At 40.3% G+C, this 144,179-nt stretch overlaps 1 long non-coding RNA gene across 1 annotated transcript; it reads left to right on the top strand.

The window, feature by feature from the left end:
• Positions 1-28,712: 28,712 nt before the first annotated feature.
• LOC138741709 (uncharacterized) lies at positions 28,713-133,756 on the top strand. The gene is made up of 4 exons (XR_011343689.1): positions 28,713-28,815; positions 41,214-41,281; positions 130,623-130,651; positions 133,577-133,756. It is a non-coding gene; the product is annotated as an uncharacterized lncRNA (long non-coding RNA).
• Positions 133,757-144,179: the final 10,423 nt, after the last annotated feature.

Here is a 144,179-nt window from a genome sequence, read left to right as displayed (position 1 = left end):
ATGGGTGTGAAGATTTGTTTGTCGGACATTCATGTGAGGGTGAATTGATATTTACTTACTTTGAAAAGTAGGGCAGTATGGTTAGCTTGGAGCAGCACGGTTAGCATTGGGTGACACAGTTAGTGTAGGGTGACACGGTTAGTGTAGAGTGGCAAGGTTAGTATAGAGCGGCACGGTTAGCGTAGGTGGGACAGTTCATATAGGGCAGAAAAGTTAGCATAGGGTGGAACAGTTAGCGTGGCGTTGGTCGATTAGCGTAGGGTGGCATGGTTAGCATAGGGTGGGATGGTTAGCACAGGACGGGACAGTTAAGAAGGTTCTTGGACCCACTCTGAGTATTAGCTTCATATATTTAATAGGGCAACATGGTTGGCGTAGTGGTTAGCGCAAAGTCTTTTCAGCGCCAGTGATCGGGATCTGGGTTCAAATCCCACACTGTCTGTAAGGAGTTGGTATGTTCTCCCCTGTGTCTGTGAGGGTTTTCCCTAGGGATCTGGTTTCCACCCACTGTTCGAAATGGCCCCGTGCCCCTCCAGATGAGTTATTGTGCCCTCCCACCCACCTGCAGGCAAAGCCTTTGGCGCCAAACTTTGCATTTTATTGATTAATTTATATTGATCATATTAAAAATGAAAACCTTTCACTTTTACAGTAGGACCTCGGGGTCCCGGCAGGAGAGGGGATCTCTTGGCAGAAATGGGGAAGTCGGGCTCCTGGCAGAAACAGGAATGTTGGGCTCAACAATTCTATCGACCCCAAAAATTCAATCGACGTCCCAGTGTTTATCGACCCCCTGAAATTTTTCAACCCTTTCATAGTCCCATGTATCCCCAGGGGTCAATATCAACTGCTTTGAAGACTTCTAATTTACATTATAGATCGAGTTCTTGAATGGCAGTTTATGCCCCCCCCCCCCTTTGTGGTTACTCTAATGCCCCCGATTAGATTCATTCTGATGCTGTCTTTGGTGCTTCCAGAGCTGCTATGATGGCATTGCTCCTGTTGTGGACCTGCGGAGAGGAAGGAGTGAGACACAGCAGTCCACCGTAGGTTTTAAACACCTATTCCAAATCCCATCAGCTTGCTAGAGGCTTTGAATGGCCTGTTAAAGGAGCTAATGGTGGTCTATCTTAAAATTCTGTGACCATGGTGTTTGGGCCCAACAAGGTGGCACCTATGTTCAGCAGAGGCCTCAAGGTGGTACAGACTCCGACGAAGCAAAGGACTGGGGCAGGGCCCTAGAAAACAGGGTGACGTTCCTTCCCTTCCCCACCATTTGAGGAGAAGCAGGGGAGATGACCTATGGGCAGACCAGCGTGGAGATCTAAGGCTGAATATCACACAAGTGCCGATGAGGTGAGAAACCCACACAGGTTGCGGGCTGCTGGCAACTGTGGTCAAAGGACTCACACCAAGATGTGGACTACTGGAGGCTGGCTCAAGACTGCCTGAAGGGGTACCAGGTATTGCAACCAAGTTGTGAGAGGGTGTCGAGGGCGCTGAGGGCTTCCTGATCGTATCAACAGTTTGGATCTGGAGCTCTGGTTCTTGATAGTTTGGAATGAAGGCTCTGTGGTTGCGAGATGACCAAAAATATGTACACTGTTACAATTTCAGTCTCATCAATTTCTTGTGACACGATGTTCCTTTCTCCTGTACGCAATGTCTTAACTGACAAAGACAAGCATGCTGCTAAAAACTTTCTTCACCTCCTTATCTATCTGTCTGCTATTTTCATGGAACTCAGTACCTGTAACCTAAGTCTCTTTGTTCCAATGGCCTGACCATTCACCATGTAAGTCTGACCTTGTTTGACTTACCAAAGTGCAATGCCTCACATTTGTCAGAGTTACTACTTTCCTCATTCATTTAGATCCTGCGGTAATCTTAGATAATCAACTTCACTGTCCATTATACACCAGTTTTGGTGCCATCCACAAACTGAAGAATCACATTGACTATATCATCATCCAGTGTTATTCAGCACCGACCTGAGTGACAACTCTCCATTCCATTCTATGTCACCCACTATTAAGATGATTCTGTATTCAATTTTAAATTTAAAACTAAATTTAGATATAGAGCCATAGAACCTAACAGCACAAAAACAAACCTCTTTGGCCTTCTATTCTGTGCTGAACTATTTTTTTTTGCCTAGTACTGCTGACCTGCAGCGAGTCCATAGCCTTCCCTACTTCTCCCATCCATGTATCTGTCCAAATTCCTCTTACATGTTAAAATTTAGCCCACATTCACCACTTCAGCTGGAAGCTCATTCCACACTCCCCCCACTCTCTGTGTGAAGACGTTCCCCCTCAAGTTCCCCCTAAACTTTTCCTCTTTCACTCTTAACCCATGTTCTCCAGTTTGTATCTCACCTACTCTCAGTGGAAAAAGGCTATCGACATTTACTCTGTCTGACCCCCTCATAAATTTTAAACACCTCTATCAAATCTACCCTCATTCTTCTGCGCTCCAGTGAATAAAGTCCTTCCTTGCAACTCAATTCCTGAAGTCAAGGCAACATCCTAGTAACAGGATTGAACCTGACCCTTTGACTTGTCATGAGTCTGATTTGAAGTAATTTCAGTCATCCATTCATTGAGTTTAAACATATAAACATTCCACTGTCATTCTATCATGACATATGACAAAAACGTTAGACTGGTTGACTGAACAACACATAAATTACTGTGCAGTGGGGTATATTAACTTACGTGGGAAGACGTACCCGCCTTGATCCTCGGCCTTTCTGTGATCAGGCCAACCCACATACACATCTATGAAGCTGGAACAACAAAATCTCTGTGTTTGAAAATTCCCATAAAACACCTTCAATATTGTCGGAAACTGAAAAGCAAATTTATATCCCTTTTTCCACAAAACCGCTTCAGCTGGATTAAATTCTTTATGTCGTTTAATTATATCTTGACTTAAATCAGCATAAATAAAAAAGCACCCTGTTACCTTTAACCATTAAAGGGCCCTGATTTTTCTGGGCATTTTGTACAGCAAGACATAAAATCATCTCACGATCCTGATAGCACAAACATCTGTGGAGGTTGACCTGGAAAAGGTTTTCTCCTTATTGCTCGGTCCGCTCTATCTAATTCTAAACCATCTGGAAATGCCTCAATCCCTAACATCTCAGGAATCCACCTCCAAAATTTTTTACCGGTTCCTATCCTTCTATATCCTCTGGAAGCCCCACAATATTATTACATCGACTCTGATTTTCCAACAAATATACCTTCTTCAGCAACTCCCTCTTTTGAATTTCCCAACCAGTAAAAGAATCCTCCATGAAATCCACTCCATCTTTATTCCGTTCCACTTGATCTTTACAGTCAAAAAAAGCTTCTTCTAAAACTTGTTTTGTATCTCAGGGCATGATCTTTACCAGTAGATGTGGTCTACACATAGGCATATCTACAAATGTGGCAGCTATGCCACATGCTCTGGGTGCCTCTGCTCTCACCTCGCCTGACCAATACATTTGTTCACTGTTTTAAGCTGCTGTGCTAAGTTTCTGTAGATTTTGGAGTTTTAATCTGGGGAGCGTGTTTTGGTTTCTCTTGCCTGTTGATTTGCTCAGCAGCCAGGGCCCATCACCACCCAGGGGCGGCACCAACCAGGTTTCTCATGGTGATTGGGGCTGGGGATGGCTTTGGGCGCCGCAGCCCGGCGTGCTGCTCGTTATGGAGGGGCCGAAGGCCATCACGTGTGTGTCCCTCCGTGGAGCTTGGCCATAGTCCCAGTGTTGGTCACATTGTAACCGCCCCTTATTCTCTGTCTGAGAGCCTGGCCATGATCGCTAAACTTGACAAGGGCTTGGTATCTCCACGGCGCTTTGTGAATGCAAGCTGACCACCCATAATGCCGGGTGAGTGGAGGGGGGTTGTCACTTGTTCCGCTGCCTACACTCACATTTCCAGTGTTTCTGAGTGCGAGAGCCAGCAGCTGATTATCATGGGAGCCACCTGTTGTTATTAAAAAGGCTTTTTTTAACAAGTAGGAATCTATACTTGCGCAAAGCAATTTAAAAAAAATGTATTTTCACATGCTTTAATATTGCATGGGTCATCTTTTGAGTGAACAAATTGTTAAATTGTAATCCTAATCAAAGTGTATATATTGGAGACAAAAAAAAGTGTATTTTAGAATTCAAAGGATTCTATCCGCAATTTTTAATTTTTGAATTGAAATATTCACATACCCCTCGGCCCAGGTAAACTGAGCAATCACCATCTTGTTACCCATAATCCCCCATGCAGCTGGAACCACTCTGCCAGTGCCAGGGAAACACAGAGTGGTTTCAGCTGCATGAGGGATCATGGGTAAGGAAGAATTTGCCTGCGGAGGCTGGAGCTTCCAGCCAGGAATGGCAGGTAATAAACACAAGGCTTAGGTTGCTTCAACACTGGCTGGAGTCTGGAGCATACCTCATCTTAGTGACTGAGAATAATAAAGCTCAATGTGGTGTGGCGTGGTTTGCAATCGAGGATTCCGTTAGTCGGGGGGAGCCGGGGGACTGAGATGATGGGGGAGGGGGGAGTGAGAGAATGGGTGGAGTGAGTGGATGGGAAGAGCCAGGTGGGAATTAATCCACTGGTTCACTTCTAATAAATTACAACACATGTGAAATTTGCAAGGATATGTCAGGAAGCATGATTGGTGTAGTGGTTAGTGTCAGTCCAAAAGTTCATGATTGGTGTAGTGGTTAGTGCCAGTCCAGAAGTTCATGATTGGTGTAGTGGTTAGTGCCAGTCCAATAGTGCATGAAAATTTGCCCAACTGTCAACTTTATGTGTGATCTTTGAATGGGGGGTCACACTTTCAGCGCTTGCCATAGTCACTCTTTTATCTAGATAAGCCACTTAGTCTACAACAACCTGAAGAACAATGAAGGCCCAGCCTTTCCCATTGTAGTAGGATAGTGGGACTGCATGAAGGGCTCTGATGGCAATATGTGTGCCATCAATGGCACCAGCGCACATTGGATACCTCTGTACTGCAAGTTTGTCCATTGTCTCCTGAAGTTGTGTACCACTTGGCAGGTCAACAAAATGTTTAAATAGGCACGTTTCTAATGCTCTAGTAACATGGTGTCCCAACACACACACAGTGGCCACACCAACACCAAAAATACAACTAATGGATTGATATTCACATGGGGTAGCCTACCACCACAAAGCAATGGTGTGTCTAAGCCAAGGTTCCAGAGGCTATCGCCAGTTGGTTATTTTGCATCTCAGGTATGGCTCAACGAGTTCCAATACAAAGTCAAAAGTGTCTTGAGACATACAAAAATGCCTCACCACTCATCTTCATCAAAATTGTTTAGGACATAGACCAGGCCCATATGATCTCTCTCTCCTCCACATTTTTCTATCCAACAGCAGTGTGAATTGACTCACAAGAAGGAAACATCTCAGTCTACGGCATCTAAGGTCTGCGCGCGTTTCTGCCTCAAACTGCTCCCCGCTTCTCTTCAAATTCTCCTCCAGTGTATTTCTGATCACACAAATACATTGGTTGCATGGATTCTGCATCCATCTGGGCATCATGAAGTCATGTATGATGCACAGGAAATTAGTCTGCGCTCGAAGAGTACATGTTCATGGCTAGTACCATAACCACATCAAGATCTATCGCCATTTTTGTTTTGAAGGATTTTGGACGTATATGTTATACATCCACAGTAGGTGTCAATGCAGTGGAGTTACACATCCCACTTCTTTTGCTCCCAGAAAATTGCAGGCTTTGCTCGTTTCAGTGTTAGCGACAAAAGCCAGTTTAATGGTGAGTCTTCATTACAGAAATATTGTGGAATTTCTGTGTTTTAAAAAAAAAAATTACTCTGAAAATTGTGATATGAATCTGTTTCATGCAAATAGCTCCACAGTCCTGATGAAAAGCCATCAATCTGAAACATTCTCTTAGTCTCTGTTTATTCACAGATGTGGACATCACGTGCGTTTTCGACATTTTCTCTTTTAATTTCAAATCTCTAGCCTTTGCAATCTTTATTTTTTTGTTTCAACTCATTTTACTTGTTTTGAAGGCTGTCACAATTCTCTGCAATGATTGAGTGCAATAAGAAATGCATTTAAGTGTGGGCACATGAAACATCTCAGTGATCTCTGTAGTATTCCCATAAAAGAGTGCTCTACCAGTCATTTGGGATATAGGGCATGCTTTTTTCCACTCATATAAAAAACATTCAATTATTGTGATGTCAATAAAATTTCAATAAAATTGGGCTATTTCAAGCCTAATAGCCTGAGTACAGCTGAGCTAGTCTGATCTTGGAAGCTAAGCAGGCTCAGGCCTAGTCAGTACTCAGAAGGGAGACTGCTATAGGTTTCTGTAAGGTGTGCTGGACAAAGTGGAGACTCTCTGTCTGCTTTATGGTAGGCAAAAGTCAAAGATTTTCATGTATGTTACATTCTAAATGTAGTATTATGTGACAATAATGGAACCTTTACCTTTTTACTTCAGCAGTATCTTAGCTCCATCTGTGGCTATAGTGCAGAAACAAAAATGCCAAGGTTAATTACTTGAATGTCAATGCAGATGACTTTCTATCACTAACACAAATGTAGCATGATTGGTGGCTGAAATGATGGAGAGGAATTTCCAGTTCCAATCTTCCATGGTCTTAATATAAAATATGGGAAATAGCGCTCTGGTAGCATCGGTGGAAAATGAATTGGAGTAAACTTTCATCAGAACTTCTGTCTTCTTCATTGAGGAAAGGGTGAGCACTCATGGCAGCTTTGAAGAATTAGGATGATTTTATTGAAACATAAAATTGGGAGGCGTAGTTAATGTAGCGGTTAGTGCAATGCTGGGACAGGGGTTCGAATCCCGTGCTGAGTCTCAGGAGTTTGTACATTCTCCCTGTACCTGCATGGGTATCCACTGGGTGCTCCGGTTTTCTCCCACTGTTCAAAACAAATGGGGGTTGTAGATCAATTGGGTGTAATTAAGTGGCACAGGCTCGTGGACCAAAAGAGCCTGTTGCTGTGCTGTATGTGCAAGTTTTTTAAAAAATAAGTATCTGATGGGGATTAACAGAGCAGATCTTGTGAAAATATTTCCCCTCCTGGGGGTAAATTGGTCAAGGAAATGCGGTTTCAGAACGTGAAGTCATTCCAGTTGGAGTTGAGGATGTTTATGGATCTTTGGGATTCTGTACCCTACAGAGCTGTGGAGACTGAATCACTGAAGACTAAGGTGATCGGTATATTTCTGATCTGAAGAGAATGCAAGGGACAGAAAACAGGCAAGAAAGCTGAGTTGAAGCCCACATCAGATCAGCCATGAACTCAAACAATCTTAGAACAGGCTCAAGGGGCCATTTAGGCAACTTGTTCCTTACAGTGACATCAGTATTGTTTTTCAATATTACTTCAGAAACTAGCTGAAGGGCATCCTATAGTTGGTGAATTGGTTGGCTGATGCAAACACTGGAAAAGTAAAGGCAGTGTGGTACCAGGTGAAAGGATGTTCCCAAAAAGCAAAAAAAAACGCATAGAATATAAAATAGAAAAAAAGACCTTACAGGCCTTTCTGCCCATGATGTTGAACCTACTAAACAAAGGCGGCACGGGGTTAGCACAAGGCCTTTACAGCAGAAATGATCAGGACCAGACATGGGTACTAATCCCGTGCTGTCTAAAGAGTTTGTATATTCTCTCCGTTTCTGCATGGGTTTTATCCAGGGGTTCTGGTTTCCTCCCACCCATCAAAAGTGTACCATGGTGTAGGTAAATGGGGTGCAACTTGGGGAGCACAGAGTTGTAGGGCTGATTTGGCCTGTCACAGTGCTGTATGTCTAATTGCATCCATGTGTCTAAGAGTCTTTTAAATGTCCCCATTGTACAATGCTCCATCACCACCCCTGGTGCTGCATTCCACACACCCACTACTCTCTATGTAAAAAGATACCTCTGACATCTCCCCAAAACTTTACTCCCCTTGCGTTGTTCAAATGTCCTCTGGTGCTTGATAGTCTTGGCCCAGAAAAAAAGGTTTTGGCTGTCCACCCTCAATTTGCCTCTCATAATCTTGTAGACCTCTATTAAGTCACCTCTCATTCTTCTTCACTCAAAAGAGAAAAGCACCAGCCCTGCTAAACTTGCCTCTTAAAGCACATTCTCCAATCCAGGCAATGTCCTGGTAAGTTTCCTCTGCACCCTCTTCATAGATTCCACATCCTTCCTGTAATCAGGAGACCAGAAATGAACACATATTTCAAGTGTAGCCTAAACCTTACACATTTGAAATTTAAAAAAATATATTTTAGGGTTATTTTTAAAAAAGAATCTGCCACAATTTCTGCTCATTATTTGAAAATATAAAGTTGTATTTTTCCCTTTTTCTTATTCTTGATCTGCCTGCAATGTTCTTGTTCAATTTACAGAAGCCCCTTCTCAGCAACATCACCCCAAAATATGTTGACATTGATACATATGTACAGCTGACATCCAGGTTCACCTTGTCGCCATCTCTCTTGGCCCATCCACTATCATTATATTGTAAGACCATGACAAATGAGCAGAAATTCACTCTAATTAAATCTTGAAATTCTCAAAGTCATTGTGTTCAATCTCTGTCACGAACTCCATTCCCAAAGTGCTAACTCCATCCCTTTCCTTGGCAACTGAACTCCAGGTTTTGCAAACTTGCTGTCATGTTTGATCCCAAGTCAAGTTATGAACCTCATTCTTGTGCATTACTCAGGTCACACATTTCAAACTACATAACAAAACCTGTTTCCAGCTTCCCCTGTTGATGCTGTTTTAAAAAAAAAAGAGCAAGATTATCACTGAAATAAGTTCATGGATGTATGGTGTTGTGGGTTGCTTTTCGGAGCTATTAATTGTAAAGACAAACATGAGTTGATTAAAAATGTATCCAGCACCATTATGGACCTGATCTACCTTGACTAGAAGAATGTTTGCAAGGACTGTTTCCACAGACCAGATATTAGTCCATTTAGCTTGAAGAGATTTTAGAATTGCAGTTACATTTGAAATTAATTGCTAATTCAACAACTAGAGAATAAGACATCATAAATAAAAATAATATATGCTTATTCTTGTATATGTTGTTCAAATTACATACTGCATATTTTGCCGTATAAGTCGAGTCATGGAACCTAAAAAAATCTCTCAAAAAATGGAGTCAACATATGCCAGATATACTTTCGAGACCTTAAATTCAGCTTAAAATCCAAGCTGCGCTGATCCAGCATATGTCAACCCTTGAAAAACTGATTTGGCGTACAAGTCAACACTTGAAAAACCAAAATAAAAACGTTCATTAAGATTTTTATTGAAAACAACACAAAAGCACCCTTCAAAATTGCTCTCGTTGTCTGAAAAAAAAACAACACATTTAGAACCCTTCAAAATCACTCTTGTTATTGACTGAAGTTATGATGGCGGCAAGTCATCACATGGGTCCCAGTCTGTATCTGAAGAGGGAATTTCTGCTTCATCCTCTGTGCCATCAATTGCACAAGAGATACCACACTTTTTAAATGATTTTAACACCATATCTACTTTAACCTTGTCTCCTACTTTGAGCACGAAGTTACACAGCGCAGCACCACGCACTGTCCCGCCCTTTGTAAATGACTTTTCTGCACTTGACATCCATGTATTCCATTCCTCGTGCAGATGGTCTTTGAATGGCTTGTTCAAATGGAAATTGAGAGATTGCAATAGAGGCATCAAACCACCCGGGATAACCACCATGTAAGTATTATGTAGTGCTAATCTACTTTTAGACTTCTCAGTTAAGTATCTACAAAACGTATCTCAGACCAGCAAACTCCATTCTATGTGTAAACCCCTTGGCCACCTATTCCACACATTGTCTCTCCATAATTTTACACCATTTTCATCCTTCCAGCTTTTTTCATGAAAATGTACAAAAATACCTACAGGGAATTTCATTTTCAGTTAAATTTTGCATTTGAAAATTACCGTCGTTCTTAATTTCATTCCATTGGCCATGCGTGATAACACCACAGTTGACCTGGTCCTTTCATGACCTGTACTTTTGGTTTGCTCAGTTTTAGCACCTTTCCATTCCACTGTTCTATTGCCTATCATGTCGAAATTCATGGGGGTTTTGTCATGTTTCCAATATTTGCCAATGCAAAGTGGTGTTTCTGCCAGCTATATATAATAAACTTATGATCAATATCTTTTGGTAGTTTTTGTGCATTTTTTGTTATTTGCCATAGTACCAGGTTTTTCCTGTTTATGAAACGATTGCACCAACCTACCGTAGCCTCAAAATCTTTACTGAGTTCTGGGTGCAACTTTGCCCACTGCAGTGCAAATGTTCTTATTTTATTTTGGGAGACTATGTAGCAATCTCGCCTCTGTTCACAGACACATTCTGCAATGTGATTTTCAAGCTCTGGCAAATGAGTGATTTGTTTTACTCAATGAACAATTGCCTTTTTGGTATTTTTCTTAAAGTCTCTTCTTTCTTCCTCCAACTTCTAATACCCGTCAAATTATCTCTTGTAGCACAGTTGTTGGTTTTCTTGCCCATTTCGATCACTTTCAACTTAAAACTTGCTTCATACATTTATCGCGAGTTGTGTTGTGTCGACGGACCCTCCTTGACAGCAATGACCTCCAGCCAATGCCCACATGATCTATGGGAGTCAACGTATATGCCAATCAATGGCCCATCTCAAGCATTACGAGCTTTGGGGGTTGGCTTAAAGGCTGGTCAACGGGCCAACTCAGGCATCCAGAAAATAGGGGTTGACTTATACGCTAGCTATACCATAACATCCTTAGAATGAGGCTGAAAAAGGGAGGGGCGACTTCGTCGCTAGTCAACATTGAAATATACAGGATGCACTGAAATTCTTAATTTCTGTAACTGAACAGGTATTTTGTGAAAAAAAAACTTCAATAGCATACCAAATTGAATTAAAAAGAGATAATAAGTACAAAAATAGGTGGATAATAAATATTCACAGTTATCCTAGTGCAAACAAGTGACAGCATAAGTCTAGATAGTCCATTTTTGGAGTCAAGCACAGTCCCCAGTGAGGTACAGGTGTAATGGGAATCTTGCTATTTGGCTGCAGCAAATAGGAATATAAATGCATTTGTGCATTCTGGTTATGTATGTGACACGATAAATGCCGAGCTGGTGGAATTTGCTTCACCATCAATTCTTCATGGTGCACAAATGTAATGGCTATATCTCAATCCCTCTCCTCTGACCTGGAAAGCCTTGTGATCAAGTATTGTCCATTCTATCCACCAAGGGAGTTTTCTGCCTTCATTTGGGTGCAGTGTATATTCTGCCCCAGGCAAACATCAGGCTGGCACTAGAGGGGCTGAACCCTGTAACTAGCAGTCATGAGTCAGCACACCCTGATACCCCATCTATCATTTAGGGGACCATCTAGGCCAGCTTAAGCATTCTCTGACAAATTACTATCAACATATCACCTGTGCAACCTGAGGAGCCAACATATTTGACCACTGTTACACCACCATCAAGAATGCTTACCATGCCATCCTACGCCTGCATTTTGGCAAGTCTATCACTTGGCTGTACTTCTACACCTGGCATACAAGCAGAGACCGAGGACTGCAGCTCCAGTGGTGAAGATGGTGAATGGTTGAGGGAGGTGAAGGACCACCTATAGGACTGCTTTGAATCGGTGGACTGGACCATTTTCAGATTTGAATGAATATGTCATAGATGTCATCGTCTTCATCAGGACTTGTCAGTGATCGGTGATCCAGAACTTTATAGGATGATCATTTACAGCTTACAGAAGGCTATCATTACAGCAAAGAAGCAATTCCCAATGAAGTTATCAACAGAATCAGATACTCGCTGGCTATGGCAGGCCTGTGAGGCCATTACGTTCCACAAGACGAAACCTGACATCACTCCCCGATGAGCTGAACACCTTTCTGCTCACTTTGAAAAGGAGAATTCAACTGTTTCCGTGAGAATCCCTGTAAAAGCTGGTGACCCTGTGAAAAATATTTCAGAGACCAACATTAGAACATCTTTTGAGAGGGTGAACCTGCCCTGATGGCATACCTGGCAGGGTACTGAAAATCTGTGCCAACCAACTAGCCACAGTGTTCACAAACATTATCAAATTCTCACTGCAGCAGTCAGAAGTTCCCACCTGCTTCAAAAGGACATCAATCATTCCGGTGCCTAAGAAGAGCTGAGTGATCTGTCTCAATGACTTTCACCCAGTAGCACTCACATCTACCGTAATGAAATTCCTTGAGATGTTGGTCATAGCCAGAAATAACTCATACCAAAGCAAAAACCTCAACCAACTGCAATTTGCCTATGCCATAATTGTTCTACAAGACATGTAATCTCACTGGCTCTCTATTCACCCAGGCAACAGCAACATGTACATCAGGCTACTTTTCATTGATTATATCTCAGCTTTCAACACTTTCATCCCCTCAATACTGGTTAGCAAGCTTCAAATTCTGGGCCTCTGCACTTCCCTTTATAAATGGATTCCTGACTTCATCATCAAAAGACCACAGTCAGTCCATATTGCTAACAACATCTCCTCCTCACTGACAATCAACAGAGGTGCACCTCAAGGATTTGTGCTTAGCCCACACTCTCCTTTAAACCCATGACTGTGTGGCTAGGCACATATCAAATGCCACCCATAAATATGCCAATGACTCCACGTCAGAAGTACAGATGGAAATGAGGAAGCGTACTGGAGTGAGATAGATGGTTAGTGGTGTCAGAACAACCATGCACTTATCATCAGTTAAACTAAGGAACTGATGGTGGACTTCAGGGAGGGGAAGCCAGAATAATCCAAACCAGTCTTCTTTGAGGGGTTAGCAATGGAGAGGTTAAGAAACTTCAGATTCCTGAGTGTCAACATTTCTGAAGACCTATACTGGGACCATCATGTCGATGCAATCAAAGCAGCTCGTGGCTATATTTCATTAGATGTTTGAGGACGTTTGGTATGTCACCAAAGACTCCGGTAAATTTTTACAAGTTTAGAGTGGAGGGCATCCTTTTTGGTTGCAGCACTGTTTGGTATGGAGGCGCCACTGCCCAAGATAGGAACAAACTACAGAGGGTTGTAAACTCAGCCAGCACCATCATGGGCATTAGTCTTCACTTCATTAATGACATCTTTCAGAGGTGGTGACTCAAAAAGCATCCTCAGTCATCAAGGACCCTCACCACCCAGGTCATGTACTTTTCTCATTGCTACCATCAAGAAGGAAGAAAAAGAGCCTGAAAACAAATACTCAACAGGACAAAAACAGCTTCTTCCCCTCTGAATGGACAATGAACAAGTGGATACTACCTCACTTTTTTTTTCATTTTTTTGCACTGGTTATTTATCTTTTCAATCTTGTATATTCAAATTTGTAATTTAGTAATTTTTGCACCTTGTTCTGCACAATACAGCTGAAGCAAACATGATGCCAAATTAAACAAATTCCATGTACTTGCACATGATCCATAGTCTTCCATTCATTCCATGCTCATTTGACTGTCAAAATCCCTCTGTATCTACTTCCATCACCCTAACCCTACCCCACCACTGGTAATGCATTAGAGGCACTTACTCCTCTCAGTGTGTAAAAAACAAATACTTACCTGCACATTTCTGTTAATTTTAATGTTTTTCATCATTCATGTATGGTTTAATGATTTAGGTTTTATGTATTTGTGGTTAAATTAAACAAATGCATTTTCATTTTTAAAAAATAATTTGCTTTATCTTTTTTATGGTCTCTTAATGCCATCAATGGGCTACTTACTGTGTCCATTAATCTAATAAGTGTTTATTCCCCAATTACTTGAACTTGAGGAAGATCTGAGCATATATGTTCTGGAAATTCGACCCTCAGAAAATTCACCCCTCAATTAGATGAACGAAAAGTCACATTGGGAGGCAAAATTGTGATTTAATTGAATTACATGGTAATATGACTGAAACATTCATTTGGTGTTGTCAACTGAGGATGAATTTCTCAGTAATTATCTAAGCAGTAAGCACAAAAATAATGGTTCCAATGCATGGCTGCAAGGATTGGAATGAAAATCACTCTCCTTTTTAACAAAGGAGTGGCAAAGTGTTACAAAATTTAAGAATAATCCTCTTGATTGGCAAACACCAGGAATACACTGGAGAAACACAAGAGCTGCATTTACTGGGAGCCATGAACAAGCTATGGGAAGCTGGAGGGACTTAACAGGTCAGGCAGCATCCATTGAAAGGAATCAAAGTTTCAGATCAGAACTGCAGGCAAAATGAAAATTTCCAATGGAGATACAGTGGCATTCTGGGAAATAATATGGAAATATTTAATAGTGGCTGATGATAAACAATTTCTTCTCACATAACTGTTTCCATTATTGTGATCAACATAGAAGAACTTTAGCAGAAAGTACATGGCCTGTTTCATTTAATTCAGTGCAACTTTTGAATTCTACAGCTTTCCTCCACTGGACACAAAGTAGATGTTCACTGAGAAAAGTGACATGACTTATTGACTCATTGAAAATGCACTGTGATACTTGTGTGGTGCACTGAGGTAGCAGCAAGCAAGCATAAACTCAGAAAGAGACTGTACAACAGACTTTATTCCAGTAAAAGTCTGAACACCAGTTCATGCCTTGGTGGCTCCCATGTGACTGGCTCAAGAAGGGCCGGCTCAGGTTTATATTCAGGTTGGCTGGCAGACAGCTGACCAGGTGTAGTCAGCCCCTTAGGTGGTCTATTCAGGTCAGCTGATTGAGAGCCGGCCAGGTGGAGTCAGCCCCATAAGTGGTCTTCCTGCCGGTACAGAGATCTTGAGAAGCTCAGTGTTGTGGGTGTTTGGAAGCTTGCAAGAGTTGAAGAGAATTGAGACAATCAGGAAAGTGAGGCCAAATGTGGTCTGCTGGAGGATGGTTGAATGGTATCTATGGGAGAAAGAAAATGGTTGACACTTCAGGCTGGATCCCTTCATCATGACTCAAGGACTCCAGCCCGAAACCAACAATTCTTTTGCTCCCACTGATGCTCTTTGTCCCGCTGAGTTCTTCCAGCAGTTTGTGCTTGAATAGAATGGAATTTGTTTTATTCAGTGAGTTGGTCTAAGTCAGAGAAGGACAGACAATATGGCCAATATTGCTCTTGCACAATTGAATTCAATCTTTGATTGTTATGACCAGAACAAAATCTTTTAGGTCTGATTGCAATCACAACTGGCTCAGCCAAATAACTAAGGACAATAGGCATTATGATACTGCCACAAAACACCAAATTTCATGACTTGTTCATGACAATAAATCCTGATTCTAACTCTGATTCTGGCAACATGGATGAATCTAACTGTAGTGTTTGTTGGACCTCCATTTACAGTGCAGTAGAAGACAATGAAGACGCTGTTTACATCCGGTACCGCACGGATGGCAGGCTCTTCAATCTGAGGCGCCTGCAAGCTCACACCAAGACACAAGAGAAACTTGTCCGTGAACTACTCTTTGCAGACGATGCCGCTTTAGTTGCCCATTCAGAGCCAGCTCTTCAGCGCTTGACGTCCTGCTTTGCGGAAACTGCCAAAATGTTTGGCCTGGAAGTCAGCCTGAAGAAAACTGAGGTCCTCCATCAGCCAGCTCCCCACCATGACTACCAGCCCCCCCACATCTCCATCGGGCACACAAAACTCAAAACGCTCAACCAGTTTACCTATCTCGGCTGCACCATTTCATCAGATGCAAGGATCGACAATGAGATAGACAACAGACTCACCAAGGCAAATAGCGCCTTTGGAAGACTACACAAAAGAGTCTGGAAAAACAACCAACTGAAAAACCTCACAAAGATAAGCGTATACAGAGCCGTTGTCATACCCACACTCCTGTTCGGCTCCGAATCATGGGTCCTCTCCCGGCACCACCTACGGCTCCTAGAACGCTTCCACCAGCGTTGTCTCCGCTCCATCCTCAACATCCATTGGAGCGCTTACATCCCTAACGTCGAAGTACTCGAGATGGCAGAGGTCGACAGCATCGAGTCCACGCTGCTGAAGATCCAGCTGCGCTGGATGGGTCACGTCTCCAGAATGGAGGACCATCGCCTTCCCAAGATCATGTTATATGGCGAGCTCTCCACTGGCCACCGTGACAGAGGTGCACCAAAGAAAAGGTACAAGGACTGCCTAAAGAAATCTCTTGGTGCCTGCCACATTGACCACCGCCAGTGGGCTGATAACGCCTCAAACCGTGCATCTTGGCGCCTCACAGTTTGGCGGGCAGCAACCTCCTTTGAAGAAGACCGCAGAGCCCATCTCACTGTCAAAAGGCAAAGGAGGAAAAACCCAACACCCAACCCCAACCAACCAATTTTCCCCTGCAACCGCTGCAATCGTGTCTGCCTGTCCCGCATCGGACTTGTCAGCCACAAACGAGCCTGCAGCTGACGTGGACTTTTTACCCCCTCCATAAATCTTCGTCCGCGAAGCCAAGCCAAAGAAAAAGAAGACTTGTTGTTTCTTCTGGTGACAGTGCTATTCAGACAAGTTTTAAATAACCTTTTAACAATATTTCACCTTCATGTTGTGCTTGGATTCTGAAACAAATTTGACCTGTTTTTATTTATTGAAGACAATAGTCTTGATTTCTTCCTGCAAAATGCCAGGAAGAAATAACGTTGCTTTAATGCTGCATTAACCGCACATATTTGTCCATATTTCTGGAAAAGATTTTTTTTCAACACCAGTAGTAGAGCAATGCTCAAAATCCTCCTCTGCTTTGGTCTGACACATGGTCACAGTGAGATTTCATTATAAGTTACAGATCAGGCAAACAGATCACAGCTACACTAACTCAGATTGGCATTGCAACTTGTAAGGATGCTTGGCATCATGGTGGTGCAGGACGGAGTGCTGCTATTTCGCTGTTCCTGCCACCAAGACTCAACACCATCAGTGTTGAGTTTGCAAATTCTCTCTCTGACCACATAGATTTCCCAATCACTCCAGATTCTTCCCACATCTCAAAGACCTGCTCTCTAGTTAATTACTTTGGCGACTGTAAATTGCTCCCAGGTTTCAGCAGAGGGGATAGGTTACGGGGAGATGATGGAGAAGAGGATTGCTAGGATTGTCCTGAGAGCTGGCATGGATATGATGGGCTGAACAAACTTTATCAAGATTATGTTTATTTTCATATTATACCTGGCACATGGAGAAGGGTTCTTCTGCAAGCAGTCTAACAGGTTAACTCTAGTATACATGCAACTGCATGCAGTAGAAAAGCACAATTTACAGAGTATTGAGGTACCAAAAGAAAATTGTACCAAGCATTTTGAGAGGTTCATTCATGAGCTTGATAGCTAGGGGAAAAAATTGTCTTCAAACCTGTTGATGTGCACTTTCATACTCAAGATCCTTCTTCTTGATGTCAGTGGAAAAATTGACATTTTCGAACCCACACTTCGTTTTAGCAGGTTCATCCTCAGAAATACAAGGAAAAGTCCTGTTAACATCATGGTGGTGAAATCCCAATGCTGGAGAAACTCAGCAGGTCAAACAGTGTACTTGAAACAGCAAAGATAAAGATACATAATCAACAGTTCAGGCTTGAGCCCTTCATCAAGAGATAAAGAGCACGGTGGTCCTCAGAAATGAGTAATCAGAAAGAGTAAAACTTCTGACAAAGTGGTGGCACTAAAAATGTTCTGCACCATCAACATGCATGGAAAGTAGGCTTTTAAGAGTTAACATTACAAAATTACAATGCAACCAACACGACTTTAATTGCCAGGGACAGTGGAAAAGGAAGACTGTCTCTTACCATGAACTGAAGGGATGGTAGGATTCTCCTTAGGGAGTTATAAACTTACACTTGCTCTGAGGAACAGTTGTATCAGCATTTGCTTCCTTGTCCGTTCACGTTGTCGAGGAGGCGTTTATCGGGACATGTAAGCCTTCCAGTGAATGTCTGCACTTTCTAAAGGAAGAACAGCCAAAGATATGTGAATGCAAAACTCACCTTGACTAATTATTGAAAATTCTCGATTATGACAGTGGAGAATCTTCATGTGTTTTACATTACAGCATCCTACAAGCATCCTGAAGCAAGTTTTCCCAGAGTGAGAATGACCCTGACTTTGACTTTGTTTGTGACTTGTAATTTGCCTGTGACTTTGTGAGCCCTGTTGTCTGAAGAATTCAGACACAAAGTTCGTATACTGTACAACAGGCTTTAATCAGCTTAAACTTGTACACACACAAGGTCTCTGTGCCTTCCCGGCTCCATGTGCCTGACTGACTCCCAAGGGGAGCCAACTCGAGTCTTTATATGAGCCAGTGATTGACACCGGGCAGGCGGGGCCAGCCTCCCAGGTTGCCTACCTGCAGGTGCAGTGGTTCCCCCCTGCAGTAGGCTGGTAGGAGTGCGGCCAGTGTAGTGGTTGTATCACCACAGACTTCCAAAACTAATGAGCATAAAGCTCCTGCGAAAGTCTCATCAAATTCAAAATCACTCTGTAGGCTCCCTCTCCTGAGATCTGTACATGACAATTAGCTGGTCACTGCTGCAGTGCAAGTTTATAAGATGTTCAACCATCAGATGAGAAACCATTGATATTTGGTCAACATTCATTTTATATTCATTGTTATAGGGCAGGACACAGCTTCAAAAGTGCAGAATTTTATGATAATCACTTGCATCCTTACACATTTTTCTGGCAAATTGCCTTGAGTTCTTTTTTAGGATGCTGCCTCCATTCCGAACTACCTGCAGAAGCCTGCAGCAAAACAAGAGTCTGCCACAACACAATAGTGTACATACATTCTCTACATATATTCCTTGTCAGTGCTTCTCAGAAGGTGAGAGTGCTAATTTGTATTGTGGTGTGGCCTTTTACAGACTACATTCTCAGTTCTGAGCAGTGAGGAAAGATGCTCTAACAAGTGAAATCAAGCCATAACTCAGTTCTTGACTGACATTACTGAGGGAGGTCACTGGTTCTCTTTTGGAAATCATGGCGTTAAATTTCATATATTATTTGAGAGCTTTTTAAAGCTGCATTAGGGAGATTGCAACTGCTGCTTTGCTGCTTGGATAAAATTGCAAACAACTTTCCAGACAAACAATTAAGGCAGCAATCCATACTAGATAATAACATGGGTTGATAACTGAGCATTGTAGTTTTGACAATACAGTATATTGCTTCGTCAATAAATTTACTCCAGTACATAAATAACAATACTCTAATATAGGATGTCCAAACTGATAACATTTGAAGCAAAAACATCTCTGAAAACTGCATCTTTCCAATTTATTGTAAAGTTGTTGGGAAATATTATTACTTTAGACAAGATGCAGAATGTTCTTTATTTATTATTTTCTTATCTTTGATTGCTTTTCTTTTGAATGACATTATGTGCTGGTGAGGGGGTGGTGATGAGAAAAGGGTTGTAAATCCTAAGAGATGAACAACCTCCTCTCATCTTTGACATTTTTTTATGATCTTGTTATTCTCCAACATAAAATTGAATATTGCAGGAGTTCAAATGAGATGTTGTAATATGACAGCACCATAAATCAAGGACTTTCTAGCATAATTAAAGTGGAATTTGTTTAAAAGGGAATGTCAGCCATTGCCTATGGCTTTTGTCCTGTTTAAACTTAGATCTCATGCCATAAGCTTTGTCCTGGCCTGAAAAAAAAAGCTAAATCAATCAATTAGTACTATCTCTATTCAAATGGCATCATGGGCATTTAGTACATGCATTTAAAAAACAGCATTAAATCCATCATTTTGACAAAAATTTAATTGTTGTCCGGATTATAAATTGGCATTGTTAGATTGATTGGAATATAACTATTTGCTTGAATGGCTCTCTGTAAAGCAATCTCAGCACCAGCATCATGTGAGCATATTGCAAAGGGAAAATAAAAAAAACACTGCATTTGTTGATACATGCTCTTCCCAACTCATTAAAAATCTCCAGCCTGCTACAAATTATCATCTCCTCCTTGTCCCTTCATCGTTATCTGTACTTCACTCTTGCCCATGCCTGACCTGTTGAACATCTCAAAGCTTGAGGTCGTCAGATTTTTTCCCATTTTACATCCCAATCAACCCACAACTCTGGTATGTTTTGAATGGTGGGATGAAACTGGAGCCCCCAGGAAAAACTCATGCTGATAGAGGGAGAATGTACAAATTCCTTACAGACAGTGCCAGATTCAAACCCAGTCCTGATTGCTGGCACTTTAACAGCATTGCACTAACCATTGCCTTTGACACCTTTGTTGACTACGTTTGGGAATCAACCATCATACCCTCAAAACTGATCAGCAAACTCCAAGACCTGGGCCTTGATTTTTTCAAATCCAGTCCCCAAGCAGTGCTAATTGGCAAGAGCATCTTCTCCACAAACTCCATCAGTGCCAGTGTACCTAGCCCCCTGCCCTACTTGCTTTTCACATATGACTGTGTGGCTCAGTATGACAATAACACCATTTACAAATTTGCTGGCGATACCACAGTAATGGGTTGTATATAAAGAGCCGATGAGTCAGCTTATAGGACGGAGATTGAAAATTTACCTGAATGGTGTACCAACAACAACCTTCCACTCAATGTCACTAAGGCCAAGGAGCTGATTGTGGATTTTAGAAAGAGAAAACCAGAGGTGTACGATCAGTGATCATTGGGTTATCACAGATGGAGAGGATAAACAAATGTAAATTCCTGGGAATCACTATCTCAGAGGACCCAACACATGAGGTGATGAAGAAAGCACATCAGGACTTCTGCTTTCACAGTAGTTTGTGGAGGTTTGGTATGACATCGGACACCTTGGCAAACTTCTACAGATGTGCAGTGGAAAGTGTGCTGACTGACTGGATCACGGCCTGGTATGGGGGCAGCAATATCTCTGAGCAGAAATCCCTGCAAAAGGTAGTGGACGCAGCCCAGTATATCACAGACAAGACTCCCTCAACTGCAAAAATCTGCATGCAACACTGCTGTTAGAGAACATCTGGTTCCTTTTCTGTGATAAATCACTCTTTATTTTGTCCCTGACACCCTTGAAAGTCAGGTATACTGGTTATGTCTTCCACAGTGAAGACTGATGCAGATTCTTAATGTGAACATAATTTATTACTGAATAACTATTTTTTTCTCTATTATGGAGACAGTTTACATTTATTTCTTTGTTTACACTCTCTTTTGTTTATATAACTTTTTCTTGAGTATAGTTTACAGTTATTTTGCCTAGCCCACAGGAAATAGAATTTTAGCATTGCATGTGACATCATGCATGTACTCTTACAATAAATCTGAACTTTGAACACTTTGATCGCAGCATTGTATGCAGATTTTTTCAATGGGGGGGGAGCTTTACCTGTGTTATACTGGTCTGTGTCCATTACCATTTGCAGGGCTTTCTGCTCAGAGGTACTGGTGCCCCCACACCAGGCCGTCATGCAGCCGGTCAGCACACTTTCCACCACACATCTGTAAAAGTTTGCCAAAGTGTCTGATGTCATGCTGTACCTTTAAAACTCCTGAGGAACATGCTCCCTTCACCATGATATTAGTATGATGGGTCAAGATAATGTCCTCCGAGACAGTGATTCCAGGAATTTAAATTTGCTTAGCCTCCTTGCATATACCTCTTTTCATATGCCTATTTATACCCATCATAATTTTGAAAACCTGTGTCAAATTTCCCCTCAATTTTCGATGCTCAAGGGAACGATTTCATGATCTATTTAACGTTCTCACATAACTCTGCTCCTCAAGTTCCAGCAACAGCCTTGTAAATCTTCTGTGCACTCCTTCAATCTTAATGATACATTTCCTGCAGTTAGGTGAATAAAACTGCACACAATAATTCAAATTTGGCCTCATTAATGACTTGTGCAACTTCACCAAAGCATCTCAACTCTGCTACACAGGACTTTCATTTATGAAAGCTAGTGGGCCAAAAGATCTCTTTACAACCCTACTTACCTGTGATGCCACTTTCAGGGAATTCATATCTGTTTTCCCAAATCCCTTTGTTCTACCATGCTTCTCCGTTCCCTTCCATTTTCTGTGTACATCCCACCTTAGTTCGTCCTCCCAAAATGTAACATCTCACACTTGTCTGCATTGAATTTCATCTGCCATTTTGAAGCCGAGAAATATTATTATACAAAAATGGAAAAGTTGCACATACGAAGATGTTAGCATACGCTTTTTAAGAAATCAGTCACAAAATCTGATTTATAAAAATGGAGAATGTGAAGTTGGAGAGGGAGTTCCAGAGCTCAGGACTCAGGCAGACTCATGCTGGTGGAACAATGAAAAATTGAGAATGCCCAAGAGGCCAAAATTGAGAGGGCACAGAGATTCTTAAAAGATAGAACTGGAAGAGATTACAGGGACAGGAAATGGGAAGGCTATGGACTCACTGTACACCAGGATGTGAAACATGTCCTCTTTTTCACCTTTTCATAGAAAAATAAAGTGCTAAAGTGAGAATCAAATTCACTTAGCAAATTTTTAGAGCAAAATAAATGCTATCTACTACTACATCTGCAGAGATTGGGTCAACAGTAACACTGAGGCTGAATTAATTCACTCCACAGTTGCTGGTTAGGACCGATCACGACTCCCACCATCTGGTAACCTTTCTGTGATAAATCACTCTTGACATTGTCCATCCAGCACTTCCATGATTCTTCTCAGTTTGTTATTCCATCCAAATCTGCATGAAGGGCTAGGAAGTTTTCAAGTCTAGTAGTGCTTCCATGCCATTGGACATTGCAATCTTTTGCCTGTCATGTTCTTATTTATATAATTTTTGACTGTATGAATAATTCCATCATTAATCTCAACTTATATCTGCTTTTGCTATTATTTGTCATCAACCTTTCTCCTGTTCCAGCCTTAGGACTCATTCAGTGATATCAGGATTTACTGATGTTTCTTAAATTATGAAAATTACTTTGATCAAATATTGTTTGATGACTCTGGGTGAAATATGTTAAAGTTTGATCAATCTTTGCGGTTTCTGTTCCCAAACTGAGAATGTCTTTTTCATACTTTTTTCCCAAATTTAATTTTCAAGTTAGTGGGTTATCCATTTCCACCCTTAAAAGCAAGAGTTTGGGGATTTCAGGATCAACATTGTCATGTCTTAGAGGAAATGACCTGGAGATTACAGAGAGATAGATGAATGTGGAAATGGAAAGATTGAATTAAATACTGAAAGATAATACAATTTATTACCCTTGTTTTAATTTTGACATATTTATCATAGCATGAGTCAGTATTGTTTTTTCTTTTTACCAGAACTTTGTTTGATGGACTTGCCATGATGGCTCCTTGAACAATAGCATGAAAGAAGTGCCTTGGGCATTTTATATTATGCCAAATATATTGCTCAACTGGTGGCCATGTGCCTCAAGATTTAACAGGAAATTTATTTGAAGCTAATAAATTGGACTCTGAAAATGACAACATTTATGTTAAGCAATTCTTGGCTTTGAATTATTAGACAAGACTAAATTTCAACTTCAAAAGGTCAAAGCTCCTCCTTATCCATTCCATAATCTAATGTGTGCAAATTGTTCAAATGGAAATACTCGTCAGAATGAAACAGGCAAAGTCTGGTCATTTCAAATAAAAGCTGATGTTGGAATCATTGGAATCTGTAAAGAGAAGAGACAAAGGCAATGTAGTGATGTATTTCTCATTCAGAGCAGTTGCCGCATCCATTCCCAAGATGAGGTTTTGCCGTCCAGATCATCTGAAATGTCTGCCTTCTTCCACAAACGGGGCTTCCCCTCCATCACCATCAACTCAGCCCTCATCTGCATCTCCTCCATTTCCTTCTCATCTGCCCTCGCTCCCTCTGCCCCTCAACTCAACAAACACAGCATTCCTCTTGTCCTTACCTACCACTCCACCAGCCTCCACATCCCACACATTATCCTCTGGAATTTCCAGCATTTAAAACAGGATCCAAATACCAGAAACATCTTCCCCTCTCTTTCTTCCATAGGGACGACTCCCTCCAAGACTCCCTTGTGCACTCATCTCTCCCTACCAATCACACTCACCACCCCCCGCTAGCACCTTCCCCTGTGGCCTTCACCTGTGTATCCGCAGGAGTGATTTACTGCATCTGATGTTTCCTTTGTGGTGCAGACTGGGAGCTCGATTCACTGAACACCTTCACTTTGTCTGCAACAGTGACAGGGATCTTCCCATGCCCAACCATTTCAGTTCTGCATCCCACTCCCATACTCACATGTCTGTCTGTGGTCTCATGTACTATCCCACCAAGACCAACTGTAAATTGGAGAAACAACATTTGATTATCTGTCTGGGCACTCTCCAGCTGGATGGCATTAACATCGATTTTTCCGGTTTCTGCTAACCTGCTCCCCTTCTCTCCCCCCCTGTCAGTTCTCCATCCTCTTCCCTCTTTATTCATCTTGCCATTCTTCCTTCCCTTGCTTGCTGCTGTGCTCTTCTCCACCTATTTTGCCTTTGAGACCTTCTCCCCCCCACCCCTCCCTCTCTTACCTTTTTGTAAGACATCTTTCCATACCTTGATGGTGGACTCAAGCCCGAAACGTCATTTATGTATCTTTATCTTTGCTATATATGCCTGCAGCTGATGTGGACTTTACCCCTCCATATATCTTCATCCGCGAAGCCAAGCCAAAGAAGAATAATGGGCACTGTTTGACTTGCTGAGTCTCTCCAGCATTGTGTTTTTACTTCAATCACAGTGTCTGAAGAATTTTGTGTTTTACTTCTACCAGTTGAAATTTTGCCTGAGCTACTCACCTGAGCAACTTCAGCTGCAGCTGCTCTTGGATCTACTCATGCTGTGCCTCAGTGTATGAGTGCAGTTGAGAGCTCTGTGGAAGGTTTGATAGGATTCTTGATTGCACAAAAAAAAATTAAGAGAAAGCCTGACAAATCAGAATGCTGGGGTACTTATTTGTAGCACCAATATCAATGTGAGTTTTTTTTTAAACAAAAAAAAAACACACCTAGGCAAAAAATTGTGTAATTGCCTGTAAAACCAGGTTAACTGCTTCTGTCCAAATTCTGCCAACTACATTGTCAGACCTGTCATAACTACCAAGCATTTAGACTGGTAACTGCCTCTATTACAAAATCTATAGGCATGAGAGAGAGCAGTTTGATAATTATGCTGTCGACTGAATGTATACTCAGAATAGTTTCAGTGTCTTATATTGGCACCGGGAAAGGAAACCAAGCCAGCTGCCATGCCATTTGGCCTGAACTGCTGCCATGGCTAATGGACTTGGTGCCAAGGAGGTGGAAGCAGAGAGATCCTCTCATAAGACCTGCCGAGAACTGATTTGGGCGTAGCAATGCAGCGAGCACAGAGTGTGATAAGTCTAAATATTTTTTTTTTAAATGAAAACTCAGGCATGAGAAAACAGAAGCAATACCAGAAAATATTCTTCACCTGGGCAGGGAATGGTCAAGAGCCTATTCAACCATCCTCAAATAAATTAAGCCCTCTCCCTTCCACTCCCCACCACTCCAAACTTTATCCCCACTCCACCTCAATATTTTCGCATGCAACTGGAGTTCATTGGAGGTTTATTTCACAACTGTAGAAGCAGAATGTTGTAAGTAGCAATACTACAACTCATGGTTGGTAATAGCTAATTGTTTCTTGTATAACTTGCACACACCCAACAGCAAAAAAAATTGAAGAGCAGTTTAACAATTTTGCAAAGTCAGAATCAGAATCAGACTTTATTATTATTAAAAAGACACAAAATTTGTTGTTTTGCTGCAACATAATTAATACTGCAAACATTTATATAAAACACCTTGTAAAAATAAGTATAAATAGTGCAGATTCATTGATCATTAGGAATCTGATGGCAGTGGGGAAGAAGCTGTTCTTGTGCTCATCTAGGCTTTTGTACCTTTTCCCCAATGGTAGCAGAGCGAAGAGGGCATGGACTGGGTGGTGGAGATCTTTGAGGATAAAGGCCACTTTCTTAAGACACCACCTCTTGTAGATATCCTCTATGGAGTGAAGTTTGGTGCCTGAGAGTTGCAGGCTGAGTTAACAACCTTCTGGAGTTCTTTTTTTTTGGCCTGAGCATTGGCACCTCCATACCAGACAATGGTGAAACCAGCCAGAATGCTCTCCTGTAGATGTTTTTGAGAGCCTTTGGTGACATACCAAATCTTCTCAAACATCTCGCAAAGTATAGTCGCTGCTGAGCCTTCTTCATGATTGCATCAACCTGGAGGCTCCAGGACACACCCTCGGAAATGTTGATATCCAGAAATTTGAAGTTCTTGACCCTCTCCACTGCTGAGCCCTCTATGAGGACCAGATCGTGTTCTGACTTCCATAATTATCTCCTTGGTTTTGCTTAAATCAAGTGCAAGGTTCTTGGTGTGATACCACTCAATGAGCTGACTTATCTCCCTTCTGTACGCTTTCTCATTGACATTTATGATTCTGCTAACAACTTTGGTGTTATCGACAAATTGGAATTGTGCCTGGCCACACAGTCATGGGTGAGTAGAACATGCATCCCTGAAGTGTGCCTGTGTTGATAGTCAATGAGGTGGAGACATTTTGTCTTGGCTCAATTTCATAATATTTTCATAGATGGAAATTACTAGCCATGATTATTTTCACAATAATTGTTAATTTGTCAAGCATAGCCCTTAAAAAAAATGCTGGTTGAAAATGTAAGCTCCTGGTGTAGATTATGTTCCAATCAGTAGTATATTGTTATAAAGTAGCCACATTGCCAGACTCTCCAATCCAACACCCAATACAGAGAACAGAACAGAACATTATGTCAATCAATGGAATTTGTTGTAGGAATCAAAGAAAGTGGTTTCAAATTTTCACAAAATTGATTGGTAGAAAAATTCAGGTCATCGTGTTTTTGATGCAGGATAGATAAGTTTTGTGATCAATCTAAGCTGCTGGGGAGGTGAGCAAGAGGGTCGAACATTTAAGAGATGGAATTCTATGCTACCAGCTTATGTATGAAATTTGACTTTGTGAATGACTAAATCTGTTGCGTGGAAGGAGCTAAACACGGAAGAGTGCAGACGCTGTGATTAATGCACGATGAACAAAAGTACTGGAGAAACTCAGCAGGTCACACAGCACCTCTTTGAGGCAAAGAGATATAAGGCTGCAATAAAGGGGACCTCTCAGAGGCATACCATTTTAATTCCACACATTAATCCCACACAAACATGTCTGTCCATGGCCTCATCCACTGCCAAGCTGAGGCTACCCACAAGTTGAAAGAACTGCACCAAACACTCTGTCTGGGCACTCTCCAACCAGATGACATTAACAGCGACTTCTCCAGTTTTCGTTAGATCCCTCCCCTGTCTCCATGTGCCTCTTTCCCTATCCCTCTGTCTCCTTTTCTCCAGCTCCCTACTCCTTTCCATCTCCAAAGTGCTCTCCTCTCCTCCTATCACCTCAACTTTTATATCTTCTGCCTTTTCACCTATTTCTGCCTATGTTCTATGAACCTCCCCACCCCTTCTTCCCTCCTCTCCTCTCCTTCTCCCACCTTTTTATTCATGCATCTGCCTGCTTTTTGCTCATGCCTAACGGGTTCAAGTCTGAAACGTTGGTTATATCCTTTTGCTTCCTATAAATGTTGCATGACCTGCAGTTTTGTGCAGAAGGAGCCTAAAGTTTAGTCCAAGGGGACCTCTAGAGCTATTGGGATGGGGTGGGGTGGGGGTTGAGTGAATAGTAACAGAGAGACCATGTAAGAAATGGTACACTCTGTGGAAGCCTTGAGTCGAAGAAATAGTTCCAGGAAAAAGGAGAATTTGTTCAAGTTTATGAATCTTATGTAATAACCATAGATATAATTCACAGCAGGATGAAATAAATGTTTCTTCAACATAAATCAAACCAGAGATAAGGCACATTGAGAACTCTTTGCGATCAGAAGCTGTTTAATATACAGTAAATGCAGCAGCGATGATCCCAAATGCAAACAAATGAAAAGGGATTCACAATGGTGTCAATAATCATAGGGGAGGAAGGTGTGGAAGCTGGTTGAGAAATGCTAGTCATGGGGAATTCCATGGAAATGGATGATTTTTTTCTTGCCTATTTAGTTACAGTTTGATGTTGTCTGCAGCCTCTTCAATGAAAGTTACATTGCGCTCTCTTCCCAGGGTGGTTGAACCTGTGCAACAGAGAAGGGTTGCTCCTTGGACTGGAGACCAGCCAATCTCCTGTTAAGGAGATTTGCTGTTGCTGCTCAGGGGGTGGGGGTGGGGTGGGGGTTTAAACATGCTTTGACAGGGGGGATTGACAGCAAAGCAGCAGTGTGGGAAAGAGGAAAGTTGAGGCAAATATAAATGTTAAAGCAAACAAATTCAGCCTCATTGACAGGAAGGGACAGGCAGGGAACAAGGGAACCAGTCTGACAGGTAAGGTAGATAAACTCAGGCCATGGACTGGTACATGGAACCGGGATATTACTGACATAATGAATCATTGTTGAGAGAAGGGTAGGGCTTCCAATTCACTGTTCTAGGATGCGGGTGCTGCAGATGTGATATAGGCAGAGGTAAGAGAGGAGGGGATGTTGCCGTTTTGATGAGGGAGGATATTATTGCCGAATCACGCAGTGGAACTTCAAAAGAGAAAAGGGAATGATCACTTTGATGGCATTGTACTTTCAATTCTCCATGTCCAAGAGTGAGAGGGAATGGGAAAAGCAAATATGCAGGTGTGTTGCTGGTCACTGTAAAAGAAATAATAGGAGAATAGTAATAGACAGGCTGGCATGAATAGGGAATCTGGTTAAGTTAACATGGGATATTGAAGTTCTGGTCAAGAAAAAGAAGACGTGCATGTCAGGTATGGGAAGCTGGGTTCAAATATATCTTTTGAAGATTATGAGATATGGGAGTTCACTGATAGGCAATTCCGAAGGACAACAGGACATGAGATGGCTTTGGTAGATAAGGAAAAGGCAAATTCTCTGGGATTCTCCAATAAATTAAGGACAAAAGCACAACCAGGGAGAGAATTGGTCCCCTTGAAGATGAACATGGATGTCTGCAAGTGAAGCAATAGGAGATGAGTGAGGTCTTGAAAGAAAACTTTGCATCTGTGTTTGCCATGGAATTAAGGAATTGAATAATGAGGTCTTGGAATGTCTTCTTTGGCTTGGCTTCGCGGACGAAGATTCATGGAGGGGTAATGTCCACGTCAGCTGCAGGCTCGTTTGTGGCTGACAAGTCCGATGCGGGACAGGCAGACACGGTTGCAGCGGATGCAGGGGAAAATTGGTGGGTTGGGGTTGGGTGTTGGGTTTTTCCTCCTTTGGCTTTTGTCAGTGAGGTGGGCTCTGCGGTCTTCTTCAAAGGAGGTTGCTGAGGTTTGAGGCGATATCAGCCCACTGGTGGTGGTCAATGTGGCAGGCACCAAGAGATTTCTTTAGGCAGTCCTTGTACCTCTTCTTTGGTGCACCTCTGTCACGGTGGCCAGTGGAATGTATACATATTAGAAAAGAGGAGGTAGTTACAAATTAATATGCATAAAGGGAGATAAATCCCTGGGGCTTAAGTGTGCCCGAGGATATTGTGGAGAGCTGGGGAAGAAGTTGCAGAGACCCAGGTAGAGATATTGCATCATCTTTAGCAAAGGATGAGGCACCAATAACGAGAGGGGAGCTAATGTTTGCTTCAATTTAAGAAGGGCTGGAAGGGCAATCATGGAACTATAGGCTGATGAGATTAACATCAGTCGTAGGAAAGTTACTGAAGATGATTTTGAGGATCTGTCAGTATCTGGAAAGGCAAGTTCTTTCCAAGTCAGCATCGCTTTGTGTGTGGGAAACTGTGCTTCAACGAATGTGACTGAGTTGTTTGAAGAAGTTGGGAAGATGATTGGCGAGGGTAGGATGCTGAATTTTGTGTACATGGGTTTTAGCAAGGTCTTTGACAATCCTTCCATGATAGGCTCATCCGGAAGGTTGGGTCACATGGGATTCAGGGTGGGATGATTATTTGCATGCGCGATTGACTTGATGGTCAGAGTGCAATGGTGGAGAGGTATAATTTAGTTTGGAGGCCTGTGTCAAGTGGTGCGTTGCAGAGACTGGTTATTGATCCACTGTTGTCCATCAACAGGGCAGTAAAGCAGAATTGGCATCCTTTGGTATATTATGAAAAACAAGAGGGCATAGGTATAATATGAGAGGAAAGAGTTTCAAAGGGTATTTTCGGGGAAATATTTATGCAGAGAATGTGGGTGATATTTGGAACTTGCAGCTGGTGAGGTGGTGGAATCATTGTTTTTAAGGCAAACTTAGGCATGTGAATAATCAAGACATAGAAGGTGAAGACCCTAATGCAAGCAAACAGGATAGATGCAATGGACAAAAAGTTGGCATGGATGTGCTGGGCCAAATGGCCCATTCCCATGCTGTACAACCCTACCACTTTTGATTCATATTGGTAACATAAAATTATGTATTTTTCTAATGCAATAATCACTCAAATGTTTACCTTGCTATTTATTGATACAGGATATATTGCTTAAGATTTGTCTTATGTCAATAGCAAAGGAAGCTCATCTTATATACATACAATTTATGTTTCAAATATATTTTTGTGATGGATATTATAAACAAGATGACTTGACAAAGAGATTTTGACAGTTAATCTGAAAACAATAAAGCTGATAAATTATGTTTATTTTCTGTTTAGTAATGCAGAACAACATTCATGAAATTGCAGAGAATAATGATCCCTTGTCTGATGACAGACTTGATTTAAAGCTGAGGATATCACCTCTAGTCAATGGAACTGAATCTCCAAGCATTAATCCCCTTGAAGTTAGCTTTCTGCTTGTTTTTATACCATGAATCAATTTTGGAAGCAATTGTTTGTGTCTGGATATTCTCAATCAGCTCAGTTGTTGATCCAGAACATTGGGTTGGGCTGGTTGCACTTGAGCAAGACCACCACTCCTATTCACACCAACAAACAGTGCCCAACAGCTCAGGCCTTAGGTTTCCATGCTGTTGAGATTTGAGGGAACTCAAGATGGTGTGGAGCCAGGAGAGCGAGAGGTGTGAAAACAAAGTAGTTTTAAAAAAAATTTAATAAGTTTTTATTCTTTTAAACTCTTATGAATGCAGTTCTCGTCTACTCAATATCTCCCACATGTAGCAAACCTACTATTGCTAGAATGAGTCAACCAAATCTTTGCTCTGTTTTTTTTTGTTTGCAAGTACATTATTTAGGAGACCTGAACTGCAAATAGACTTTGAAATGCAGTCTTACCAAGTCCCTACACAATTACAATAAGGCTTCCTTACCTCTGTACTCAAAATTAAGGCTAATATGCTATTTGCCATCCTCATCACTTGTCCTTGCAGGTTTTCCTTTAGTAAAAGGAAATATTATAATAATATTTATCAACAATTTGGCTGAGGAGACCAGATGTCATATTTCCAAGTTTGCCGGTGATACTAAACTGAATAGGATTGTATGAAGACCAATCTGAAGAGGGTTCAGGGAGATATGTACAAGATGAGTTAGTGAAAGGGAATGTGATGGAAAATAAAGTAGTGAAGTGTTTTTGAATTTTTATTTTTAAATTGTAAAAGCTAAGGCATGGTAGGGAAATACTACACAGGCACATAACATCAGTCAGTTGGGCAACAGATTTAAAAGGTAGGGCGCCTAAACTTTTCAGCTGGTTTTGGAACCATTAAGAGTTAAACAGTTAAGTGATTTATTGCTGTTAAGTGTTGAGGCTGTGATTGGATAGTTGAATACAGGTGTGAGAAATTGTGACAATTGTCTAGGGCTGCATAGTACTTGTGTTGATAGACTTAAGGTTCCATAAAAAGGAGGAACAGACTAGACAAACTCAGGGATATTGAAGTTGTATATTTATCTCTCAGTCATTTTGTTGAGCAGTGATTGAGGTGAGCTAAGAAAGTTTATCATACAAGTTAATGGAGTCAGCTAAGGTTGTAGATTGTTCTGGATGTGGAAGATCTGGGATAGTATACTTGTCCCAGAGAGTCACACCTGCTGAAAGTGTATTCAGCTCTGGCTACTAGCAGCTGGAGTTGGACAAACTGTAGATTATTCAGGAGGCTAAGGTAGTAATAGAGAAGAGTTATGGGGAGGTAGTCACCCCAAATAGACCAGACCCAGATAGCTAGGTAACTATCTGGGGAGGAAAAAGGAAGATGCAGGTAGTGGATGTTCTCACTGACAATAGGTATACTCTTGGTGGGGATGATCTACCAAGGGCAAGTCAAGTCTCTGGTACAGACTGGCACCTCAGCTCAGAAGAGGAAAGCCTGAGTAATAAAGGACTTGTTGGTTTGGAAGACAGACAGGAAGTTTATGTTGCCTCCCAGGTGCCAGGTTCAAGGATGTCTTGGAGTGATTCCATAGCACTCTGGAAGGGGGTGGGGGGGGGGAAGCAGCTGGATGTTGAGGTCCATGTGGGGACCAATGACTGAGATGAGATTCTCAAGAGAGAATTTGTTGTTGGGAAGGAAGTTAAAAGGTAGGATTTCAAGAGTGGTAATCTCGGGATTGCTTCTTGTGTCACATGCTAGGCAGGGTACAAATAGGAAGTTATGGCAGATGAATGGGTGGCTGAAGACTTAAAATCATTTCTGGGGAAGGTCAGACCTCTACAAAAGGCATGGTGTCCACATATCCTGGTTCTCTAGTGCTGTTGGGAAGAGTTTAATCTAGTTTGGTGGTTGGGGGGGGGGGGGGGGGGCGGTGTGAATCAAAATCAGAGTGAAGAGATTAGGGTAGTAGGGAGATGGGGATGCTGAAATGGAGAAACAGGAAAATATGTCAGACAATGATGACCAAAAGGAAAGAGCAAGTGCTGTTCAACAGGAATACAGTGAAAATAATCAGTAGTGGGTCTAAGGGCACTGTACTTAAATGCACATAGCATTTGAGAGAAAGTAGATGATTGCATAGTCAGCATAGAAAATGTAACATTGTGGCCATTACTGAAACATGGGGCAATGAGGCATGCAATTGGGAGCTTAATAGCCAAAGATATGCAGTGTATAGGAAAGGTAGGTGGAGGTGTGGATCTGCTAAGTAACTAAATTAGCAGTTATTTATAAGCCCCAAACAGCAGCCTGGAAGTGGACTGAGTTACAGCTGGAACTAGAAAGGGCATATCACAATGAATGATAATGTTGAAATAATTATGAGGATTTGAACATGGCAGGAGATTAGAATGGGCAGGAAATTACTGGATTCCAGGAGAGAGTTTGTAGAAAGCTCAAGGGATGGCTTTTTAAGAGCTTGCTGATGACCCCATCAGGGGATCTGCAGTTCTGGATTGGGTGATGTGCAATGAACCTGCGGGTCATTAAGGAATTAAGAGCCTCTCGGAAGCAGCAATCATAACATGGTTGAATTTAATTTCAAATTTGAAGAGGAAGATGTTATTGGGTGTATCAATTTTTCAGTGGAGTCAAGGAAATTGTGGTGGCATGAGAAAGGAACTGGCATAAGTTGACTGGAAAAGCAAACTAGTTGGAGGGATGGGAGAGCAGAATTGGAAGCTATTTTTAAAAATAAAAAAAATGCAGGATGGATGTTTTACAAGGAAAAGGAAATTTCTTAATGGAAAGATGGTACAAATGTGGCTAACAAGAGGTGAAGGCTAAGATAAAAGTGAAGTAAAGGGCATACAGGAAGCTAAATTTAGTGGGAAAACAAGACTGGAAATCTTAAACTTGCAGAGAGAGAAGGAGCCATTAGGAAAGAAAAGATGAATTGTGAGGAGATTGTCAAACAATATATTTTAAAAAAAAGGATATGAAGAGATTTTTTTAATGTATAAAGCAGGGGTCACCAACCTTTTTGAAACTGCAAGCTACTCAAGGGTACTGAGTAATATGAAGGGCTACCAGTTTAGTACACACTTCTGAAATAACAAAGTTGCAAGGTTTACCTTTAATTATATATTATTAATGATATTCATCTATGTGAAGATGCTTATCACGTTAATGATTCTGCACAATAATTAATGATTGAACAAGGTAGGAAACAGATATGTTTCAACAAGCAACATTTTATTTCTATTAATCTCCAACTGTTTCATTTTCAAATGATCACTTTTGCAACATTTCATAGGAAATCGTGTCCCATTTTATCAAGCCACTAACAATTCATGAACAAGTTGTCAGTTATGTAAGATTTAACAAAAAATCAACTTTCAGATTTTTAAATCGTCATATTTTGTACTAATCACCAAATCTGCAGTATTTTTAAGAAAATCATATCTTTGACACTTTTCAATATTTGTATTTGTTGGAGTCAGTAAAAATAAACATTAAAAGATGGGTAATTTAATATAAAAACTTATCAACTCCAACAGAATTTAACTTTGCTATGGCACTATCATGTTGCCACTGTCAACATCTGGTATATTTTTGTCTTGTTAGTGGGAAGCCTGGCATTGCAAGCTGCTCACCAGTGTACTGTAATTGGGGTGTAACTTGACACTGCAACTCTGAGTGAATCTTGGAGATCTGATTCAGTGAGGTGTGTTCTGTGCTTGTTCTTGAAGTTCATGTTAGGAAAGATGGGTTGAACCAAATAGGCTAGCAACTTTCATAGCTGTTGCACATATACCAAGTTTCTGGACATAGCTGAAACTTTTCTAACCATCATACTTGCCCCCAGTTGGACATCGGAGAGGGTTGATATGATATTGGCTCCATTCTTCTCATCTTTAATCAGTGTTTGCAGTTATCATCATTGCTGCTTTGAAAACATCCCTGTCTGAAAATGCCTTATCAAAAAATGTGTAGTTCTGAATGAGGCTTTGGTTGTTTTTCACTGGCCTTGTGAAAAAAGACTGCTGTTTGCCCAAACATGCCTTTAAGTCACGGGCTTTTTCTGCCTGCAGTGTGCTGCCTGGTGGGTAGTTGGCATGGTAGCTTTTGTGAACATTTACTGAAGTGTCTCTCCACATTGTGCCACTTTGCTGTAGCCACAGTCATCTTGTAAATGACTTAGTTTTCTTTCACAGTAGTAAAAAAAAACCTCTTCCTCCCATTCATTGTGAAAATGATAAGTTTTATTTCTTTTTTCTGTTATGCTTTTGGAGGTAGAAACCGCATTTAGCTCGTCATCTTCGCAGCGCCCGCTAGCTTAGTCAGCAAACTCTTAGGGTTGTCATGTGCACAATACTGACCTTTGAAACAGATGAGATCAGAGTTCATGTATATTAAACATTTTTATTTTTAAAACGTTTATACAGGTTTTCAAATCTACATCAGTGCAAGTGTGATTCAAAAAGAATAACAACACAATTAAATAAAATTTTAGACGGAGCTTATTGGTGACTAATGCTATTTTTGGAACATGGGTGACTCGTGGTCCCTGCAGGTGACGTGGTGCTCGCAGGTTCAGTGTTGGTGACCCCTGGTATAAGAAGTAAGAGATGTGCATAGACATGGGACCAATTGAAAATAATTCTGGGGAAATTATAATGGGTAATAGAGATGGCAGAGAAACTTGATCAATATTTTGTCAGTTTTCACTGTGGGAGATATTAGCAATATCTCCTGCCGGGTTTCAGGGAGTAGAATTAGATGCAGTTAGGATTACGAGAGAAATTGTGCTAGGCAAGATGAATGGATTAAAGATTGATAAATCTCCCAGACCAGAGAGGTGCACTCACGGGTTCAAAGAGATAACTTTGGAGATTGTGAACCAATTGATGATACTCTGGAATGATTCCAGAGGATTGGAAGGTTACAAATGTGGTTCTGCTGTTGAAGAAAGGTGGGAGATATAAGGAAGCTATAGGCCTATTAATCTGACATCAGTGATTTGGAAAGTATTGTTGATCATTAAGGATGTGGTTCTGATTACCTAGAGGTGCATGACAGGATGAGTCTGGGTCTGAATTTTTTGAAGGGTAGATCCTGCTTGACCAACCTATTAGAATTTTTGTGAAGAAATCTTGGGTAGGATTGACAGAGGGGGGCTATGGATGTTGTATATTTGGATTTTCAGAAGGCTTCCAATTAGGTGCTGCATGTAAGTTGCTTAATAAGATGAGAGCCCATGGAATTACAGGGACCATATTAGATTGGATAGAAAATTGGTTGATGGGCAGGAAACAAAGGGTTGAAATAAAAGGACCCTGTTCAAGTTGGCAGCCTGTAACCAGCAGTGTTGTGAAGGGGTCAGTCTTGGGGCCACTACCGTTTACAATTTGCATTAATGATTTGGATTGAATGGTTTTGGCCAAATTTGCAGATGACACCAAGGTAGGTGGCAGAGCAGGAAGTGTTGAAGGATATAGACAGCTTGGGGGTGGTGGGGGGAAAGGAGGAACTGGGCAAAACAAAAGGGCAGGTGAGATACAATATTGAGAAATGTATAGTTCTGAATTTTGCTAGTAGAAATACTACTATTTGGATGGAGAAAAAAATTCAAACCTCAAAAGTGTAAAGGGACCTGGGCATCCTCATGAAAGGCAACCTAAAAGTTAATGACCAGGTTGGATTGGTAGTAAAGAAATCAAATGCTTTGTTGGCATTCATTTCAAGAGGAATAGTGTACAAGAGTAAAGGGGTGTTGATGAGTCTGTATGAGGCACTAGTGTCTCCTCATTTGGAGTACTGTGTACAGTTTTGGGCCTCCTTGGAGGATGTGATGTTGAGGAGAGGGTACAGAGGAGATTTACTAGGATGATTAATGTATGAGGAATATTTAGCAGTTCTTGGATTGTATTCATTGTAATACAAGAATGAGTGGGGGGTGGGGGGGGTGTCTCAGGAACACTGAATTTTGAAAGGTTTTGAGAGTGGATGTAGATGAGATGTTTGCTTGATGGGCAAATCAAGGACAAGAGGGCACAGACTTAAAATTATAAGTTATCCATTTAAAACAGATGAGAAAAAAATCTTTAGTCAGAGGGGTTGTGGATTTGTGGAACTCATTGCCACATACAGCAGTGGAGGCCTGATCACTGGGAGAGTTTAAGCAGGAAATTGATAAGTATCTTATTGGTCGGGGCATGAGGATATGGGGAAAGGTTAGCAATTGGAACTACATGTTTGGGTAGAGTCGGTGAACAGACTTCTTTATCTTGTGAACTGACCCTCTGCATATGGTGGACATTCTACAAGGTGGAGCAGTCCCCAAGTTGGAAATAGTTCAAGTGGTAATTCCTGAAGTACTGCCTCCATTATTCTCAGTGGTACCATAAAAGCCACTGGCAAGTTAAGTGAAACAGTGTTCTCTCCCAGGCCAGTGAGGTTGTAATTCCATGCAGCTTGCTTTAATGTTTGGGTGGTTGTTCATATTGTTTTTAATAGTTAAAAATTTTGACCGCATGTAGTCAATTACAATAAGAAAGTACAAATGTAAATCCTGTATTTACTCCATGATGGTTATGCCCCAAACCCCACTCACCCAAGAAAAAAGGCCAAAGTAGAGACCAAGAAAAAAGCAAAAGGATTTAAATGAAGGAAAAAAAAGCTGAATGGATTGCTGAAGTGCCACACACTCCACAATTTGAAGATCAATGCAGGTGTTGAGGGTTGGGCAGAACACCATTAGATTTGCATCTGAAATTTTTAAATATGGACACCAAACTTTAAAAAAAAAAAGTTGTGCTTGTATGTTGTAGGTAATTTTCTTGGGGGAATACAACTGCATTTCTGCATTCCAACATGCCATACCTTGATGTGAATCAGACTTCCATGCAACAATTTGTTCTCTAGCCACTGCCAATGTGATTTTAACAAATTCTATTTGATAATTTCAAGTTAGGTCTTATCCCTGTAACATTACCAAGTAAAAATAATTCTGGGTTTTGTGGAAATTTAATTTCTGTAATCTACTTCCTAGATAAGCCCTCAAAAAGTCTTACTTCAGAACATAACCAGATTGAAAGTTTTTAAAAGAAATTCCTACCTCTTCGCCACATCCAAAACATGTTTGAATTTAACTTTTTAAAATTTCTGTGGTGTGAGATAATTGATGGAAAAATTGCATTGATCATATTAGTCATAATATCCCAACATAGTTCAGACCAGGTTTCCTCATCTATTCTTGCATTTAAATCTAATTCCCATCTGTCTGGACTTGTGAGCCCCCCTTGCTTGGGGATTTGCATTTGAAGTAAGAGATACATTGCTGATGTAAATTTCTTTATTTCCCTTTCAAATCAGAATCTCCACATCACTACAGTTTAGTAAAAGCATTATTGGGCCCAATTTGTCCCTCAGATATGCTCTTATTTCAAAATAGCAGAAAATTGAGAATTTCATACTTTTAAATTGTTCAAATAACATCAATTGTCTCCAATATATGATTCCTTTGAGAACAAATGTCAAAATTTTAATTGGTGCCCAAGTGAATCTGAAAATCTCTGCTCCAGGAAACAGTGGAGAGTCCCTCGTAACTGCCTTGGCATCATGGGGCAGGGCATCCACAGGCCACATCCCCAAAATGAGTTATTGTGCCCCATCTGCAGCACGGGCATCATGTGGTTTTTGTCTCCATACTATAAGCAACTGTTTGTGTGTAATGTCAGAGGGAGGGGGAAGTGTGATGGCAGCACACGGAGGAGTTTCTTGGCAAGTATGGCACCTGCTCCTCCACTGAGTGAGTTTTCAAATGTCAATGTGCCCCCTCTGTTTACCCCAATACCCCTGATTGGAGGTTCTGATGCCAACTCTGCCTCGTAATAAACATTTATGACAGTTAGATTGATTTTTGCATAGTATGGAAATTGAGGGTAATGGCAGGGAAGATGAGTTAAGTCTGTGGCCAGATCAGCCATGATATTATTTAATGGCAGTTCAGACTCCAAGGGCTAGATGATCTCATCTCACTCCTATTTCTTATTGCCTAACATCTCGTGTACAACCCTGATGGCAGGAATTGTTTTCTCCAGCAGGGTTTGTGGTCTTCTGAATTCCAAATTCAGGACCAATTTCTTTCAATAGTTGTTCCTGGGGTTGTCATTCATGAAATCTTGGGCAGCATTTTTGTGTGATTTGATTTTTCCTTTGATCTTTGAAAGGCTTTTATTTGTATCAATTCAAAATTCTTAGCACTGAAGTCAATCTTTCAAGGTAGCACTCATTCAAGGACTGGATAAACAAACATACCTTCTTTCTTTAGTATTCTTAACTTGGACTTGAACCAACACCAAAGTTGAACATCTCACAATTGCCTTTCCAGGACTGAGTAAGCAAGATTATTCAGGCCAGAGAAAACACTTAATTGAAAAGGTGTCTCTCAGTGCTTTGCAGTTCATCATACAGTTCCCAGCACCAATGAACTGGTTCTGTGACCAAGGTCAATACACAGAGCCATGAAGCTCTCAGCTATGGCCTCCACCAATTGACACTGACCAGATGTTAATTATGACTTCTTACTCTGCTTTGTTCTTGGTTTCTAGTTTTTTGAACACATTCTTCCAAAGCCTGTTGTGATACTTGCTTTCTTGTCTCTGACATCATGTTCAACACCAGACTCTCAAAAAAGCCATCCACCTGGTGAATAATTTACCAGGAACAGAGGAAACTATTTGTTTTCAAAACCTCCTTGAAATATGATGGCCTCCCCCATGGGAAGCTCTGTGTACAAGTCCTGAAAATGGAAAAGGGATATTTGGAAAAGCATTGAAATCTCTATTCTCTATTTCTGGCAATAAACAATGGTGCTCTGGAACATTGGCTGAAACAGTTAACCAACATAGCAACAAACCAAGAGCCAGGAAGTGAGGGTATTTTACATATTCAACCAATCAGGATCTAATAATTCACATGACTATCGTTTTAAGTAGTAATTTTTCATGTTTTGTGATACTGTAAGGCCAACATTCAGCATTTGAATAACTGTTCCTAAATTGTACAAGTTAAATGGGATATTTTTACATCACGTGTGGTAAAACAAATAAAAAATAGAACTGGACAATTATAATCGTGACTCCAAATTGAAACAATGAAGAACATGAATGAAAATTGTTGAAATGTTGGATAGTTTCAACAAAGCATTTATGACTTTCAGCTCAGTGTGAATCAAAATAATGAAATATTTCCCAATGGTGATATTTCCTTCATGCTAAAATCAATCACAGCCTTCCAACAATTTCATTTTTCCCAAGCTGAAAATTAAGCTGCAATTTAAAAATTGGGTCAGGTACCAACAACTTCACCTCATCCCTCTTGCACCTTTTATCTTTAATGAAGGCTATGTCACCTTCATCACAATCTGTTCTTCTGTGTTTTGAGATGGTGGCTGTTATCTTATAATTTGCACTTCAAGAAAATTGCGCTTTCAGTGGGGAAAGAAACAAAAACCTGCATTTGCTGGAATTTTGAACTGATTTTTTTATCAAGATTCTTGTGTAACAAGATTCTGTGAAGTTTTGCATGTGATCCAGAAAAGTCAACCCATACTTTAGTTCACAGTGGGTAGTGGAATAATAAAACAAAAGAGAAGGGGTTTGTGTTACAATCAATCAAAGGACAGGGTATAGTGTTACAAGGACAAAATCTTGGATAGATAGAAAAATGCAGTTAAACAGTGCAGGGCACTGTCTTTTACCAATGAGGTATGCATTTGAAAGTTTAACAACAGGAAACAAACTGTCCTTGAGACAGGAGGTTCTTGTGGTGGGATGGGTCCTTTAAAATCTTGGCAGATTTCCTGAAACAGCCGGAGGTGTAGATGGATTCAATGGAGAGAAGGTTGTTTTGCCCGATGGCCTGAGCTGTGTCGGACTTGGGCAGAGCAGTTCCTGAAACTTTTGATTCATCTAAGCAGGATACTTTCTATTGTGCATCTGTTTATAAAAAAAATATTGGTCAGAGACAAGAGGGACAAATGGCGTAAGATGGTTATAGTATGAACGTTTGCATTACGACGCTGCTGCTTCAAATCAACAAATTTCATAACTTGTTCATGATAATAAATTCTGATTCTGAGGAAGTGGAGTTGTTGATGACATCAACATGGTTGGACCTGGGCAGGTTGTTGGTAATATTTCCACCTTAACACTGTTGATGCAGACAGAAAGCATCTTCCCTCCATTTTCTGTGGAAAATTATTCATTTTGCATTCTATCTCCTTCCAGGGCTCCACTTTATTATTGTTTGAAATCTGGTCTACAATGGTGATGTCATCTGCAAACATCAGAACAGTGTAAGTAGGGTGGTTTTTTTCCACTGGTCATCAGTCTCTGCTTAAGAACAAATGGAACTACATTCATTTGTGTAAATTAATGTCAAGAAAATAATTGGCATTTAAATACGAAGACTTCATTATACAATGGGCAATTTTGTACACTATAATTGAATTTTGAGTCCACCAATTTTGGAAACTGGCTTTCAAATTTCAATAATGATTGCACCAAGATAGTTTGTCAAGTTTGATCTGTATTTATTATAATTTCATGCTTTGTAAATTGTACAAATTGATGGGAAATTATTTATTTTTGCTCTTGTCAAAACCTATTCTTTGTATCTATGTGAAATGTGGTAACAAATTTAATCACTGGAGCACATAATAATAATAAAAATCATTATGCATCAAAGTGAGCAAAAGAAAATCATGAGCTGTTAAATTATTGATTCACATGGACTATGGTAGCTTGGAAGTGGATGAACCAAAGGCAGTAACTTGACTTAACGACTATTGACCAGTAGCACTTACATCAACAGTGAAGTGTTTTGAAAGGCTGGCGATGAAACATAGCGGCTCCTGTCTGAGTAGTGACATGGATCCATTCCAGTTTGACTATCATAGGAACAGGTCTACAGCAAATGCCATCTCACTGGCTCTGCACAAAGCCCTGGAACACTTGGGACAACAAAGTTGCATACATCATGATGCTATTTATTGTCTACTGTTCAGCATTTAGCACCATCATCCACTCAACTGATCAGCAAACTCCCAAGACCTAGGAGTTAACACCCCACTATGTAATTGGATTATGGATTTCCTCACCTCCAAAACACAATCTGAAGATTGGTAAGAACTTCTCCACAATCTTCATCAATACCAGAATACCACAGGGCTGTTCTTCGCCCTCTGCTCGACTCTCTTTACACTTATGACTGTAGCTCGGTATGGCAATAACATCCTCAAATTTGCTGACTATATCACCATAGTAGGTTGTATAAAGGATGAAAATGAGTCAGCATGCAGGATGGAGATTAAAAACTTGGCTGAATGGTGCATCAACAACCACCTTGCACTCAATGTCACCAAAAACTAAGGAGTTGATTGTTGACTCCAGAAAAAGAAAGTCAAAGATATTAAATCCAGTGATAATTGGGATTGGAGGTGGAGAGAGTGAGAAAATTTAGGTTCTTGGGAGTCACTATCTTGGAAAATATTTCTTGGAGCCAACACACCAATGGCATCTTGTAGAAAGCATATCATTGCCTCTACTTTAAGAGTTTGTGGTGGTTTGGTATGACACCAGAAACCCTAGGAAGTTTCTACAGAGGTGTTTTAGAAAGTGCACTGACTGGGTGTGTCATGGTCTTTGATGAGAATACCAATACCCATAAAGGTAGTGGACAACAGGCCAGGGCATCACAGGCCAATCCTTTCCCACTATTGAGTGCATCTACAGGGAACGTGGCTGTTGGAGAGCAGTAGCAATCATCAAAGACCCATGCCACCCAGCGCACATTGTTCTCGCTGCTGCCATCAGGAAAGAGGTCTAGGTGCCACAAGACTTGCACCACCAGATTCAGGCACAGCGGTTCCCCCTCCATGAGACTTGGGAACAAACTCCGACTCTTGCACTGATTTTGTTCTCAGTATTGCAGAATCAGTTTATTTACATTGGTTACCTGTTTTTTTTTCTTGCTCTAGTTTATTTTTTGCTCTTCGAATTAATAATTTTGCTGCACCCAAAGGAAAAAAGGAAACTCTGGTTGTCTGTACTCTGACAATAAATCCAATCTGAACAGGGATGCAGAAGTAAAGTTGACACTTTGGTTAAATCTGCAGCACAGTAGAGGTATCTGAGAAAGTTGCACAGGTGTGACCTGGATAATGTAGATGTATAACTGTCATTTGAAAAAAAAACATATTGCATTATTGTACAACCAGATGACAAATTATTGCCAAAAATTGGAAGAGCATCATTCATGCTGTCTTTTCTACTTTAACTACATTCAAAGCCATTCATCTCCAATATACTGTTGAATTGTTTTTAATTTATAATGATAATCGACTGTGAATAGAACTGTCATTCTTGGTTGCTTTAGCCATCCAAAATCAACCATAATTATTAGTCTTCGTGTGGATGGAAATTATTCAGTTTCAGAGTATAGAGAAATAGCTAGTCTTTAATTGATTGTGGCGAATATGACCTCCAGTCTGCAGATCAATCCACTGAAGCCCAAAATAACTAAATTGATATGATTACTTTTATGCTCTTCTAGACTATAATTTTGCTGCTCATTTGAACGCACACATTTTCACCTGAATGTGGTTGGATTAAAGTGAGAAAATTATGCAAATGTAGCCGACCGCTACAAAAAAAGTGTGGCAAGATTAGCTCACTCCTTTATTAGGGCTAGAACGGCTGCTTTTATACTGTTCAAGTTCCTGCCATTTTTTTGCTGATTGCCTGAGTCAGCCATCTGAATAATAGTGGGCAGGAACATGTGTCTGGTTTCTGCTGAGTTATCTGGACAACTTGACCAATGCCATTTTAGGGCTGTTGGTCTGATGCTGCCCCAGCTTCTACCCCTGCTGGTTCATTGTCCTGGGAGTTGCTTTAGTGATCTCCGTTCGTGTTTGCTGCCGCATGATGTGCCGGCCCGATTTCCACAATTGTGGGCTGCCACACAAATAATGTTGTCACTTTGCAGAGTTAAAGTGCATGACTGGTCCCTGTGCTCATAGTTGAATCAGCAGCCATTCCTTTGCTGGCCCTCTGCCTTATGGTCAGGAGTTTGTGGGTTCATGACCTACACTGGAGGCCAGAATAAGGTTGTTCCAATCTGAATATTAAGATGTTGTATCATTGCAAGAAAGGCCTTTCAGATGAGATGTTTAACAGAAGCTCATTCACCCTCTCAATTGTAAAAGGTCATTCAGAGGGCAGGGAGTGGGTCAATAGTCACCAGAAACTTCGGATGCTGGAATCTGGAGCAACAACCAAACTGTTGGAGAAACTCAACAGGTTGAGCAGGATCTAGGAAGGGAAAGAGGCTGTCCAAGTTAAGTTGCGAGCCTGCATCGGGGAGATGGCTCAGATGGAAGTGAGGGTAAGGCAGAGCCTGGAAAGTGGTAGCTGGATTCAGATGATCAGGTTAATTGGCAGATAGAACCAGGTTTTTGGTGACGGGGGTTGGGGGTGGGAGGTAGGGTGGTGATACTGACAGAGGCTGGGAGGAGAAATGTGGAGTCAACAAAGGGCTGCAGATTCTGGAATCTAATAAGTAAGGCTGAGTAGAACCAGTTATGGGGGGGGGGGGGGGTGGGGGTGGGGAGTAGTGGTCAGATAGTGAACAGCAAGTCACAGGCATGATGGGCAGATGAAGCCATGTGGTGCAGGGAAAATAAATTGGCCAACAGTGGAGAGACAATCTGATGTTGTAGCCCTGTTCCTTTAGTTTGCATTTGGCCTCACCCTGGCAGTGGAAGAGTTCAGGAGTCAGAGAGGGAATGGGAAGGGAGTTCAAATACCTTGAAATGGGGAGCTCAAGATAGCCATGATGGAAGTGTGTGTACCCAGCAAAGCAGTAGTTTGTTTGCTTTTAGTCCCACTGAGGAGTTTGAATGTTTCTCCTCCATTTTTCCCACAATGGTAGTCTATCGCCATGTTGATCTGCAACTCCCTGGGATTATAATCCTGTTTTGGGAACACAATACAGCATGGCACAGAACATCCCCTTTGACCAATTATATCTGTGCCAAGCAGGATGCCCAAATTAAACCAAAACTTGGCTGCTTGCACATGATATAGACATAAAACCGTCTATTCCTATATGCCAAGAAGTCAGAATCCAAATGAAAATTTGTTATGAACGAGTCACAAAATTCATTGTTTTGCAGTAGCATCACGGTAAACATTCATGAACTGTAAACCACCTTCTAAAAATAGCCCACTGAAAGTCGAAGTAAGGCAGTGTCTTTGGTTCAGTTGATCATTCATGAATGGCAGCAGGGAAGAAGCTATCCTTGTGCCACTGAGTACTCCTGTTTAGGCTCCTGTACATTTTCTTAAGGGGGCATGGCCTGGTGGTGGGGGGGGGGGGGGGTCCTTGAGGATGGAGGCTGCCATATTAACATTGTAGCAAAAGTAACATTCTTTGGGCCCTGCATTTTCAAGGGCCTTGCGCTAAATGCTTGCAAGCAATCAATTTCAAATCAGTGATTCTGTACTTTATTCCAATAGTATTATACTGCCTTCAACTTTTATGAACAACTGGGTGTTTAAGGTTAGCAATTTTAACTAATCACTTCTAATTGGGGTTATTATTTTAACACTAATTAATGGGTGTGGTATCAGTTTTTGTATATAAAAGAAATACACAAGTTCAGTATTTGAAACTGAAGGGTTTTGCTGTCATCTTGATGCAATTCTATGTTGTCAGCATTTTATAAATTGAGTTCTCAAATGCATAAATTGCAGTCATTTGCAGTTTGTTTACAGTAAGCAAGTAGTACCATGCTCTGAGAATATATGTCTGCTCCGCTCAGTCCCTCTTTGCACCCCTCTCCCTTAAGATTAGAGATTTTTGGGCAATTTTAATGCAGCCTTCCTTTCATGGAGGCTGTACTGGGTGAAGTGTAAAGTGAGTATGCATAAATTAGATACACTTATTAAGCTCTGCAAATCAATTAATTCTGTTGCAACATCAATATTGTAACAAATGAAACGAGGAAGAGAATAATGTCTTGGCAACTATAAGCCTATGAACATTAGCACTGTCAAGGTATGGCTTGGGATGTGTTCTATGATAAAATAGAAAGATTGCAATGACTGTTAATCATGGGTTCTGTCCTAAATGGTTGAGGTGTTTTTAAAAAAAAACACAAGTCACAGTGGCATTCTCAAAGAAAATTCCATCTGATCCCTGTGAATCGATAAAGCACTGCTCTTTTTCTTCCCCCCCCCCACCCCCGCATCAGTGACCTTTAGTCCCCTTCATTTTTTTTACATTTGGTGATTGTGACGGGCATAGCTATGGAATCCTGACAATTTTAAGTAGTGAATTTCACTGTTCAGTTTACCTGTGCCCAGGGTATGTCAATATTTCAATTCTAAAATTAAAAATCATGGACATTCTCCTTTGAATTCTAAAATACATTTTTTAAAAATCTTTCCAATTCTGTTCTTGTCTCAAATGAACACACTTTGATTTGGAATGCATTTTAAAAATCTGGTCTCTCACAAGATGACCCGTGTCTGTGTGCAATACTTAACCATGTGAAAATATTTATTTAAAAAAAAATTGCTTTGTGCAAGTAGAGACAACTGTTGTAAAAAGTTTTTACTTGCGCAAAGCAATCTTTAAATGTTTTCACATGGTTAAGTCACAGGCATGGGTTTGTAATTTAATATTTATGTATTTTTTTAATTTAGTGTCCCTTTATACATGTGCTACAGCCCCCACACTAACTTAATTTGTCCCTTTTGTTGATGACCTCATTGAAGCCTGTGATGTTGCTGGCCAAGTTTCCAACCCTCTGGAATTTTTTCTTGTCTTGAGCATTTGCACCTCCGTACCTAACAAACACCTCACCAAGTATAACCACTGGTGAGCCTTCTTCATGATTGCATCTCGTAAACATTATCATTGTATTTAAAAATAAAAAATTTAAAAAAAAAAAAAACATTATCATTGTATTTGATCAAATACTACCCTTGGCAGCCTGTTCCAGGCACCTACCATTCTCTAGGTAAAATATAAATATGACCCACTTATTTCCTTTAAACTTTCTCTGGCCACTTTAAATTCATATTGTTTAGTATATGGCATTTTTTTTCCAGGGAAAGAGATTCTGACTGGTTAGTTAATTAATTCCTCCAATCATTTTATAAATGTCCATCAGGCTTTTTATAAATATCCATTTATAATGGGGGGAGCCCAAATTTGTCTAACATCTGCCCATAGTTCATGCTCTCTAAACCAGGCAATGTCCTGGGAAATCTCTTCTGTACTGTTTCCAAAGACTTGACATCCCTTGTGAGAGGGTGACCAGAAATATACGCAACACTCCAAATAAAATGTTTGCTTAAAACAAATTCAAAAGATTTTGCATCTGCAAAATTTTGTGATATTGCTTTAATTTCAGCTGACCCACTTTCTCATGTAATGTTTTCCTTCTGTGAAAGAAGGATTAACAAATTCCAAGATAGTTTAGCAAGGTTCTGTTGTCTTCAAATTAAGTTACTAAGAAGAAAATGAAAACAAAGCCCTTTCATTTCAAACAAAGGATGTGCTTTCTGGCATCATTTTAAATTCTTTTGAAATAAACACTTTTGTTCACCTCCTGAGAAAGTAATATTTGCTTGTCTGTTCTGTGTACAGTTGAAAAATTCTTTTTATCTGTTGACAAGATCACACCTCCTTACACTCATAATCCAGTAGAACGTGATTTATATTTGTGATTAATTGGCAATATAGCCAAATAGTACTGAAGAAAAATTTCCAAGTGTCACCTATTTGTGAGGGAAAACTAAGCTGTACCAATCCTTTCCTTATCCCTTTTGTCCTACTTTTTGTAGCACAAATAGGGATTCTAATAACTGCATACAGTCAGAAGTTTGCATGATCATAAAAGGCGTGAGTTTGCACTCATTTAAGTTATGACATGATACCCATAACAGTTTTGTGGATAAAATGTTATTCAAATTATAATCAGGCACTTTATGCTTGCAAACAGGAGTGCATTGAAAGTTCAATAAACCTTATGGCAGAGATGAATGATATTACTGCTGATATTACAACAGAATCATCAGGTTTTTTGCTGAGGATCAGTGTAATGAATCCATGGAAGTGGTGGCACAGGTAAACAGGGTACGAAGAAGGCATTTGGCACACATGCCTTAATTGTCGGGGTTTTGAATATGAAGCTCGGCTGGAAATTTACAACTACACAAGTCGATGGTGAGACTACCCTGAGAGAATTGCATGCAATTATGGTCATCCATCTATAAAAAATGTCTTTAAGCAGGAAAGGGTGCAGAAAAATGCATGAAAATGATTCTAAGATTGCCTGTGACTTCTCTGATTGGAGCATAAAATACTAACTCCTTCAAGGAGTTGTATAAAATCATGAGAGGAACAGATAAGATTGTCATCACATTTGTTCTATAACTGGAGTTTTAAGGTGTGAAAGGAAAGGTTTAAAAGGCACTTTCCACAGAGGTTGGTGGTCTGATGATTGAGCTGCCAGAGGAAGGGATGGAGGTGCGTACAATTGTAATGCTGAAGAGGGATTTAGATGTGTCTATGGTGTGCTGTTAGACAGAATCAGACACACAGTAAAGACTGTACAACAGACTAATCCACAAAGAATTCCACAAAGCCAGGCTGGCTCTAGCTGAGGTTGCCCCCTGGAGTAGGCCGGCGCTCTCCTGCAGGCGCAGAGGTTGCCCCCTGCGGTAGGCCAGCGGTGCTCTCCTGCAGGCGCAGAGGTTGCCCCCTGCGGTAGGCCGGCGATGCTCTCCTGCAGGCGCAGAGGTTGCCCCCTGCGGTAGGCCGGCGGTGCTCTCCTGCAGGCGCAGAGGTTTCCCCCTGCAGTAGGCCGGCGGTGCTCTCCTGCAGGCGCAAAGGTTTCCCCCTGCGGTAGGCCGGCGGTGCTCTCCTGCAGGCGCAGCGGTTGCCCCCTGCGGTAGGCCGGTGGTGCTCTCCTGCAGGTGCAGCGGTTGCCCCCTGCGGTAGGCCGGCGGTGCTCTCCTGCAGGCGCAGAGGTTGCCCCCTGCGGTAGGCCGGAACAGTGTAGATCAGTGGTTCTCAACCTTTTTCTTCCCACTCACAGACCACTTTAAGTAATCCCAATGCCATAACTGCGCTTTGATTTGGTAAGTGGTTGCTTGAGGTGTTATGTGGGTGGGAAGGAAAATGTTGAAAACCACTGCTCTAGGCCCAATTGTTACTGAAATATTTTACTTGAGAAAAATTGTCATTGGCTATGGTATAGGGATTACTCAGTGGTATGTGAGTGGAAATGAAAAAGTTGAGAACCTTTGATTTAGATGGGAATGACCCAAATTGAGGCATATAGGAAGAGTTTAGGTAAGAAGCAGGTAGGAATAGATAAGTTGGCCAAAGGGCCTGTTTGTGTTGTAAAACTATGATGACTCCCTCTGACTTCTAAATTTGACAAAAAAAATCAATTACTAATTAATTTTTTTTCTGGACATAAAATTCAATTTGTGCTCTTTTTGAATGCAGCATAAAAGAAAGTTCATTATAATACCATAAGGTCTCCTTCACAATCCAAGAGCTCAGGATGCTTCAAAGTCCAGAAATGCACACCACTTATGGTGAGGGAACACACATAGGCTGCGGCCTGATGGACCCTGATTTATGAGAATTAGGTGTCGGATCTGAGGTTGGAGAGGGTGCTGAGGGCAAGAAGGCCTCCCGATGTTTTTTGGGCACTGGAGGCTTCTTGATCATGTCGAAAATCTGGACCTGATGAATCAAACCGTGATCGGTCCAATGGCAGATGCTGTGGGAGTGCTGGAGGTGAATCTGGCAGGACTCCTTTGTTTCTCTTTCTCCTATTGCTGGGGTTACCAGGCAATGCTCATGGTTATCTTTTGCCTTATGGCAGACAAATGTTAAAATATATCATGCATGTTAATTTTTTTTTAATGTATTATGACAATAAAAGGAACTTTGAACCTTAAGAGGCAGACATTGTGAGTTGATGCATGTTTTCAATGGCAGTCTTTGGTTAAAAAATTTGATTGGACCTTAGACCCAACTTGTTGCATTGAAAGGCAGAGGCTTTGTGCTTATGTGCACAAAGGCATCGCCTCAGCTCAGTGGCATTAAACAGGAAAGTCTGCAGACTCTGTGATTGTAATGCAATGCCCAAAGGAGCTGGAGAAACTCACAGGCTCTGTAGGAAGTAAAGGGTAACCAAGGTTTCAGGCCTGAACCCTTCAAAGTAGAAGTAAAAAGTCAGCAGGAGCCTGAATAAAAAGGTGGGAGGAAGGGGCAGGGGGAGGCATATGGGCCAACAAGTAAGTTGTCATGGGTGGATATAGATGGGAGGGTAGAAGAGAAAACAGCTGAAAAGTGGTGTAGATGGATGCATCTTTCCCTCTTCTGCCCTCAACTTGGGAGAGGGGAAGGTGTGTCTGGTGGTGGGATCATGTTGTAGGTAGCAGTTGGATGAAGAGGCTGATGGGGTGGTGAAGACCAGTGAATCTTGACCACCTTGAGTCTCAGGACAGAGGGGAAAAAGGACAGGAGTATGGAGAATCGGAGATGGGAGTAAGAGCTGAGTTGAAGAGAAAGACCGATTTCCCCTCTGCTACAAACATTTAGCAGGTTAGGCAGCAGCAGGAGTAGCAGTTTTTTGTTCAGACCATCAATTTTCTCTGTGATGGTACAGACCTATCACCAATGTAGGTAGTTACAGTATCTAGAGTGTAATGACTGTGCTTACAGCGATTAGCTGAGAGCTTAGCCACACCTACTGTCTGGGCCTTAAAGGCCAGGTCGGATCATTCCGGACTGGTCGGCCACCTGTGAAGAGCTCCTGTCTTTTGCTAATAAAAGCCTTGGTTTGGATCAACAAATCTTTGGTTCTTTCGACAAGCTCTACACACCATCAGAACCTTTCAATCATTGAATGACAGCTGCCAATGAGCATTAGGCTTGACTTCCATGAGGATGAGATGACGATGCCTGAAATTGAAGAACCACCTTTGTAGGAGTCACATTTTGAGGAGTCTTTTTCCTGATGTGCAAATAATTGGACTGCAGGTAGTGGAAGTTTGAAATAAAGCGAGTTATTTCACACATCCAGGTCAATACATAACCTTCAACATATTTCATCAGAATGGATATTTTTAACCATGATTACACTGCTGCTTGGAGAATCTAAATGTGTGTCAATTGACTGCAAATTCATCTACATTGTAATATTGACAAAACTTCAGGGAAATTTATTTGGCAACAATGTTTTTTGGGGCATTCTCAAACAACTACTAAATACTGTAAATCTAAGACTTTTTTCTTTCCTATGTTATTCATCACTACACCCATTTCCCTTTAGGATGTTATTTTTCATTTGTGGACAATCGTTATGAGTTGTATTAGTTGATTTGTGTTCAGCTTTGGTGTTGAAAGGTTTAGCTCTATTTTCTTCATTATTGAATGTACGGTAACAGTGAGGGTAAATATCAGTTGTGTGTATTTATATATTAAAAAAATCCTTGAACATTCCACAAGAGATTTACCCCAAGCTGATGTACATACACAAATTTTAAAAAAATCACAATTTATTGTGTTCCTCTGAGTATGAAGTACTCTTTTGTCAAATACATTTTTCATGTTAAGTTTTGTTAACTAATTGGTAGTTAACTTATTAGGGGCAGATTACTGTTCGTCTTTTCCAAAAAAAAATGACAGATCATAATTATACACGCAGTATTAATGTAACTATATTTTGAAAACCTAACCATTTATGAAATAAAAGAGAAATATTTAATATCCCACAAAGTTTATGAGAAAACCAATATGGAAAAATTTACCTTCATATTACAGCTATAAAATTTGATACCATAATCAGTATCAATGGAACTGCATTCTTTATCAGAGGCGATTTTGTTCAGTCTGCCTTAGACTGGAGAATATCAAAATCTGAATTTATTGTCATGAACAAGTCACAAAATTCTATTATCTGGCAGCATCACAGTACAAATATTCACCTACACCATCTTGCAACACAAAAAATTGTATGAAAAAGTAAGGCAGTGTCTTTTGATTCAATGATTATAGAGGAATCAGATGGCAGCAGGGAAGAAGTTTTTGTGCCATTGAGTGCTCAGCTTCAAGCTCCTGTACCTTTTTCTTGAATGGTAGCAGATTGAAGAGGGCATGCCTGGGTGGTGAGGGTCTTTGAGGATGGAGGCTGCCTTTTGTTTGAAGAAAAAAGGCATTACCTCTTGTAGATGCCCTCGACATAAAGTCTGCAACCTGTGATGTTGCAGGCCAAGTTAACAACCCCCCTGGAGTTTTTCTTGTCCTGAGAAGTTTGTGCCTCTGTACCGGACAGTGAGTAACCAGTTGGAATCCTCTCCCTGGTACACCTGTAGAAAGTCTTTGGTGATGTACTGAATCTCTTCAAACACCTCACAAAATCTAGCTGCTGGCTCACTTTCTTCGTGATTGCATCAACATGGAGGCTCCAAGACAGATCCCTGGAGATGTTAACATGCAAGAATTTGAAGTTCTTGACTCACTCCCCTACTGAGTCCTCTATGAAGACTGGGTCATGTTCCCCTGACTTCCTCCTGAAGATCACAATTATCTAGTTGGTTTTGCTAACGTTGAGCTCAAGCTTGTTGTCATTATACCACTCAATGAGCTGATCTAGCTCCCACCTTTCTACTTCCTCATTGCCATCTATGATTCTGTTGACAATGTGCTGTCATCAGAAAATGTATAGATAGCATTGGAATTGTGCCTGGCCACAAAGTCATGGGTATAAATCAGTAGAGCAGTGGGCTAAGCACACATCCTTAAGGTGCACCTGTTTTGAGAATCAGTGAGGACAAGAAATGGTTTCCAATCCAATGAAGACAAGGTTTCAGTTGCAGAGAGGGATACAGAGGCCCCAGAGTTTATCCCTTCTTGACCAGCACTGAGGGAATAATGGTGTTGAAGGCTGAGCTATAGTCAATGACGAGCAGCCATATGTATGTGTTTGTTTTCGAGGTGGTCTAGAGAGCCAGTAATATTGCATATTCTTTAAAACAATTGTGACACTAGGTGAATTGCAGTAGGTCCAAACCTTTTGGTTAGGTTTGTGTTAATTCTGGCCATGACCAACTTCTTAAAGCATTTCATCACAGTAGAAGTTAGTGCTACCAACAAATTATGTAATGCATTGGAATAATGTACTGTGTAACTAGTAAGCCATTGCAATTGTATAGTTGTCATGTCAACCAATATGCAGAAACTATGATGGACATAAATATGACCAAATCTTCTCTCGACGTTGTGCAAATGTTTTCAAATGTGTTGTAAACTGGAAAGGAAATTTCGAACCTGTGTAGATGAAAACAAGCTTTTCTTGGGTGTCCCTGAGGAGTGACAATGTTGTCACCTTGACACAGTTAGGTTGGTTTGGGTGTGTTCTGGGTCTGTATTCAATATGTTTGGAAATGTTTAAAAAAAAATTAAAGGAAAAAATCATGAACAAATTTTGGAAAAGAAACTTAAACTTTCTCCTCCATTAAAGCATCTTTGTTATGCTTGCGATAGGCATCAGATGTTCCAATGTCAGTTCATTGTTCCATCGCATGCAAATAGAATGCAGATGGTACAGGAAGATTGATTTATTATTGGTGCCTGTTGAGGATTATTCGGGGGATCTGGAAATACCTGGATATAGCAAACATTAATTCAAATGAAAGCCAGTCTTTAGAGGAGAAATACCTGTTGCTATTGAAAACCAGACATTAGTGAGATGCATCCTCATTCTGTACCATTGTAACTATGCAGGGAAACATGATAAATGAATGCATGTTAATTGATTCTCATTGAAAATCTCCTCCACCATTATGAAGTGCTTCGAGCGTCTGGTGATGGAACGCATCAAAGCACACCTTCCAGAGATGCTGGGCCCATTTCAATTAGCCTATAGAAAAAAACTGTTCCACAGACAATGCTATCAATGCTATGGCCTTGCCACTTCACTCAGTCCTGGCCCACCTGGAGAATGTCAGCTCATATGCCACACTGCTGCTCATTGAATTCAGGTCAGCATTTAATACAATTATTCCCCAGAGGCTGGAGGAGAAGCTGACTTCAATGAGACTTAATACCCCTGTCTGTAATTGGATCCTGGAGCTCATAATGGAAAGACCACAATCTGTCCAGGTGGGTAACAGAACAGAGTACCATCGCACTGAGCACTGGCACACCTCAAGGTTGTGTGCTCAGCCCATTCCTGACCCATGACTGCATTGTCAGATCCAGCTTCAACAATGTCATCAAGATTGCAGATGAGACAACAGTAGTTGGCCTCATCAGCAACACTGATGAAGAGGAAAATCTTGTAAAATGGTGCAAGAGTAACAACCTGAGTCTCGATGTGGACAAGATGAAGTAGATGATCGTGGACTTCAGGAGGACCAGGAACAACCAGCCTCCACTACATGTTAACAACTGTATAACACAGATAGTGGAGAGCACCATGTTTCTTGGAGTTCACTTAAATAGTGACCTATCGTGGACACAACATTTCCTCACTTATCAGGAAGGCACACTTCCTAAGAAGACTGAAGCTGGCAAGGTTAGCAGCCACCATCATGCCAATCTTCTTCAGGAGCCCCATCATGAATACCCTGGCTGGCTACATCAGTGTGATATGGTTGCTGCAGATAGATGGAACAGAGGTCAATCTAACACTATAAAAGTGGCAGAGATGATCACTGGGTCTCATCACCCTTTCTTCCCCCACCCCCCCCACATCAACGTGATCTATTTGGATCATGGTCTGAAGAGGGCACTCAAAATCATTGAGGACCCCTTTTCCCCTGTACACAGTATCTTTCAGCTGCTCCCATCAGGGAAGAGATACAGGAGTATTGGAACCAGCACCACCAGGCTGTGGAACAGATACTTATGGGCAGTGAGAATGCTGAACAACTAAAGTAACTGCTCTAACCATCTGAGACTCTTGCATGTACAAAACAATATCTATATTTATTTGTATCAATGAACTACTTGTCCTACACATGCATTGTTTGTTTGTATCTGTTTTGTCTGGTTGTGTGTCTGCATGTTTTGCACCGAGGATCAAATTGTATTTGTACAATTGAATGACCAATAAACCTAACTTGAAATCTGAGAAAGCATCTCCTGTAATCATCAGATATGGGACTTTGTTGTTAATGATGTGTGAACACAATCTGGAGTGTCTATTTAGTTTACTGGTGCTGGAGGGGAAACAATGAGGATAGAGAGTATCACACTAATGAGATAGAGGGGGTATATTTTCTGTGTATGTCTAAATGGTGCATTCAAGGGATAGGTATGCTTAGTAATGCAGGAGCTGTCATAAACTCAGAAGTGAGGGATTAAATGGAAACGGCAAACACATGATCCACAAAGAAGACCGGTGAACCCATAGAACCATAGCAGCCCCATTCATCAGCGATGGTGTGTGGGGATTATGTCAAAGGTTCCCAGGTGTAGGAGCCAAATTCAAACAAGAACTCCGAAAAGCAGGAGTGAATAAAGTAAAAGCATACTAAAAAGGGGGGGGAATGAGGAGCAGAGGGCAAAGGAATAGATAGATCTTGGGTAGCAAGAGCCACTGGACAGGATGTGACAGAAATTGCTTATGCAAAGAACAAAGGAGTAATCTGATAGAAGCTGGACTAGTAGAGAGAAGGAAGATCACTGTCAGCAGGCCACAGTGTGGATGTGATGCATTTTGATCACAGCACTCTGACAAGCCTATTGATAGCCAGAGCTGGGCAGAGACATGCAATAATTCTGACCAGAGTGAATTATTACTGTCCAGCATAACACAGGCAATGGCTGAGAAATTGGCCATGACCACAGCAGCCCAGAGAAGTCATGTCATGGACTAGGAATTGAGGAAGAAAGTACTGGATTACTTCACCCAGTGATAAGAGGTGTTGCCAAGACACTCTTCAGCCAGTATAGCCACAGAAATTCTAGCTCTGGAAATCCACCACAGGTAGAAAACTGAAGTCTCAGAAGGATTCAAGTCAGAGAGCATATTTCAGTGACAGTAATGAGGGAAATGTGCAAACTGCTAGGGATCTAGCATTGATTCCACATACCCTACCACACATGCCACCTCCTCCCCGTACCTTGACCAGCTTCAATCCCCATCAGTTTGTTTTCTCAATTGTCGCAGCTCAGTTCATTGTTCTGTGCAGAATGTTGGGAATAAAGCCTTGAGTTCATTAGATTATTTTCTGCTCTAAATTTCACATCCAGTTGAGTAAACTGGGGAGTGTGATCAACTGGTATATTAGACAGCCTCAATGGCCTACTTCGATTTTGTCACTTTTCTCAGATTCTCAGAATTTTCCCCCTGTGAAAAGTACTCATTATCCAGCAGAATCAACAGGAATCTCTTTGTCCCATCTGTCTTGTGGAAAAAAAAATCCCCTTTCAATAAAATACTTTTGCATTAAATGTGAGCATTACTTGTCAGATAGCAATGCTTCCAGCTGGCTTTGAAATGGGCCATGTAATCAAAAACTGTCACAATTCATGAAAAGAAGTGACTGGTTTTATTTTATAGGATATTATTAGTGAAAATTTTCATTGAAACAGTTTACTCTGAAGAAAATGGGATTATATTTTGAAGAGAACCATTTTACTGTCACGTCCAAACTTATTGTGTTTTGTTTTTGGGTTCTGGCACCCTTAAAGAACCGATTGCTGCCCAATTGAAGGATTCAGATGAAATAAATACAGCTCACTTGATTGAAAGTTAGATAATTCTGAAAAAAAGTTTGTTCTACATTCTGCAACTTTGTAAAACATTATATTTACTTGCACCCATTAAACTTGCATTACATGACAATCAGTTAGAACCATAGAACATTACAGAACTGAAACAGGCCCCTTCTAGCCTGTGCCGAACCATTTTTTTTTGCCTCGTCCAACTGACCTGCACACAGTCCATAGCCCTCCATACCTCTCCCATCGTGCCAATATATTATCAATATATACCCTGAACGCTGCAACCAATTATCGTGTTCATTTACCTTCCATGTGGCATCTGATGAAAACAATTTTTGGAAATGCATCGCTCAACCTGCCAGTTATATCCTTTCAGATACAGAACCATGGAACACTACAGAAAGAAACAGGTCCTTCAGCTCATCTAGTCTAAGCCACACTATTACTCTACTCTGTCCCACTAACCTACACCCGAACCATAGCCTCTAGACCCCTCCCATACATGTACCAAACCCAATTTTTTCTTAAACTGTTGATATTGAGACCAAAAAATATTTTCTTTTCATAAATCTGCCTTTGATTTCTTCAATGACCTGTCACCTCCATCTATCCCAAACCATTTGTAGTTTTCCAATTCAATGATGAAAAGTGCACAATATATACTATAACTTGGATTCAACCCAGTTCATACAGCAGGTCACAAGAATCTCCTTCTTTGGAGGTACAGATTGAGATTCTTGAGACCTTGGGTCATTCCTTCAGTTGCATTCTGCAAGCAATGAATTTGAAACTATTTTGCATAATACCTAAAGTCAGGTCATTTAAAATCTGCACAACCTGACCTCTCAGTACCTGTTGGTCAATTTGAAATCTTATCCTTTCAGTTTTTCCCCCAGAAACATTTTTTTTATTGTAAAACTCTCCCAAGTGAAAGTAACATTGTTGCAACTAACAACTTGATTTTTAACCCTGCCCTGAAAACAAACAGCTCATAGTAACTTGCAGAATGTCTTGGATTTACAAACCCAATTTCCTCTGTAGCTACATGACTTCAAGTGCCAATATTCATTTTCGTCACTGAAATGTATAATGGATTCACCTCCCATCTCTTCTTAGACCGTTTTCCCAGTGGGATGTCTCTCTAAGCTTTCCAAAGTCAAAGCTGCTGCTATTGATGTATGCTTCTTCTTAGTTTGCTTTCATTGTTTCATGAGAAGATTGTCCAATATTCAAAGAGAAAAGATGAATCTACTTTGCCTGCAGAGTAACTAATTATATTGAGCAACGAGATTATCGGAATTCACATGGAGAATGTGCTTCACAGAACATAACCCTGACTGTGTTCACGTCATTAGCACTTCTCTCTGAGATTCCCATGGCGACTCTTTGCACAGAGTGCTTAGCTATAATTTACCAGGGCCTCCTTGCACAAATAACATACTTCCTATAGGCACTTTTTTCCCCACCTTGCCAAGTTTCCTATGATTTCTTAGGATCACTCTCCCACTCCCCTTCCATCATTGCAGTGCCCATAAAGTAGTACCCCTACCCTGCGGCTGGTAGAGTGCAGCCTGTAGTGAGGAAATAGTTGCAGAGACCCCCTTGCAAAGCTAAACACAGCAAATGCAAGAACTTGTCATTAGCCTGCTGAAAGTGAAGCAGTGCAACATTTCACTGAGGAAACCCCTGCAATACTGTTTTCAGAAATGTTCAAGTGAAGTTTTTGATCTTTCATTGGATTTTCACAAGAGGCTTACAGTGACTGACAAGACTTCATTGATGCTATTAAAACATTGTAAAGCATTATCCAGGCTGTTATGTCGATATCTGACTGCAGTGAGCAAGTAAGGCTGTTCATCGGCTTATGAGAGCCATGGGCAACTTCAGGATAAATGTGGGAAAAAAAATCCATCAGTGTGTTCAGGGCTGCCCAGATAGAGAGTGTCCTTTTCCAGACAGGGCCTCTTGATCCGGCTCATTTGAGCTTCAAGTTATTAGGAATTGCAAGGTGTAAAGTTGACTTTGCAATTTTTGTCATTCTTTAACAAGCATTGTAAATGAAATTAAAGCAGAACATGCTTCAAACATTGAGCGTCACTGGAAAGAAAAACAGAATAAATACTTTTTTTTTTGCTAAATTCCTGTGGTAAGAATTGACCACTGTGTAAATGGTGATTGTCAGGGTGAATTATATTCCTGGTTCCATCTTTTGTTCTATGGCCACGGCCATTTAGTCTCTCAAACGATGCAAGCAGTCAAAAGAGCACAAGGTGACATCGTCACCCATGCATATCCTCTCTGTGGGGAGAAGGGTGTCTTTGATAGTAATACAATTTGATAGCATGAGAAGTAGGCGCTTCAGCCCAACATGTCCACACTGACCAAATTGTCCATCTGAATTTGTCCCATTTTCCTGGCACTGTTGATTCAAAAGTTATCACTGCATGTACTGAGTCCAACTTTCATCTAGTGTTTCCATCAATCACTGATTCTCTGGTGTCATGAATAGATTTTTGAACGTGCACATCCTATGTAAAAGCTCAAAGAAAATGATGTTTCTCCTGGTATTAACTGTAGTAAATATAGCAGCTCTTGAACCTGCTCTGCTGCTACAACTGTTTTCTTCCATCTGCTCCATATTAAGTGTCAATCACTTCACTGGTGATTTGATTTTATAAGGGTGCCACCAATCTGGTGTTGCACCCAGACTCGCATCACCCTTGTACACTTAAAATTATCTGTATTAATTGATAATGCGCAGGAGTGGGTAATCAACAGATGCATTCTACCCTGACCCCATAATCATATGCAGAGAGCATTCCATCCCAATTGTTATCAATTTAACATTTAAATTCAATTGTGCAAACATTTTAGAATATGATTCTACTGAACTCTTGGGAGTCCTCATGGTTAACCTCTAGGTTGAGCTGGTGGTGAAGAAGACAAATGCAATGTTGGCATTCATTTCCAGAGGAATGCCATAAAAAGCAGGAACGTAATATTGAGACTCTCCAAAGCACTGGTGAGCCCACATTTGAAGTACTGCGTACAGTTTTGGGCACCTAATTTGAGAAAAGTTGGAGAAGCTTCAGAGAAGATTTACTAGAATAACAGGAATAAACAGGTTAGCATATGAGGAACATTTGTTGGCTCTTGGTTTGTACTCTATGGGACCTCAGAGGCACTTTGAATGCTGAAACAGAGTGCTGGATAGAGTAGATGTGGTAAGGATGTTTCCCATGGTAGGGGAGACTACAACAAGATGGCCAAACTTCAGGATAAAAGGGTGCCAATTTAAATCAAAGGTGCAGAACAACTTCTTCAGTGCAGAGCGTCATGGGTCTGTGGAAATTTGCCACAGCCAACAGTGGAAACAAAGTCGATGAGTCTATTTAAGGCAAAGGTTGACAGGTATTTGAATAGTCAAGGCATCAAGGATTATGGAGAGAAAACCACGGAGTGAGGCTGAGTGGGAGGATGGATCAGCTCATGATTAGAAAGGTGGAGCAGACTCAATGGGCCTACATCTGCTCTTGTATCTTGTGATCATGTGAACTAAATCTCTACCTGAAACCATTTCTCTTATTAATAACTCTGAACTTCCGTTGCTACGTCCATGCTGAAGATACAATGCTCGTGTTTCCTTAGGGAAGCCCTGGTTTCTTGAGCTGGAGTTGATTTAATTTAAGTAACAGTATCTTTCACCTTGTAGCTTTGGTGCTGGTTCTCAGAGCCCAATAAAGAAACAAACATCTACAGGCTCCCAACTGTTTGATTGGAAAATTGGCCCAATTGATTCTGGAATGTATTTTTTTCCTAATCAAAGCACAACTGTAAAATTCCAAATGAATAGGAGGCATTGGATTTCAAGAAAAAAAAATATATATTGTGCTTATTTTGTTAGTTGTTTATGCAACCAGGCTCTGGAGAGGCACAAAGCTGTAAGTTTATAGAGCTGTGGTCATCCCTTCTCTCCTATAAGGATGTAAGTCCTGGACTCTGTACTGACATCACATCAATCAATGGGACAAATTCCACATGTGTGCCATTCAGTCCATCCTTGACATCCATTAGCAAGGTTGTGTCTTCAATCTGGAGGTCTTGGGTCGCGCCAGTTCTACCTGCTTTGAATCCCTGATCATCAGCACAAATGAGGTGGGTGAGACACTCCATCAGAATGGATGACCACTGTATGCCTTGGCAGCTAGTCCTATAGTGAACTTAAGACCAGAAGGTAGACTTCAAGGTCACCCAAGCAAGCGCTATAAAGACGCTGTGAATGAAACCCTCCACTACTGTGGGATCCAGCCAAGAGAACTAGAAGAGGTCGCTGCTGACAGATCCTGTTGGTGGGCCCTGGGCTATGAAGCCTATACCAGTTTTGAAGACCGGCACTGTCAAAAACTGATGGAAAACCGTGAACACTGTCACAAAGCAACAGCCATGCTTATTACAAAAAAAACAGACTCCCAGTGCCCCAATTGTGCTAGACTTTGGGCTTCCAGACTGGGACTGCAAAGTCACCTTCATGTCTACAGATGAATTGCACAACAACTTGTCTTCTTCAAACCAAAAGATGAACAATATAATATTAATAGTGGTTTATTTGGATATCAGTCTGTGCTTCTTTACAAAGCAAATCAAGTGTTACTCAATGTTTAAGAGTGCTGAGATAATCCCAAGCATTCAGTGGGCTCATTTACGCTGCTCCCTTTGATGCTGGTTAGCCTGGCAGCAGAATCTCATCAGTTGTCAAGATGGTCTGTGAAAGCATTTGGCCATCTGTGCTGAGACATTCCTAATGCTTTGCTTATTACACCAAAGTAGAAGTAAAGAATTGCCCAAGGCCGATCCGAAAGAAAAAGAAAACAGCATGTGGTCAGCAGCTTCACAGTGAATGAAGAAAAGAAAAACCTTCATATCTCATCCAAGTGATGACACCTCCGACTAACAGCAAAACCCTGCACAACTTGAACTTTTTAACCAGTTGGAATGACTTCCATTGACTGGAGATCTCTATAATTTGATGCTGGATGCCATGTTCTTTGAGGAGCTTAACTTTTGCTGCCAAATGAACCAGTCAATCAATCTTCATGTACACTTAATCTGTATTTCAGAGATAATAACAAATAAGAACCCGTTATTTCTCCTTATTGGATGTCCACAGAAGCTAATCTTAATCTGATCTGTCACTATGCCTTTACTTTATACTTTTACATACTCTGTTTTCTATGCTACATCAATCAATTGCTAGAAACCATGAGGCTTTCCTTCACATCACTGACAGATTCTGTCAAGGTCTTGCTTAAAATTGATCAGGTTACTTACGATGATTAATCTATTTCTTTGCCTGGCATAAACTGAGCAATTAATCAACTGCTCTGCTATTGCTTCAGATATGGGTTACCTTTTGTTCAGTTTTAATATTTAATTTTAGCTTTAATTGAGTTGCTAACCTCAATATTTTAGATTTGGAAAACTTTCTGCCCAATAAATAGAAATAAACAACTCCATTTGTCAAAAAACTATGAAGACAGATGGCAGTGGAATGAAGAAGTAATGTGGTAATAACATCTCAAGTTTGCATAATTCAGGGGAGAAGAGGGACTATAATTCAAGTTGTTAACAGGAAGGCTGGTGAGGTAAATCTGACTTTCCATTAACATACGGACACGGACACACACACACACATACACACCCTCCCCCAATATTAATAGTGTCCTGCTTTATCAGTTTTGACAAAAAAGGCATTATCGTGGTTAACAAAGTGCCTAAGATTCAATGTCAAGCCATTTGCAACATGTTGGCAATATAAGGAGATAATTTATCAGATAGTGGCATGGACATAGACTGGGTCCTGCTATTTTAAAGTGTTTCTGATCCATAATGGCAGCATGAAGCAGAAATCCTCTGGTATGGGTAAATGTGTGAAGCTCTATTCCAGCACAACCTTATTAACATAGAAATTCATCTTCAATTGATAGCATTAACAATGCAGTGTCGTAGGGGCAGGTTCTTTTACTCCATTCCCAAAATTCAGTTCATTGAAGTCAATTAATTTTGAGGACAGACAGAATATAACCTATTTTAGTCAGTTGACTGGAGGTGTATTTCATGGCCAGTCAAATAATCTGAGATGAAATATCAGGCAAACTGTACAAAAGGTAGCCAAAATCTGCAATGGAGCTTGATTTTCATAATATTTCAATGTACGTCATTGAGGGCCTTCTGTCAATTATCATTGAGCTTAATTCAATGCAGGACTACGAAAAAGGATTAGTGTTAAATAGACAGAAAAGCCTAGAAACTTGGCCACAACTTTGGGAGAAGATAGATGTTGTTTTTCACTGGAACTTCTCACTAGCCATGAGGCAAGAGGACAACACAGGCAGGAGATGAGTGACATCAAAATTGGCATCAGCAACTGTCTTATGGTTGCGATGTCATGGCTAAGTTACTGAATTGGTCACCCAGAGGCTTGAACAAAGGTCTCTTATTTCCAAATTCAGTAATTTCTCTTTGGGGCCAGCAATGTGGTTTCAAATTCCATCATGTGGAATTTAAATTGGGCTAAAAATAACGTGAAGTTTTTAAAAAATGTTTCCTTTAGTTGTTCTGCTGCTTTTGGGAGAGGATTTCTGCTGTCCTTGCCTTGTTTTCCCCTTCAATGTAACTCTATACATGGAGTTGTGTGGTTGGTTCTGTTACACCAACGTTGTCAACTTATTTGGCTCTTGTGTTTTATAATAATTACAAAAAAAAATTAGTTTTAATTCCTTCTCGGATTTCATTGGGAGAAAATAGAATGTTGTCTTTGGATTTGATGAAGGTCTGTCGAAGACATATTGGCACAGTTGGCGTAGCAGTTAGCGCAGTGCCTTTACAGCACTCGCGATTGGGACCGGGGTTCGAATCCTGCGCTGTCTGTAAGGAGTTTGTACATTCTCCCCATGTCTGTGTGGGTTTTCCCCAGGGGCTCCAGTTTCCTCCCACTATTCGAAACATACCAGGGTTGTAGGTTAATTGGGTGGCATGGACTCGTGGGCCAAGATGGCCTGTTACCACGCTGTATGTCTAATTTTTTTTTAAATTTTAAAGAATTACGTTTAAATAAAAGAACATAACAAATTACTAAAAGCTAGTGCACAGAGGTATCCATACTGCTTAGGTTGACTAATTACGTCATTGACACCTCTGCCCGCAAGGTCATTATTTATTTTCTTTTGCAAATCTCTATTGAAACTGATCCCACCTTCCTTTTAAGCACGTACTCTAGAAAATTAGCTCTTGTTTATTTGACTCTAACCTTAAACCATGCCTTTGGTTGTTTATCATTTTATCACTGGAAGCATCTCCTCCTAATTTATTCATTCATGCTCTTGGGCAGTAAATGAGTAGAATGTATTTATTTCCATGAAAAAATATCCCTTAGTTTTTCCACACTCACGACCGCCCTTACTTGCTGGTATGCTTATTAGATCTTATCAAGCTTGTGGATTCTTCCTCCAGTGAATTAAACATAATTCTCTGCAGAAGGTGCAATCAACATTTTATTATCCTGAATTGTGTGGTTTAATGTAATTTGCACCAAGATACAGTGAAAAGCTTCATCTTTTATGTCCTCCAAGTTAATCAACCCATATTTAATGCAGCACGTGGTGCAATTAAAAAAAAACCCACAAGTGCCTGGTGCAGTGTAATGAGGACAGAGTGTAGGATATAGGGAAAAAAAGTATAATTAAACAGTGTAGGGCATAATCACCCATCATTTCTGTTGGAGTGACTAAACTGTCTCCTTTCTCCTTTTTAAACAGCGCTGTAACAGTTGCACTCCTTCAGTGCTCTCCTATTTAGGTTGGGTCCTGGAAATAGTGTTAAAGAGGGTGGTTATAGCATTATATCCATGCATATTGACAATGAGCCTGTATCTGGAAATTTGCATGATTTTCCGCTTCTCTGCCCTCAATAACAATTTCATTGGTTTTGTTACCACTGGGGAAGCTTTGCTTTGGGAGAACCTTGCATCCAAAGTGGTAAGACAACAGTTTCTAGCATAGCTAACAGGACACTGTAGGAACTAGGTGGTCTGTCAACTCTCTGTGTCTAGCAATGACTAGCACTCAGGTGGTGTTATGAACAGGGTGATTCATTGCAAAAAGAAATGCCAGGAATTCACACCAAATTTCCCATAACCATGTGCACAGAAGAGTTTAGCAAACAGCCCAAGTAAATGTCATTTTGTTTAAATGGGATGGTACAGATTTGTGAATATTAAGACTGGAAGTCCAAGGGAGTGAAACCTGGCAAATTTCTACAGATGTGTGGTGGAAATTGTGCTGACCAGATGCATCATGGTCTGGTATGAGGACACCAATATCCATGAGCAACAAGCCCTGAAAAAAATGGTGGACACAGCCCAGGACATCAGAGACAAAGCCCTCTCCACCATCAAGAATATCTAGAGGGAATGCTGCTGTCAGAGAGAAGCAGCAATCATCAAGGATCCACGCAACCGAGCACATACTCTGTTCTCACTGCTACCATCAGGAAAGAGGTCTAGGTGCCACAAGACTCGCACCGCCAGGTTCAGGAATAGCTGCTCCCCCTCCACCATCAGACTCCTCAATAACAAACTCAATCAGGGACTCTTACTTTTGCACTTTATTGATTTTTTTCTCTCTCTGTCATGCAGAGTTTATTTACATTTCTTTACTTTTCTTAAGTGTGCATGTTGTGCACAGTTTTTTGCTGTACCAATACCTAGCAATTCTGCTTCATCCACAGGAAAACAAATCTTAGGGTTGTATGTAATGTCATGTATGTACTCTGGCAATAAATTTGAGATCTGAAAATCTAAATCAGAATCTGAAGTCCAAGTAGCTGAACATGTGAATAAGTGCACAACAAGGGAATTCAAAACTTAAATTCATCTCTTTCAACCTTTATTTTTCCACTCCCATACCACCTTAAGTAATCCCTTACTAACCACAGAGCATCTATGGTGCCCTATGCTATATGTGCTCTGCAGTTAATAAGGGATTACTTAAGGTAGTAAATAAGTGGGGAAAAATTATTGAAAGCCACTGTCCAGGGTATAGAGTTTTCAGATGAGATGGAGGAGGGAGGAAAAATTGTATTGACGATTGAAGATTGCAATGCTTTAGTGTTGAGGGAGGATATCTTTGAATGCTCCTTCAATGAGACTATATGGTTGAGATCAGCAGAAAAAGGTCGTTACCATTTTGATGGAGAAGTATTACTGACCCTCCCAACAAGGCAAATTATGTCTGACCAATTTGATTGAATTCTTTGAAGTGACTCATCAAGGACAGGGAAGTTATTTTGACAAAGTCCCTCATGGGAAACTGGTTCAAAAGATTAGGGCCTGAGATCCAGGGCAAATTGGCAAACTGGATCCAAAATTGGCATGGCAGAAAGAGATAATGGGTGATGGTTGAAGGTTACTTTTACGATTGGATGCAGTGACTTGTAGAGTTTGACAAGGATTAGTGGTAGGACATGTGCTATTGTAATATACATGAATGAGTTGAATGTGGATGCTGGAAGCATGTATATCAATCAGTTCATGAATCACATGAAGATCAGAGGTGATCAGGCTGCAGAAAGATATCAATGTGTGGGAAAAATGGCAGATGGAGTTTAATGCAGATCAATGTGAGGTGATACATTTTGGGAGTGCTATTGAGGCTAAAATATAATCTGAATGGTCAGGTATTTGGGATTTGTGTTTGACAGCAGCAACTATCTCCACATGTTCAATCAATAACACCAAACACAACTCCCTACCATTGACCTTGCCCTGGCCAAACAATGACTCACTCAAACTATTGATCAGCCTCTTTAACCACTAACGTAACTTTCATCTGCAATCTTCCATCTACCAATTCAACATGGTAACTATATTAACCAGTTGGCTACCAGCCATAAGCTTCTGACCATCATTTCCAATGATGACCAAAGCCATGTCATCTACATGCATTAACTTGCTGGCACTTCCATTTACAAGAATTTATCTGTTTACAGGTGTTCATTTTACACAATTTTAAGTTTTATTATACGAGTATATTAATTAGAGTTGGATACCAACAAGGTCATGTCAGATACAGCAATGAGCTCTCTGAACGCTTCTCCATTAACAATGGCGTGAAGCAAGGCTGCGTTCTCGCACCAACCCTCTTTTCAATCTTCTTCAGCTTGATGCTGAAACAAGCCATGAAAGACCTCAACAATTAAGACGCTGTTTACATCCGGTACCACACGGATGGCAGTCTCTTCAATCTGAGGTGCCTGCAAGCTCACACCAAGACACAAGAGCAACTTGTCCGTGAACTACTCTTTGCAGACGATGTCGCTTTAGTTGCCCATTCAGAGCCAGCTCTTCAGCGCTTGACGTCCTGTTTTGCGGAAACTGCCAAAATGTTTGGCCTGGAAGTCAGCCTGAAGAAAACTGAGGTCCTCCATCAGCCAGCTCCCCACCATGACTACAAGCCCCCCCACATCTCCATCGGGCACACAAAACTCAAAACGGTCAACCAGTTTACCTGTCTCAGCTGCACCATTTCACCGGATGCAAGGATCGACAACGAGATAGACAACAGACTCGCCAAGGCAAATAGCGCCTTTGGAAGACTACACAAAAGAGACTGGAAAAACAACCAACTGAAAAACCTCACAAAGATTAGTGTATACAGAGCCATTGTCATACCCACACACCTGTTCGGCTCCGAATCATGGGTCCTCTACCGGTATCACCTTCAGCTCCTAGAACACTTCCACCAGCGTTGTCTCCACTCCAACCTCAACATTCATTGGAGCGACTTCATCTCCAACATCGAAGTACTCGAGATGGCAGAGGCCGACAGCATCGAATCCATGCTGCTGAAGATCCAACTGCGCTGGGTAGGTCACGTCTCCAGAATGGAGGACCATCGCCTTCCCAAGATCGTGTTATATGGCGAGCTCTCCACTGGCCACCATGACAGAGGTGAACCAAAGAAGAGGTACAAGGACTGCCTAAAGAAATCTCTTGGTGCCTGACATATTGACCACCGCAGTGGGCTGATATCGCCTCAAACCGTGCATCTTGGTGCCTCACATTTCAGCGGGCAGCAACCTCCTTTGAAGAAGACCGCAGAACCCACCTCACTGACAAAAGACAAAGGAGGAAAAACCCAACACCCAACCCCAACCAACCAATTTTCCCTTGCAACCGCTGCAACTGTGTTTGCCTATCCCGCATCGGACTTGTCAGCCACAACCGAGCCTGCAGCTGTCGTGGACATTACCCCTCCATAAATCTTCGTCCGCGAAGCCAAGCCAAAGATATTAATTAGAGTAATTTATTGAAGAAAGGCAAAAGCAAAATGGATGCCTAACAAATAATAACTTGACGTAATGAAAACTCTGAGTTGTTCAAGGAGTATTTTGGGCAGAAAAAAAACACCTCAGTTTGTGATGCTAGGTTGTCATGTAGTTTCAAACTATTTTTTGTAGTGTGCCTGAATCCACAGCTTGCCTTGTGATTTTTGCAAATTAATGTAAAATAAAACCAGCCATGCTCCAGAGGATTGACAGGTTGTTGAAAGTTGCATTTATTTTACTGTGATTATTGTCTCGAATGCCTAGTGATTTTTAATTTTTTTTAATATCATAGTAATTAAATTTTATTTATTTATTTATTTATTTTAATTTAATGTAGAACATACAGTGCAACAGCAGGCCCTTTTGGCCCATGAGCCTAAATGACCTACAACCCTCGGTACGTTTTTTGAATGATGGGAGGAAACAAGAGCACCCGGAGGAAAGCCATGCAGATTTGGAGAGTACGTACAAACCCCTTACTGGCAGTGTGGAGTTTGAAGCCTCGTCCTGATCGCTGGCAATGTAACAGCATTGGGCTGATCACAACTCTAACCGTGTCACATCTTGTCCTTTATTATTTCAGCCAGATGCAACATTTCCTGCAAAATACCTAAAATTATTTAACACGGTCTCAATAAGCCAAGGATATATCCAAATATCTTTCAGTTCACATTCTAATTAATTGTGATTTGTTTCTAAACCCAATGGCCTAATAATCTTGCTGACAACCCAAGGGATAATTTGATTGTAGGCAGCAGCAATCATTCTGGGAAAAATAATTTAAACAAACCATTTTGTGGCTTCAGTCCACATCTGATTGTTGCTGATATTATGTATTGCACGATATTTATTATATTTCACTTCTGTTTCTGGAGTAATTATATTGTTTTTCATGCAAATGTGGATCTGTATTTAATAGAATTGAGCAATTATGCCTTCTGGTGATCCTTAACCTAGTTAACAATGGGATCATTCTTTCCTGTTTGTCAAACTTTCTGCACCTGTAACTTCATTAGAAATGCATAATTTCATTTATTTCAAGATATTCTTGATTACATGCCCACCAATTATAAATTATTACCAAATGGCTTATGTTACTATATGATAGGTTGAATAACTGAGTGAGAAGGCAGTTTTACCCTTAATATTGTAATTGATTGTTGAGCAGAATGAAAGCAAGATCTTTGCTACCTCTGAGGTAATGGCCATTCTCAGAAAAATGGCCAGTGTTACTCAAGATGAAGTAGAATGTTCCAAAGAGTAAAATGCGATAATATGATGTTATAAAAATACTACATACAGTATTGTGTGCGTGTGTGTTGGTGGGGGGGAAGCGGGGTAAAATTCTTCTATGATAGAAAACAGGCAAAAAAGCCAAATTGTGACATTGTTAGATGGAAATGCATACAATGTCAATACAGACATTCCCCGACTTGCAACCTATGCGACTTAAATTCATCTACAGGTGCAACTGAAAATTTTTTTATATAAAAAAAAAGAAAAAATATAAAATTGACACAGTTTATGTTGTATTTGACAAACTATAAAAGTGATGCGGGGTATGTAAGAGCCAAAATTTGCATACTTACCTTGTTAGTCGGCGACTCAGGGTCCGTAGGCTGGCGAGTCTTCGGTTGGTGTGTGCAAGATTTACGTTTTGGAGTTCAGTTGGCACATGCGCAAGAATTAAGGGTGCAAATTGAATATCATTAGGGCACTTAACTCTCGCACATGCACCAACCAGCTCCAATACATGAACCCACCGTGTATATGCACAGGAACCAAGATGGCTGCGCCTAGCCTACAGCAATGTATGCTGGTCAACATTGAGCCAGCATCTTTAACAGAGCAGCAATATGTCAGTGCAGCATTTGACTGCCAACCTCTATTTAGTGACTGGGGAAGGCCTTTCTCCTGAAACCATTTTGACAAATCACCTGAAAAGTACAGAGACATTGTTCAAAAAGTGTCAAAGGAATATTTCCCAATCACTGCATCCATTTTGTGATGCCTGATATAATGTTTGTTTAAAAATAAAAGATAAATATAGGCTAAATTTTCAATATTTCCAAAAAGCTTTCATTTTTTGAAAGCAATATTTGAAAAATGTATTTATACTCTGTGATCTCAAAAGAATTTTTCAGCTGATGCAGGTACCATTGATGTGAGATCGCTGATGTAATGTATGAAATGCAAATGGAAGTTTTTATATTTCCAACATCCGCATGTAGTAATCAAGACAAGTGTGAGGTGTTACCTTTTGGAAAGACACGCCAAGAAAGGACAAGCACCATAAAGAGTAGGCTACTGAGGAGCGCGGTAGAATCGGGGGATCTGGGAATACAGCTACATAGTTCCCTGAAAATGATGTCACAGGTAGATAGTGTTGTAAAAAGAGTTTTTGGCATAATGGCCTTCATAAATCAAAATATCAAGTATAGGAGTTGGGATGTTATGGTAAAGTTATGCAAGACATTGGTGAGGCCAATTTGGAAAATTGTGTGAAAGTTTGGTCTCCAAACTGTAGTAAAAGTATCAATAAGATTGAAAGAGTGCAGAGAAGATTTACTAGAATGTTGCCTAGACTTCAAGAACTGAGTTACAGGAAAAAGTCATACAGGTTAGTACTTTATTCCCTGGAGTGCAGAAGAATGATGGGAAATTTGATAGAGGTATTTAAAATTATGAGGGGTATAGACAGAGTAAATATAGATAGGCTTTTTCCACTAAGGATACAAACCAGAGGACATGGGTAAAGGCTTAAGATGAACATAACGTGGCAGTGTGGAATGAGCTACCAACTGAAGTGTTGAGCATGGGTCAGATTTTAACATTTAAGAAACATTTGGACAGATACGTGGATGAGAGATATATGGAGGGGTATGGACTGGGTGCATGTCAGTGGGGTTAGGCAGATAAATAGCTCAGAACAGACTAGATGGGCCAAAGGGCCTTTTTATGTGCTGTAATGCTCTAAGAGCCATAGTCAGTTTGTCTTTGATCTTCAAATGGTTCCTTTGAATTTGCCACATTTATTAAAGAGAAAAATTTAATATTTCAGTTAAAATATTAACAATGAGGAATTTGAACACACTTTGAAAATGCTTCTGGCTGCAATTCAGATGCATCTGCTTTCAATCATATGGAATGATTACACTTAGAATCAAATGTATGCTGTATAAGCACGTTCAATTGATTGTAACTTAATAAGTTAGGGAAAACATCCTGCCAGTCTAGAAAATGCAGCATGTCTAAGAGAGCTCTTCCTCACAGTTCCAATGACCCCAGTTAAACCTTCACCTCAGGTATGGTCTGCATGGTGTTCTCCTTTTGACCACATGGGGTTTCCTCCCATGTGCCAAAGACATGCTACTTGGGAAGGTAACTATTCACTGTGAATTGTCTTTAATAAGTTTTGTGGGGGGGGGGGGTGGGTGGGTGGATTGGTGTGGGTATTAGTGAATTTGATTAGAATATCGGGAGATCAAAAAAAAACTGGATGAGGGCAAATAGATAATGCTTTTCATGGAGTCATTGGACAAAGGGCCTGTTTCCATGATGTATGGTTCCATGACACACTGAAATGGGAGGGTCATGTGGCCTCTCTAGCAGCAAGAGATTAGAAGTAACCTCACCTGCCAATCAAATGTTGGATTTGTCCACCTGATTGGTTGATGCATGATTGGCTCATGCAGCTGATGTGTGATTGGTCCTCTAGGTGCCAATTAATGATTAGATCTACCCACAGGTGTGGCAGACGTGCATTTGGTCCTTGCAGGTAACCTACATCGAAGAAGTCCACCATGTGGTGCAGCTGGCTCTCTATTTGCTGCCCCTCAAAACCATTGCTGAGCTCCAGATTGCAGGCCACAGGCAGCCCTGGATGGTTGACTCCATTAGGCCCATCCTGGATCCAAGCCATTGGTGATGTTGGAGACCAGGTTCATGTGTATGTACTTTAAGTCATGATTGGGTTACTGTTTACTCAGTGTGCAGTGCCTATGGATGGTGAGTACTGTAGTTCTAATCCTCATTTATTTACTTGGGATACCATACCTGAAGGTGCTGGGTACTGTAGGTTTAACCTTTGTTTCACAACTGGAAATTGAGATAGTTTAGCAGTTATTTGCATCCGATGATGCCACATCCGGGTTGTGCTCTGTGTGTGTGTGTGTGTGTGTGTGTGAGAGTGTGTGTGTGAGAGTGTGTGTGTGTGAGAGTGTGTGTGTGTGAGAGTGTGTGTGTGTGAGAGTGTGTGTGTGTGTGTGTGTGTGAGAGTGTGTGTGTGTGTGTGTGTGTGTGTGTGTGTGTGTGTGTGTGTGTGTGTGTGTGTGTCATTTTGTGTATTCCCCTGTGTGTAAATAAAGACTAGTTGAATACTAATATGAGCAGCCTTGATTCTCTTTGAACTTGTCAAACTTATTCTGAACACAACACACACAAAAAAAACTTTTGAACACAAATCAACTTGAAATTCTTCAATGTGGGTTTTCATTCATTAAAGAGGTGTTGTTCCATTAGTTCCATTCAAAACACAACACAGCTGGCAATGCAGTGATTTTTTTTGAAACTCGAATAATTTCCTACACCCAACACAGTATTAGTGTCTTGATCATGCTAATCACAGTCAAAGGCCTTTCCTCTGGGATCTTCTCCAATTGAGGACAATGGAAGCCACAGAATCAGGGTCAGGAGAGGTGGCAAAATGGATGGTCAAGGCAAGAGGTGTCAGGGGGAATATACCTCTGGGAAATGATGTTTGAATAAGGGGCAAGAAGAAGACAGAAAGAAGTCAGGAGATGAAGGGATCCAGTCCAACATATGGAAAATTGGGCCAATAATATTTGGGAGAAAGATATGAAGAGTGATGAAGTCATTGGCAGCGTTCATGGTGCTCAAAAGGAATGATCACCACCAATAAGAAAATAATTTAAAAAAAAAAAATTTCCTTTGAGGAAAATTAATATCTTAGCAGAGTTCGTAGTTAGGGGATGGATTCTTTCAGCAAAATTGGACCAAGTCGTAACCCTGTCACAAAGACTATTTCCACTGTCCCTGAGTGTAAGTGGTCAACATGCAAAGTGATGTAATTTCCAATTGTAAAGCAAATGAGGTAGGGCAATCAGAATGGTTTTCCAGAAGTGTACACAAATACTTGATGACCAAGTCCTTCACGTGGCACAGAGAAACATTTACAGTTCATGGAAGAAATTCCAGACCTTAACATTTATTTACATTTCACTAACCCAGGTGTTGAAGCTAATAATGCAAAATGCTAACTTGTTACCTAAAACATCAGATATCTGATCAACATTTCCTGTGATCATTTCTGTTGAGAACCAATCAAACACATTTGAAATCTGATTTAAAAAAAAACCTCATATATAAAATATAATTTCCCCTTCCTTTGTTCTGGAAGGTGTTCTACTCATCTCAGTCTTTTTTAATAAGAGGTAATTCTTGTTCTTCAAAATCAGAATTTTACTGATTAAATGAACTTAAATCAATATTTTGACCTTGTAAAGATCAAAAGACCTTGTAAAGCTGCCTGCACTTGCATGAACTGTCTGCAGGAAAGTTACGTGGTACCAAAAATCTGCACATCCATTTGCAAATTTGCACCAAACAGTAAGATGTATATGCCACCCCATGGCAGGAAATGGTATAGCAATGATCTATAAAGCTCTCAATTTATTTATCATGCACTGTTTCAAACCTACCTTGTGTTTTCAACACCATGCAGTTTCCATTCAGTGTAAGTATACAGCTGTCACCTTTTTTCATATGATTGTGGAATTGTGTGAAAGATGAGCAGTTTTAGATTGCAAATTGAGAAGTGATGCTGACAAATCCGTACTTGGGGACCAGACAATATGACTTCCACTTTCTTGAGCAAAGCAGAAGTTGAGACTCAACCATGCTCATGGGTCTGTGGTCACACGAGGACTAGATTAGGTTAAGATGGGAGAATATTTTCTTCTGAGACATCTACATGGGATCTGATTGACATATCTGCATTCCATTATTTACTGCAGTTTTACACCAGAATCAAGATTTATTATCATGAACAAGTCATAAAATTCAGTGTTGAGTCCATTCTGGCCTATCAGTTCCTCTCTGTTACATTGATGACTACTTCTTTCCTATTTGCTTTGACATGAAACTCCTCTTTTAATTCCTTTGTCGCTCACCAAGATGAACATTTAGTAACCTGTTAGAATATAGCAGCTAATTAACCAGGTTTGGAATATGAAAGGAAATTGGTTATCTCCTGAAACTCCAGACACGGTGTGTCGCAGGAGATGTGAGGTAGTAGCATGAACCTCTGTACCACAATGTCAACCTGTATGGACATTGAAGTGAATATCATAGTGACAATGAAGAGGAAGATGGCTACATTTGAGAGAAAGGAATTCAGGCATAATCGAAGTGGAAAAGGTTGTGTGGACCAGAACCCAACAATGTTGCAGTTGGGCTGAATGGCAACTCATTCAAAGCAATATTATGGATGACTTGTGTTAGGTCTGCTTTGTTCATGAATGAGTGAGACAAACACCAGGCTGAGTCAAAATCAGGGTTCTTTGTTCTTTATTACTGGATTGTAACACTTGCAACTAACCATGTTAGTCGGAGAATGCATTCTGCCGTTATCAGCAAAATGGTGATTTTTTATACCCTTGGATACATGCTTAGAACATCATCATATCATTACTTGTCCAATGACTAAAACTGTTGCTATCCTTTCCCTGCTAGCTTCCTGCCTCTCAATCCATCAATGTCTCTCTTATCTTGTAAGTACAAGGATGCATTCACATCTTGTTACAGCCCTGTACAGGGTAACTCCTTACACATTCCCATCTCATGATGTTTTACCTTACACTTGGTAGCAGAGAGCTTGAATGCTTAAACTCCCATGTGCTGAGATGTCAACTACTTAATTCTCCAATTACCAAGAGGCACAGAAAAGCCTTAGCATCTTGAGCTAGTTATTCTTAAAATGAATAAACATTTTCTTTCTGTTGAAATTGAAGCATGATTTATCTTTAAAAATATTCTACAGTGTGAAGATGAGGTCCAGCTCATCACCCTCATAAAGAGAGAGCAGCAGGTCCCTGTTGAGATAGGTTTCATTTCATCATTTGTTGAAATTCCCTTTTTATTCCTCTGCAAAGAAGTTCTCATGGATTTTCTGACCAGTTTAACTGAACATTTTTCAATTTCTACACCAACACTGAAGCTAAACAACCAAGGCTCTCTGAAGAGGGTGCAATGAAAGATCCTATATGGATCTTAGGTTTTTGAAAACACAGCAGGGAAAATGACTGAAGTGTCAGGTGGAGAACACTTTGGGGCCAGTGACCACAACTCCATTCATCTTAAAATAGTTTTAGAAAAAGTTAGGATGGATCCATGAGTTTTAGTCCTAAATTGAGGAAAGATTAGTTTGGACAATGCTCAAGGCTTTTAAAAGAGAGACAGGGAGAGTTCAGTGGCAGTAGATTTTTGTGTGAGTGAAGAATGAATCTAGTGAGATAAGGGAACCCTGGATGACCACTGATACTGTGGCAGTGATCCAGAAAAAAGGAGGCATATGTCAGTTCAATAACAGTGAGATCAAGTGAACCTTTAATCAGTACAGAAGATGTAGGAGTTTTCTTGGTTTCATTGAGTCATACAGCACAGAACATCAACTCATCCAGGCTGACCAAATTGGCATTCCGGGTTTGACCCATTTGCCTGGATTTTCTCCATATTCTTTGTAGCCCTTCTTTTAAACATTGTAAATGAATCTGCTTTCATAGCTTCCTGTGGCAACTTTTTCCAGATACAGACTACCTTCTGAGTGAAAAAAATGTTGTGAGCAGGTCTCTCTTAAACCTAGAACATTTATTCTCTTGTTCTCCATGATCTCCCTGGGGAAAAAAAATATCTGTCAGCATTCATTTCATCCATGCTCTGACGATTTTATGAACTTTTTATGATGTCATCCCTCAATCTCTCACATTCTAGGGATAAAAGAACAAGAGGAATATCAAACTCCAAAGAGGGGTAGATAGGACCATGGCTGATGAGGTTAGGGGGCATATGAAGAGATTCTACATTAAGGGAAAAAGAGTAACTAGAGAGAGAATAGGGCCCATTAAAGACATCCACAGAGATGGATGAGGTCTGAATTGGGTATTTCCCATTTGTATTAACTTGGAGAAAGATGGTAAGGCTTGAGAAGTCCAAGAAGTAAATAGTAATATCTGGAAGAGAGTCCATATTATACAAGAGGAAGTACTGGTGATGGTAAAATACAACAGGGTACACAAATCCCTGGGGCTTTGATCAGGTATATCCTTGGATATTGTGGGAAGCTAGGGCAGAAATTGAGGAGTCCTGACGGAGATAATGGCATCATTGTGAGGCGTAGATGAGGTGAGATAATCAATGATGTATCTTAATTTTAGAAAGACTCCAAGGAAAATCACTTCATTGAGTTTAAGGTCAGTTGTGCGAGTCAAACAGAAATTATCTATATCTACTTGGAAATACGAGAGCTGATTAGGGAGAGGCTGTGTGATTCTGTGTGTGGGAAATCACTTCTCTCAATTTGAGTTTATTTTTAAGAGGTGGGCAAGGATATTGGGTTATCTATATGGATCTTCGGCTTTTGACAAGGTTTTTCATGGTGGGTCAGATTCTGATGTATTGTCAGAGTACATGCATGACATCTCAAACAACCCTGAGATTCTTTTTCCTTCGGGCGAGGCAGTACCACTTATTGGTAGTGCAAAAAAAACTGTACAAAACGTAGACACATAAACAAGTAAAGAAATATAAACAACTGTGTAATAAAGTTTAAAAAAAAACAAAAGTAAAATTCCATAAATGAGTCACTGATTGATTTTATTGTTGAGGAGTCTGATGATGGAGTGATAGCAACTGTTCCTGAACCTGATGATGAGAGTCTTGTGGCACCTATACCTCTCTCTTGATGACAGCATGTGTGCTGGGTGGTGCGGATCCTTGATGATTGCTGCTGCTCTCTGACAGCAGCGTTCCCTTTAGATGTTCTCAATGGCGGGGATGGATTTGCCTGTGATGTGTTGGGCTGTGTCCATTACATTTTATAGGGCTTTATGCTCAGGGGTATTGCTGTCCTCATATTAGATGAAGCTGTGTGGCACATTTTCCACAACACATCTGTAGAAATTTGTCATACCAAACCTCCTGGTTGGTCCAGGAATCAGATTCTATTGCATTAATGTTGAGATGGCCACTTGGACGCAGTATTGGCTTGATGGTAGGAGTCAATCGGTACTTACTGAGGGTTGTTGTTCAGATCGGAGGCTGGTGCCACAGGAATTGGTGCAGGCTCCACTTTCTGTTTTTATATGAAGACCTTGGGTGACAATGTAGTTAACATGGTGGTAAATTTGTGGCATGGTAAACGGTGAAAAACGTTATCTGTGATCTCAACAAGATTTAGATGACTGAGAAGAAATGCCAGATCAAATTTAACTCAGGAAAGTGTGAGATGTTGCTTTTTGGTAGGTTAAACTGTGGAAAGGTATTCACAGTGAATAATAATGCCCTGAAGAGTATTATTAAACTTTTGGGTACAGATTTGTAGTTCCATTGAAGGGGTGACATACATAGAAAGCATTTGGCATATTTACCTTCATTGATCTGAGGATTGAGCAAGGATGTCATGTTCCAACTATACAAGATATTGGTGTGACCACATGGAGTATTGTGCACAGTTCTGGTCACCCAGCTATAGGATTAGAACAAGGGAACCTCAAGATTCAGGGAAGTAGATTTAGGACAGAGATGCGGAGGAACTGCTTCTCCCAGAATGTAATGAACCTGCGGAATTTTTTGCCCAAGAAGGAAGTAAAGGCTGCATCATTGAATATATTTAAGACACAGGTTGATATATTTTTGCAAAGTAGAAGTAAGGTTTATAGGGAAAAGACAGACAAGTAGAGCTGAGTCCCTGACCAAATTTGCCATGAATTTGTTGAATAGTTTTGCAGGCTTATTGAGACAGACAATCCACTCCTGCTTGTATTCCTTATGTCTAATGAGGATATAATTAAAATGGAAAGAGTGCAAATACAATCACAAAAATGTTTCTGGAACTAGTAGAGGCTATGTGAGGTGGGACTTGTCTCCCTGGAGCATAGAGGGCTGAGGGAGGAAATGATATTGTTTTATAAAATCATGAGGGGCATAGATAAGGTGGATGGTGACGGTTTTTTCCCCAAAACCTAGAAGGCATAGTTCTGAAGTGAGAGGAGAAGGATTTAAAAAAAGATGGAGGACACGTTTCAAACAGAAGACAGCAGGCATATGGAACGAGCTGTGAGGGGAAATGCAAGAGGCAGGAACAATTGTAACATTTAAAAGACACTTTTGGATGAGGAAGATTTTAAGGGATATGGGCCAAATACAGCAACTGGGATCCGCTTGGGTAAACAATTTGATCAGCATGAATAAGTTGGACGAAAGGGCCCGTTTAAATGCTATAAAATTATATGACTTTAAATCTCAGAAACAAGAATCAGTTGTACAATATTGATGCTAGATAACAAATTTCAAATCATATTGACCTCACTGTACAAAATGTTCTCCTTCTCATTTTGTCTCTTATTCAAGTATCAATATTTCATTTCAACCTATTGAGCTGATGATGTCTCACAAAATAATCCCATTTTAACATTAAATTCCCCGTGATTTAATCTCCCACATTCCAATCAACTCCTCCCCCCCCCTCCCCCCCAGATTCGGCCAACACCTGTATGGTCAAGGTCAATTTACAATGGCTTATTAGTTCAGAAACCTGTTTGACTTTGTGATGTACAAGGAGAATGGAGCACCTGGGCAAAACATGTCATCTATTTCATTTAATACTTTCTCATTGATATGATCTACATAACTTATTTTCCAAGTTTCTTTCCTTTGAGATGTAGATTTCAACAAAGATTTGTCCTCGATAATTGTTTCAATAATCCAAGGATTAGTAGAATTTTAAAATAGGCAGATTAATTTAATTAATCTTTGGTGCCACGGTTAGCATAGCAGTTAGCTCAATGCTGTAATAGCGCCAGCAATCGGGACAAGGATTGAAACTTGAACTGTCTATAAGGTGCTTGTCCATTCTTCCCGTGAATGTGTGAGTTTTTCTGGGTGCTCCGTTTTCTGCCCACCGATCAAAATTGTAATGGGGGTGTAGGTCAATTGGGTGTAATTAGGCGACACGGGCTTGTGGGCCGAAAGGGCCTTTACCGTGCTGTATGTCTAAGTTAAAGTTAAAATTAAATTAGTTCATCCTATTTGACGTGCTATAAATTGTGACCTAACTGTAGTTCCAACAATTCAATCTTATCGTGTTGAATTCACTTCATCATTATAAAATCTGAATGTTATTTATTAATTGTGGAATATTTTAGATTAATTGCATCAAAGAAGGTTCTTGATCAGTCTCAGTTGAAGGGGAATTTGATTTTTTTCTTTGACAACTGTAACAAGCACATACTGGAAATCTGAAATTAAAAAAAAAAAATACTGGAAACCTGCAGAAGGCAGAGAAAGAAAATATAATCAACATTTCAAGTTGACAACATTTCATGATGATTTTATTTTATGTTTTTTAAATAATTTTTAGCTTCAAAGTTCTCTCATCTTCACATTACAAAAATCTTCCTAGAACCATAGAACCGTAGAGCATTACCAGCGGAGAAACCAGCCTCTTCGCCCCTTCTAGAATGTGCTGAAGCATTTTTTTTTCTGCCTAGTCCCACTGATCTGTACCCAATCCATAACCCTCCAGCTAGAGGGGGATCAGAACCCTGAGCACATTCTTCAGAAGTGACGCCTTTTCAACAAATGTCTAACTCTTTTGTTCCCTTGTACGGTAAAAGTCGAACCTCTTTTTTTTATTGGTACTTTGCTTTACTTTATCGCATGGCTTTGGAAGAACTTCCTGGATTCAATCATTACTTTATTCGACCAACCTCTCAGTGCTTTTCTCTAGTGATGCGCGGGTGGTTGTTGGCAGCCTTGCACAATTCTTAAGGAAATTCACTTGTTATTTTTAACTACACTTTTCTTGAAGATGTTTGTCAACTTTAGGATTTTTTCGTCTGGAATTACAGATTTCAGATTTATTGTCCCGAGTACATACATGATATCGCATACAACCCTGAGCTACTTTTGCCTGTGTTCAAGGCAGAATTACCACTTATTGGTAGTGCAAAAAAACCTACTCAATGTACACCTGTAAACAAAGAACAAAGTGACTGTGCAATACAGAGAGAATTTTTTAAAAATCAAGTGCAAAAAGTAAAAGTCCGCAAATGAGTCCCTGATTGAGTTTGTTGTTGAAGAGTCTGATGGTGGAAGGGTAGCAACTATTCCTGAATTTTGCATCACCTATACCTCTTTCCTGATGGTAGCAGTGAGAACAGAGTGTATGCTGGGAGGTGTGGATCCTTGATGATTGCTGTTTTTCTCCAATGGCAGTGTTTCCTGTAGATGTCCTCAATGTGGGAAAGGTTTTACTTGTGATGTCCTGTATTATCTGTATTACCTGTATCAAAAAGTATACTTCAAATTTCAAATGATGGCCATTAATGACCCAGTTATCAAGACATTGACAGCAGTACTTGCTTGCCCTACTAATTTGTGCACATTTTCCACAATGTCACTACAATAACAATTAAAACAATATGTCCAATTTACTTCTCCTCCTCTCCGATTAGAATGCAAGAGACAGCTGGAAATTGTTTATTGCTGCTTGAAATGAGTAACCTTGATGGAGGATGCCTGTTGATTTCTTGATCTGATCGACTCGAAGGTCGTTTATCAGAACACCAACGCAGTATGAGGATTTTAATTTGTTTAGTTTCAAGTGCATTTTTAGTTTATTCGTAACTCTGGGGTAAGTTATGGAATGCATTCACACTGCAGACCTTTTACAATTTTCTGTACTTTAACTTGATAAGATAATTATAATGCATTGTGCTACTTATTTCTTAATCAGATTTTTGCTACTGTAATCAACTCTGTTTCTGACAGACTAACAAATGTCTTGGTTTCAGCACAAATCACCTTGTTACAATGAAACTTGGAATATAAGTCATCTGTATATCTTTCAAGTATTCTCCTTTACTTTCACAACTCATTGGATTTCATTCTACATGAGATAGTCCATTAAAAAATATAATCAATAATAAGGCAACCTTGGTTGAAACGGAGAGAAGCTTGAAGCCTGAGGCATCCAAATAATTCCCACACATTGTGGAGCTGAGCAAAATTCTTGTTATGCATGACAACAATGGGGGGGAGGGGTCATCAGAAGGTGGATTTACATTTTAAATACAATTTAATCTTCAGTTTTCAACTGAATATTCTTGAAATAATGCATTTATCAATATATTTACTTCATTTTTGCGCAGAGTGAACAGGGTGATCTTGGGATGTGGATTTTATTTTTTTTCTCTCTCCAGGACAACGTGATATTGATCTTGAATTACAGAACTGTAACTCTATTGAATGAGGCCATTGTGTCTGTTTTTTTCATCAACTCCAGTCAATACCATACTTTTTCAGTCAGTACCCTCCAAACTATTTTCTTCCAGAAACACCTATCCAATTCTCTTCTGCATTTCCTGAATGACTCTTCTTCACAGCATTCTGACCGAACCAACTTCCAGATCATAGCCACTCTCTGTGTAGAGAGATTTCTTTTGTTCCTTTACATTGTCTCTGTATCATTTGCCATTCACAATGAATCAGTGTCCCCTGGCCTTTGAATATTTTGGCCCTCTCTAAATCCATTATGATCATGGTCACTCTTACTAGATCATTGCTTCTGGAAGAATAAAGGCAGCTTGTCCAATATCTGAGACCCTCATTACTGTAAAGAAAAGCTTTTCTGCTCTGTGTCTACTGTTTATGGATCAGCTGGTGTTTTATTGAGATTCAACATAAACTCTGTTGTTGAACTCCATGGCTCTGTTTGGGAAGCAATCCCATGTGCTTTCTTAATTTCTCTCTCAATCTGACCTGCCTTTTCAAAGGTTTATGCACATACCCTTTACATTTATGATTCCTTTAGAACTGTACATTATCCTGGAGCCAAAACTTGATTATTTACATATTACTCGCTAGTGACCATGTTTAGTGGGAGAGGTAGGGTTAGAATCCAGGGTGGGGGGGAAGGGGGGGCATCCCTTTTCTTTTCTCTTTCTTTTTCTTCTTTCCTCCTTTTCTTTTTTTTTAATTTTTCACTTTATAAGTAGAAGAGATTAATTAGATAATTTACCATGTTGTAATTTTCCAAAGAGAATTGTATACAGGACAATGTATGAACTCCTTATAATTCATATTCTGTGTTGGATTGTATAAAGTTTTGTGGTTAATAAGTAACATGTAATATTTCTGTCTTCCAAATCAATAAAAATATTTTAAAAAGAAAGAAAGAACTGTGCCATTAACCTGATAAAGTTTCTTTTATTTTTCTGTTAAAATCTATTAGTTCACATTACATTTTATCAGCTAGTTCTTTGTCACTTTGCCTGACCATCTGTACTCCCTTACAGTCTTTCAGTGACCTGCAAAGTTTTAAATTCATTGTCTGGTTACTTTGGACTGTTTTACCAGGCAATCAGAGTCACAATTCCACGGTCTTTCCAAAGCTCAGAAGGGTGTAAGTAAAAAAAAAAGTAATTTAATTAATTTTAATTCAAGACAGGAACAGCTACGCATATTTATTATTAATTTGCCCATTCATTGGCCATCCTTCTGGTGAGGTTTCTCCCGCAACACAGTTTGATGGATAGTTCTAGGATTTGGAGTCAGCAAGGATGAAAGGCCAGCAATATATTTCCAATTTAGAACTTGTCATGTTGAAAAGAGTATCAGGTTCATTGGTTTACAGCGAGACAACTCTGGGCATAAGTGTTACAATTACAAATAACTTTAATTAACACGCGGGAGACAAACGGGAGAATGTAAAATGGTACTCTATTACTATTTCAATGATATAGGCATTCACTTTGGACCTAGATTGGACTCCGACAATAGTTAACCTATACTCGACACGGTCACACAGTTAAGTACACACTCTGCAAACAGGGACTCTTACATACATCTGCTTCCCTAGCTAATGGGTGTGTGGCTATCTTAATACTACAGCTCGGCTTTGGTGTAGTGCACAACTTACCCGTGACACTTCCAGCGATGTCCACGGTAATGACCTGGCATGGAGCGATGTCGGGGCTTGGACCATGAGGCAGAGAAGAAGAATGTACTGTGCACTGGTGTTATATACAGTGCTAATCTGTGCTTCTAGCCAATAATGACCCTAGGTGGTATAAAGGAGCCAACGGCAAGGTGTGCACTAATGGGTGGCCAGAGTCAACCATGATTGACAGGTGATGTGACTTCTGAATAAGTTGCAGACAGGGAAGACACATGACCACCCGCAATATACACATTCCAGACAGGCAGGGAAGCCATGTTTCCTCCACACACAACAGAACCATAGAACACTATGCACAGAAACAGGCCCCTTCGGCCCTTTCTACTTTGCGCCTAGTCCCACTGATCTGAACCCAGTCTATAGCCCTCCATACCTCTTCCATCCATATACCTGTCCAAATACTTCTTAAATGTTAAAATTGTGTATGCATTCATCACTTCAACTGGCAGCTCATTCCACACTCCCACCACGCTCTGTGTGAAGAAGTTCTCCCTAAACATTTCCCCTTTCACTCTCAACCCATGTCCTCTGGATTAGGATGAAATTTAAGACAGTGGTGTAGAAATTGATGGTTGCCTTCAGCTGATAGTGTTCCAAAATGCTTGTTAATTTTGCCTTCATGGGGGTAGTGGTGACAGGTTTGGTGAATACTGTTGTTGGATACATTTTGTAGATGCATACACTAATCAACCAAGAATCAATGAAAACCTCAGTTTTGCTTGGTATCCAAACATGACAAATGCAGTTTTATCGATTTGTACTTGAGCAGTCAGATGACAATAAACTTGACATAACTTGATGTCAACCAATAGTTAGTACAACAGGTCATACAAAATAAACCAAAAGCATAGAGCACAGAGAAAAGGCTTAGTTAAAAATAGTGCAAGGATACTATTATTTTAGTAATCTTTCAGTAGCCTGATAATGGGAAAGAAACTGTCCTTGAATCTGGTTGTGCATGTTCTAAACTCATGTATATCCTACTTGATGGGAGAGGGGTGGGAATGAGTTAAGATTGTTAATGGGGTTCCATACAAATGGGTTGCATTGACCACAATGGTTTACTGTCTCTTGAGAGTTATTGGACCTCCATTCATCCATGCAAGTGGAGCATGTTCCCTCACATTCTTCACTTGTGGTTTTCTGATAGTCGAAAGGCTTTGGCGTGTCAGGGGTTAGTCACCCACTGAAGGCTTTCCAGCCTCTGACCTACGTTTATAGCCATCAATGCAATAATGTCACTGGGTGCAAAGGATAAGTAACTCTTATTGAAGATTGTAAACTTCCTCTATTGAAGATTTCCACTGCCTGTCACTTTTGCGATGCAGATTTATTACTCCGTGCCTGGATGTGACTTTTTTTGTTGCTCTATGCAGGCATTTCCTGAAAAATTGCAAACGAAACTGAACATTGTGACATTATTGACAAATATCCTCACTTCTTAAATTCTGAAACAACTTCATCTGCAGAACTGTATGCTTAAAACCTTACTATTTGACAGCGTCATTGCATATAAACAATCTAGTTGAACATCAGTTCAGATGGAGTATAGCCGAAAAGAGGACTTTTGAGGGTGCTCGTCACGTAAACATTGTGCTGTTAGTAATCAGAGGAATGAGAATATAATTGGAAGTAGAGTATTTCACTGGAATTTTGTGTCAATTTTTGGAATATATAGATAAAATGCTTTGCAAGTATTTTTATTTTTATTCATGTCTCTTTCACCTCCTTAATGCAGATATTGGTACCCTGCTTGGTTTATTCAAATAAAAGCATGCTGGAGAAACTCAGCAGGTCAACAGCATATTTCATATAGCATTTTTTGAGAGAAGCCGGGATTACAGATAGGCTTTATTCATGTCCTCTGAAAATCCTATTGATATGTTTATTATTTAAAGGTGATTTGCTGCCATGGTTGTCAATGGGACAAATTATGGAGGAGCATCAAAGGGCAGGCAAAACTACCCTCATCTGACAGTCTTTTTAAAATCTTTTAGGCAGAGAGAGTCAACAAGAATGTAAAACAGAAAAATAACCTGTGGATGCTAGAATCTTGAGCAAGCAAAGAGAAGATGGAGGGGCTCAGCAGGTTAGGTAGCATCAATAGGGTGGCACAGCAGTTAGTGCAACGCTGTTACAGCACCAGTGATTGGGACCGGGGTTCGAATCCCAAGATCTCTGTATATTCTCCTCATTTCTGCATGGGTTTCCTCCGGGTGCTCCGGCTTCCTCTCACCCTTCAAAATGTACCAGGGTGTAGGTTAATTGGATGGGCCGAAATTGCCTTTTAGCGTACTGCATGTCTAAATTTAAAAAATTAATAGACAGAACAGTCAATTAACATTTTGCGGAAGCATCCTTTATCAAAGCTAATGAAATCTTTGCAATTTTTCTGATGTAAAGACCTCTGATCTTCTGCCAACCAATATTTTACAATAATGATGACAAATTAATGAATTAAAAATAAGAATGGACAATGAAGTAAAACTGAAGATCAAAGTCGCAGAATTTTCTGCCTGCACTGGGCTGCCCTATCTCATTGTTTTTTTTTTCAAAAATTTTATTTTTCATTTTTCATAGTATCACTTTTGAAAACACAGTCATTTTTAATATGTTTGCACATTCTTCGTACAAATCAATTCAGATACAATGTCAATTCACTTATAATTCCCCCCTCCCCCCAATATGAAAAGAAAGCAAAACAACTAAAGAGTCAGAAATAGTAAAGGCAAGAAAAGAAAAATTCAGTGTACTGCCCGTCTTTCTAATCAACTTCCACTCTTTGAGGTGCTTCACTGCTGTTGCCTTTACATGTTTTATCAGATTTTTCGACCTGTGAATTGTCATTATAACTGGGCATCGAAGTGCTCTAGATAAGGTGGCCAGATTTTGGCAAAAGTGTCGTATTTATTTCTTAAATTATATGTTATCTTTTCCATGGGTACACAGTTGTGCATCTCCATGGAGCATCGAGTGATGAGCAGGGGAAGTCAGACTTCCAGGTGATTGAGATATATTTTTTTTGCTACTGACAGGGCATTATCTGCATGTTGACCGACGTGATAAATCTGAACTTCCTTGTGCTGATCTGTTGATGTCAACTTCCTGTGGTCTGATCCTCAGGGGTTAGGTAAATGCTGTGTGTTTTAGCTTTCGAGTAGCAGTGGAGGGTGAGGGAGTGGTGGGGTCACTGCACTTTTGAAGGAAAAGATGTTTTCAATTGAAACATATGCTTATAAGTCATCAATAAATAATCACGCAATACACCATGGGAACAAAATCAGAATTTATTGTCATGAACATGTTATTTTGCAGCAACATTACAGGTGCAAATATTACCATAAATTACATTTTAAAAATAAATAAATTGGTACAAAACATTGCAAATTAATACTTGTCTCAGACCCTGAATATAGTCCTCCAGTGAGTGTTGTTCCTGTGCCAGATGTCACATGGCAAAAGGGTTTAGAGTAGATTTCCCTGCATAAGTGTTGAGCAACGGTCCTAGCTTTGTAGTTCTCTGGACTCCATGAAGTTTCCAACATAGGTGCGCTGTCAGGATAATGACCAGCATTAATTTTTATTCACATGTTCACCTCAAAACAAGGGAATCATGAATTTAGTGGCAATATGGGGGAGCAATACCAGACATCCATATGGAATTGCTACCATTTCCCTCTAAAAATATATGAGCTATTGTGTACTGATCTGGGCAGGGATGCTGTAAGGCACATTTGGTGGTGGGAGCAGATTTGATCCCATAGCCCATGAATTTCCTTAGAGCTGCTTCAGTTCAAATTTTCAGATTTATTGTCAGAGAACATGCATGACATCACATACAACACTGAGATTCCTTTATTTTTGCAAATATGGCAGAATTACCACTAATTGGTCGTGCCAAAGATTAAACACAGGGAAAATATAAACAAATAAAAGAACTGTCAACAGATAATGAATGTAAACAAGCTGTGCAATACAGAGAGAAGAAAATCAATAAAGTGCACAAGTAAGAGTCCTTAAATAAGTCTCTGAAGTATTTAATGTTTGGAAATAGCAGTTTTAAACTTCTGTCATTGCAGTGAGAGAAACACCGATGAAATTTCTAGCTTTCATATCCAGCAGAAGCTTAAATTGTGTGAGAAAAAGAGTTGGTCTTACTGCTCTTGTATGAGATTGCCTAAATGTTCCTGGGAGTAATCAGAACTTTTCTAGTGAACCTTCTGATAATTGTTCTTCTCCTGTCTTGTATGTTCACAAGTTTCTAACCTTTAAAATAAGGACAAATGCAGTTCTCTGCATCATTTACAAAGCATTGTATTAATTCAGTGAGTATCATTCAAAGGACTTAATACTGTGGGAAAAAAAACATAAATACTAATCTCCTGGAAGATTTAAAAATATGAGAAAAGGCTGAGGGCTCGTGTAGGCTCTAATTAACCTGCTGAGGACGTTTGTAGCCCAAATAAATCAATGCAAAGCTTCACTGGGAAATTTTCTTCAGGCAAGTTAGAATCAACTAAATACATTTGAACATCATATTTTAATGATTATTTTGCTTTTCAGACGGAGAATATATTGGGTCAATATCCAAAGTTTAATGCAAGAAAGATCTCTGCAGTTATGTTTCTATTCTGGTTAAAAATTTATCCTACATTTCCCCACCTTTTTTATTTTAATAGTTACTAATTTTATAACTGAAAATTGCATCAGATTTAATGTATGGTCTGTTTCATGATAACTGGAATGCCAATACCTGAACCAAGTTCATATTTCTTTGTTATTCGGAATAATCTAATTATCAAAATATATCATATCCTGTAGTCTTGCCTGTGCATGGAATTAGTTTATATTCTGTTAGCCAGTAGTTGTTTTTTTTAACGTTTATTGAAGGACAGTTGTTTCAGTTTCATTCAGTTAATAGGAGGAGTAATAGCAGAAGACGATACATAAAGTAAGATATAATCACATTAAAACATTCTCCTTGTATTAATTTGCATGTCATTTGTCATCAGGGATCTGAGAATTTTAATCCTGCTGCACTAATTTGGAAGATGGAAATATTTGTTGGTTGAGTTGTGCTTGGCTTTGTGGGATGGGTGGACTAGACCTATTGGAAGTACACAGTGCTATGCCTCTGTCACATTGTCAGACGCCATCACTCTCAACTCCAAGATAAAAGTGGAGAAACAATCAAGAAGTCCAAGGTCATTGCAAATCAAGCATGTTCTGGAGCAGTGATGCCCTTGGATCAGCCCTGGGCCACACCCAGTTGGACAATTTCTAATAGCCTTCAGCTGCTGGGGTTATATTGGGTTGAAGAGAGATAATTGCTGGTTGACTGAGAGAAGGAAATTATGACAGAACATTACACGCATACAATAGTCATGGGGGATTTCAATGTGCAGGTTGATTGGGAAAATCAGGTTGATGCTGGATCCCAAGAAAAGGAATTTAGAGAATGCCTCCAGGATGGCTTTTTAGAGCAGTCATGACTGAGCAAACTAGGGAAAAGGCAATTCTGGGTTGGGTTTTGTGCAATAAACTAGATTTCATAAGGTAAGGAAACACTTCGGAGGCAGTGACCATAATATAGAATGCACTCTGCAGTTTGAGAGAGTGAAACTAAAATCAGATGTATCAGAATATAAGTGGAATCAAAGAAACTGTGGAGACATTTGGGAGGAGCTGGCTAAAGTGGATACTAGGGTGATACTAGAGCAACAGTGACTTGGATTGCTGGGCTTAATTTAGAATGCTCTGGGCTTAATTTAGAATGCACAGGGTAAATTCATCATAAGAATGAAGAATTGAGGTTAAGGCAATTGTGACTGACAAGGGAAGGGAAAGACAGCAGAATAGAGCAAAAATTAGTGGGAAATTAGTTGATTAGGATCCTTTTAAAACCTATCAGAAGGCAACAAAAAGGGAATGAGAGAAAATATGAAGGTAAGCTAGCCAACAACATAAATGAGGAAGAGAAAAGTCATTTTTCTGATATATAAAGTGCAGGTGGAAGTGGGCAATGAACCACTGGAAATCAATGTTGGGAAATAGTAATTGGCACAAACAAATGGCAGTCAAACTCAATCAGTATTTTATGGTGGTTTTCACTGTGGAAGATGCCAGCAGTATGCTAGAAATATTTGTCAAGCAACAGAAATGGGTGTAGTTGCTATTACTAAGGAAAAAGTGCTGGGGAAGTTAAAAAGTTTGAAGGTGGATAAATCACTTGGACCAAATAGATTACACTCCAGGGTTCTTAAAGAGGTCGCTGAGGAGATGGTGGAGGCTTTGGGAGTGATCTTTCAAGAATTGCAAATTCCCTCATGATTACGAAGGACTTTATATTTGAAAATACAGTACAACTCTAATTATCCAAAATCAGATTCTCCAAAATTATCAGTTATCCAAAAGTTTTTTTTTAAAAAAAGATTTTTGATAAATAAGGATATCCGAAACAAATCAGAAATCCTCATTCATCTGAAACTTTTTCGGAGCTGAACTGACCGGGGATGTTGGGCTCCTGGCCGCAGCGAGAACCTTGGGCTCCTGGGGGCAGTGGCAGTGAGGACCTCAAGCTCCCAGGCAGCAGCGGGACCCTCAGTCTCCCAGTATGAGTGGGGCCTCAGTGGGGAGGTGTCGGTGATTGGCAGAGGCCAGCACATTTTTGGTGAGAATTAAACATTATTTTGATGCTTAAAAAGCCTTACCTTGTCTGTTGTTGTTTAAACACTGTTACAAGTGGTTTGCTTTTGCTACTGGACTGTTTTTTTTTAAGTGACCAGTTTTCTGAAATTTTTAAAAAATCTGAAATAGGCCCGGGCGCAATCATTTTGGATAATCATAGTTGTACTGTATTACTCCATTCTTTTAAAAGGAGGGAGACAAAAGACAGAAAATGATTGGCCTATTAGTCTGACGTTGGTGGTTGTAAGATGATAGAATGTATAATCAAGGGTGAGGTTTTTGGGCACTTGGAGGCACACAGTAAATAGGCAAATCAGATTGTTTGCTGAAAGGGAAATCTTCCTTGACAAACCTATTGAAATTCTTTAAGAGGATAACAGGAAGCACAGACAAAGGAGGGTCAGTCAGTGCATACTGTTTACTTGGATTTTCAGAAGGCCTTTGTTGAGGTGTCACACATGAGGTTGCTGAGCAAGATAAGAGCTCAAGGTGTTACAGGGATAATATTAACAAGGTTAGAAGATTGGCTCACTGGCAGGAAGCAGAAGTTTGGGGATAAAAGGGGCCTTTTGTGGTTGGCTACCACTGACCAGTCATGTTCCACAGGGCTGGAGGCCATTTTCACAATGCATGTCAATGAATAGATGATGGAATTGATAGCTTTGTGGCCAAGTTTGCGGACAAAGATAGGAGGAGAGGCAAGTAGTGTTGTGGAAATGCTGAGGCTTCAGGACTTGGACAGATTAGAATTTGGGACAAGCAAATAGTAGATGGAATATAGTGCATATGATATATAGTATATGATCATAAACTTTGGTGAGAGGAATAAAAGTATTAACTATTTTCTAAAGGGGCAACAAGTTTTTAAAAATGGAGACTTTTATTCATTGGTCAAATCCAGCCTTTTGAAGCCAAATCCCACAGAACCAAATGAGCTGAATATCGACTGGAGATGTTGAGGCTTGAGATTCTGACCCAATATGTTGACAATTCTTTTTCTCCCTTTGATGCTGCTTGAACTGTTGAGTTTCTCCAGCAGGTTGTTATTTTCTTTAAGGTGGATGTTTAATCCATTTTTCTTTCCTATTTTAATCAGAAGAACTCCCTGTTCTTCAAAATATTTCTGGAACTTTGCATAAATAAGTTGCTATATTCATGCCATATTTCTTGTATCATTTAATAAAGAGCAAAATTGCTTGATCAACCAATGTTTATGAATATTTTGAAGATATGAACACTTGCAATATAAATCTGTATTTTGTTTCTTCAGTCTTTCTGAGTAACTTAGATAAGATTTTCCAACAGCTACATGGATATGTTGGAATGCCGAGAAAGATAATACCAAAAATAAAATTAAACTTCACAACTTGTGAATCATGATGGTTAATGATACCAGATATGTGAAGAAACACATACAGTGGTTCCCAAGAGAAATGCTGCTGAACACAAGCTGGTTGAATAGTATTTTTTTTTTATTTACACATATAGGGGAGTCACAGCAGATATAAAAGACACACGCACGCACTCGCTGTCCCCCTGGATTATAGGACACACTCGCAGCTGCTATATAATCAACATACAATACCCGCCACCTCTTGATTTAGCACAGGCAAGGATATTAACTACTCTAAACTAGGCACAGTGATTTCTAAACACACAATGCACAGCTCCCAACCCTTTGTCAGTGCCCACCTTACCGATGACTCTCCAATGTCGCCCACAATTCACAACCTGGAGTGGAGCTAAGGTTTGTCCCAGAAGAGAAAGATGTGGACGGTGGGCTTTATAGTGCAATCAATTGGAGAGTCCGGCCCAGGTATCGATGAGGTAATGAAAGGGGCCATGTGGTGATACAACCACTGGACTGTCTGTGACTGCCTGCGACTGTCTGCTGTTCTACCTGGCTACTGCAGGGAGGTAACCTGAAGGCTAACTCCACCTACTCCCTGCCAATCACTGGCCCCATATAAAGGACTGTACCAGCCCTTGTTTAAGCAGTAAAGCACATGGGATACTGAACCCTGAGTGAAAGTTTTAAGCTAATTAAACCCTGAAGTACAGCCTTCATAATTTCAGGTTGTTTGTTTGCACTGCAGGACATCACACAGGGCTTAACCTTGATTGGCAGGTTCGTGATAGAGGTCACATGACCCTCCACAATCCACATTGCTGTATCATAGAGATATACAGCATTAGAAATGCATCCATGAAAACCATCCTATCTCTCTATACTAATCCCTGCTTAATTCTATACAGTATTCCACAATATTAATTCAAGTATCTGTCCAAATGCTGTTAATATTGTTACTGTTTCTGCCTCTTCCACTTCCTTCCTCTGGCAGTTCATTGCAGAGTCTAAGTACTCTGTGAAATATTCCCCCTTAGAACTCCTGTAAACTTCAGTTAAACAGGAAAGTCTGCACACACTGGGATTGTAGTGGAATACACAAAAATACTGGAGGATCTCAGAAGGCAATGTAACATCTATGAGAAGTAAAGGATGATGAACATTTTGGACCCGAACCCTTCATCAACATATGAGCAAATTGCAAGCAGGCTTGTTTGGAGATTTGAATGAATTTTTAGCCCTCTGTTCCTTAAATATATTCAGTTAAATTTTTAATTTGTCTTCTGAAATGCATTTATTTTGATGAGAATCTTCAATAATATTGCCACACTGGTCCCATAAAATCATCTGCTTCGTCAAAATATATACTGTATCTCTGTTGTATTTACTCTGTCAATATTCTCCATACTAATCTACCCATTCTGCATTCAAATTGAATATAATTGTGATTCAACTCTTGAATTTTTGGGAAAAAACTCCTCTATAATTAAAGTTCACTGGTCCTAAATTCTGCAACCAAGGCATCAATCTTTTACTTGAAACCAATTTGTGTATACTTAGCAAAATGTTCATTTTTGAACACTTGAATGTGTGCCAGACATTGTCCTTTAGAAAGATAATTAATTTCATTCATTTAAATTAAAAATCATGAAGAAATCTAATTGACCTCATGCCTGATTGTGTAATGATTGACAAGCTGCCATGTTGGTAAGATGCAGGTCTAAGAATAAACACATAGCATTTGGTGAGCTTATCACGAGATACAGCATTATATTGTGTTATTCCATACTGCACTGCACACATTAAAATAAAATTGCAATTCAGCCAGAAATGGGATTTGCTTCAGTTCCTTGGTTCCTGTATTAAGGGTTCAGAAGTCACTTTCTTCAGTCTCTGTGGTCATTCTGATTTTCATAATGACAGGTGTCACATAGCTCCAGTATACCAGTTCCATTCTGACCTCTAGCACCATCAGTGTGGAGTTTGCCCATTCTCTGTCAGGCTGTGTGGGTTTTCTCTGCGTGCTCTGGTTTCCTCCTAAATCGCCAAGATGTACTGGTTAATTGGTGACTGCAAATTATCGCCGGTGTGGGAGAGTGGTGGGATAATCAATGGGGCATCAATGGCCATATGTGAGAAAATAGGTTGGGAGAATCAAAGGGAGCATGGGCTTGCTGGATTTGTTTGGAGAGCCAGCATAGACATGATGGACTGAAGTTTGAAAAATACATAACTTCTTGCAAAGTTCAAAATAATGTGCAAATGTAAATTTAAATAGCAATAGTAAAACCCTTGTTATTCGAATTCAAGCAACTGGCAAAATGTCGTGGAAAATAAATAGCAAGAAAATATGGTTTAAAATTGGTGTTTCACGCCATTAGTTGGCCAACCATGCAACACACCATCTCAAGCAACTGGAAAATTCACTTAACCAACATCTACAATCCCATTGGTGATGGATACTGGGGTTTTACTGTATTTTGGTGACATCAGCAAAAGTTAACTAATTTTGCACAGCCATCTACAAGTCATGCAGATTTGTATTCAAATCCCCGAAAAAATTGTTTCAGCCAGTGTTGCTATCAGTGATATTGAAGCATCCATCGAATAGTATCATACAATATTACAGCACAGGAACAGGCCTTTTAGTCTGCCATAATATTTTTCTGCCTACTGACTTGTACCTAATCCATATCCTCTGCCATCCATGTACCTGTCAAAATTCTTCTTATGTTAAAATTGAGCCCAATTTCACCACTTCAGCTGACAGCTTATTCCACACTCCACCACTCTCTGTGTGAAGATGTTCCCCCTAAACTTTTCCCCTGTCATCGGAGGATCTTTCCTGGTCCCAACACACCAATGGCATTGTGAAGAAAGCACATCGGTGCCTCTACTTCCTCAGGAATTTGCAGAGATTTTGTATGACACCAGAAACTCTGGCAAATTTCTACAGAGGTGAGGTAGAAATTGTGCTAACTGTGTACAGTTTATTTTTTTGCTCTACCAATTAGTGGTAATTCTGTTGTGCCCACAGGAAAAAGGAATCTTAGGATTGTATGTGAGGTCATGTTTATACTCTGACAATAAATCTGAAATCTTAACATATGTTAACACCATGTTAATATTTACATTAACACCAAAGCAAAAGAACAACGGGTGCAGGAATATGAAATAAGTATGGAATAAAAATGTTGGCACAACATGATGAGCCAAAGGGCCTGTACTGTGCTGTAATGTTTTATTCTCTACACATGTAAAATGCTGTAAATACTCAAGATGTCAGATAGCAACTCTGAAGACACAAGAAAATACTATAGATCAGTGATTCTCAATCTTTTTCTTTCCACTCACATCCCACCTTAAGTAATCCCTATGCCATTGGTCCTCTGCGATTAGTAAGGGATTGCTTAAGGTGGGATGTGGGTGGAAAGAAAAAGTTTGAAAGCCACTGTTTTAATTGTACCTAAACTCATTATGTTTCATAACTCCATGTGGGTCTAGAGCAGTGGTTCTCAACTTTCCCTTCCCACTCACATACGACCTTAAGCAATCCCTTACTAATCACAGAGCACCGAGGGCATAAGGATTACTAAAAGTGGTATGTGAGCGGAAAGAAAATGGTTGAAAACCACTTGTTAGATTGATGATCTTTGATCAGACTGTGAGTGCTCTGATACAAGGAGATTGATTGAATCATTAATCAGATGCTGTCTGATTTGTTGGCTATCTCCAATATTTTCTCTTTGGATTGCCTTGATTGGGCCCAGGATCATTTTGACATTCTTGACTGTTGTAATTTCCTATTGTTTTAGTCATGCCAGCATGTTGCATATTTGTGTGAAAATGGTCAGAAAAATACTTATCCATGTCAATATTTGTTCAACCAAATATTCCCTTGTGAGTTTTAAGACTTAAAATGGCTCAAGTTCAGCTTTTTTTGGATTGAAATTTGGAGATGCTTTTCCTGATTTGGGCAAATTGTGCACTGGTGAAAATGAAGAGCATTGCCATGTTCTCTTTATACCAAGTTCTTGCTACTCTCAGACAGACTCTCCATAGATTTGGATATTACTGAGGTTGGCTGTATCTTACTAGGAAAATTGGTAAATGCACATTTTTTCTGGTGTGGTGATTCATGTTTGCCATGAGTTGGATTGCATTCAATGTTTTGTACTGGGAAGTTGTGCCATATCAAGAGTCAATACATGGCTGGAGCCAGGGACAGAATGTGGGAAGGTTTTCATCTAGAGCCAAGGTACAGAATATAGGCCAAATGTGCATCCTGAGCCAGGGTTCAAAATACTGGGTTGAATAGGTTTGTGGCCAAAGCTTACGACCACAGTGAACATACATAAAAATTGGTGTACTCACGGGAGGGTTACAGCCTTGTCATAACCAGTGACTTTAGTGATATTTGCCATTTTTTTATCCATGGGAAATCTGTGACTACGAAATTGTTTAACTTGGAGATGTAGCTATGAAAGTCAGGAAACATTATAGACAAGAATGTATGATAACAAGGTCAGCTGAGTAGACGTTTTTATTTCAGTCAAGCTCATTTGAGTTTTAGAGAAGTAAATCAAATTACAAAGATTTTGAAGAGGATGTTAGTCATACATTGCTTTATTTCTAGTTTGGATTGAACATGACTAGAAAATACTTGAGCCTATGGAATGTTCTGAAATGTTTTAAACATTAAGGCTTTGGATTATTTCCCCCTGATAACTTCAGTCATTTTTAGACTATTGACTTTTCTATTATGTTTCATTTGCAAGAGACTTTTCCAATTTTTATGATCTTCAGCAGATTGAACGTTAGAATCTGGAGCAGATTTTTGCAAAAACTGCAACTGATTATTTATTTTCAATATTAATATTTGTCTTTTTACTGTATTATCTTTTCACCTTGTTTAGTAATTTATACATGTTGTTGGTGAACCTATTTTACATACCTGTGTAACTGCAGCGCACAAGAATTTCAGTGCATCTTTATATGGTGCTTATGTACAGTCATTCAGATTAAACAGTGAATTTAAAAAAGAATTCCCATTTATGATCAGAAAGTATTTATAGTATAAAATGGCTCTTCCCAGAATGATCAAAACCAGCAGTTCTTAAATATGAAATAAAGTAATAGACCAATTAAAAAAAAACCTTTTTACAACAGATACTTCCCTTTTTAAAGCACATACAGACACAGACAACATGCCATAATTAAGATCCTGGGGTGGCTGTCTCTTTTATTCTTTGAGTACCAGCTGGTAGTTTGGGAAATTAACTGGTGTACATATATCATGATGTGTAAATGGATTACTGTAATTATATATAATGATTTTCTTCAGGTCCCAGACACATTGTAGGGACATTTCTAGTTGAAAATGCTTATTACTTATGAACCGTACAAGTAAGTCTGTAATATTCTGCTTCTGAAATTGATTTTTTTTAACAGAACCTCACTATATATGAAGTATTAATCTTCATTAAGTCTGTTCAGAAAAATGCCAATCTTCTTTCATCAGAGCTATCAATAGCAGAAAGTGAAGAGGTCGAATTTCAGAAGTGGATGAACACAATAGACTACAATTTATTTTAAACCAATGTAGCCATCACATTAAATCAAAGGTATCTTGAAACCGAAAGTGATATATTGTGGAAGATCATAACCTTATTCCATCAGATCAGGTAGCATTAAATTCCAGAATTTTAACTGCAATATTTTACGAGTGAACTGAGACAGCCAGATCAATTGTAAGGCATCTTAACACTGTCCTTTTATAAATAACACGTAGGTGGACGCATGTGGCTGCTTCTGTGAACCGATTGGTGTCAACATCCCCATTGATGGTTTAAGACTAACCTTTTTCCAGAACGTAGTCAATTTTGTACATGGAATTGGCTGTTCAGTTGGACTTTAAGACATTGTTGATGAAAACCAATCAATCTGCCTCCTATGTAGTCTCAGGTCAACTGATCATTTTTATCGTACAATCTTTAGATCATCATTCACGTTCAGCAGGATGCTTGAAAAATTTTGGGGATGTGTTAAAGCTGCGCAAATTGAAACATTGATGGCTTAAAACTGAGAAGAAATTGTAATTATTCCTTGTTCATAGACAATCCCAGTAAATTATCAAGAGACAGGAAAATGAAATGTTTCCTGCAGCTGGTCAAGAATGTTAATTGGTAAGGGCCTAGTGATTCAGTAATGCTCTAGTCCCTTTCTCAATGTTGTGGGTATTGTCGGACTCTGGCTTTACCTTACTCTTAATTTAGTCTATGTATAGTCTGAGTCCAGCGTGTTCTTTGAATGAAGTGATAGGAGAAGGTATTCGGTTCAACAGTCAACTTATTACACAGCACAAGAATAAAACTTAACAGAGCTCTGGGTCAATCATTAGTTCATAGGTCACCTGCACAGTGAGCTACTCCCCAAGACTGACCCCCATTGTCCAGTTGGCTCAGTTTATATAGATCAACCTTATCATACAGAACAAAAGTTGGCTTCCTTTGCTAGATTTCATTATCATACAGAACAAAAGTTGTCTTCCTTTGCTAGATCTTTTTGCATAAGGGTTATCACAAGTCATCTCCTGTTTTGCAGATATCTGGGGTGTAGCACTCCCATCTTAATCCTCCAGGCCAGACTATCCTGTTGTGTTGATCAGAAATTAATTCATCCCCAGATATTTCTAATCACCATTCTGTTCTTGTCTGGCCAATTTCTGCTGTTCTCTTTAACACCTCCTCCTGCCTTAATCTTCCTCCTAGACTGGTTTTCCATTCCCTTTGTTTCTTGCAGGCCATTCTTTGTTCTGATCTGGCCTGTGTCTCCTGTGCTACTCACCACCTCCTTTAGTTTGAGCATTCCTCCTAAATCGTTTTATGCATTTCCTCTCCCTGTATTTTGGAGCAGACAATTTTGCTCAGCCAACTTTGCTCCATGCTGTGATTGCCACTTAATCACATTCCTCTTTTCCCCTGAACCATGCAGTAAATATACACTTATTAATTAATCATTTATTTCATAATGTTTTAACCCCTAGATTCCAACAGTCCCCCTTTTGGTCTCATGAAAATGAGACCAACCACCTTTTACCTTATTAGACCGAGACCTCAGGAGTTATTGCAAGGGCCGGCATCTCTGACCTCTTGTAGTCACTATACTCTTGGGAGGGCAATAGGGACAAATACATGCCTTGGGGTCTGGGGATGTCTCTCTGTGACAACGCTTGTTGAATCAGGCACTGGAGGCAGGGAAGGATGCACGGGATCAGGACCAATGCCAACACCACAACTCCAGCAACTAGCACTGCAGTCTGTATCCATCCCCAGGCTCCAGAGAACAAATTTCCCAGCCATGAGCTGCCCCAGGGTCGCCAGGTCTGAACCGGGACATGAGCTAATTTGCGAATGCCAGATGAAATCTCCTTTACTGCTTGCCCATTGTCATCGATTTTTAAACAACAATTAGTGAGATTCAATTTCCCACACACTCCCCCTTCAGTGGCTAACAAGTAGTCTAAAGCTAAGCGGTTCTGAAACACCATGGCCCTAATCTGCTGCTCTTCTGCCAAGAGATCAAGGGCTGTGGCGGTGTCATTGGTGATAATTTCCAAAATAGCTTGTAAACGAATCAGACAGTTTAACATGTAAATTAGGGTTCGATATCCCCAGGACCCATCCTGGGCCAAAGTGGCAGGTCCATAATAAGAAATAATGCGCTCTGGAGGCCAGTCCTCTCCCCACTCACCGATCTTTAAATCCCTCTTCTGGCGGAGCCCCTGATATAAACGTGCTGCTAACTGATGGGAGTCGTTCTGTGGTAACAGCACAAATTGTGGTTGAATGATCCCTACAGCAAGTTCCCCTCCAGTCTGGCTCCAAAAAAGTGTAAGCCGTATTCCCACAAATCCAATATAAACCCTCTGGGGCAAATCCGTGTGGATAGGGATGAGCCCAAAATTGTTTAACGCCCGTGCAATTCCATACCACTTTCCCACGGGAGTTATCTGTTATAGGTCTGCAATGTGTTACCTTCTGTGGGGACAGGAACCACCGGGGTCGCTGAGGATGCCATTGAGGGAACTTCCCCAAGATTTTAACCCTTGTGCACCTCGAATCTCCTTTATAATGCTTGCCTTGCTCCTTCCTGATACATTCCTCTCCTAATGGGTGATTAGCTAGATGCCATGTCTGGCTGGGGCGCGTCTCATCTGCCGATCCGTGAAAACTCATCAAGTCCCACACTTCCAGGGGCTCCCCGCTCCATGGCCATGATCCATCTCTTGTCGGTCCCCCACATACCCAACAGTTTTTAACCCCCAAGAGTTCTGCCGTAGTTTGGCAAAGGTCTACCCATCTATTGTCACCTACTCTGTGAGTGGCAGCCTGGCATTTAGCGTTGGCATAGATATCGCCCTTATCTCTGTCCCATACGTATGGTTGTTTTCCCTTTTGCCACATGGGGTCCCACTGTATCCTCTGAATGGGAATTGAGCCCCCTTTCTCCTTATCTTGGTCTCCCTCCGGGGAACAAAACCATGTTACTCCTTGGGGACAGCGGTCTCGATTTGGCGTGAACTGTAAAGATCCCTTATTGAATTTAACATCATACACTTGTCCATTATGCACACACTTACGTCCCGTGTGAGTCCCCACACAGTGTTCAGGAAAATTAGTCCAATCAGCAAAGTACTGTTCTTTTTCGTTGTGCGAGCCCCCAGGCCGAGTGCACACACTTTGTACAGTGGTTTTCTACTCCAGCCCCTTCAAGGGAATACCAGTACCCATAGTCCCCACATGGTATTCATCCAAGCTCCTTTCATTGTTTTGATGCCAATAAATTGATTATGCCGTCAACCACTGATACACAGTCACCGTAGTCCAATAGTCTCTTTAAAAAGCGACGTTAAGTGCTCTTAGTCCGTGGTTGCTTCACAGGTTCTCAGTCACCTCCGTTCAAATCTGTTCCAGTGTCCGTGTCGGAGGGTCCGTTGCTGCACACTGACTCCAATGATACCACGTCTCGCCCTTTCCTTGTATTCGAACCGCGTGGGACGTCCTCTCCACCACTCTGTAGGGTCCTGTCCACCTGGGCTCCGACCACTTTCTTTTGATGACCTTTAGCAGAACCCACTCCGCGACTGAAGGTATCGGTGTTTCCCCTTCTCTGTTGGGACTTGTGACCTGTTGTGAAAAATCTGACACCAGAGCCGTTAGTTTATCATAATAAAGCTTGCATCCCATTGAACTTACCTCATTCTTCGTAGTCTGAATTCCGGCTCCTGGTCCTGGAAACTGGTGCCCTGTTTGTAGTTCATATGGAGTGAATCCTGTCACAGAACTTACCGAACTCCTTATTGACATTAATGCCAGGGGCAACGCATCCACCCAATTTAGTTTGGTCCGTGCCTGTACTTTCCCGATCTTACCTTTTATTGTTTGGTTCATCCTCTCCACTTTCCCTTGGGATTGCGGATGGTACACCGTTCCAAAGGCATGTTTCAATCCCAACATTGCTTCTACCTCCTGTAGATCGTTATTCTTAAAATGACTTCCATTATCGGACCTAATTTTTCTAGGAAATCCGTGTCTCGGAATATACTGGTTGATCAGGAATTTACATACCGTCCTTGCATCTTCTCTTTTGGCAGGGATTGCCTCCGGCCACCCTGTGAACACATCTACTGCTACTAAGAGGTATCGATAGCCACTTACCCTCTCAATCATGTCCGTATAATCAAGTACGATTTCCTGCCCTGGTAACTTAGGTAGCAGGAACTGACCTTCATGTGGCTTTACAGTCGCCTTTACATTGAAAGTTATACATACCTCACACTCTCTAATATGGTTCTCCACCATCGCCGGCAGGAAGGGGTGCCACCAATGTATCAAGTACCTTATCATCTGCTTCTTTCCACAGTGTGTTAGCCCATGCGCCTCCTCGAGGAGGGGTTTCATGAGTCCAGATGGTAAGACTGGCCTCCCGTCTATCGATCTCCATAATCCTTGATCCTTGGTTGCCCCCCTTTCCTCCCATACCATCCTTTCCTGAGGTGATGCCTTTGCTTGTTCCTGTACTATTACTTCTACCCTACACGGTGGTAATAAGTCATGTGCTGTTCTGTCTGCTTGTATCATAATAAACTGAGGGCCGTATCCTGCTGCCCTTTTAGCGGCCATGTCCGCTTCCTGATTTCCCCGAGCCACCATCGAATCTGTTCTATCATGTCCTTTACATTTAAGAACTGCTAATGCCCTTGGTTTCAGGAGGGCCTCAGCCAGTTTCCTAACGTCCTTCTCGTGTTTAATTGGGGTCATTGCTGCTGTTAAAAACCCACTTCTAATCCATTGACTAAGTTCAACCTGTATTGTCCCTACCACATATGCCGAGTCTGAATATATATTGACCACCTTCCCTTCTGCCCATTCTAATGCTGCTATCATTCCCTGTAGTTCTGCCAGTTGTGCTGACTCCTTTCCTCTCACTGTCCCTGTAATGATTTCTTCAAATCCTCCTGTAGTTTTTCGTACCACCGCAAAGGCAGCTTTCAATCCATCTGTGGGGTGCCTGTAACAACACCCATCTGTAAACAAGGTTTCATCTGGTTCTCTTAAGGGTGTAGCCTGTAAGTCAGGTCTTATTTTAATATCCTTCACTACCCTCTTCTCACAACAGTGTGGTTCTCCCTCTCCCATATTGTCTGCCATGTTAATGCCTTCATGGGTAAATGTAACATTCAGGATCTTTTCTAGTCTCGTCTGCCTTAGCGAAGTCATTGTAAATGCTGTCGAGCTCACAAATGCTACAATGCTATGTGTTGTTAATACCGTCAGGCCATGTCCCATTACTATGTGTGCCACCTTTTGTAAAATCTTTGCTACTCCCACTGCATGTCTCGTACATGGTGGGTGTCTGTCTTCCGTCGGGTCTAGTGTGATACTCACATACATGAGCACACATCTTCCACCCCCTTTTTTCTGAAAAAGAACACCATCAATTGTGTGTGCTTTTTCAGAAACATCCAAAAAGAAAGGTAGTTTATAATTTGGAATCGCCAAATCTATAGCTGTTGTAAGAGCTTGCTTCAATAGAATAAAACTCATCTCAGCCTGTGCAGTCCAATCAAGTGTAGCTCCCAGATTCCTCATCCCCTGCTCATTCACCAAAGTTCGCAGTGGATGTGTCAACTCACCATACGATGGGATAAACTGCCTACTATAACCTGACAAACCCAAAAACGAAAGCATCTCTTTTACTGTCTTTGGTTTTGTATGATGTAGTATCGCTGTTCGATGTGCAGGGGAAATCCCTGTGCCTTTCGCTGAGACCGTTCTCCCTAAAAAGGTGACCACCTGCCTGCAGCATTGCAGCTTTGAGCGAGAGACTTTAAAGCCTGCCTTGAACAGCTGCACTAGCAGGAGACAGGTGGCCTCCAAACAGGAAGTATGATCAGGTGTTGCTAATAGGATGTCATCTACATACTGGATCAGAACTACCCCACCTGGAAGTGCTAGCCCCCCCAGCTGTTCTGAAAATCCCTGGAGATAAAATAAAGCCCTGCGGAAGCCTAGTATACCGCAACTTTCTACCTCTATACGTGAACGAAAACACATCTCTTAATGGTTCTGCCAGCGGCAAGCAAAAGAAAGCATTCGCTAAATCTATGCAAGAGAACCGCTTGTGGTTGGGGGTTAAAGCAGTCATGGCAGTATATGGGTTTGGTACTGGAACTGTGGGTGTTCTCACAATACCATTGATGCGCCTTAAGTCATGGGCCATCCGATATTTGCCCGTGTCTTGTTTAGGAACAGGTAAAATGGGTGTATTCCAACTAGAACGCGAATGTTCCAACATCCCTGAATACATAAGGCCATCAATGGTCTCTGCCAAACCTTCCTCAGCTTCAGGTTTGTGGGGATACTGCATCTGCCAAATAGGGGTGTAATCTGACAGTTCGAAGGTTATGGGATCAACCTGCTGACAAAAACCCACATCTGCTGATCCCACTGACCACAGGTTCTCAGGGAGAGAATCTAGCATAGGGGCCGAGTCGGGGTGATCCATCTTCTCTCTAACATGAAAGCGTTCAATCTGTCTATGCTCAAGGAGGACTTGATCATATGTCGGAGACAAAATTCTGTATGCCTGACCAGATGAGGAGAACTGCACTGTCGGTATTTGGGTGTCAGACCAGTCACTAAGGGACATCAAGTTCCAACACATCGGTCCCAAATCTTTTGCCTGGTGAGTAGTGCCAATTGCAAGGGTGACATGAGGAATGGCCTCACCTGCCATCTCATAACATTCCAGCTGTTCAGATGTCAGTGCCACCGTAGCGGCCACTCCCTCCTTTCCTACCACTATGTAGTCCGAATTAATTTCCCATAGCATGCCCTCTACCTCTTCATAAAAGGCATGCTGATACATTTCATCCCCATCCCTATCGAAAAAGAGGGTCATATGGGGGGGATCCGAGGGTGTAACGTCTGGATCCACGGCTTCCATTGATTATAAAGCTTTAGCAGCCCTCCCTTCTGTGGGTCCTCTGGTTGCAACAACCCCCAGTAAATGTCAGCCCATTGTCCCTCAGACGCGGATCCTCCAGCTGCCGCCAACAACATCTGAGAACTGGAATGCAGTGTAGTTACTGAACAGTTCATAGAATATCCATTTGGAAAGGTGACCTCTATTCCGCTGGGTCCACAAAGGATCGATGCTCCGCACTTGTCCAACAGGTCTCTGCCCAAGAGATTGGTAGGGCACCTGGCTGACAAAATGTATTGATGTGTAAAAGTCTGTCCCGCCACAGAAGTGACTAGTGGTGTAGAAAACGGCAGATTTTCTGGTGTACCTGAGAACCCTATCAGCTGGACGCAATAGGATGATGTTTTATCTTGAAACTCAGCGCCAGTGAGTGTTGAAAATCTGGCTCCCGTATCCACTAAAAAGGATACTTCCATGTCCATTACTTTAATCTGCAGGAAAGGGTCTGCCAACCTAGCCTGCTCGTGGGTGCTCGGGCTCCGTCACTGTGGGCAATATTGCTCCTCCTCTGTCAGCAAAGGGAATTGTCTCTTCGGAGCTAGAGCCGCATAGGGTGCCTGATGTACTGGGGGTGGCACTGACGATTTCTGGGGCTGGACCCAATGCTCATTTTGTGGTGGTCCATATCCCCTTCCCCCAGTGTCCTGAGGATCCCAAGCTAGGGGGCAGTCTCTCTTCCAGTGTCCTGGCTGACCGCATACAAAACATACGGCTGGTTGCATTCGTGGAGCACCCTGACCTCTCCCTCTTACTCGGAATCCCCCCATTGGACCTCCCATTCTGGCCACATAGGTGGGACCCGGTGCCCAATATGGGGCCGGGTGCCAACTCATATTATTCCCTTGTGGTGGCTGCGGTGGCTGCTGAATCATCTGGTTCGCACCCTTTGAGGAAATCTTTTTTGCCTCATTTGCCTTTTTCCTAGCCTCTTCCAATTGAAGCTTAAGGAGTTGCACTTGTGCCGACTCCGTAGTTTGTTTGTCCTCCTTTTGCTTAGCCCTGTAACGTTTCATGTGATGGGTCAAATGTTTTTCCCATTGCTCACTCGAGCAGCCAGGAATATCAGGGTTATTCTTTAATGCCTCCCTAACTACAGCTGGCAGTCCACTCATTACTGCAGCCCTAAAGAGTGTAGTCTGCAAGGGATCTGTGGCTGGGTGTACTCCTGCTTTATCTGTCCAACTCTCCTTACACTGACTCAAAAAAGTCGAGATCTCCTCATCCTCCTTTATGGAAAAGGTCAGGGACTGCATGACACCGGGGGGAACGGGAAACTTATCTCGCATTGCCCCTCCTACTGCCGTAGCATGGTTGGCAAATGGCTCGGCATCGAGGCACCTAGTGATTCCTGCGATCATTTCTACCTGCTGTATCTCCCACAGCCCAAGCTGTTTACCCAATAATGCTCTCCAATCCCCTATGGCTATCTTATGTCCCATCGTATATTGGCAGAACTTTCCCATCCACGCTCCACCTCCCTCAGTCGGAGGTGGCATTTTGTCCAAAATACAATTCATGTCGGTGAATGAGAAGGGTTGATACCTTTCCCCAATTTGCGGACCCTCATAAATTAGAGGCATCTGTCTATATCTTTCTGGAAGCCGTACTTCCTCCCTGTCCCGCAACGCATATCCCAAAGGGGAACGAGGGTTATCCTGACTCTGTCTTCTGTGTGTGATCATGCTTCCCCTGATCGTGACTGGCTGTTCCTCCTCTTCATTCTCAACACTCACACTAGCTAGATCAGTATCCTCGTTCTGCTCTCTCTCCCGTTCCCATCTGACACTCGCTGGGTCATTTCCCTTCCTATTCTCCTCTTGTCCCAGCTCTCTCTCATCTGTATTTCCCAAGCCCCTACTATTTTTCCTTACTGCACATCTATCGTTCTGTACTTCGTGCACCCACTCTTTTGTTTCCTCCACTCTCTCCTGCGCAACTCTCTTCAGTCTCTCCTTTGCCTCATGTAGTTCTGGACCTGTTAACTCAGTGACATTCACTATTCCCTCACTTATCTGCATCGCTGGCATTTGGGGAATAGGATAAGGTCGTGGCAATGTCTCCGGTAACTCTGGATATAACGGGGCTGACGGCTTCACCTCCCCCGTATTCTCCTTAGTGGTATGGGATCCCTTTTTAATATCATGTTGAAGGTTCGCTTCCACAGCCATGCAAGCCAATGTCATAATGTGTAAATCTGCCCTTCTCTGTTCCTTCACTTCTCTCTGTTGTTTAAACCTTCTTCTATTCCATATAGATCCTTGTCCTTTTGCCTCATGTTCCTGTACCTCCTTGGCTGCTTCCCTCTCTGCTTCTCCTAAGTACAGTACCAGCCGGATTTTTTCAAACCCTCGTGGTACCTTCCCCTGACTCTGCAGCTCTCTCCATATCTGTTCGTACCGTGCCATAGCCTGTACCTCCTCTCCCTTCGGTAATCCTCCCAGTAATTGATTCCTTGTTTTTTCCCACTGTCGGTTTACAGATGGGGGAACCCCTCTGTCTTCCCCGAGCTCTTGCCCTACATCCCTATTTACTCCTTCCATCTCCATTCCGATCTTTAACCCCATAGACTTCGTACTTCACTGGGTCTCTCCCCTGGTAGGATTTTGACACCCTGCAATTTACTTCGTCCCTTCCCACGTTATTATGAACACCAGCGGCACACTACACACGATCCTTAGCCAAATACTTATTATAAACTATTATGATACACTAGACGATTCCTAAACAGATACTTATCCACTATAGAAGCAAATAACTATAAAACAATACACCTTATACAGATACTGATTATACACTACTATGGTATACGATCCTTAAGCAAATGCTTATTACACACTATAGAAACAAATAACTATCACAATGCACCTTATACAGATACTTATACACTACTATGGCACACGATCCTTAATCAGATACTTATTACACACTACAGAAACAAATAACTATCACAATGCACCTTATACAGATACTTATACACTACTATGTTACACGATCCTTAATCAAATACTTATTACACACTATAGAAGCAAATAACCATCACCATACACCTTATTCTAATTGGCCAAGTGTCTAAACCTATCTCTCGAGATCGCTACGAGGGGACTCCAACCCCATTCTACTAGGAGGACTCCAACCCCCTTTCTACTAGGAGGACTCCAACCCCCTTTTACTAGGGGGAGTCCAACCCCCTTTTGTTTTATTCTTTGGCTTTAACGAGGGCTTTTGCAGAGTAGTGACAACACACAATTTATCTTTGCCAATAGTAGAACTTCGTTAAAACAGGCGTCTGCTTACCTCCCTTTGTAGGCTGGTCACTTGTTGTTTTCACCACACCACAATCGACCGGTGTTTCGTATCTTTTTCTTCCGTCACTTCTCCATCTTCATCACGTCAGGGTCACCAAATTGTCGGACTCTGGCTTTACCTTACTCTTAATTTACTCTATGTATAGTCTGAGTCCAGCGTGTTCTTTGAATGAAGTGATAGGAGAAGGTATTCGGTTCAACAGTCAATTTATTACACAGCACAAGAATAAAACTTAACAGAGCTCTGGGTCAATCATTAGTTCATAGGTCACCTGCACAGTGAGCTACTCCCCAAGACTGACCCCCATTGTCCAGTTGGCTCAGTTTATATAGATCAACCTTATCATACAGAACAAAAGTTGGCTTCCTTTGCTAGATTTCATTATCATACAGAACAAAAGTTGTCTTCCTTTGCTAGATCTTTTTGCATAAGGGTTATCACAAGTCATCTCCTGTTTTGCAGATATCTGGGGTGTAGCACTCCCATCTTAATCCTCCAGGCCAGACTATCCTGTTGTGTTGATCAGAAATTAATTCATCCCCAGATATTTCTAATCACCATTCTGTTCTTGTCTGGCCAATTTCTGCTGTTCTCTTTAACACCTCCTCCTGCCTTAATCTTCCTCCTAGACTGGTTTTCCATTCCCTTTGTTTCTTGCAGGCCATTCTTTGTTCTGATCTGGCCTGTGTCTCCTGTGCTACTCACCACCTCCTTTAGTTTGAGCATTCCTCCTAAATCGTTTTATGCATTTCCTCTCCCTGTATTTTGGAGCAGACAATTTTGCTCAGCCAACTTTGCTCCATGCTGTGATTGCCACTTAATCACATTCTTCTTTTCCCCTGAACCATGCAGTAAATATACACTTATTAATTAATCATTTATTTCATAATGTTTTAACCCCTAGATTCCAACAGTATAAATCCCACTCCCGACACTGGAGCACAAAAATTTAGACAAACAGTTCAATGTGATCCTTGGGAAAAGCTACAAAGTTACTGTTGCTTTTTTTTTAGTTGAAAAGTTAGTCAGAGGCTCCATCTGCTATGATCAGTTGATAGAAAAGATCCCATGGCTCCAGGGGAAGATCCATCATGTCCTGGCGTAAAAATGATCCTTGAGATGGCAATTCTAATAAGCATATTGCTTATTATTGCAATCCTGCAATGGGAGTGTTCATGTGCAAATCTATTGTTCTGTTTCCACATTACAATGGAGGCAACATTTAAAATGCGGCAAGCACACAGGAGATTGCAGATGCTGGATCCTGAATGAAAGGTGACAACTTTGACCATTCTTTTCCTCACAATGATGTCACTCGACCCTTTGAGTTCCTCCAGCAAATTGTGTTCAACTTAAAATACTGCATTCATTGACTCTAGAACACCCTGGGATGTTGTAAAAGGCTCAAAATAAATGCAAGCTTTTTTTCTTTGAATGTTCCATTATTCCAGATAACTCTATTGTCATGTAATAGAGCAGAACGCATAATATGACACAAAATTGCCTTCTGCCTGCCATAATGCGTCACCATCAGTGATGCCTGGCAGTGACGCTTCACTTCTTTGGTGATGCATGGATATCAATTAAAGGTCTTGACCCAAAAAGTCAACAGATCATTTTCTCCATGGATGTTGGCTGACCAGCCCAATCTCTTCAGTTTCTCTTGTTCACTCAAGATTCCAGCATTTGAAAATTTTTGTGCATTAGTCGTAATATTGATCTGAGGTAAAAAAAAAAACTGTAGGCATCAGAGGGAAAGTATTCCAATGGCTGGGGCCATAATTTGCACTAAGAAAGAGGACAGTGGTTGTTAGAAATTAATTCAATGACTCCTGACACTGTGCCAGCAATCCATTAGGCTTAAATATCTCACCTGCCTCAATACGATCTTTCTTTAACCATGAGCTTAGAACTGACAAAATTTGTTGATGGGTGTCCAATGTTCAATTCCGCATATAACATCTCAGCACCTGAAGAATTCCATGCCTGAATGCTTCAAGGCTGAAGCGACAAGACAACATGAAGGCATGGAGTGATGAGCGTTGTGCCATGCACATCTCTTATGATGTGGTAGGGCAAGGACAGTGCAGCAGCTAGCGCAACACTGTAACGGCACCAGCAACCATGGTTCTGCATTGTCTGTAAGGAGTTTGTATGTTTTCCCTGTGTCAAAAGATGTTTCCTCCAGGTGCTCCAGTTTTCTTCCCCCTTCAGAAAGTTGCACGTTGTAGATCAATTGGGAACAATTGAATGGCAGAGGCTCAAAAAGGCCTGTTATTGTGCTTTATGTTTAAATTTAAATTTAAAAAAATCATGTTCAATTAGAAATAGCCCTTGGCATCAACCCTTGAGGGCCAATGGGATGACAATCGCCAGGTTCTCCAGCATCAACACCTGGGGGTTATCATTGACCAGAAACTCAACCAGATCAGTTACATAACTGTGCTGGCTTCAAGGGCATATTGAAGGTGGAAATATGTACAATTCCACCCCATTTCCTCAAAGCCTTTCTACCATCTTCAAAGAATATTTCAGAAACAAAATGGAATGCCCTCCAACTGATTAGATGAGTTCAAAGCATCAAATGCTTTGAAGCTCATTACCAACAGGATAATCTGCTTGCATGAATGCCACTCCATCTACGATGATAAATAAAAAAACATTCCATCTACCACAGATACACTGTCTTCCATCTGTACCATTTACAACATGCACTGCATTACTGCAATTATTCACCAAGGCTGACTTGATAGCACCTTCCAAAGTTACTGTTAAATACATGCAGTAAACATATTAGTATATCACCTCGTGCAATTTTCTCTCTAAATCTCACACCATCTCCTGTTAATTTGGCTATATATTGCCTTTCCATCATCTTCACTAGGTTTAAATTTGAAAACTTTATCTACAGCAGCAACATGAAGGTATCTTTATTTGAAGGACAACAGTAATTCAAAATGGCGTTTCATCAATACCTCCTTGATGGGAATTGGTAATGGGAAAACCCCCCCCCCCCCCACATCACATTTGATCTGAACCTTGAAAATGAATGAATACATTAAAACAGAGTTCATAGTGGAGTTAGACTTAGTTAAGGAACAAATTAATACCAATCAATTGGAAATAGTAAAAAGCATGCTGAACTGACTAGTAGCTTGACTGCAACTGAACTGTCAAAACCCAACACGCTTAGAAGAAGCTGATAGTTGAGTCAGCTTTTCATTAATCTGTACACTCACTGTCATTGAAGTTACTTTACTTTGGAGAGTAAACCCTTAAAGTCAAATCTTCAGTGCATTTGCTTGAAGGGAAGTATTAAACAGTATGGATGATTTTAGCATGAATAAACTACATGTTGATTGGTAAAAGAGCTTATGGTTTTGTTGATCAATGGTGAATTTTATTTCTTATTGGATTTGGTTTGAATCTACTTCAAACTGAGGGCAAGAATGATTTTTCCTGCCCATCACTAGAAGAACATAGGCTATGCCTCACCATGCCTTATTTTCTGGCTCAAAATGCAACATTAATTCTATTCACTGAGGGGAAAAAATACTGAAAGGGACACATACCTTGTAAATGTGCTTCTAAAAATCAAAATTTTGATTGACTCTATTGTAGTGTGTGATGAAGTTTGTGATATAAATTCTTACTTTTCCAAAAAATAAAATTGAACTCTGCTGTAGAACACAGGCAAATAAACGCCGAAACACTGAATTTTACCCAATATACTGAATGAGTTCTGAGTTTAACCTTATCTGTTTTCACAAAACCAGGAATAACAAGTGAAATTTACCTTGAAACATGTTATTGTATCTTCACTTCACTTGTGTGAATAGCTGGTGTATTTTCCCCCTGTGGCAGTGGTACTCCGAACTTGTAGCTGCTGCCTGATATCTGCAGTGGTCATTGTAAAGTACTGAGCAGGGTTACACAAAGCTGGCATGGAGATGTGGGAAAATGGTTTCAGATGGGATGATGGAATGAGAGACATTTGCAATGTGTCTGGCCATACTTCCTTTGTGATTGCCCTCACACATCCATTCTCATGCCCTATGTGGCACTCAAGCCGGTGTTTAGGAACAAATTATAATGCAGAAATTATAATGGGCTAATAGTGATTGCATGCTGTCAGACACACAGAACTGATCTAGTATTGAATCAACATGATTATCATTTACACAGGCACCATCGATTTCCTAGTTCCTAGCGAAATCCATTTCACATTTCAATGTTGACTTGGAAGATGATATGAAGAGTCAGCGTAAAACATTTTTGCACCGATTTCAGTTGTTATTGAGGAAGTAGAATCTCGCTGTATGTTGTACCGCCACACAAGCGAAATGGATTGAATCATATTCAGGATAGCTTGCCCCATTTTTTCTAATGGGTGGGACTTCAAGCAGTAATGAATGCAGCTGATTTAAGACAGCTGCAAAATAATTTTCATTTTACCTGTTTAAATGAATTGTTCAGGTCCAATTTATGTGCAAAATACTCATTTATACAGCGAATATCAATGTCAGAGTGGTAGAATAATCGAATCATACTTCATAAAAGCAGGTAATTAGCCCCACTGTGTCCATGCTATCCGGTGGGCACACATCCATACTAATCTCACCTTCTAGGATTGATCATAGCTTTCTATGCATGTCATCTGAAAATTGCAATTGATTGAGCTCATCCTAGTTCTATAGTGGAAGAGTTGTCAGCTGAACAGTTTCACATTGGGCCTGGAGATATATGGTTTGAAAATTTGCAAATTACACTAAGATTGGTGGTATAGTGGATACTGAGGAAGGTTATCAATATTTTCAACAGGCTTCAGATCTGTTGGGAAGGTGGGACAAGGAATGGCAAATGGAATTTAATTCTGACAAGTATGAGGTATTGCACTTTGATAAGTCAAAGCAGGGAAAGATTACACTGTAAATGGTAGAGCCCTGGAGAGCATTGGAGAACAGAGAGACATGAGAGTACAGACAACTTAGGTGGTGAGAGTATGAAGAAGACGTTTGGCATACTTGTCTTGATTGGGAAGAGAATTGATTACAACATTGAAGACATAATTGATACAGCAGTGCAGGCCATACTTGGACTTCAGTGCGCATGTCTGGTCACCCACTCACACCAAGGAAGAATATCACTAACTGGAAAGGCATTAGAAAATCAACAGGGTGTTACGGTGGAGGATTGGTTTCAATCCTCGATCCAGGTTCTGGGATGAGGTGCCAATCAGCAGTCTACTCTCTTGAGGAACAAAGGACTCAGACTCTTCTTCAAACAATTCCCTTCATTTGATACAAAGGCTTGTGGGTTTAAATTCTCCAACACTATCTGATAATAACCAATTTCAAAACAGTCATCTATTGGGCAGAAAACATCCCATCAGCATTAAGCTATGCAATGCCCATCCACATGTTGCACTATATTGTGAACTAATCACACAGACATGTCCCCTTCTTCTCAGGTATTCTTACAGTTTTAGTTCTTATAATTTCTGTATATCACATGGTTCCAAACAAAAACAAGACTTTTGGAAATTGATCAGCCAGGCTATTGTTATCAGGCAACTCACATCCTGGAGCCTCTCACTGACCTTGGACAGGGCTGGTGGAATTTCAGCTTGGCTATCATTGCCAAAGAACACACAACCTTGGCCCCCTTGCCTGTCCTTGGGAATCTGTACCTGACTTGATGTAAGCATTAGCAAAGCTGTATTTATGCATTAATATTTTGGTTAATTAATGTTGATGTATTCAATGTGCTAATCAAGATCCATCTAAACTAGAAATACACTTATTTCTATATTCCCTCTTTGAGACTTTTACATTCTCACACCATGCAGCCTCGGGCAGCCTCATGTAGCTATGATAGGCATCAAGCATTACAAGCAGTCAACTCTCCTATCTCTGAGAGTATGATCCTTTGAACTTCAGGTTGGGGAGAGGTCATTACTATGCACATATAAGCACATATCTAAGTTGTGAATGCAAAAAAGATTCTGCATCTAATGGTATTGGGTCATTTATATTCCTGTACATGGGCATTGAGTCCTTATAAATACACACATGGACATGCTCCCTTGTATCTTTGACCTATTCAATCCATCGGACCCCCACCCCCAACTTGGTTCCTAGGCTTTTACATTTGTCAGTACTAAGATACATCCAGAAACAACAATATCCAAGACTATAACTAAGGGGATCATGATTTGTACTGGCATAGCTCCCCATGAACCTAAATGATTGGTGAGCCATCCTGAGAATGATTTTCCTGTACTCCTGGAAGGGGAAATGCATCTCTAATTGTTCTCAAATATCAATAACATTAGCCACGTTATATTCTGAGTCTGGGATCGATGTGGCACATACATCATCTTTTAAATTTAGTTCCACACAAAGTCCACTCTCCTTTGCTAAAATATAGTCTATTGCCATTTCATGTTTCAGAAAGGTCAGTCTGTGACCTTTAATGGTTTGGTTTGCAAATGTTGATATGGTGTATGTGATGTTTTCTATGTGATCAGTTAAGAATGTGACCCCATACCAAGGGAATAAACCAATTTCCCACTTTTTTTAATTAATGAGATTCTCCAGTGAAATTATTCAATATCATAGAATTTAGCCATCTCCCTCTTTTTCCATCATAATCCAGATATCAAATTTCATTTATCTGTGAGATTGGTGTGAGCCTTATGTTAGCTACTGTGAAGTCTACTAGACCACAACACCCTGATCAATTCTTGTGCCTCCTGTACTTCGGAATAAACAGTTCTAACAGCCAATGTTAGTCCTTTCAACCACCTTCCTAGTTAATTTTCTAACACTTCCAAACTTACCCCATTGTTACTGGGCTCAGTCAATGGCATTGACATCACCCTTCTAATAGCCATCTCATACAAAATGATATGGGTACATCTGTTTCTACTTTTCTCATGGCCATGAATGCTAACGGTCAGCATTGTACCCAGTTCACACCTCTTTGTTGATTTTTGGCCAGTTTGCCATTATACCTTTCTACTATATTGGCAGATTGAAGATGATACACACAAGAGAATTTCTGTCTAATTCCCATAAATTTACACAGTGTGTCTCAAAGTTCATTTGAAAAATGAGCTCGGGGGCGTGGCAAGATGGCATAAGGAACAGACGTGCCTTCCAGTCCTCTCCTGACTCTAACTTATTGTTTTGTCTTTAAGTGCCCGTTAAAACTTAAAAAAAAAAGTTTATAAATAGTATGAGGTGTTGAATTAATACCTAATGGTACATTTGTTAAAAAAAAGTAAAAGGAAACATCAACAGATTGTTAAAAAATTATATTTTCCGAAATTATCTGAGCCTGCTTGTTTACAAAAAGCCACGACTCAGCGTGAAATGGATCCAGGAAAACAAGTGAAGAATTTGGCCTTGGAGCTCCGTTCTGATTCCGTAAGTCTTTCTGAAGGTCGTTTTCAGCTGCCTTTAGAACAAAGGGCTGGCCGGATGCCGGTATTTCAAACAACGTCTACTGAGACTTTGACTGCTGAATTAGCTGGGGCGCCACCAGTTGGAGAGTTAAAGAGTTGTTATTTGACTGCTATACCACCAGTTATAACAGCTCTTCCAGATACTGACGTAACAAAGCTTTTAAAGGAGGTTTGGATCAAAGATAACCCTGATCATCAGCCTCCTGATACTTCTGGGGGGTCTGTGGCAGGGGCTCTTACACGGAGTCAAACTGCAAGAAAAGCTACTCAATTAAAAGAAGGGATAGAAGGTCCTCTGATTCCACACAAACAGCAGGATCCCACCATGTCTGGATCTACTGATGTTGATATACTTTTCAAGAGTCTTGAACATAAGATATTTTCTTCAATGATGCATTTAGGTGATTCTATGAATAATCTTACTTCTAAGATTAATGCATTGGTGGATGTCAATACTCAACAGATGGCTGATTATGGAGCTTTTAAAGTCGAAACTATTGAAAGACTTGAGATGTGTGATCAAGGATTATCTGATGTACAAGATCAATTGCAAGATGTGAATTAAACAATTGAAACGCTACAGATTTTGGATCAAGTTTTTGACGTGGCCAAAATGGTCGAAGACTTACAAACTCAAAATAAAAATTTGGTGAAAAAGATTGATTATTTGGAAAATCAATCCAGATGGAACAATATAAAGATTATTGGTTTGCCGGAAGGTATGGAGGGACCAGACCCAAGAAAATTTTTTACTGAATGGATTCCACAGGTGTTGGGTCAAGAACATTTCCCGGAAGGTATAATACTGGAAGGTGCTCGCAGAGCCTTGCGTAAAAGACCTATTTCAGGTCAAAGTCCAAGACCTGTTTTGGTTCGTTGCTTGAATTATTATGAAAGAGAAATAATTTTACGAGTGTCTATTAGAAATGCACAACAGAGAAAATCACCCTTGATGATTCAAAATAATCGAGTTTTCTTCTATGCGGATTTGAGTCAAGAAGTTATGTTCCAACAACGGGAATTCAATCCTGCTAAAGAGTTGTTGTGGAAGAAAGGTTATAAGGCAATCTTTAGATATCCAGCTGTTTTGAAGGTTTTTCAAGATGGTTGCCAACCACAGTTCTTTGATTCTCCAAAGGAAGCTATAGCATTTGCTCAAGAGCTGCCAATTACTCAGTTTCAACAGAGACATAGTCTGCCGCGATCTCTAAGGAGACAAGAGATGGAAGAAAAGAGCCGTGCTCCAAGAAGGAATGGTTGTAATGGTGACTCGGCAGTTGGAGCTGAGTAAAAGAAGAGTTGTCCTTTTTTTTCTAATGTTTTTTTTTTAAAAAGGATATTAAATAATGATGATGTTAGTTTAAGATGAAGTGGGAGTTGGGGGAGAGAACTGGATAGGCACTATTTCCTGAAAGTCATCTGCTACGTGTGAGTTATCTCACACCCATTTTTGTTTTGGGAGTTACCGCATTGCGCGGTTTAGACGGGAGGGGGTATTTTTAACCTCCTACCGTTTTTTTTTTCCTTTTTTTTGTATTATTAGATTAAAGAGTGAAGGGTTTTTTTTTTGTTTAAATATAAAAAAAAAGCATAAGAAAGTATTTGATTGTTTAAAAAACTAAAAATTGATGTGGTTTTTTTTGTAAAGTTTATTCAGTAGATAAGGAATATCTGAAATTTAAATGTGAATGGGATGGAGAAGTTTTTTTTAATATATTTTTTCTTTAACTTTAAGGTGAAAGGAGTGGTAATTCTGGTGTATATTATTTTGCTATTTTAGTTATAGAACGAAGGGAATAATGGTGAAAGTTATAAATTGAATTGTACAATTTTTAATGAGGCTTGAATTTTGTTTGTGGTTTATGCTCCATTTGTTGAAGATATAGATTTTGTTGTAGATGTGTTTTTATTATTCGGACATCTGAATTTTAACGTAATGATTGGGGATATTTAAATGTGGTATTGGAGCTTTTATTCGATAACTATTTAAGAGTAAAAGGGAAAAATGGTGGAAGAGTACTAAAATTGAATTGTACAATGCTTAATGAGGTTTGAATTTTGTTTTAAGATGGTGGTTTATGTGACTAATATGATGATAGATGTGAAGCTAGTTGATATTTGGTGAAGGTTTATCTCTTTAGAGAAAGTTTTGTTTTCATCTTTTTTTTCATGTTACAATTTTTTTTAAGAATTGATTATTGTTTAAGAATTTTTGATAGATAATGTTACTAACTTTACTATTTTTTTATATTAAGTTTGAGTTAAATATATGTTTCATCTTAACTCCGTTTGTTAAATATATGAATTTAAGTTTGATTTAAATATGTTTTTTTAAGTCTGATATTTTAGTATTAATGACTTTTCTTTTTGTTAGTATTTTAATCCGTTATGTTTTTGTTTTTTTTTGTAAGTGGGTTTTTTTTCTCACATATATTAATAACTTTATTAATTCTTCACTCTTTATTTTGGGGGGAAGGGGGTTTGGACTAATTTGAGTTGGGTTATTAATGTGTAATAATTATTGGGGAGGGTATAGTTTATTTAGATTACTGATATTGTATTGTAATTTTATTATTTTATTCTTAATTTTTTTAATTGAATCCTATATGTTATTCATGTTATAAAATCTTAAATAAAGTTAAAAAAAAAAGAAAAATGAGCTCCATTATCACTGCTCAGCATCTAACACACTCCAAACCTTGGGAAGATTTCTTTTGCAGTGTTTATACTACTGTTTTTGCACCTGAATGCGTGGTGGGAAATGTGTCAAACCCCTCAAAAACCTGTCAGTTATTGCAAGGTGGTGGTGCTTTCTTTCTGTGTGGTCAACCATGTCTACGTTGCCCATTACTAGGTGAGAATTATGCCCCCAGCCATATGCAAAATCAGTGTAGATGCTAGCTGTTTGCCCTTTGTATAGTCTGCATACCTCTGTCAACCAACCAATTTTCCCCTGCAACTGCTGCAACCGTGTCTGCCTGTCCCACATCGGACTTGTCAGCCACAAACGAGCCTGCAGCTGACGTGGACTTTTTACCCCCTCCATAAATCTTCGTCCGCGAAGCCAAGCCAAAGAAAGAGAAGATACCTCTGTCAGTGCTAAGAGTTCCGATTCCTGCGTGCTATTCCCTAAATTCAGTGCTTTTTCTTCAATAGCCCAGTCAAAAATCTTTTTTTTCTGACAATTGCATGGCCATCCTTTCTCACACCTGTCCTTTGATCGATAAAGGATTATCTATTCTGAGTGTAAAGACCTACAAAAGGAAGTGGACAGAGCCCAGGACATCACAGGCAAAACCCCACTATCGAGCTGTTACCCCTCCACCATCAGACTCCTCGATAACAAACTCAATCAGGGATTCATTCAAAGACATGTGCATATTTATTTTTTAAAAAAGAATTCTCTCTGCATTGAACAGTCAGTTTGTTTACATTCATTATCTGTTTATAGTTCTTTTTTTTGCACTACCAATAAGTGGTAATTTTCTCTTGCCCACTGGAAAAAAATCTCAGGGTTGTATGTATTCTGACAATAAATCTGAAATCTGAATCTATCTGCAAACCACACTGAATTTTGCAGTGGGTCTGTATATAGGTGACCTCTGGCTCAGGAATCTTGTTCCACAATGGCCTGTCTCTTCTCCTTTGTCTGGTGTCAACTTTGGTTTTTTTCTGGGTTGACAACACCTCACAATTGTCAGTCCTGGTTGTGTAAGCTATGTCTCATAGCCCATTATCCTGCACTCCATGAGAGATGATTTTCCTCTGTTCAACAGCGCTTTCATTGTCTGTGATACATATAGGGTGATTTCATGTCTGGTTGTTATTGAAGTGACCTTGTCAACTGCAAATATGGCTGCTGCAAATCCTTTCTCACGTGGATGCAATCCTCTCTCGACTGAGTCCATGCAAGTGCTGTGATACACCACAGGTTTGTATCTTCCATCTTCCTTTTGTGTAAGAATGGATGTAGCAAATCTCTCTTGCTCTCTGCCGGAAAGATAAAATGGCTTCCTGTAATCTGAGAGTCTCAGTGTTGATGCCTTTTGCAGTTTTCTTCAGGTATTCAAATGTTCTGTTTTCCATGTGTGACCAGTTTAGCCTCTGGGAGTTGGATTTGCCAAGACACAAGTCCTGTCATTTCTGCAGTCACAAATTCATTGCCTACAATAACCAGCCATTCCCAGAAAACTTTGTATTCCTTCACCTTCCTTGGTTTTGGCAGCATCATGATGGCTTCATTTCTGTATTGGGAGATCCACTTGACTCCCTTCTTTAGTACCTGCCCAAAGTAGTTAACTTGCTCCTGGGAGAACTGGAGCTTTGCTTTGGACACTTAATGTTCTTTGTCAGCCAGCAGTTTAAGAAGAGCTTTGCTTCCTTCCCTGAATGCACTAAGAGACATGCAGCACAGGATATACATTGACATACTGGATAATTGTGATCTGTGCTCCTTTAATTTGCCTTTCTGGTCCATTCTGGCATTGGTTTATTTGTTGCAAAGGATGTTGTTGACACACTGAATATGTATTGGGCTGAATGTCCCATTCACTGGCCAGGAGTATGGATCTTTCTTTGTCTATTTATTGATTGGCCATAGTCTGTCTGGAACAAACTCTTCATGTGTTCAGCAGGGATTACTGTTATTTTGTTTCCTGGATTCCTTCCATACCAAGGCTTTGTGACACAGACTTGATTCTTAGGCACTTAAATCATGTACAGAGGTTACCGGCCTTCACCTACTCCCAAATTCACATGGCTTTCTGGTTTATCTCATACCCTTAACCCTTTCTTGTTCAGTCTTCTCTCTTTTATTTTTCTCTCCCTCTTTCATTTTTTTTCTCCTTTCTATTTTTTTTTAAATTTGAGGTTAGTTCTGTGATGGACGATCCTGGAGAGGATGTCTCCTCACTCAACAGCTTCTATGCAGCCCATGATTCACCTCTTTTCTAAGACTAGTTCAGTGATGGGCACAGCCCATGAATGGTGGCCTACAGCTCAGGGTATGGCAGTCACAGCCCACTGTGGCAGCCTACAGCTTACTAATCTACCCAGTGGGCAACAAGGAGCTAATGAGGTCCTTGAAAAGTACATAAAATGCAAGAAATACAAGAAAATACTCAAGAAGGAAATCAGGAATGCAAAAAGAAGACATGAGGTTACTTTGGCAGATAATGTGAAGGTAAACCTGAAGGGTTTCTAAAAGTATATTAAGAGTGAAAAGATAGTAAGCCACAAAATTGGTCCCCTAGTGTCAACTATGAATACACTTAAAATAAAAACAGATTCATTAAGAAAAGCAAATCAAACTCAAAGACAACAAAACAATGGAAAGATTCAATCCACTCGTTTTAAAATGGAGATGTAGGAAAGGCATTGCTACACATATTTCATCATTAATTAAATTCAAGTATACTGGTGAGCAGTTAATTAATGTAATAATGTAATTTAAGAAGGGGATTAAAATTTATCCAGCGTGAGAGGAAAAAATTGACAAACTCAGAGTTATTTTCATTTTTAATTGTTTCTTGTTCAATGATGAGAAATATAATGGAATCCTTACATTTAGAAAGAAAAATATAAATATTACCAAAGGAAAATCTTGTGACCAGCAGTATTGAACATTTTGAAGTGGGGTAAATGCAAAAGTTTATTGGATGTAATTTACCTGTATTTTCAAACAGCCTTTGATAAAGTAGCTCATTACAGATGAATGAACATTCTTAAATTCTACTCAGCAGAATGGATTGCCATCTGACTTTCAGGCAGAAAGTAAAGAGCAAGATGGGTAATAGTGATTTATCAGAATCAGAATTTATTGTCATGTATAAGTCACAGAATTTGTTGTTTCATGGCAGCATCACAGTGCAAGCATTCATATACACCTTACAAAAAGAAAAAAAAATGGTACATGAACAGTCAAAGTAAGGCAACATCTGTGGTTTATTGATCATTCAGAAATCTGAAGACAGCAGGGAAGAAACTGTCCTTGTGCCGCAGAGTGCTCATCCTTAGTTCCTGTACCTTTTCCCTGATAATACCAGAATGAAGGAGAGTGTAGCCTGGATGGTGGAAGTCCTTGAGGATAGAGGCTGCTTTCTTATACTCCTCCTCTTGCAGATGTCCTTGATGGAGTGGTCTGGTGCCCGTGATGTTTCAGGCCAAAATAACAACCCTCTGGAGATTTTTCTTGTCCTTGGCATCTCTGTACCAGACAGTGATGCAACTAGCCAAAATAATCTCCACAGTACACCTGTAGAAGTTTTAGAGAGGCTTTAATGACATACTGAATCTCAAAAACCTCACAAAATATAGCCGCTGGCAGGCCTTCTTCGTGATTGCATTGACATGGAGGCTCCAGGATAGTACCTTGGAGATGTTGTGACATTCCACATGAACTATGGCTGATGACCACTGTTCCTCATTGATTACATTCATTATTTAGACTTTGGAATCAGAATCACAATTTTTAAATGTGCAAATCATCAATAATGAGGAGGACTGGGCAACAAAATGGTGCAGTTTGGGAGCACTGTGAATTAGCTTGGGTAATTAATTAGTCGAGTTGCTGCCTCTCTGGTGGCCTTTGTTTGATCCTGAATGTGTGAAGTTTGTATGTTTACCCTGTGGTTTCTCTGGGTACTCCAATATCCTCCCACATCACAAAGGTATGAAGAGCAACAGGTTAATTTATAAATTGTAAAATACAGACAAAGTGATGGGAATGAGGGGAGCATGTGGGCTGCACCGTTAGAGTAGCCGTTAGCACAACATTGTTACAGCGGCAATGATTGGGACTGGGATTCGAATCCCGCACTGTCTGTAAGGAGTTTCTATGTTCTTTCTGTGTCTGCGTGGATTTTCCACGGGGGCACCAGTTTCCTTCCATCGTTTGAATCATACCATGGGTATTGGTTAATTGGGTGTAATTTGGCAGCATGGGGTTGTATTACTGTCTAAAGGTCTAAATAAAATAGGATTAGTGTAAATCAATAGTTTTCAAACTTTTTCTTTCCACCCACATACCACCTTCAGCAATCCCTTACTAATCACAGAACACTTATGGCATAGCAATTACTTATGGTCAAATGTGAGTTTAGGAGAGCAGTTTGAAAACTACTAATTTACACGAATCCTATTTTATTTAGACCTATAGACAGTAATACAACCCCATGCTGTATACAGAGCCGTTGTCATACCCACACTCCTGTTTGGCTCCGAATCATGGGTCCTCTACCGGCATCACCTACGGCTCCTAGAACGCTTCCACCAGCGTTGTCTCCGCTCCATCCTCAACATTCATTGGAGCGACTTCATCCCTAACATCGAAGTACTCGAGATGGCAGAGGCTGACAGCATCGAATCCACGCTGTTGAAGATCCAACTGCGCTGGGTTGGTCACGTCTCCAGAATGGAGGACCATCACCTCCCCAAGATCATGTTATATGGCGAGCTCTCCACTGGCCATCGTGTCAGAGGTGCACCAAAGAAGAGGTACAAGGACTGCCTAAAGAAATCTCTTGGTGCCTGCCACATTGACCACCGCCAGCGGGCTGATATCGCCTCAAACCATGCATCTTGGCACCTCACAGTTCCTTTGAAGAAGACCGCAGAGCCCACCTCACTGACAAAAGACAAAGGAGGAAAAACCCAACACCCAACCCCAACCAACCAATTTTCCCCTGCAACCGCTGCAACCGTGTCTGCCTGTCCCGCATCTAACTTGTCAGCCACAATCGAGCCTGCAGCTGACGTGGACATTTACCCCTCCATAAATCTTCGTCCGCGAAGCCAAGCCAAAGAAAGAAGAGAAAGAAGAAGAACCTACACTCCTGATATGATTCAAACGATGAAAGGAAACTGGTGCCCCCGGGGAAAATTCATGCAGATTGCACCTAATTGGGCACGGTTTCATAGCTCCAAAGAAAATGGGCCAATGACAATTTTTCTCAAGTAAAATATTTCAGTAACAATTGGGTCTAGCCGTGTAGTTCTCAACCTTCCCTTTCCATCACATACCACCTTATGCAATCCCTTACTAATCACAGAGCATTTATGATGTAGGGATTACTTAAGGTGGAATGTGAGTTTAGGGGGCAGTTTGAAAACCATTGGTGTAAATGAATATGGACTAAATAGATCATTAGCTGAATAACTCTATGAACTAATTGAATACACCAAATTATACAAAGATCTCAATAGCTGTTTTAAATTGTGGAAATAATTGACAGATGAGCCTCAACCAAAAGAAATGCACTCTAAGAAGCAAATTAATTATTTGAACTGTATGAGTTAAAATCAGGTGGTGGAAATAAAACAAAATAGACTACCAAAACACCATTCAAGTTTATTATTGCACATACCAAGATTCAGTGATATAGTTTATGAGCAGTTCAGCTAGACATCTCAAACATAGTACAACAAATAATTCATAATGCAAAAGAACAGAGTTACATAGTACAGATAGTACAGAGCTAAGCCAATATAATTTTTACCGCTGTGAAGTTTATTCAGGAGTTTCATTTCCCTGGAGAAAATCACATACAATCTAAGGAAGTAACGTGACACATTTGTTCAGGTGTGGAAACCTTACTTGAAACACATTGGCACTCAGATTGATTAGCGCATCCCCCCCCACCCCGCCTTTTTGAAACAGGGGTATTGTAGCAATCCATCCCAGCAGGGAAATAAATGTGATCAAAGAGGGACAGGTGATGGGTTTTTCAGTTTTGTTTTGAGTTTTTAAAATTTATTTTAAATTAATTAAAAATTTAAATTAATTTAATTTAAACTAATTTAAGTTATTTTTAATTTCTTACCCTTTGTTACTTAGACTTTCTCATTTTTTATTTTCCTAGGTTTTTTTCCCAAGATTTTGTAGGGGTCTTTGACCCTACTGGAATTTGTATCGGTGTATTTTAATTGACTACATTTTCAGTTGTACGGGGGGTGGGAGAGGGGGAGGTGGGAGTGGGTGGGGGGGGGGAATAAATATAGACTCTTTATGTTACATGAATGTTAAAAAAAGATTATATGCTTTGCATTTTACAAGACTATGAAAATTAAAATAAAATATTCAAAAAAATTATTATGTTGGTAGCAAAGGTGTGAGATACAAGTGGCAGAAATGCAGAAAATCCAAGAAGGTATCTGCAGTTCTTCAGTTTATTACAGCTCTGACAAATCATCATGAGCTTCTCAGTTATTCTGTAAATCACTTAGTTTCTTTCAGATCAAAACTCATATTCTTTTTAGTAAGAATCACAATGCCTGCAAATATTTAAAACTATAATTTTCTGTACCTTTGACCAATAAAGGGCACATTTCTGACTGATTAACATTAGTTTATATTCTATTTTTTTTTCTGGCGATGTGAATTAAATTTGGAGCAATAGACTTTGATTTGTTTTGCAGATAATTCATGACTCAGTTAGCTCCTCTCCGTCAGTTTTGCACTTCTCTTCGATATCTTCTGAATTAGGCTTGATAATGGGCTTTTAGCATCACCTAATCAATAAAACTGACTGAGATTTAACTGTTGTTGTAAATGTTAAAACACAAAAACTTGAATTCATATGCACTCCCCTTTCACCTGAATACATTTAGATGACATTTGAATAAGACAGATTTAATTCCTAGTTTAGTATTTCTTACATCATTGATTTAATGACAGCATTTATCACTGGATCTGATCAATTTATTAATGCATTATTTTGCAAGTACCATATATTTCGGTATATGTCAACCCATGAAACACAAAAAAAAAACTCAAGAAGGGGTCAATTTATACATCAGATATACATTTGAGACCTTAAATTCAGTTTAAAATCCAATTCATGCAGATCCTGTGTATAAGTTGACCTATGAAAAAACAATTTGGTGTATAAGTCGAAGCATGGAAAGCAGATTTGGCATATAAGATGGCCCATGATTTAAAAAAATCCTGACTGCTACAGATTTTCATTGAGATTTTTATTGAAAACAATAAAACAATTATAACCCTTCAAAATCACTTTCACGATCATCATCTGAGGGTTGTCAGAGGCGAAGGTAGTGGGGACGACCTTCCACTGCTGCACAAATGCGCTTCATGGCGTGCGACTTAAACAGCCTCTGACGACTAAGTCCAACAGCTGGCTTTTAAATGTGGCATAGTTTTAATGCCCGGCGGAACTGTTCTCACTGACAGGTGAAAGGGGCAAAGGCAGATCACTAGCTCCTTGAAACCAGTTGCTCTGGGCAGAGAAGGTTCGTTAATCACTGATGGTAACTCATCTAGAGGAGAGGGAAAACTACGATTTCAAACTTCCGCTGTTTTGTGGCTATGCCCGCTCACGGGAAAAGGTATGGGAGTAAACCCCGAGGAAAAATGCAGAGTCGGAGACCCGAAGGCGGCTGATGGCCATACCCAGCACCAACTCAGGAACTCTTGCGATGCTGCTGGCACCAAACTGTATTGACCTTTGTTATTCCTTTGGACCTGTCATTAGCAAGGAGATGGGGTCCTACTGCAAGGGCAACATACGGATCTCCATATCAACTCTGCCCTGGCTTGCACTCTGAAGAGGCCACTCCAAAGTGGTACAGTACCCATGGTCGACCATGACTGACAGAGGTCAAAGGATCATAGGCAAAGATGGCAGCAAGTACATCCATACTCTCGCTGTTTAAAACAGTCATCATATGGGTCCCAGTCTGTATCTTTTTGAACAATTTTATCACAGTCTCTACTTTGTCCCATGCCTTGAGCACGAAGTTACACAGCACATAAAGTGATGCAGCACACACTGTCCCACCTTTTGTAAACAACTTTTCTGCACTTGACATCCATTTATTCCATTCCTCGTGCACATGGTCTTTCAATGGCTTGTCCAAACAGACATCAAGAGGTTGCAATATAGATGTAAAACCACCTGAGATAACTGCCATGTAAGTATTATGCAGTGCTAATCGACTTTGGTCTTCTCAGTTAAGTGGCTACGAAACATATCCCAGACCAGCAAACTCCATTCTTTGTGTAACTGCCTGGCCGCCTATACCACATATTGTCTATCCATAGTTTTAGACTATTTTCATCCAGCCATGCTTTTTCATGGAATTGTATAAAAATAACTTTACTGAGGTCTGGGTGCAACTTTGCCCACTGCAGTGTAAATGTTCTTATTTTATTTTGGGTGACGATGTAGCAATCTCGCCTCTGTTCATGGTCCCATTCTGCAATGTGATTTTCCAACTCTAGCCAACAAGTGATTCTGTTTCTCAACAAACATTGCCTTTTTGGTATTTTTCTTCAGGTTTCTTCTTTCTTCCCCAATCTCTTACCAACTTCTCCAATACATCAAATTTTCTTACAGCTGGGCAGTTGTTGGTTTTTTGGCCATTTCTATCAATTTCAATTTAAAACTAATTTCATACTTTCATCACGAGTTGCGTTGTTTCAATGGACCCTCCACGATAGCAATTATCTCCAGCCAACGCCTAGCAGATCAATCCATGTGATCTTTGGGGGTTGATTTATATGCTGATCAATAGACCAACTCAGGCATCCAGAAAATTGGGGTTGACTTGTATGCCAGATATCATGAAACCCTTAAAGCGATGCTGAAGAATGGGGTTGATTTACACTCCAAAATATACAGTAATTAGGTTACAACAAGCTGAAAATAATCAATTTCTTGTCTTCCTATTTGCTTCTGCTTTGAAAAATGAGCTGCTTTGCAGAGACAATCCACTCTTTTTGGGTAGATATTCCTCTTTCTGTCTTAAACCTAATGAAACATTTCAGATCTTTAATTGTTTTGTGACTGTGCACATCAAGCTAGTGACTGTTATCAACCAACCACTTTGTAATGGAAGATCAAGCTGAAAGCCATCACGAGTGCATTCATGCCAGGTTTGACAGTGAGCGATGAGCTGATTCGTGGGTTCTGCCTGCTTAGCAGAATGTCTTCACCCTTGCTCTGCTGGCAATGAGTGGTCCAATTACCACACAGTAGATTCAGCAAAGTCAACAGTGATGGGCTCTCAATGATCAATATCCCACTTGGATTTAATAAAAAAAATAAAAATTAGCTCAACTTACATCTTTTAATTATCTGATAGTTTGAAATACAGAATCCTAATCAGAATTGGGTTTGTTTGCATGAACATGGGTCATGAAATTTATTGTTTCAGTAGCTTTGTGCATAACAAGGTGTAGAATTACTATAAATTATAAATTATAATTCCGTGAATACAAGATTTAAAAAAAAATAGTGCAGAAAAAGTGAGGTAGTATCCATACATTCAAAAATCTGATGGCAGAGGGAAAGAAGCTGTTAAGGTTGAATGTATGTTTTCAGGCTCCTGTACCTCCTTCCTGATGGCAGCAGAGAAGAGGGCACGGCCTGGGTGCTGAGGATACTTGATTATAGAAGCAGCTTTCTTGCGGCACTGCCTCTCAAACATGTAAATTGCCAAGGCCAACATGGAGACCAGGTGGGGGGTCCCCGAGGTGGCAGTCTGCAGGGTCACAAGCTTCTGATCCTTGATGGATGCTAAGTGTGCATAGAATCGGCAGTTGAATGCCTGGATCCAGCGGAGGATGAAATGTGGGGGAGGTCTGTGGCAGATCCCGGCGGGTGAGGTGCAAAGCTATGGCAGTGAGAGAGCAAGGGTCTGCTGGTTCCTGCACATCCAGCTGAGGGTAATCTGTAAGATACAGCGGGAGAAGCGAAGAGAGCATTAGTCAATGCAGCGCAGATACCTGAGAAGGTACCTTTGAGCTCTGTGATTAATACAGTTTTCCCAGGATCTCCCACAACACCATTTGTAATTGACACTCTGTGATGCAAATTTTCAAAGCAAAGACGAGGTGACTTGGCTCTTTGTAAGCATTTTGCAGATTTGTTGGTGAGTCAACTAGATGTGAATTCGAAACAATCTGTGGGCAGAGTCAGGGTAAAATTTGAGCCCCAGTCTTTCTCGAGGTAAAACACAAAAGTCTGCAGATATTACGATTGTAGTAAAACCACAAAAATGCTGGAGGAACTCAGCAGGTTATGCAGCATCCATAGGAGGTAAAAATATATAACTGACATTTTGGGCCTGAGCCCTTCACCAAGATATGAGCAACAAAGTAGACAGGCACCTGAATAAAATTGTTGGAGGAGGAGGAGGGAAGATGGGTAAGGGGAGGAGCACAAGCCAATAGGCACGAGGCCATAATTTGGACATACTCTACATACAGCACGATAACAGGCCTTTTTGGCCCACAATCCCGGGCCACCCAATTGACCTATCCTACTATGTTTTTGAAGGATGGAAGGAAACCAGAGCACCTGGAGGAAACCCATGCAGACATGGGAAAAACATTCAATCTCCTTACAGGGACAAATTCAAACCCCAGTCTCTGGCACTGTAACATTGTTGAACTAACTCCTATGCTAACCATGCCACCTCGTGGAAGTTGTTTTCTCGCAATTCCTTCATCTCCATCATATCTGTTTCCAGAGCAAGGACTTCCATGTGAGATCATCTGAGATGTCCTGCTTCTACCAAAAACATGGCTTCCCTCTACCACCATCAAACTACATATCCCCCATTACTTGCCTATCTGCCCTGGCCCCCTTCATCCCCAAATGGAACAAGGATAGGGTTCCCCTTGTCCTCACCTACCATCACACTAGCCTCTGCATCCAACATTTCCACCACCTACTACATGATCTAATCACCAGGCACATATTTTCCTGTCCACCTTCCACAAGGACCTCTCCCTCCATGTCCCCATCATCTACTCCTACATTACTAACAATCACCCCCTTGATACCTAATCCTGTGATAGCAAAAGTAAAATGCTACACTTGTGCCCACACCTTCTTCATGTTGGGCTCCAATCAGTCCTTCCAAGTAAATCTGTAGGGATCATCTACTGCATCTGGTGCTCCTATTGTGGTCTCCCCTACATCAGAGAGACTGGATTCAGACTGGCAGATCACTTTGTTGAGTACCTTCCCTCTGCCTGCTGCAATAGCTGGTATCTCCTAGTGGCATTCTCTGACCAATATCCTTCCCCATTCCCATACCAACATATATGTCCATGGTCTCATACACTGCTAGACTGTTACCACCTGCAAATTTGAGGAACACCACCTCATATTCCATCTGGGCACCCTCCAATCAGATGGCATTACATTGGTTTCTCCTGTTTCCATTAGCTCCACCCCATGTCTCTCCCCTTCTCTTATTATGTCTCCTTTCCTCTGGCCCTGCATTCAGAGACACACCCTTTCCTTTGATTAATTTTCACCTTTCATCTCCTGACCTCCTATCCATGTCCAATTATAGCCTGTTGGTCTATGATCTTCCCCCCTGCCCTTTCATCCCTCCTACCCCTGCCTTTTCATTCAGGATCCTGTCGACTTTTGGCTCATACTTTGAAGAAAGGCTAAGGCCTGAGACATTGGTTATTTACTTTCAGCTCCTATGGGCGCCTGCATGACCAGTTTAGCTCCTCCAGCAATTTTGTATTTTTTTTTCATTCCAGACTTTATTGCTTGTGATGGTTGCTCGAGTATTGGTCTTCTTCCCCAGCCTTATCAGGAAAATGGGAGAGGCCAGATGCAAGGCTAATTTAGCAAAATAGTACAAAGAGGCTTGGTGCAGCCAACACAAGGGCATTGTGGGGAAGGACCACAGTCTAGTGTCCTTCCATTACCAAGCATTGAAGGGATGAGACTGAGGGGAAGCCCCTCAAATAATAGAGGGGGCAGTAATATCAAGGTGCCTCAGTGTAGATAAAATGAATGTAACGATTTACAGTGATGGAAATGTAGGGAAACAAAACTAAGAGTGGGGAGAGGCTTTGAATGGTTTTCCTTTTGTAAATAATTTATTGTGAATAAAGTTATTTTTTGGCTTTAAAAAAAACATAGAGGAAGGAAGAAGAGTTCCAATGAGGAGGGTCTATTTCCTGTAGTTTCCTGGGAAATCTGGTCCCATGTACAATTATCTGAAGAGTAGTGCTTAAGGTACTTAAAGTTAACGTGACCCAGTTCAAGTTTATCGTCATGTGCATTGTAAAAAGCTTTGTTTGTGCACTGTCCAGCAAGTCAACTCATACATTAGCAAAGCAAAATAAAACACAAAATGGAAAACAGAGAGAGATCGGTTGAATAGAGCCAGGAGAACATTATTTTCTGAATGAGAAATTTGTTCAGTAGTCCAACAACAAGAAGAAAGAAACTGTCCTTGAATCTGATGGTGGGTCATCTCACACTCCTGAAACTTCATGATAGAAGGAGGGAGAAAAACGTGCATTTGGGGTGGGATGAATTCGAAGAAGATGATTTGACCAAAGTGCACAACTCTACAATTTTTGTGGTCTTGGGAAGAGTAAATCCTGTACTGTGCCATGAACGATCAGCACAGGAGACCTTTGATGACGCATGCGCAAAAATTTGAGCAACGCAGAGGGATATGCTTAATTTCCTCAGGCATTGAAATAATTTATTGGTCAGGTCATATCTTTGGAGATGCTCGCATCTAACAACTGAATGTTGTCTACTATTTCCAATTCGGCACTCTAGAAGCAGCCAGTGAGTCAGCTCCACCCTTTTTCCAGAAGTCTTTTTGTCTTCCCAACAATGAGGGAGAGATTGTTGTACTGTATCCAAGCTACCAGGCTCTCTATCTGTCTTCTGTCACACATCATTGTTCAGGATATGGCCTACAATATTGATGCCATGAGTGAATTTGAAGATGAAGTTCAGCAGTATTGGGTTGTACAGTCATGGACATACAAGGGGCAATATGCAGTCTTGCGGGCTGCCAGTGTTGATGTGGTGATGATGAAGGAATTGATCTCTCTCATCCTCTCTGATTTTAATCTGCAGGACTGGAAGTCAAGGATCCAGTGGCGGGGGTGAGTGGGGGGGGGGTGGGGGGGTTGGGGGGTGGACAGAGACCAAATTTCTGGCAGAATACTGGCTTATGATGTTTAATTCAGAAGGTTGTGGAGTTGTCCAGCACAGAAATAGATCCTTCAAACCACCACATCCAGATTGATCTTTTTGCCCACCTACATTATTCCCATTTCTCTGTTTTTGGTAGACCACAAGCCTTGCATATTTATATATCTGTGCTTCTTAAATATTGTCTCAGTTTCCACCATGTCTTTTGTCAGTACATCCAGATAACAACCTCTCTTTTTCAAGTCATTTATCCCTCAGATCCCTTTAAAAAACATCTTCCTCTCATCCTAAAACTATGGTCTATTAATTTTGATACCCTCAAACATGGAAACAATATTTTGTCCACCTATTTGATCTATTCATCTCATAATCTTATGTGCTTCAATCAGACCATTGCAGGGAAGTGTATTCAGCCCAAGCAATGTTTCTGAAAAGCTGAAATTCTCCAATCCAGCAACATGATGGTGAATTTCCTCTGCACTGCCTGTCCTGCATCGGACTTGTCAGCCACAATCGAGCCTGCAGCTGACGTGGACATATACCCCCTCCATAAATCTTTGTCCGCGAAGCCAAGCCAAGACCAACTGACAATATCAAACACTCTCATTGGCAATCATAATTGAAACATTTTTTTAATACAAATTTAAATAAGGCCTTGAAACCTGTTTAAACATCCAGCTGAAGCCTAAAGGCAGGAAGAATGCCTAATGTGATATAGCCCATCATGACTTGTCACGATAGAATGAAGCCATTGCAGAGAAATGTGATCAATCCCATCCCTCAACTTATTTCCAAATTACTTCTTCTCTTTAATCTGTTACAACTTTTTAATCAGCTACCAATACTGGGAGGCCATTTACAATGACTAATTTGCTCACAGTGCAAGCTCGAGAAGCAGATATAATTACAAAGCTCAAACAACATTTGGACAGATACGTGGGTAAGAAAGGTTTAAAAGGATTAGGACCAAATGGGATGAGGTCGAAATGCCTACTTGGCTGGCATGGACAAATTGAGTGGAAGAGTCTGGTTCCTATTGTTTGGCTCAAAGACTTTACATTGGAGCAATCATCTGAGGGAAATCCACATTATCACAGGGAGAGTGTACAAACTCCATAAAGGCAGCACCCAATTTCAGATTTGAACAGGAGTTTCAGGGGCTGTGAGATGGCTGCATTACCTACAACATCATTAAGCCCTTCATCAAGTTATGCATATTTATCTTTGCTTTATAAAGGACTCTCTTTGACCTGCTGAGTTTCTCCAGCATTGTGTTTTTACTTCCTCCATGCTGTCTGCAGACTTACATATTTTACTCCTTAGTTTTATTCCATAGACTCTGTGATTCAATCATACTTCTTATTTCACAAGGTGCAATGCTAAAATGGAAGATTGATCTCTCAGTTTTCATTATTTGTAAGGTTTAAAATGCAAATTGCAAGCAGATTCTGCAAGCAACCATAGATGTTGTTTACATTTTTTGAGTGTCTCCATAGAAATGTTTTCTTAGCCAAGATCTTTAAAGTTGTAACAATCCATCTAAGGTTTAATAAACTGTGTAAAACTCAACTCATCTTTGGTACAGACCTTTTTGAATGAGGCACAAACTACAACAGTATTCTAGTCTCTACAAGGGATTATAAAGGAAAATAATCACAACATTATTGATGCCATTCCATTCTTTTTAATTTAACTTTTATGACATTAAGAGGAAAATCTTTCAAAATGGGAAAACATGGAGAACTGTGAGATTAAGACGTTACACCTAGCCTGATGTTTTAACATGCCAAGGCAATTAGGCATGTCGAATTACGTTCATATTAGTGAATCTTTGAAATAATTTTGTTTACCTTATGATGCTTTCTTAAGAGTGATTTCAGTACACCAAAGAAAATGTGTTCTGGGCCAAGATTCTTTCTTTAAAAGCCTTGTAATATAATTCCAAAATGCCCAAAGAGACCTGATTTATTTTGCACTAAATCTGGCTAATGGCTTCACCATGTAGATTTTGCCCTCATTAAAACCCTATCACTTATCATGTTACGGATTTCAGTTTATGTTCATGCTGTGAGTTGGCGTCAGAATGATGCAAACAGTGACTGCTCACCTTAATGCACATTCTATTCTTTGACATTCATTTTTAGCACCTTGTTGTTCAGAACCTGATAAATATTTAAATGAGAAAATAATTGTACCTTTCTGGGTCTTCATTTCTCTCAGCAGCAAAATTAAGCTTTTATAAACGGTGGTTTGGTTCAATCCTTGCCACACATATTCTAATTTAAAAAGAATTTTTCTTTGAACAGCTACTCACACAACCCTTTCCACAACAACAAGGACTTTGGGATGCAGAATTTGTTAAATGATTTTTATTTTATTGTTTTCAAAAGCAATCGCAGCCCTTGCAGATTTTGAGAAAGCATCACTCTGACCTGACATACTGAACGCTGGTTGTCGTGGCATCGTGGAATAATCCTTGGTTACTGCGAGCATTTTATATTTCTCAGCAATATTATTGGATGAGGATGAGGACCAAGACCTTTTATGCAGAGGTGTCTCAGATTTGCCTAGGAAAACAGAATGGCTTACAGCATGAAGAAGGTTATTCGGCCAACTGGGTTTTGCTGGCTCTGTGCAAAAGCAATCCTGTTAGTTAAAGGCTCCTGCCTTTTAGATCATTAATAATACTGACCAATGAAGATTTTGCTTTCTGAATACTCCAAAATCTCTTTAAAATTTTCCTATCACATTTCCTTTTTTAGTTATAACCTCTTTTTGTGATTTTCTGTCATATTTTAAGTCTACTTCAAAAATATAAAACCAACATGTCATTGAAATTAATTTTCAGTATTTACACTTGGACTTTTTCCCTACAGATATTGGTGCAGTTAGTGACGAACATGATGAAATGTTTCACTATGACATTGCAACTATGGAAAAGCAGAATCCATCAATGCTGGCTGATTATTGTTGGACACTGACATGAGAGGTGTCAAATTCTGACTACAAATGAAAACTAGCAGCAAAACATTTAAAGATCAGTTGAACTAATGCAATGTGACAGCATCATTATGCGATAAAAAATCCAAAATTCAATAAAAAATAATATTTCTCTAACTTCCTACATGATTTAACTATTTGAGTTGCTTTTAATGTCTCTGAATCTCAGGACCCACCATTGAAATGCTTAGTTGCCACACAGGATTCCGTGTACCTCGGGGCAATGAAATCAATGCCACGGAGTCTATCGAGCCTGTGGTTTCACTAAAGGTGAGCGAGTTTGCTGGAACACTGCAGAAAGAGAGAGATGGAAAAAGGCCATGAAGTTCCACTGTAATCTGTGCCAGGTAAGGTCTTCTTTGTACCTTTTGACAATTGAAATCCTTTGCCGAGATACCAGTCTCTCCTGGCATTGTCCCATCAGGAAAATGCTACTTGTTCTCCCATTTACCAACCAAAAAGAAATGGAGCAGTACAGCAAAAACAACAGCTGTCCCTCAGTTCCAGCAACCTCCAGTGCAGTCTGTGTAAAGTTTGCATGTTCTCTCTGTGCCCATTGGGGGTTTCCCTAATGCTCCAGTTTCATCTTGGATCCCAAAGATGTGCTGATAGTAGGTTAATTGACAACTATAAAATAGCCCGCAAGTCTTGGAGGATTGTGAAAGAATCAAGGGTTAGGGGAGTGATGTTAATGAGCATAAGTGATAGAGATATTTACAGGGAAAATAAGTTGGAAATTGGATTGAAAGGATTGTTAAGAGGACTGATGTAGACTTGATTGACCAATTGTTCACCTTCTATGTTGTAAGAAATACAAGATATAATCTGGGAGAAGAAGAAAAAGTTGTCCCACATGCACCCTATTGCTTGGGATACTGATGCTATTGGGAACTATTGCTCTATGAGCTTCTGTTTTAGACCAACCAAGGTGAATCCAATGCTGTCTGAAAGGAGTGTGTATGTTTTCTCCATGACCCACGTGTGTTTTCTCCAGGTGCTCCATTTTCCTCCAACCCTCCAAAATGTATGGGGTTGAGAGGTTAATTCAGTTTAATTAAGCAACAAGGAATTCATAGGCTGGAATAGCCTTCAAATGTGCTGTATCATTAAAATTAAGATTACAAAATTGAAATAATTGACATGGATCTTGTGTATAATCACACAGAAGACCTAAAGTATTGTATACCTTCACATGATTCAATGCAGTCTAAATATGCGTGGAAGTTATTCCTTGTGGGATTGCTTGAAACTTTCATGGATGTCATCTGCTTTTGTATTTGATTTCATGCAGCCAAGCATTTGCAGCCCAAGGTTTCTCGTTAAATATCAAGGGATGCACGGTAGGTTGCAGTGATCCCTTCCCCAGTGTGAACCTTATCAACCTACAAGGTTGTGAGTTTTCCGATGTATAATAGGATTAGATTTGTCACCATGCATGTTATCAGAGGTAGAACTTAAAAAGCCATATCAAGATTGCACAACTGAACTATTTCCATCTTTTAAAATACATAGCACAAGCGGAACTTTCCAAACACAGGGCCTCCAACAACTCCACAAAGGAAGACTTTTAGCCACAGATAATTCATCTTCTTAGTAATCATGTTCCGCATATGTGATATTGCAAGATACCTCAGCCCTCTGTTATGATTTTTTTTTAAATTTTGCAATTTGCAAAAATTTGATCCATATATGGTGCAATGAAGCTAATACTGAAATGGGATTTTGAGGATAGAGCAATTACATTGTATTTATATAAATGGACTAAGCGGCATCATCTGCAAAGAGTAGTTCACGGACAAGTTTCTCTTGTGTCTTGGTGTGAGCTTGCAGGCGCCTCAGATTGAAGAGACTGCCATCCGTGCGGTACCGGATGTAAACAGCGTCTTCATTGTTGGGGTCTTTCATGGCTTGGTTCAGCATCATGCTGAAGAAGATTGAAAAGAGGGTTGGTGCGAGAACACAGCCTTGCTTCACGCCATTGTTAATGGAGAAGGGTTCAGAGAGCTCATTGCTGTATCTGACCCGACCTTGTTGGTTTTCGTGCAGTTGGATAATCATGTTGAGGAACTTTGGGGGACATCCGATGCGCTCTAGTATTTGCCAAAGCCCTTTCCTGCTCACGGTGTCGAAGGCTTTGGTGAGGTCAACAAAGGTGATGTAGAGTCCTTTGTTTTGTTCTCTGCACTTTTCTTGGAGCTGTCTGAGGGCAAAGACCATGTCAGTGGTTCCTCTGTTTGCGCGAAAGCCGCACTGTGATTCTGGGAGAATATTCTCAGCGACACTAGGTATTATTCTATTTAGTAGAATCCTAGCGAAGATTTTGCCTGCAATGGAGAGCAACGTGATTCCCCTGTAGTTTGAGCAGTCTGATTTCTCGCCTTTGTTTTTGTACAGGGTGATGATGGTGGCATCACGAAGATCCTGAGGCAGTTTACCTTGGTCCCAACAAAGCTTGAAAAACTCATGCAGTTTGGCATGCAGAGTTTTGCCGCCAGCCTTCCAGACTTCTGGGGGGATTCCATCCATACCTGCTGCTTTGCCACTTTTCAGTTGTTCGATTGCCTTATATGTCTCATCCAGGGTGGGAACCTCATCCAGCTCTAGCCTTAGGGGCTGTTGAGGGAGCTGGAGCAGGGCGGAATCTTGGACTGAGCGGTTGGTACTGAAAAGAGATTGGAAGTGTTCTGACCATCGGTTGAGGATGGAGATCTTGTCGCTGAGGAGGACTTTGCCGTCTGAGCTGCGCAGCGGGCTTTGGACTTGGGGTGAGGGGCCGTACACTTTAGTTGCCCATTCAGAGCCAGCTCTTCAGCGCTTGACGTCCTGCTTTGCGGAAACTGCCAAAATGTTTGGCCTGGAAGTCAGCCTGAAGAAAACTGAGGTCCTCCATCAGCCAGCTCCCCACCATGACTACCAGCCCCCCCACATCTCCATCGGGCACACAAAACTCAAAACGGTCAACCAGTTTACCTATCTCGGCTGCACCATTTCATCAGATGCAAGGATCGACAATGAGATAGACAACAGACTCGCCAAGGCAAATAGCGCCTTTGGAAGACTACACAAAAGAGTCTGGAAAAACAACCAACTGAAAAACCTCACAAAGATAAGCGTATACAGAGCCGTTGTCATACCCACACTCCTGTTCGGCTCCGAATCATGGGTCCTCTACCGGCACCACCTACGGCTCCTAGAACGCTTCCACCAGCGTTGTCTCCGCTCCATCCTCAACATCCATTGGAGCGCTCACACCCCTAACGTCGAGGTACTCGAGATGGCAGAGGCCGACAGCATCGAGTCCACGCTGCTGAAGATCCAGCTGCGCTGGATGGGTCACGTCTCCAGAATGGAGGACCATCGCCTTCCCAAGATCGTATTATATGGCGAGCTCTCCACTGGCCACCGTGACAGAGGTGCACCAAAGAAAAGGTACAAGGACTGCCTAAAGAAATCTCTTGGTGCCTGCCACATTGACCACCGCCAGTGGGCTGATAACGCCTCAAACCGTGCATCTTGGCGCCTCACAGTTTGGCGGGCAGCAGCCTCCTTTGAAGAAGACCGCAGAGCCCACCTCACTGACAAAAGGCAAAGGAGGAAAAACCCAACACCCAACCCCAACCAACCAATTTTCCCTTGCAACCGCTGCAATCGTGTCTGCCTGTCCCGCATCGGACTGGTCAGCCACAAACGAGCCTGCAGCTGACGTGGACTTTTTACCCCCTCCATAAATCTTCGTCCGCGAAGCCAAGCCAAAGAAAGAAAAAATATAAATGGAACTGTCAGCCAGAACCAGGTTGAGATAGAGCATGGGAAAGTATAAGATCTACAATTAAGTCCAAGTCAATTTTTATTTTATAGTTGCCACCATAAAATGTATTTTAAAGGCTGCAAAATGTTATGTATAATGTCTACATATTCCTGTTAACTGTCGGTCTTTAATCTCGCCCAGAATTCCCAGCTAATCACTGCAAATACTTGGCACATTTAGTAAATGTTCATCATTCCTGTGGGGGAACAAGACAAGTTCTGCATGCAGTGTGTTCAGCAGCTCATTGACCTTATAATTTCCATCAATCCTCTGGGGAAGACAATGATCCTGTTGGCACAACAGCAATGTCCTTTGGCCACACAGGGAACATATCTTTTGTAATACACATGGTAGTCCCACAGAAGAAGGCTTCTTTTGAAGATGCCACTTATGGTCGAATAGCTGAGTGCTTCCCCATGTCTGATGGGAAGGAAGAAGAGGTGTGTAAATGAAGGAGTGCTCACATTTATTGCCGGTGATAAGGCCATGCAGGAGGTGGATGGCAGCTCTTGGTTATCACGGTCCTCAGAACCACATAATTATTTCTCAGGTGAATTGCAGTTTGCACATGTACTGCCTTTGTGACAGTATTTTGAGCATCAGTCTGTTGAATTTCCAACCACAGCATCTCAAGTCCTTGACCATCTCTCTGGGTCCTTTTATTGTCCAGAAAAGTCAAGAGCAAAGGAATGCTCAACATCAAATGATTACAATTCTTTCAACTTCTTTTTACTTCATTAGATGAGTATCCCGATATGTGTGTGCTACACACCCTAACAATAATGTGAATGACAATGTTAGAAAGAATAAAAATGTCAAAATAACATGCTGGATGAGAACAAATTATAAACTTCTGAGGCTATATGGTCCATTGTCAATTCACTTGGTTACCAGAGTTAGGAGTTACATCTGAAGAATTAAAAAAAATACAGCACAGCAACAGGCCCTTTTGGCCGACAAGCCAATGCAGCCCAATCACATTCAATTGACCTACAACCCCTGGTATATTTTGGAGGGTGGGAGGAAATCAGAGCTCCCGAAGGAAGCCCATGCAGACACGGGGAGAATGTACAAACTCCTTACAGATAGCATGGTCCCAATTACTGACACTGTAACAGTGTGGCGCTAACCGTAGACATCGAATGTGGTCCAGATAATGGTGCAAGTCTACAACTTAACAATCGGCTACAAAGGAAGGATGGGCAATACAAAAAGCTGGTAGTTCTCATAGGGGTAGGGTTAATGTTAACTCAACTCCTGTCAGAACTATTATTTCCTGGAACCTTCCTATATTGACGATGATTCATGTGCTAATATATCATTGAAATGACAAACAATTGGAGAAAATTCATGGCCTATGGTTCTAACTGTGAGTTGTGCACTTTCTATGTGGTTTTATTTTTGTTGTGGCTTGAGGCATTTATTGCAGCATCTGTCATTTGCTCAGCACATCAGAAGCTTGGCTCCTGCAACCTGTGATGAAACTGAGGATGAAGTACATTTTTGGAGCAAGCAAGTAATCTGCAAATCTGATCAGCATTCACTTGGGGAAGCACATTGGTGACTCATTGTTACTAATAATAAACTGCAGTTGATATCTGATAGCTGGAAATTCATCCTGTAGAACCCTGAATTAAAAAAAAATAATTACTTTTACAACATTTTAATAGATTCATTGCTCCTCAGCTTTAATCAACAAATATTATGCTGTTGATTGAAATTTGAATCCTACTGGTGTGGGTCAATTAAATTCACTCGATAGAAAGAGATAAAATGCAATCTCTTCAATCTTTTCCACGACTGTGGAAACAAACAATCTTGAACAGATCACTAACAAGTTGACCACAAATGGAATGAAATGTTAGAATGGCTATGGCTGTGAAAAGAAGAAATGTCATCATGTGATGAAAACATGATCATTTTTGTGTCACAGTTTAGTGCATCCATAGTTCTTAATCTGACAGTGGCAACAACCCTGTCATAATAAAAAAAGCTTGGTGTTGATAGTGATTGAACAACATGCAAACATCTACTGGGTGATTAACAATGCAACTAATAATTCTTTTACAAATATTCACATTATATTTTGACATTGCAGTTTTAAAGAGCAGAGTTGTCTAAATGTAACATTTAATTATCCCAAACTTATAATCAAATGAATGCTGCTGTCCATAGTAATTGCTACTCTATGTTCTGTAATGCTCTGAGAAGGTTAATTGTAATATTTTCCAACAAGACGAGTAAAGAGGCATCATTTGCAGCTGTACATATTCCTGACTTTGTATTATAGAACGAGAAATGAAATTAAACTGCTCCATAACAGCCCACAAATGCCTAGTCTAAATTAATTTACCCTTTAATTTTCTCAGAGCATGACTGTAGATGTTTGCACATAATAAGACCAGAGCTTAATGCAACACTCCAAAGATCCTAACCCTGTCAGGAAAAAAAAAAGTTTGATAGAATAAGCAGAAGCTGAAGATGAACTTGTATTCTCCCTTATTCATTCCCATATCAAATAGTGAAATATCGGCATACAAACACCCTATAACTATGATGAATTAGCAACATATCTTCCTTCTAAACATTACTCAGGGTTAAGCTGCCAAATAAAAAGAGGACATAGTCATAGGTTACTGTGTGTTTAAAAAATATATATATAAAATTTAAACTGTATTGCAAAAATAACAAATGCAAACACTGTGTGTGTGTGTGTGTGTGTGTGTGTGTGTGTGTGTGTGTGTGTGTGTATGTATGTGTGTGTGTGTGTGGTAACCTATGAACATGTTCCCTTTTGGAATGGTCATCTTTAGGGTATTGCTGTTGGTCTTCAAATCTCTTTTCCTGGTTTAACTGGCTTTACCTTTTTTTTTGTTTGAAATGCTTGTCCAAGGGCACTTTAGTTATTGCTTGGAACCACAACTAACATGGCTAAATGCAGCCTCCTCAACCCCAAATGCTAAGGAAGCTGAAGCCCTCCTGATCGTTTGGGTGGATGCCATACTCGTTCACTCCAGCACTGGGGCTTCAATCAAATTATAGGCTTGAGGGAGGGCCTTGAATCAGAAAATAAAAATAAAGAGTTTGGCATATATTTAGAGAACATTTAGGAGATTTAAAAATACCTGACTAATGAGATGTGTTTTAACACAAAAGGGAGGCAAGGAACCAATGCAAGAGGATGTAGTTTGTGGAAATCAGGGCAGACATTTGCAAGAGGGAGGATGCCAGGCATGCCCATTGAATTTCAGTGGTTGGTGGGTGTTTTACCGAATTTATTAATGTTTTGCTGGTGCCAGTGGCTGTGGCACTGGGTTCATGACTATTTTACAATTTGACCATAATGTCTTAACTCTTTTAAAAGCATAGAAAACCAGAATTATCCTGTTCAGCCAGTATTATTTTTGAAGGTTACAGTAAGCTTCTCTCTTCAATTTACAAAGATTTAAAAGCATGTATTTTAAAAACCATGGTCAAATGGTGGGCAAGATGCATTTGGTTGGATTACTTTAAATCATATCGCCACTGACAGAAAAAAATAATCCAAATTTTATTTTGTCTAAATGTGCATTTTATTCCTTTAATCATGAACTGCATATTTATTGTTAAATCTTACATTGAACGTAATATATTTGGAAAGTTCAGTTTGCTGGTAATCACAAATGCACAAGAACAGTTTAGATTTATGTTAATGTTGCATTGATAATTCAAACAAGGTCTAATTACCATTGAAGAACTCATCTGTATATCCTGTATCTCATTCTTCATTGTATGGCAATAGTAACAGTTAGTGAAGGTTATTGAACAAATCAAGTTTGAAAAAATGATTCTTTTCGAATATTTTATTTAAATTTTCCATATATATATTCATGTCAAATAAAAAATATAATAATATAATCATATCAAATCCATTATACGTGATGGTTATATAAAACCCACAAGATATAAATCTACCCTACCCCTTCCCCCCCAAATAATAACCCCAAAAGGGATTGAAAAGAAAGAAGGAAGAAAGAGAGAAGGAAAAATAATTCAATTGCAAAGAAAGCAAGAAGTAGTCCTAGTTTTCTTTCACTCAATTGTAACCTTTTTCAATTCTATTTGTCAATTTATTCTAAGGAGTTTACGAGGTTTCACAGAGTTTAGGGAAAGTCCATTTATAAATTTATACCTACAATATGTGAATATTGGCAACAAATTCTCAAAAAAGTATCATTTATTTATAAAATTATTCATAATCTTCTCGAGGTATAGATCTGTGAATTTCCGCATGCCATCTTTTCAAACCCAAATGGGAATTGGATTTCCATGTCACTGCTATACATTTTCTTGCAACTGCTAATGCAATTTTTACAAGTTCTTTTTGAAATAAATTCAGTTTGAATTTTGGTCTTATCCCTGAAATATTACCCAGAAAATAACAGCATTGGATGCTGTGGAAATTTAACTCCTGTGACTTGCGCCAAAAAGTTCCTAATACTATCCAAAATGGTGTCAATTTTGAACATGTCAATATAAAATGTAAATAAAAGTTCCAATCTTTCGGCTACATCTAAAACATTGATCTGAAAGATTGGACTTCAATCTATTGTTGATGTAAAACATTATATTGAGCCAATATATATCTAATGTTTATTGCATTTATCACACTATCTAAGCATAGTTCCAACCAATTTATTTCCCCAATAATAATATTCAAATCTGTCTCCCATCTCTGTCTAGATGTATGAATTTCCTGCATTTGAGTTCCCTTTTGCAATAATATATACATGACTGATATAAATTGCTTGATAGATCTATTACAAATCAATGTTTCTATTTCACTATTTTTAGGTAATAACATTGTTGGACCTAGTTTATCTCATAAATATGCTTTTATTTGATAATAACAAAATATTGTATTACTTTGTATTCTGTATTTATTTTTAATTGTTCAAATTACATTATATTTGCATCTTCATAACAATATTCTACATTTATAATTCCCTTAGAGAACCAAATATTCAAAATTTGGTTATTCATTGTAAAAAGGATGTCTATTTTTATTCAAATGCATTTTAGCTAAACCAGGGTTCCTCATTCCCATTTCAACATTTGCTTTATACCATATATTAATCAAATGCTTCAATAGTGGAGTTTCTCTATCATCAAATATTAATCTTCTGGTGTCTTCTATCTTTTCCATCTCTATCTTAATCCATGCTGGTTTCTTTCCCTCTTCAAAAAAAAAAGAGGAGGGAAATCTCATTTGTGTTGCCTTATAATAGTTTTTAAAATTTGGAATTTGTAGACCTCCAAGTTTAATTTGCCGTTATTTTTTTTCTAAGGAAGTCGTCAACATCTTACCCTTGCAAAGAAATTCCCTTACATATTTATTTAATTCCTGAAAAAAGTGTGGTAAGAATAAAAGCAATGTTTGAAAAAGATATTGCACTCTAGGAAATATATTCATTTTAATACAATTAACTCTTCCTAATAATGTTATTGGCAATTCCATCCATTTTTTCAAATCTTCATCAATTTTCTTAAGAGGAAAATTTTAATTTACATAGATTATTTAAATTATTATCTACCCTTATTCCTAAATATTTTATTCCATTTATTGGGCATTTAAATTGGGTATCGCCTTGACAATAAGTTTAGTCACCTCTAGGAGGCACAATTTCACTTTTATTCCAATTTACTTTATAACCAGATACTATCCCATATTCTTTTAATCTTAAATATTATTTAATTTACATGGTGAGCCTTCCAGTTCTGTCAAGTAAATTAATACATCATCTGCAAATAAATTAAGCTGATCTTCCTCTGGGTTAATTTAAAACCTTTAATATGAATCAGTTCTGCTAGTGGTTCAATTGCTAAAATAAATAAAGCCTGAGATAATGGACACCCTTGCCTACTAGATCTAGTTAAATGAAAATGTGCAGTACCCACTTGTTCAACTTTAACTTTCAGTCCATTATATAAAGCTTTAATCCAATTTGAAAATATTTGTCCCAACCCAATTTTTTCAAGCACTTTAAGCAACATCCCATTCTAATCTATCAAATGCTTTTTCTTCAGCTAAAGCCACTGCAATAAGTCCCCTCTCTTTTGTGCCATATGTATTATACTCAATAATCTGGTTACATTATCTGCTGATTTTCTTTTTTTTTAAACAAATCCAGTCTGGTCCATATTTATTAACTTCAGTAAAACTTTTGCCAACCTATTCGCTAATATCTTTGCCGCTATTTTATAATCTGTATTTAATAATGAAATAGGTCTACATAATGAATGCTTTAAAGGGTCATTATCTTTTTTTTCTTATTGCAGTTATTATTGCTGTGTTAAACGATTTCGATAAGGTATATGTTTCTGTTGCCTGTCCTGTTAGCTCTCTGAAAGGGGGGATTAATAAATCTTTGAATTCTTTGGATGTTGAAGTCACATGATTGATGATTAAATGGTGCAGATGTCTGGTTCTGTACAAAGGTCACCCGATGCAAAGATGTCTGAAATTTACAGTGCTATGGAAGCCAGTCATCAACCTTGCAGTTCAATGTCTTTGAGATGGGACAACTTTCATTCAATAAGTGACAAAGTACTTGGATGAAAAGAAGTCTGATGGTTGAAGGACTGATTTAGTATAGAAATTCCAGTGCAGATATTTTGACTACTAATTTAAA

Source organism: Narcine bancroftii, chromosome 8 (assembly GCF_036971445.1).
Source record: "Narcine bancroftii isolate sNarBan1 chromosome 8, sNarBan1.hap1, whole genome shotgun sequence".
Classification (NCBI taxonomy): Eukaryota; Metazoa; Chordata; class Chondrichthyes; order Torpediniformes; family Narcinidae; genus Narcine; species Narcine bancroftii.
Note: the sequence above shows the minus strand (reverse complement) of the source record. Positions and strands in the feature narration are given on the sequence as shown.